The 121,896-nt window shown below is 47.3% G+C and overlaps 1 protein-coding gene and 1 long non-coding RNA gene across 2 annotated transcripts; both read right to left on the bottom strand.

Moving 5' to 3' along the window:
• Positions 1-963: 963 nt before the first annotated feature.
• Positions 964-62,403, bottom strand: ABCG1 (ATP binding cassette subfamily G member 1). The gene is made up of 15 exons (XM_074858404.1): positions 62,284-62,403; positions 59,089-59,332; positions 25,893-26,010; positions 25,013-25,145; positions 23,540-23,590; positions 19,680-19,825; positions 18,867-18,990; positions 17,696-17,810; positions 16,862-17,010; positions 16,577-16,678; positions 13,966-14,134; positions 13,112-13,212; positions 12,480-12,638; positions 10,955-11,073; positions 964-9,581 (listed from the first exon to the last, which is right to left on the bottom strand). Exons 1-15 carry the CDS (start codon positions 62,323-62,325, stop codon positions 9,353-9,355), a joined length of 2,001 nt encoding a protein of 666 aa, XP_074714505.1. The 5' UTR covers positions 62,326-62,403; the 3' UTR covers positions 964-9,352.
• A 22,986-nt stretch (positions 62,404-85,389) lies between these two features.
• On the bottom strand, positions 85,390-89,195 carry LOC141940130 (uncharacterized). The gene is made up of 3 exons (XR_012627889.1): positions 89,091-89,195; positions 86,086-86,169; positions 85,390-85,507 (listed from the first exon to the last, which is right to left on the bottom strand). It is a non-coding gene; the product is annotated as an uncharacterized LOC141940130 (long non-coding RNA).
• Between the last annotated feature and the right edge of the window lie 32,701 nt (positions 89,196-121,896).

Here is a 121,896-nt window from a genome sequence, read left to right as displayed (position 1 = left end):
AGCCAAACAAAGTATATGGCAAAGTAAGGGACACCAACACTGAAACCCTTCTTCTGACACTGCTGTTCTTGGGGCCTTACACAAGCTAAGTTTTCTGCCCAAGAGTTTCCCTGCCAGTGCAATAGGAAGCAGCAGTCCCAATGCCTCCCAATGGACTGTATTTTGGGAGACTGTTCAGAATGGCAGAAACAGTAAGCACATCATTTCTTGGACAATGTGGATGTTCAGGAGAAACATGAAAGAAACGTTTTTTTAAACTAGCTGAACAGACCTTTCATGATGACAGAAATGCACAGAAAGCTGCAGAAGAACATAGCATGAGTGTTGTGGCTGAATAAGGAAGAGAGGTGTTTTGTAAAGTGGGGAATGGACAGGTGTGACTGGTGGAATAAAACACAGTTTCTCTTCATCTGGGAACACGGGAGGAGGAAACCGATACATTCCAGAGTGCTGAGCAGAAGGTAGAGAGGGAAGGATCCTTTACTGTCTCCTGTAACACAAGAGCATGGGGTGTATCTACTGACACTTGCAGGTAGCATGGTCAAAATGAACAGCAGGTAAGTCTGCGGAAGAAAAATCCATCAAAGGCAAGAAAATACAAAGATAATTCCACTGGTTCAGAAGTCTTCCAATTGTGTAGGGTTTGTCAGGGAAGCACCCACTGATGCTTGTCGTGTTCTCGCACTCTTCCCTGCGCAGTGCTTTTATTCACTGTCAAGTACTATGCAATACAGACCTTTGCTCTGAGCCGATGTGACTGCACTTAATGTTTTTAAGAATTTTTACTGCATATTTCTGTAACCTACCTGTATTGGGAGCTACCTGAAACCACCACAATGTACATCTGAAACAGGCAACTCGACATCCTTGCTGGCTGCCAGAATCTCGGAGCAGGCAGTGAAAATGTACCCCTACCAACGCATCGGCAACTTCCATTTGAGAGAACAGGGACAAAGGCATCTGTCCGAAAATAACACTTTATTTGATTTTTTTTCTTGTTACAGTATCATAAATGTTCTCTAGTCTCAGAAAACAAAGCCCTAGTTTGGAAAATAATGCACATACAAATTTCTTCTTATGGGTATTAAGTATACAGAAATATACAAAGATTTCTCTATTATTGTAATATATCATCAGAATGCCCCACATCCCACATTTTTACTCAGGTCCACTGTACCGGTAAGCATAAACTACAAAGGTAACAAGCAACCTGAAAAAGACATGGTTTATATAATTACATATTTGTGCATATATATATATATATCTACAACAGTGCAAATATATCACAGCGTGCAGGCAGCAACAGTCTCTAGAGAAGCATAATAAAATCGATTCATAGTAATGCAAATGCATTACAGAAACAAGAGACGACGACTTATTAGGTACACAGAATATGCACACTTTTGCACGCTGATTTAAAACGATACCTTGCATTGACTCTTGCTTTAAAAACAAAAGAACAAATGTTAAATAATTCAATAACAGATTCAAGGGCAGTATCTCACAATAAGGTCAACTGACTCAGATAAGGTATTTCACAAATCTTTACTCGTGCTTGGCTACACTGCAGGACTTGTTTGTCTTCTTTTTAGATATATCAGTGTAATCTTTTCCTTAAATTTAATTTACTTTTACCATAATTTAAGAGCAGTTTTTCTGTATTTTTTTTAATTGCTCAGCCTCTAATTCATGTTTGTAAAGGTTGGTACAATTATCATTGAGGCCAGGCAAGCTGGTGTTTGGAAGTAATAGAAAGGAGTTTGTATAACGATTACCCTAAATGGGCTACCAAAATAAGCTACAATGGGGTCAGAAAAAAAAAGACAGATGCCACTGAAGTAAAAAACCATGTCAACGTTAAAAGACTTCCATGTTGCCTTCTATCTGCTTAAAAAGACATTTGAGATTTTCTTCTTCTTGGAAGAGTACAGCACACCCATAGGTCCAGCACATTAGGTATTCGGTAGCTTGAAGAAGTCTAAAAGTCATCCTTCCACCTCTAACTATCTCACACTGTTCCCAAGCAGCTCATTTTTACACCCCACGTGGACAGCAACCATGAACACCTAGCAATAAGGACACAAGAACTGGTAAGCATGGGCTGAGATGTATGGAGGCCCCCAGAAAGAAAATGGGTCAACAAAATCTTGATGTATCTTGAAGGCATAAACAATGCAGAGAATGCAGGCTGGCAGGCTGAGCCATGGGGATTTCTTGTGCCAAAGGATACATATTTTGATTGCTTGCCCTTTGTTTTACTGTGCTGGCAATGGGTCTCAACAGAAATTTAAATCTCTTAAAGGAAGCTTCTACAGTTGACAATTGCATAAAGTTATGGTTCATCGTAAGATTTTGAAATAATAAAAACACTGAAGCTAGATTTCTTGCTCTACAGTACCATTACTCCTTCACAAACTACGTGAAATGTGTATGGAAGCAGAAATACGCTAACATATGCACAGAATTAAAAGGAAACTTGTTATGCTTGCAGGCTCAACCTGCAACTTTTGAACATGTAATATGCAGAATGATATCCAGGGTTATAAAAACTACTCAGTGGGATACAACAATCTCTTCACATATTATGAAAACAGATACAAGAAGAGGATAGTAGGAGTTGACCCCTGAAAATGCTACTGCCCTTTTCCACGAATAGCAGAGCTCTAACTTCAGTGACACTCAGCACTTAATTTATGCACTCACTAGTGCTGTGTGGCAGTGTCATGGGCACAGCAATGATCAGCCTGTCACGAACTGTTATAGAGGACATGACACGGTGTCATTTTCATTTTCTGCTTAATTCTAGTTCCCAACAGCTTTTCAAATTATCATACTTTATAAATGGCTTTCCAAACAGAACTAAAGAAAAGAAATTCCTGAGCAATTGTGCCCTGTCAGGCTGTTCTGGTAGGAAAATGGATACACGCAAGATCATTTTCTCAAAGGAAAAAAGAACACTACATGGGATAGTATCTCTGCAGCTACCACTGAGATCTCCTCTGCAGAAATACAGACCGATTATCTACCACAATCAACCTGTTCTGGAGGAGCCTAAGGCTAGCTACTGCCAAAACCAGTCTTCTAATATTCCTGCTTTTGGCAGGGTTCTTTGCAGCCCTGTATGAATGATAAAGGGAACAACAATCCTAATATACAGTGTCCAGGGTGAAGTCCAGACCTTTTCTAATTTATAGTAGGGCTACAAAAACATAGTAACTTCAAACATCACATCTACTTGTCAAGTGTGCTATAGTACCCACAGTGCAAGACTGGTTTTAACAAGTTTCCATTTTAGCAAGGAACTGCTTGAATTTCCAGCTCCCAAGGTCTGAGCTCCAAAAGTCTAAGCGCCAAAGCTTTAAGATCTAAATTTCAACATACAGGGATTCGTCTCCTTTAACTTGACATGCCCAGAGCAGGTAGGCAGACTGTCTAAGATACCTTTGGCTCCCTTGATCCTCAGTGCAAGGGCCATATACCTGCCTGAAGGCAAACCATACTGCCAGTGCCCAGAACACAGGCCTAGGAAAAAAGGAGATGCTAAGTTCAGTGTGAAGAACTGCCTCTTTATTTGCCTGTCTAGTTCCCATTAACTAGAGAAGGAGCTTAGGAAACCAGAAGAAATGCCCAGTAAGTCCAAGAAGCTGAATTACACTACTAATATTTCAATTTATCCATTTCAGGGCTGTTGCAAAAATTGGAACCACACTGGCAAAATGACGTTCCAGTCGACATTGCCCTGAACCCTCCTTGGGAACAGGCGTGACTTCAAATGAGGCAACTGCTGTAATGAAACTCACCGTATGAGCCAGACTTCAAGTCACTAGGAAAAACACCTACCTCAGGGAATTATGGAAGTACCTTGGGTCCGTCTGTCTGGGAGATGACCGTTTCTTTCCTTTCATTACAGAGAAAAGTAGATGAATAACTTAGACTGGGCCTCTCATTTTTAGACAGCTGTGGTTCTGTGAGATAAACCATCTCCAAAACCACTGTCCAGCTGATGAAAATGAAAAAGAATTGAATTTCATTGGCTGAATCACAGTATTCATCGGTAAAAGCAGCATGCATGTAATTTCCTCTTACTCCACACCTGGATCCTAACAAGCAGACCAATGCTGCAGCTGGCCACCTGCGCCCCGAGTTCTACTCATGCATTCAGAAGGAAGCTCTGCCTTGCTGCTACTCTTGCAGCTGGTGTCCTTTTCAACCATGTCCATACTAACTCACAGAGCTTGGCCCAAAACAAACACAGATCAAGAGATCTGTTCTGTCTGGGAAAGAATTTGAGCTTGTGCTTACATCCTACTCAACCCAAGACAGCTGATGCACTTCAAAATCCTCCCTGAATGAGGATACACCAGAGTAGAGCCAGTGTCAGACTGGGACAGAAAATTCTGCACTCAACCCCCATGAAGAAGACTCCAAGTCAGCTTCTCAAGGAGCATCAGAACAGACCCCACAGGTATCAAAAACTCACCACAGAACTAACTTGACCCCCGTGAAGGAGCTGATAAACATCCCTGCAGTGCTGGGGGGCTCTCCTGCATTATGCAAGACAAACACGCATGACCCCCTCTCCCACACAATCACCAAAGAAGACTGGACCTGAAGCTCGGTGAGCAAAGACAACATGGAAGAAGGTGAGGCAGGCTGCATAAAGAGGTACACATGCTGTTTGCACCCTCCTCACACACATTTTCTGAAGAGCTCTTAAGCACCTTAAGTCTCTCCCTCTGTCCTTTGTTATTGTTCCTGAATACGATCGTCACAGAGCAGCAGACAAAAGAATAAAATCATATTCCAATAAAATTTAACACTGAAATGTAATTAAGATCCCTTCCTGCTTAGTTTGGAAAGTAAAAATAAATGCTGACATTGTTCAAATGTAAAGCAGTCCTAGATTGGCATTTCTGGTACAGAAAGAAAAAAACCAGAAAGCTCATTTTTCCTTACCAAAACTATGCAGATAACAAAAGCAATTATGCAAAGCAACAGTAAATATACAGAAATATATACACTCATCTCCACGTTTGGTTAACATTCTCCTCTTCCCCTCAAAAGAAGTATTTTGTGATTTGAAAAGACTAAATCAAGATCACTAATCTCCTAGAGACTAACCCAAAGCAAACAAGAGTTTTCAATATAGTCTCCAAGTCTGTTTAGACAGCAACATCTCAAGTCTTCCTGTGCAATACAGCCCTTGTCCAGCAAAGCACTTGACCCTGGACTTTACTTTAAAGACATCAGTTGTTCCTTTGATTCGCATGAGGCAATGCAGAAGTGAGAAGTTATTATGATACTTAAGCAATTGGTTGAAACAGGGCTTCAAAGGATCCCATTAGAGTCAAAAACATCCATCTAGTGTTGAGTAAATAGGCCAGATAGGACTCCCACTGTGAGGGTCACTGGGGTGGTACAGGTCAGTAAGTACCACACTTCTTCACAGAAACAAATGTTTAATGAAACATTCATTTCTGTTGACAACATAGACTTTGACACAAAAGAGTAGATCGAAATGTCAGTCAGCTGATACATCTAGTACTTGGACTCAAATGTTCATTATCTCCCATGTACATAACTAGCTCTCCCTATTCTGTGAATATATATTCCTCTCCCTTAACGAAAAACAGGTATCTTGGGCTCCAAATATTAAGAAGTGAACAGGATTTCAGCACCAGATATTCTTCTGTTACTCCATTTGATCTATAAGATGAAATTTTCTTAATTTCTTATGTGAGTAGAATCTGCTTTCCAAATCTTTTATTTAATTGTAAATAATAATGTTCTTTTAAAAAACTTTCAGGGTTTTTCAGATTATATGCAAGTTTCTGCAGAGAAAAACAACAAAAAAAAATTTTAAGTCCTAACTGATGCACATAGTAACTAAAGCAAAATGTCAAAACAAGTTGAAATAAAACAGGGAGGCCAGCAGAACACTAACGTATTCCTGCAATCCCAACAGAAATCATACATCCAGGCTTCAAGAGAACTTTAAAAACCCTGAGCCTCTTACGTAACTTTAAGCCAGATTGTGACTGGTTCGAATGGTAATAATGGCATTGATTTCAACCAGCTTATGGCTATATATATGGGGCTATATGAATTGAGGATCTGAAGTCTTCAGAATCTTGCTGGCCTCATTATTCTTTCATGTGAAGCCTCCAGAGCTTCACAATGTGCTTGCTTAACACTACAGCACACGCATGCTCAGTCCATTAACCTGGGAATGCATTTCATACCAGCCTGTTAGAATTTATTTCCACATAAATAGAAAAAAGCCAAGCTGAGACTATGGTAAAATATTTGCAGTATATGAAAACATAATTGAGATGGACTTTAAATACTTCTGTTCCACAGTAGTGACAAAAGAGTATCATTAGTTAATTTCAGAGCTAAGGAGGGAAAGAATGATTCTCTCATTTAGGTGTAGCACTGAGTTTCAAGAGAATTCGTTTATTTCTTTACTGGGTGGGATACTACAGTCTGAAAGCGTTCCTTAGAATAGTAACTTCCAGCTATACACTGCCAGCTGATGGCTGGGAAAAGCGTATCTAACAAAAAAAGCAGTGACAAAAAATATTCCAGAGCATTCATTTTCTTAGGAACACCTGTGGAGGATCAGACTTCTGGCTACCATAGTACAATACAAAGTTACAGTACAGGAGGACATGTTGCTGACTAAAGAGGTAAAATAAGAAAGTCTACAACAGAGGAATAGGCACAGATAACAGGACAGTATCCAGGGAACTCATACTGCTAAACTGGTCTAGATGGGAGAAGACAGCATTGTCATCGTGTAAGTTAACAGTGTTGAAATGTCAGCAAAATTACTTCATTTGGTACACTGCAATGAATTTTCAATGTGATATTTGGTAAATGGTGTTGGTAAATACAAAACATGAACACTGAAGGTATTTACATCTCACTCTCTCATACTCAGCTACCCTACAGCTGGACCAGCAGTGTGAAACAAAAGAGCAATTTGGAAAATGTAGTCTTTTGTCTGCTTGCAAACAGCATTTGAACCGCATGTAATATTCACAAATATTTTGAGAGTCTTGAAATAATCAAGGCACATTATGCCAAGGGATTTCAGCTTCTGACTTACTTAAAAACTGCTCACAGTTGTGAGTATTATTTAGAATAGCCATAATTCTTGATTTCTCATCTCTGACAGCCATATAGGTCCATACCTGCTTGTGACTGGAAAAGTGGCAGAGCTGTATAAAAGCTTTTTTTGGAAAACCACCAACAAAACTACGCAAAACCAGTTATATGTATAGATATATGTAAGGATTTTTTTTTCTTCTACAATAAAGACTGACCTTGCTTTCACAGTTTGCTCTTATTTTCAGGGAAAGTTCAGCCAAACTTCCTAAAACATGTGACTTGATTTAAAGTCTTCCAGAACACATGCTTAATTCAAGCGTCCTGAGTTTAACAGATACACACGGTCTATGTCTGTATTGGTAGATTAAACAGAGCCTGGGCACGGGCCAGGAAAACTGGGAAACAATTGTCTTCACTGCTAAACGGCAGAGCTGCAGCCCAGCACAGCCAGAGCTCTTCCAGACAACATCTGGGCCCTGTTTAGAAGTTAGGACAGTACAGGGATCATTCCTATTAGTCCCAGTTGTCTGAGGACTAACAGAGCTGGCCCTGGAACTATTTAGTTTACTAGTATATATGTAGCCATGGAATCTTTTAAAACAGTCTGTGAATTGTGACTGCTGGTGGCCAGCAGATGCACAAGGTCTCTCTTCATCTACTCTACTGTCATGAGCTGCTGAGCTCCTGAATGGTTTGCTGACATTGAGCTGCTTCTGATCTACAAGACTTCACCATCCTGATAGGAATAATGCATTTACAAAACCTGCAGGTCTGACTTGGAGGTCTGTAACAGTAAGGTAAATGTGCAGTAATGGCAGAAGGTAGTGGAATTCGCACAGAAGTTCACCAAGGTGTCCAACATGCGTAGGGGCCCCCCAATTTCATTTTGGGTTGAAAATCCAAACCCATGAAAATCAGTGACAAAATTCCACATCAACTTGGAACCAAAATTCCCCCTGACAAGCCTACAAAGGTGAGATATACAAAACAAATGCATGCTTCTTTTAATGGTTCATTGGTGTTTAGATCAATTAGCTATTCATTCCCATGTTGCACATGTAGACTTCGGGATGACAAAAAAACTTCTTGGCACAATCAGACCTGCAGTATTACAAGGTCATTTGTATATTTTGAGGAGAGTTCTACACGTGGTGTGTTGCAAATATAATGAACACTGTCATATGAGGCAGTCACAAGTGTTGTAACACAATACCCCAAGCTTTGAGCTGTGGCTAGCTCTTGTACTCCAACAGGCTTTAACAATCACTCAGGCTTTAGGGATAGATTCTGCTTTCACAATTTAAGAAAAAATGAGCCTTGGAGTGCTTTGATTTTTTTCACTCACAGGAGGTAGATCAAACAGATAATGAGCAGAGTTAGTATTTTAAATATCACAAATATTGAGGATTTAAAAGATACTGCAAAAGAATGTTTTTTCAGTCATTCAGTGACAGCTTGAACATGTCTGACTGCTTGTGCTATCTACTGACGCTTCCAAATACGGACCACAGGTTTGGTGCAGATTCAGAGTCTGCCTTTTCCTCCTACCATTACAGTTTTCAGATATGAGACCAGCTCGACAAGTAAAGCACCAGAATTCTAAATTTAGACAGAAACAAAAATAATGACTTGAATCACTTTAGGTTTTAAAAAGTATCCTTATTAAAAAGATATCTTTACCTTATTAATTAATACATTTACAGACTTTTGGCCAGAAGGGGTAATTCTGTGGAAAAGAATTGCAAAATAATACATAGGAAACTGCAAAGATGAAACTCTGAATTTAAAATGCTGAGAGAATCCTATTTTCTTTGCATTCCCCATTTTGCATCTCATTACCTTGTCAGCTATAGATGACATTATACTATTCCGGCTACCAGGACTAGTATCCTAGTGACCTTATCACGAAATCAGTTTTTATAAGGAAAGTTCCTGCAGCCAGGTTTTTTTTTTAATTACAGTTACACTGCCTCAGTATTGATATTCTGTGGTGTAAAATTCCCTTCTATTTATTCTTCCTAGTTAAAGCTAGAAAGTGTAATGAAAACATGACCCAACCCAACTGGACTGACTGGCTTAACACTATATGTCCACTATCCCATTGTGGTTCTCTATGGGCTAGGTCATAACAGCATCTAGCTGGGCACTGGAGACTGGCCTGCCACAGTGAGACAATGTCAAGTGCCCTCTATCACATGTCTAAAGATCTTCCTACTGCATCGTTTTAGCTGCTTTTCCTTTACCTCTCTGCTCGGATTTTGTATCTGAGAACAAAATAGGCAATTAGGCGCAGAGAGAAGAAGAAAATTCCAAGAACAACAAAGTCCAGGTAAAGTTTGGCATTTTCTACATCCAGTTCTCTCAGAATGGCCTCTGATTTTTGAAAATGGCAAGTGTCATCTTTGTCACAATGCAGATCTTCTCGATCCAGTCCATAGATGGAGAGAATAACTCCTTCGAACCCATATCTGAAAAGAAGAAGGATGGATTACAAGGAAAAGTCCTGATGATCTGTTTAGTGCTCCACCAACAATACAATCCCTGTGAGAGCTCAGCTGAAACACCGAGGGGTTCAATATCATTCTGACACATGTGTCTTGGGGCAAGTTCTATCCCTGTTACAATCAAGCAAATGACATGTCACTGGCATTTTACATAAGACTGAACAAGGACAGAAGTTTTGCCTTTAACTGCTTCCAGTTAGTGTATAGTGCCATTTCTCCAAAGAAAAATGTTAAAATAGAAAGCAGACTAATTTCAGCTCATATTCAGAAATTCCCCTTTAAAAAGTGATATCATTATTTCAATTTCTTAAAAATAAGCAACGGGGATACAATTATGGTTGGAAGTCAGAAATATATTAAAACTGGCATCAATCTAGAACACCTCTTTCCTTCCATGTGCTATAGTTTCACTAACAATGCACAGTTCCCATATATCCCCTGGTACGGGGTGCACTTAGCATTTGACTTTGTGAGCAGATACACTATCATGGATCCCATGAGTACGATAGTTCCCTCCGGCTTCAGGAGACCCCACACAGGCTAGATAATGGCTTAAGGCCTCGTCTTGAATTCTAGCTACTAATTCAGGGGGTTCAGTAGTCTCTTCATCTTTGATAGGTCACTGTTTAAGACCTCATTTGCCAAATGAGAGGATGTTTTAGCTTGGTTTTTCTCAGTAATAGCGCAGCTTGGGCATGGTAGAGAAAAGGGGGATGGGAAAATTCACCTCATTTTATTTCAGTTATAAACAGTTAAGTGTCTAGTCTAAACTAACCCTCTGTGCTAAACTCCAGAGGTTTCCTGACAGCGATCATCCAGACAGCTGTCTCGGACAGCAAGAATGACAGACATAAATAGGATATAAGGTGCCTATGGTTCTTAAAACACTAGTTTAGATTAGAGATGACACAAATCCCACGCCTGCTTGTGGCAGTCTTTATCCAACAAGTCTACCTAGGATACAGCAGTGATTTATAGGACATTTTCTTATAAAATGAGGTGCTGGCATCAATTTCTCAGTGGGGCATACTGTCCCTATTATTTCAGAAATCCACTGTTGCAAAATCCAGGAAGATCTGCATGCCATGCAATCCCATGAATTCAAGGGGACTGACATGGACTTGTGGCTGATAATCTGTACTGAGTACCTATTTATTTCACATCACATACAACACAAAATGCAGTGAGATAATGTGGTATATATCCTACGTACATTTATACTCGAAAAGAATGTACTGTGAACATAGTCTTTTTGGCACCCAAGATAACCAACCAACCAAGCAAAGGCAAACAAACAGCATTTCCAGATGGGAGGTTAATTGCCTCGCTAGCAGTACCTGACATAGGAAATGTAGGACATCCACTGGAGGTATGTTGGGATGGTATCAAAGCTGACAAAAAACCCAGAGAACAGAAGCACCGGGATGGCAGTAACTGGGCCCACAAAAGTGGCCACCTGTGAAGAGAAGGAATAGACAGTCTCTTGTCAGTCAGCCAGAGAAAAAAAATCAAAATTAACTTGCTCTTTCTTTCTGATGTCCTGATCTCCAGTGAGGAAACCAGCCTTTAGAATAGCTGACTTTTCTTATGGCAAATCCTCTGTTCTGTGCCAAACCCAAACAGGTAGCGCAAACTTACTCTTTAGGCAGTGGGGAGCAATGCCATTCAAATCCTTCTTATAATGCTACTCACCAAAATTATCACAGTTCCAAATACTAGGAAATTACTGATTTTTTTGGGATGAAATTTTTTGTGAGCGAGAGGTTGTTAGATGCTGTTAGTGGACGAAAAGGGGTACCTCTCCTCTTCCTAAACTCTTCTACTAGATGATGATGCTGCTGTGCTGGGATCTGTCCTTTGAAGGACTTGAACCCACCAAGAAGTTTACAGAGCAAGATGGGCGCTGTGATTCCCTTGCTTCTCTGGGCATGAGACCCCCTTCCCAAATATTATTCTTTCTCACTCAGTCCCCACTGAGGACACACGGACCTCCCTCCTGACAAACCCCGCACTATTCATGCTTCAACCGGTCCTAAAACATTGTGAAGAGGATAAGAAACATCTCCAGCTGGGTGGCTTTAGTGGGAAAAATAGATCTTGACCCAACTCCAGCCTGTCCTCCCTACACCTCCTCCAGGGCAAAGGGCCATATAAGTATCTCTGGGAAGAGCAGAAGCACAGGGATCACAACAGGCCTATGCTGGTCTCCAGAGGGTGGCACATAGAGGGAATTAAGTCTTCTACTTCAGAAATCTTGGTAGCATCAATGCATATTGATGTCAATATAATCTGTTATCACAGGCACCACAGTTCTGCTGTGGAATGGTCACCTCAGCACATCTCCTGCCAGGAAGCAGAATGGAGTTACATGGTCAGTTTCCAGTGTGACAGTCATGCCAACAGCTGCTTCTCTTCCTCTCTGTGAAGAAGTTAAGTTCCTGGGCAAGCCTTTTCCTCCTACCTTGTCTCCTGCAACCTTTTTTGTATGTGTATGGAAGAACCCTCTCCCGAACCACTGATCCTCATGGCCTACCTCCACTTTGTAGATGCATAGAAATGCATCAGTCCTACGGTTTCTAGGATGTGCTCAGCCTGGGGTGAACAGCAAGTGACAACCCACTCACACAGGGGCAGGCACAGCCCCATTCAGATGGGGAAGGAACTTCAGAGCCTCATATCCATGCATGTATATGCCGTTTAAGGTGATGGTAGTGGGAAACATCAAGTAGCTATATCAGATCAATGCAACTTTTTGCTTGTCATCTTGCAACAAAAGTCTTGGGGACACAGCAGCAGTCACAGTAAGCAGTCAGTGTTAGGAGACAGCAGGGTTCCTGTGAGACCACAAAACAACATCAGTACCTGGAGGGATGTAGAGGCTGCACCTATAAGAAGACCCAGTGACTGAGCCACCAGGGATGTCATGGTTCCCAAAGCTGCGAAGAGGACAAATCGGAGTGCATCAGATGGCTGTGAAGTCATCCAGTACACAATGCTGCAGTAAGCCACAGGAAACATGATCTGCAAGGAGGTACACTTGGAGTTAGTCCATTAAAGCCAAACACTCACTGTTACTCTGAATAAGATAAAAACATGGGGAGCTCCAGTTAATCCACAGCTCTCAGCCCTTCCATTACATGGCAGGCATGGCTGAAGAGAATAAATACCTCTGCCACAGACTGTGATATCTATCTTACCACTTGGGCATTAGAAAACAGATCCCATTCACTTACAGCCCTTTTCAATTCCCCTTCTGCAAAAAAGCAAAGGTGGTCATCTGTTTATTAAAAAAATATTGGGTCAGGCCTTGGCTTTTGTGAAATACTACCATTTACTCTTAGGGTGCTTCTGATCTGGACCTGAAGCTTCATCACACACTTATGGACAGTTTCTCCACTATTCAGATGGATAATATACCAGTACTAATCTTCCTGGCAAGTGGATTTGCCATGAACTTAAATGGTTCTTGTTTTATTGAAGAGTAGAGCATATACCTGGAAAGGAACATCAGCCATGGTTTTGGCGAGATAGTAGGCTTTCAGACTGTACCAGTAGTTCAGATGCTCTCTAAGAAATACTCCCATCTCAAGAGGAACTACAGAGAACACAAATTAGTAAGTTAGGTTGTCAGTGTGCAATACTGTTGCACATAATAATGTAGTTTCTCCATATCTAATCCTTCACTGCTGCAGTCCCATAGTGGGACTGGCACTCTGAGGCCTTTGACAGACCAGCAGTAGTTTCAGTGATTTGTAATGAAATGTCAGCCGTGAGAACTCCTCACTGTTTAGACTATGTACCAGTCTACTCAGATCATCTGAACCTCCCTTAAAGAGGGTTTTTGAATTAAAAGTGGTGTCAAAACTTAAAGAACCTGGTTATTGCTTTTGGTCCTGCAGGGAAACCAAAGTAGGGAGTGGGTACTCCCAGAGGAAGAATAGAAGAGTCCATATTGCAGGAGTTTGCTTCTGACACCACACAAATACCCTATCTTATGCAGAAGTCATGACTTAGAAGTCCTAGAGAAATTATTACATCCTAAGACCAACCACAAGCTCATGATACGGTTGAGATGCACTGGCACAAGGGGAAATTCCAGTCCAGCACTGTGAACTGTCCAGGTTGAGAAACACTGGCAAAACTGGGGAGAGAGGGGTGCCACTGGACAAGCCTACCTCTGTTTGCTTCTACACAGCAGTTTAGTGAGTGCAAGATTTATCCCCACACCTGTCTTAGAAGTAGAAGCACAAGTCAATCATTACCTTATATGAAACGGATACATTAAAATACCCTCCCATCTTACTGCAATCTCCTTGTGTATTGATGTAACAGTATGACTGGTACTCACATGTAAGGACAGTTGGCATGAGTGCAGCAAACATAAGAAACAACATGGAAAAAAAGAGGAAGCCAGAGTTGCTGAGGACTTTCTTAGCTTCATTGCCAATGCCCAAGTAAAGCAAGCCGATGAGCAGTCCAATGCCAATGTGTGACGTGATACGCAAGTGTGTCAGGACCTACAAGCAAGGAAAGAGTAGTATTTCTGATCAGAAAGCCTGGGCTCAAAAACAATGGCAATACGACTGAAATCAGATACACGGATTGCAGAAAAGGAGTACTTCGGTCCAGAAGAACTTATCTAGAAATGTTAATCTCCTACTGGCAAACTGGGCTTCAGCTAAGAAAAATTTACTGTAATGAGTTTCCGAGGGTCAATCAGATACATGGCTATTACAGTACAGAAGAATTCTTCCTGTAAACACAGGCAGAAACTGCAAATGCTGCAACCTGAGATCTTATTGTCTGACAACATCATGGAGCCACTGGACCTCATTCATCAGGAAAACAAGACTTTCTCTCTGACTAAAAGATAAATTCCACAGAGCAGAAGAGAGGCAGAAAAGGTATTCCAGACTTGCATAGACCAAACAAACTTAAATCAGGCATAAACTAGCCTTCTGTGTCTTCTCTGCAATACAGCCTTCCTACAAGAGGTATGGAAGAACAAAAGAAATAATAAAATTTGGAGCAACTGCAAGCCATTTGAGCAGGAAAAATATCTTAAAAAACAACAACGTTCTTCAGTCTATGCATCAGAAAGTAAGTTACAGTTTCCCCTTGGCAGAGATGAGTAGGGGACCATACGATCCACGGTTAGTGCTTGCACACCTGAGACATGCTCTCCAAGGGTACCAGAGACATTCTGATCAGCTAGTTGAGCAACAGGGAGAATGTGAACCTGTATGTACACTTTGGATTGCAAGAGCCCTTCCATATGAACATGTCAATGTTTTTTTGACCAAATATTTGGTACTAGACCAGATGTGCAAATTATTCCATATTGCAGGAAGGCAAAATTCAACAACTTAATTAATCCTTGAATGACAAATACACTATAATGTAGAACAACAGCAAGGGAGAAGAACAAGTTATAGCAAAGAAATATGCTGGCAAAACAATAAACTGGCATATATGGTCTGGAAATAAGAAGATGCTTCCTAACCACTAGAATTGCATGGTTCTGTCATATCTTCCCAATCAGAGCAGTGGGGAAAACAGCCAATTGCTTTTACTATGGCATTCAATACAGTGTTTCCCTTTTTGAAAGGGAGGGAATGCTGTGGTTATCTAAGAGCAGAGGCCTGGACACAATGGACCAATAGGTTTCTTCCCGGCCTGTAGTTCTGTGCAGACATGTCTACACTGAAAACGGTAGCATCCTAAGGAGACACCTGCCTGGGTGCAGGGCAAAAGCAGTGTAGCTGCAGGATCTGGAGCTCAGTGAAGTTCAGCTTTCCCTGTCACAATGGTAACTTACTCATGCTGAGCTCCACATGGCTCAATTGGGTTTGGTTTCCATTCCTCATGTGAATCCACCTTGTGCTCACCAGTATAGATACACTGTCTGGCTTTCCCCTCTTCTAAGGTCAGGTATGTCAAATTAATACATCAATATATAGTAATGTTTATGTTGTTTTTCCCACCCCTCATGTAAAGCACTGAAAACCTTCCCACACGCAGAAAAAGCAGCAGACAAACCCTCCTCGGATTTATCAAATTCTCAGTTTGCCACAGAGAAAAGTACTTGGCTAATCAGTACCAATTCTACTGCACACGGGTGAGTTCCCTGGACAGGTGTGCATGTAAGGTCTAGTTGAGGAAGCTCATCTCCTTAACTCATGTCTGTTAACGAAGGGGAGAATCCTATCTAGAGGACATTTCAAAGCATCGATCAGACAGCGTAAATAGTCCTATCTCTTGAATTCACAAACAACTCAGCTACTTAAGAGGTAAGAAAAACTTTCCTGAGTTAAAGAAAACAGTCCCACTGCATTTTGTTAATGCAAACTAGGCACCCAAAACATACATGAAAACTGCAGGGTTTGGGATTTTGAAGGCGATTGTTTATTTTTAAGAAAAAAGGGAAAAGATACATTTTTTTTTTCCTTGGGAATGAAGGGTTTCGTTATGATACTTACTTCATCTTGATATTAAATGTATGAAAACAGAAATGTTCCCTTTTCAGAGAAGCAAAATTTTTATTTACCAATTTCCTGTTTCAAAAATAAAGACTAAATATTAACCTTACATCACACTGAAATTATGATCTCTGCCACCCTGAATTTGCTGGAAAAACTAATTTTGTGACACACCGGTACAACTTCTCACTCACGTTCCAGTAGGATAAATAACTGTATAAGGGACCTGCCAGCAGAGAGGGGATTTAAGCTTTAGGTTTTTAGGCCAGATGCTTCCGAGTTGCTCTGAAGAAAACTGTTGTTCACAATGAAGACGGTACAGTTAATAGCAAGACTGAAAGATCAGTCTCTTTTCTTTGAAATTCTGTGATGATCTTCATGCATGCGCTGTTGGACAGGACCTTTAAGGCGTATTACACTACCTCACAACTAACTGAATAGTCCTTTTGGCTACTAAAGTTATTATAAAGGCAGTCTTACCGAATCCCTCATGATGGTGAGAAAAGTTCTTTTGAAGAGGATACAGAACTGGGTTAGGCAGCTGGCAGAGAAGCTGTGGCAGCCTTCTGTGGAGGAGGAATCCTGCGGAAACACATAAAAGAATAAACTTCTTTCTTTGCAGTATCTTGCTTAGTTTTCATTCACAAAACCCCACTCTCATCAGCTGAATGTGTCCAGAAACCTTCTCCATTGACCAAGGATTTAAATTCTCTTCCTCCCCCTCCAGCCTCAAGCCATGTCCATTAGTTGTGATATACAAAATACCTCTTCAGAAGGCCGGTGCCAGAGGAAGGGATTCATCTCATTCTCACCACCAACATCTCTCTTGTAGTCTGTGTCACATATCCTCTCCCGTACTGCCCTCACCAGCCGGCTGTTCTGGTCTCCATATTCACCAGATGCTACTTCCATAACTACAAGAAAAAGAAAGTAAGTTACTGGTTTACACTACGGACTAGTTACAAGCCTTATTATTAGATCCCCTTGATTCTGTAGCACTGACAGAAACAGTTTTGTCTAGAACAGGCTCTAAAATGTCACATGCAAATTCGTATGTACACACACAATTTAAATGTATCTTTCTATAAATCTTCGGAAAGTTCTCTTCATCCTGGAAGTTAAATGAACCATTTTAGAGGAAAGGCAGTGTATATGGGAAATTCTCGGTAATAAAAAATGACAGAAGTCTCTTTTTGTGGTCCCTACTGCTTCTCTGGAATTAAGAAACAACAGTGGAAAAACCCTCAATGCTATTAACTGTACGATACCACAGTGGCATTGTTCAAGATAAAAAAAAACAGAATACTGGAGCCACTTTGAAAAGCTGCTAAGATTAATTACTATGAAACACTAAAGAGAATAGGCTTTATCTTTTATTTCCTGGATCTGGACTTCCATCAGAGAGAAATAGTCACTAAATTTTACCACTAGATGGCATTCAAATTACTTAGAAAAAAATCTGAATAATTTTATTTTGAATTTTGGTACATGTATGTACACACACACATATGTATACATGTATACACCATGGTCCCCATTACCCCGAAGGTGCTAATCAAATACAAAACAAACTAAATAAACTATTCAAATTGTCCTTACCAAAATCTGCTGGATTGTGGTAGGTTGGGCAATTCAAACCCAAATCTCTCAAGTAAGGGACTAGGTTTAATACCTTCCCACGGTAAATGCATTGACCTTGACTTAAAACATAGAGCTGAAAAACAAGGCAAAGAAAAGAAAAAGAAAAAAAGTAAAATGTGTGAAATAGTATCAAAGTATTTGAGACAGCTATCTATATGACAGCAATCCATGAACCTAATGACCTCTTCTTGTCCCTGTGGGAAGAACACCTTGGGAAGATTTGTCACCACTTGGAACTACTTTTGCATGGAATTACAACTAATGGAAAATGAAATGCTTAAGGTTTGAATTCTGCAAACTTTCCCTCCAGGACTTAAAGCACTTTAACACAGAAACAGACTAATTCCAGCCTTAGACACGTGCTGAAAATAGGCATGAAACTGTAGAGCCGAGCCATCTAATTTCCACACATTATGGATATTTATGTCTGGGAGACGAGGCTGGTGAATGCAGGAATGGAAGGAGAGGTGGAACAGCACAGCAATGGGAAACAGCTTGATTATTCTTACTTTTAGCTGCACTATTGACTTCAAATAAACCTCCTTGTCAGACTGGCAATCTGCAAGAGCTTGTTCACCTATGGTGTAGTAGGTTTTCTCTTACCTCTCTCTTTCCTAACAAGATTAAAATCAATTTAAATCTAACCCAAACACGCATGGTCCACATCCTGTTGTCAGGTTGGAGAAAAGATCTTCAACTGACTTCATTTCAATTATTACTATTTCACATGAATAAACTCTTCTGAATTTACACCCGTGTATTTAGGATGAGAATGTGTACTAGCAACACTGCAGACATTGGCATTAAAGTTCTCTTGCTTTTAAATACTTTAACTTACTTTACTGACAGCCCTGTGCCCAGGAGCAGTGGTGGGTGAAGGCATGACATATCACAAGTGTGATAATCATGATTTCACAAACATATCAGTCAGATTCTTCAAAAAACGTTACATGTAAATAATGGAAATGAGCAGAGAAGAAGAAAAAAACATAATCAAAAAGCATATTTATTTAATTTATTAGATTTGGAACTACAGACTAGAATTATTCATGCTTTTACTTAAAAGTGTAGCCTTGAAAGTATAACCTACCTAAACCACACATAAAGAGAAAGAGTTTGAGAAAAATACCTGATCAAACAACTCGAATAGTTTAGCACTGGGCTGGTGAATTGTGCAGATGATGGACCTGCCACCCTGGGCTAAAGCCTTCATCAGAGAGACAACCTGAAAACATGATGCACTATCCAAGCCACTGAATAAAAAGAAAGAAGTTTGTTATCCACAGGTCCATAGGCACCACTCAAAACTAGCACACGTATTTGCTACTTCGGTCTCTCACTATTATCCTTTTATAGATTTTCTCTGTAGCAGTTTAATTTTATCATATGCCAACCTTATGCTTGTATTTCTCCATCAGTCTTTTAATTAAGTTGGAAGCATGCCTGACAATGAAAAATAGAGTATTCTCAAAGCTGCCTTAAGGGACTTTTACATTTTAGGACTGCAGATTTAAATGCTCCCAACTTTAATGAATAGATACATATTCATAGTTCTCCCAGCCTCCTTCTAGACTGATCACAGAATTTTATTCTAAATATGCTACATTCATTATTAAAAGTCACACTTTAAAATGCTATCTTTGCTTGAAAAAGAAAACTCATACCACAATCTGAAAATATTTTCCTCTCTCTCCTCCTTCCTGTTTCAGTTTGTGTCTCCCTTAAAAATTATTTACAGTCCTATAATCTAGTGGTTACAGCAGTGACCCAAGGCACAAAGTACCCGAAGCAAATTATTTCTTGTGGCCTTATTCAGTACTCACAGGCAACAAAAAATGAGCCTTTTCCAAGTACTTAGAGGTGAATAACCTTTCTGCAGCACTGTTCTACTACATAAAGCACTATTTGTCTTGTCTATCTTTAATTTTTGGCCTTGAAGTACCTGGTTGGTTCATCAAAAAACATGACAGGAGGATTGTTCACCAGCTCCAAAGCAATGGCAAGACGCTTTCTCTGGCCTCCAGAAAGACTCCCAGTCCTCGTATTGGCACATGTCAGCAAACCGAGGGCTGTCAATATTTCCTTTACCTAGAGAAAACACAACAATGTGTAATCTAAAATTGTTGACACAAAAGAAAAGCCTCTTTACTGATTTTCATGGAGAATGTAAACTAGCTCATGACTTTGTTTCACCATCCATACACTGAAGCTTTTTCCATCTAATGTAGCATTGATTAGATTCAGCGGGGCTTAACAGTCTAACATTTACTATTCTGACCCAAATTCTACTTGTCTGTCCTACATTACCTGTCCCAGTAAGGACGCCTTGCCTGTGAAAATGGAGTGGAAATCAGTTCTTCCATAGCAGCTCTTCGATACGGCACCGATATCAAAAGAGCTTTGCAGCATATGAGGAGTTATTACATGGTGAAACCAAGAAGCTTCTTTCAATAGAACTTCTAGGCTGTATTTACAAGGGACTATATAACAAAAATCAGTGGTTTCTATAGAGCAATGACCTGCTCTTATCTCATCTGTTCTTCACAGTCTATTCTTTAAAGTGCAGCCACTGATTTTAAGTGTTTTCATTTTCTCAGAGCCAATTCAGTTGTCACACATACTCTCAGATGTTTGGGATTTCCTCAAGGTACAGCCTCAGGAAAGGCACAGCTTGTCCCAATGTCTTTGAAGCAAAAGGAGAACAATCCCAGCCTCTACGAATCTTTCTGTTTCAGGGATTGTAGATCTGGCCTGTTAGTCCTATATGAGGTAAATAGCTCTTCAGCATCAGTAAAAACATGGACATAAAAAAGTGAATCTAAGCTACATTGTTCATGCAATTAAAAAATCTACCACTTAAAAGGTACAAAGAAAGCCCAGACACGTAATACTTCACTGAAGCACACGAAAAGGAGCCTGTCATTTTTTAAAGTAATAGTTGCTTGGATGGAGGGAGTTTTCCAGAAAGGGCGGCTAACATGGTAAAAATTGGTTAGACCAACCAGGGCTTGACCCTTCACTTGTCCTGATTTTGATTTCCCAGAGCTACTTCTGTCAGTGAGGGGGGATGGGGGGAAGAAAAAAACCCGCTAACCCTCGTTCTCAGAGAGAAGAGCCCAACTACCTCCTTCCCTTTAGCTCTAGGAAGGATGCTACAGGACATGGGCAGCACAAGCTAGGTCAACTAGAAACATAAAACTATGGTTCACTGGAGGATTTTTCACTTGTCCTGTTAAACAAGCATCTTTAATCTTGCTAACACAAGTGCACAAATTGATAAAATTTATCTATGATCAACATCCACCTTACAATTTACAACGATAAAATGAATGATCTAGTCAAGCCACAGGTCAGTAACACTAACCAGAAAATTACTGCCCTTCTAATACATGTTGAATAAACGCAATACAGCACAGGTTTTTCCTCAAAGAGCTGTTTGTAATTACAGTGACAGTGTGAACGAGTGAATTAACTTGCTTGGCCTAATTTACTAAAGTGTAAATGAATTAAGGCTTTCAAAGTACAAATAAAATTAATAGCTGTTTCTAAACAAATATATTTTCCAATAAAAAAATCTGTGTTTATCTTATTAAAAAAAAAGTGTTTGAGAGAATCAAAGCAATCTTAAGCTATCAAACATATGTTGATTCCCATAAGTTTCCCTCTCTGGAGCTCCTTCTGATTTTCAAGGATTCTCCGAGATTGAACAAATGCCAAATGTTCCAATTTGGAAATAAATAACACAGAAAAGACAGCCACAAAAATGGCTGCTCTACCTTTGAAGTTGCCACAGTTTTCACATTTCAGGCAAAGGGTATACTTCTCACCAGGTGGGTCAGAAGCAGTTTCACCTTCTCCTTTAAAAATCTCTGCTTAAGAATCACATGCCAGCTACTGTCAGAGGTGTCTTTTACTAGAGTAAGTTCAACAAGTCAAGTTCAGGACTCCATCAGATAAAAAAAATTAATTAAACTGACAACTGGGGAAGAGCAGTAAGCCTCTCGTGTTCCTGAGACAGCAGACACTTTTCTCATGTCCATGCTCCACTCCCATTCCTGTGTCCTTTCATCTTCTCCTCCCTCCTGCACAACTTGGTTTCAGTTGAGTCCTGCAAGGTGACGACTTCTAGTCACCTGCATGATCTCCTAATTTGCCCACAGAGGGTCTCCTCAGTGCATGGCTCTGGGAGCACAAAATGCACCCTTCTTTCAATTTATGAAAAACTATGGAAAGCCCAAAACTTGAATTTTACAGGAGTAAGTATAGCAAAAACATTGGGAGCTTCCTATACCAATAGTAACTCCCTTTTCATTGGTGGGACAACTGAGTTGCTAGAAGACCTGTCCAGTGTAACATACATGTCCCTAACAAAGGTAGAAGAAGCAGCCAGCTTTCTTGGAAGGTGAATCTCAATGTTAGCCATGGGGCCACGTTATCACATGAGCCCCATTAGCCCTCAGCAAAATACTCACATAACAGAGGCTTCCTCCTCGAGGAGGCAGTGTATGAGAGATCATACTGTCTCCTTGGTGCTGTCTTATGCTGGACTGAAACATAGCTTGAGGCCAGCCAAAACACCTCCAAATACTTTCTGAGCTACCAATTCACTTTTCACGACTCTCTCAACAACCTGAACCATCTCTACTTTCACCAGTGCCGTGATTTTTTGTTTATGTTTAGCTCCAGACATGATCAGTTTTGAAACATGCTGTGAAGCACTGACCTATTCCTCTCCTAGGCTTTCGTATGCTCAAGTAACTCCACCTGCGCACAGACAGACTCCTGAGCTCTGAGTGTCCTTAGGAACATAAAGGCCCAGACATTTTAAGTGCAGAATAAACGGTAGAAAGGGCACATTTCCAGCCCTCTAGAGTATAACTGAGGTAACCAAATTCAGTCGAGAAAGCTGCCTAATGCACAAACTAACATGTCAGAAGCCATTTTGTCTGGTCACACACCTCCAAGGTATTTTCTTTAAAAGGACAGCCCTGTGTCAGAACAAATGATGGGGAAGAACCGTGGCAATCAGATGGGTGAGAAAAGCTCACTTCCTAGTGCAGGTCCAGCTGGGTTATAGGTCTCCATGGGCAAAACCACACCAGTACTTCTCTCCCACTCAGGAAAGTCACAGGTCAGCCGCAGGCAGAAGAAGCAGGACAGTGCAGAAAATGTGCAAGAGTAAATTGTGCAACTCATGCCCAGTGTTTTAGAAAAGATAGGTCCATGTTTTAGCCTGGTTTTCTACTTGTCCAAATCTTGGGTCACCCAATCCAGCTTCAAAATACATTAGTCTGTATCCTAACTGCAACTGCATTAACTTGTCCAGTGCAACAATATGTCCCACCAGCATAGCCATAAAGATCTATGCTTTCAAACACGAGCACAGAAATTTCTGCAGCAGTTACAAAAACTGCTGAGTTTTTCATTAGTCCTTGGAAAAATTAAGGCCTACACTCACCACTGCCAGACATGACTAATTTATCTCGCTACACACAAGGTGCCTGAGCCCTCAGACATGCATGTAAGAGAATCTAAGGTGCTAAGGTACATTAAAAGGAATCCTACAAAATCTGTGAATTTATTTCAGTACATCTTTTACAATTACCTGCTCAGTCTCATACTGAAAGCAACTTTCCCAGAGACTGCAGTAAACATTTGCTCATAATGAAACCTGTCAACTTTGAGGTTATGATTTATTCTATGCAATTCAATGTTAGATAAAAATGTCTGCTTTACAGAGCGCACTTCATGGATCTCTTTAGCATCCCCAAAAATTCTCAGTTTGACAGACAGTATACATACCATTTCTCTCCTGCCTTCATCTTTCTCTTGAAGTTTCAGATGAGCAGATACCTGGAATACAATACAATGGAATTTGATTTCGAACTGGTTGGAAGCACAACAACTAGTTATAGTCGATGTCTCAGGCACAACATCCCAATGTACCATTTAAACAACTTCATTCAACCCAGTTAGGAAAGTTTAAGTTGAACTATAATGTTCAAATCACAAGCATCATATATGTCTGTGCAGTAGGTAACAGTATAATCTGACTTAAGCAATCACTTAAGCATCTGACAAAAAGTATATCAGAAAGAAAGGCCATTCTGCAAGTCAAAGAGCTTGAGAGGAAGATAGGAGAGTTGTGTTTTTTGCATTGCCACTAATTTCCCAGGCAATGCTTGGTTTAGAATTAGTTTATTTGTGCTTCATCCATATCGCAAGGATAACCAAACTCTGCCATTCTCCAGGATGTGAAAAAGTAAGTACAGAAATAAACAATCTTGTGAAAGATGTCATCTGTTGTCCTAAGAGGCAGCTCCACAAAACATTATGATTAACCCTTATTAGAAGCAATTAAACTGTTAAGTAATTATTTTTGTCAGAGTCTTGATTGATTAATTTAGACAGCAAGTATCATCTGTGCCCCATTCTACAAAAGTGGTCCTATGGATTCTGACTACAATGTTCAAGCAAACAAAAGAAAAGAAAAACTTCCTCACAGAGAAGAGCCTTTGCAGAAAATCAGCCATATAAGAACTACAGTGTTTTTTTCTGGCCTTAAAATTTGTGAATTGATGCTAGTATACAGTATGAGCAACCTTAGCCTTATTTTGATGACATCCTCTGAGAGAAACTGGCTCCTTCCTCAAACTGAGCAACAGGCACTTCTAGACTGATTGTTCAAACTGGCAATTAGCAAACTTCTTGATGCTATGAAAAACAGTGAAAAGAATTTATATTGCCTCTAGAGCTTGGGATTATTCTGTTCCTGTTTTTTTCCTGTGAAGAACTGGAAGAGATTTTTATACAATGCCTTCATTAAAGAAAACGCACAAAAGAGTAGAAGTAGCAAAGAGACCATGCTCAAGTCAAAATGACACTTTGCAGTCAGAACACTGAAGATGGGGAGAGAGGCAAGGTTACTCATCCACCACCCAAGAAAAAAGATGGTCCCTTCAAAGGCTTGTTCTGTACAGAATTTCAGATTCCATTCTCCAGGAGGTCTAAGCAGTAGAACCTTAGATCTTCTTCCAAATCATAATGCTGGTCACATATTGAAAATTATAAAGGTAAAGAAGCTCAGACAATGCCTAGAAGAATGAGCCTGAAATGGAATTCAAGGCATCATCAAAGTCCAAGCACTTTCATTGAGTGGGATCAAATGGAGATAACGGCTTGTGGCATTACCGGGAGTAAGAACATGTGCACAATACACGGAAATTTTTCCATTTTCTCCTGTCGAAATAAATTAGAGCAAGAAACAAAGCTCACCATCATAGCTTCCTGGACAGTCAGATGAGGAAGGAGCATGTCATCTTGCATGATGTAGCAGGAGACTTTGCGAAAAGAGCGCAGGTCACGAGGCTGTCCATTGATGAGAATTTCTCCTTTCATTCCCGTCTCTCTGAAACAAACCAAGAAAATAACCAGGGGTGAATCTTGCCTTCATCTGTGCTGCCACAGGCCTTAGTATGTGGAAGTCTTAGGTAATTATTGCCCACTATGGAATAAAACTGATACAGTAGATAGAAATTAATTTATTTCATGATTACGCTCTTTTTCGTAAGAGGCTTCACACAATTTGCTGAAAATTTTACTCAAAGTTAGTATAAAACATGTGCTGACGTATATGTATGTCTGAAAAAACATCAAGCCATTCAAGTGACTTTTGTTTTTAGGTTTCTCTATGCTGTTGCTTATGCCCTAGTGACAACAACACAGACACACTTTGTATTTGGCCATACAACAGGGGATTCACAAAGATGAACCACAGTCACTTCACACGTTGCAGTTTGGTCAAGAAGACATCAACATTATGAAAGTGGCGACTAAAAACAGTCATTTTTTTCAAGTGTTTATAAAATGTGATTTATACATAAGACACTGAGTCAGATTTGTAACACAGCTAGAAAGGAGAAATTTTTTTGTGTTTTGGACTTTAAATTGCTTCCTATTTTTGGATCAGACTTGTTAACAGATAAATCCTAAGTGACCAGAACAGGAAAAATAGAAAAAATATAAGAATCTAATTCAAAATCTGTGCAATACCTGTTTTCTACAAACACTGGGGTAAGATTTCTTCTGCTGTTGTCTCCAAGGAGCCATCAGTCTAGGTGACCTTATCTTACTTGGGATTTTCATTGTTACTGACCTGTATCCTGCCAGAATGTTCATAAGCGTTGACTTCCCAGCTCCTGAGGGACCCATAATTGCAACAAGTTCTCCACTGCTAAACTTTCCTGAAATTCCTTTCAAAAGGGTCTTATAACCTGAAAGAAGAAAGAAAAGCTCACTGAACCCTTCACAAACAAGTCTGGGGGGCAATGAAAGTTCATTTCCACAACAATGATGACAAACAAGCATGAGCAGGTACCTACTGAAAGGTGGATGCTAAGATCAGCACACTGCAATAACTATTAAAAGCCAAATTCTGAGTGGGAGTGGCAGCCTCCTACCACTACACAAGTATTATGGTGAGATTACAGAACCACACACTGTTTATTCGCTCCAGGAAAATTTTCAAACACGGCTAAGAAGCCTTGCTGCCATTTTCTAAGTGTCTTCTCAGCATATCTTACTAGGATGCTGGCGTCTGTGTTAAAATATCTAATACCCCACAGCTAACGTAAATCCACAGACTTGAAGCAGACTGCCCTCCAATTGCTGCAGCTTCAATGCCAAAATTCTGCTCTCTCACCAGAACAACTTCTTGGAGAGTAACAGCCATGATCTCAAAGGCAAAGCCCTACGTTTTTGTTCAGGTATGATAAGAAACACAGCAAAAGGAGACATACAGAAAAGACAAACCTGCTTAATTCTCTTACCATAAGGACTCTCTTATCATAGAAATCTAAAGGCTTGTCTAGACAGGGTGACTGACTACAATAGCTCTGTAAAAATAATTCCTAGGTAGATACTTATTCCAGATTAAGAACATGCAGGTTTTTTCTCATTTAGATTTATCCATTCAGAAGATCATGCCAGCATAATTATGCCCTCAGGCAAAGCTGTTCTAGAATAACCACAACACCAACTTCAAATATCTCATCTTGTTCCTAGGTAAATTAACTCTTGTCAGTACACCTTAATTTAAACCTCAAACTCCATGTTACTCTAGGTGTAAGCAAACTGGACTCCAATGAGAATTCCAGATTTGGACTTAGTTGCATCCATCTTGTCCTGCATGATTCCCATTTTAAGGCATGAGGACTGGGTGGGGAGGGTGGAGAGAGCCCTCCCCAGCATTTAAACTTTTCAGGATCTCTTTCCCTTTTATTTTTTGCTTGCTTACTTTATTTTAATTACCAGTGCTTTTAGTTAAAACTTTTAATAATAAAGAAGTGTTAAGTAAGGTGTCAAAAAACAATCTCTGTAATGTCTCTGTAATTAAATTAAAACCAAAACAGAAGTGTGGAAGATCCATATACATGCAGTGTTGGGATTTGGCAATCCATTTTGCCATATTGGTGCATATGCAGGCAGCATTTATATTTCTCACGTAAACTATCCCAGTCCTGTGATTATCATTAGCATAGGTTGTAGCTGGAATGTTGAAATGCTGTAAAAAAATCATGTTGTCTGCAAGCTCCTAGAAAATGAATAGTGGATTATCTTCTGATTTCTCTTTCTAACTCCATAACTTCTTGTTTTTCTTTCATCCGCACTTAGCATTCTCTTTAAATTTTCTCTTCTCTCTAGTCTCAGTTCACACTCTTTCAGTGTCACAGAGAGCAAACTTTCGCACCAAATACATTAATGTCATGCTGCCATGGGGCCTCCCAATCCACAACAAATACTCTTCTCTGAGCATTCCCCAGCCCAGGAGGAAAGCAGCAGCCACAAAAATTCCCTCCAGAAATATTTGATCCTACTGTTTTCATGGCAAATGTTCTAGAAAATGTAACTGACCACATATATAAAAATAATAGTTTTCACAAGTGCCTTTTTTTGAACAGATCAGTAATTTTTCATTCTAAAATCTTGTCCTGGACCTGAATGAAACCACTTGTTTGGAAGCTATGAGATATCATGGGTATGAAAACAGCAGTGTATTCACACTGCCTATTTATGGCACAAGTCCTAAGAACAAAAGTAAAGAATCTATCAAAAGGAACAGTTATTTCGAAGACAGAAATGTGACACCCCGACAAGGTCAACAAGCTTGTCCCTCACGCCAATGTTACCATCCAAATGAGCATTTGAAGGAAAACTGCAAGGAAAAGATCAGGCCTTTCAAACACAACAACATTTACTAAATGGCATCTATAGACACAAAGTCCTTCATACTATCCCTTAAGTGTAGTGAGAACCAGTTACCTCCCAAGCCTATTAAATTTGCAAGGGACTCAAACGTTAGACTTTACCACCAATTATTTACATTATGCACACACCTGCCACACACAGAACTGGGAACTTTCTCACACTGGTCAAAAGCTGGCCAAGTTGGCCTCTCATTAACTGCACTGAGATAGGGCTTCTTTCAGTGGGTCCCACATGTAGTACATGGGCTAAAGTACTCACTGGTGTCTGTCTCTATTCCCAGTTTGCCCCACAAAGCAGTTCAACATGACAGAAAATCACATGGCAACTCCATTACACAACTTCTATTGTATGGGTTTGTTCTGACCCAGATTTCCAGGGTGAAGGTTTCATAATAGTCAGCTCATCGTAAGTTTCAAGATCAGGACAGTAAATATTGTACAAACTTATAGGGGAGCATAAAGAATGTGTACTGCCATGAATATTGAGGGAGGTACAACCTAAAATACACACTCATCATCTGAAAACATGTATCAACATACATACCATTACCTAAAACTGAAGCCTTTCCTCTCACTACATATGACTGTGAGATTTAACATTACATCCATTAAAGTCACTTTTCCAAACATAATTTCAAAAATTATGATCAGTTTACCTTTAATTGCAGTATCTTCCCCCTCATTACCTGCACTTGTTTCTGCCCCTCTGACGGAGGTTTCCATTTTAAGTATCCTGCACACGATGTTAAATCAGAGCGGGACACATCTCTCTAACTCATTAGCAAAACAGCAGAGGAACACAATTTAAGAAGAAATAGAAAAAACTATGAATTTTAGATCAGGATCCCAATCACTGGCATTTTAAGTTGCTACAAACTCAAAACCATCTCTTCTTTTGACTGGAAGCACGTAAGAAGCCTTTCTATTACAAAGGTTAATTTAGCAAACCCACAAAAAGATTGGACACTGTAGCAGTAGCATGGTACCCAGTATAATCCTTTGTAAGGAATTAACTACAGTCTTCTCTTTCAGAATATTGAGGCTAATCTTTAACTGAATCAGTTGACCTAAAACTTCTATATTGAGCCACATGTCTTTCACGAGAAACAGATTATGCATTTGGAGGGGATTGTATTCCTACAGCTACAGGGACTGTTTCATATTCATCTGCTGTATATTGGGAATTTCTGACCACCTTCAATCCCCATTTACCATTTTCTTTAGGCCACTGGTTCATGATCTGTGCAGCAAGGAGTTTTGGTACCCTGGAGTTTAATGACAAGTTGAACCTCAAAGCAAACTCACCCCAAGATGGATGCATATTACAGGCCATTCAGTTCAAGCACCACAGCCGCTGTCTCCTTTTGGACTGGACTTACAAGATCAAGTTTAGCATCATGACTTTCAGTTATTTCTCTTAAAACTGTTTTGATTTCCAATTAAAAACATCTTGGATCCTTTCAGTTTTCCAATGTCCCCTCCTGGAGTTACTGAGACCTCACCCTTAAAAATATATTTAGGGGCTGATGTCCATGGGAAACCAAATAGCAGTTTTCAAGAGCTACTTAAAACACGAATTTGTCAACAGGACATTAATACACCATCACCAATCAGAACAAGCACTCAGCAATTTTCTCAGTCCAACCTGCTAAAAATAGAATACAAAAAGTAAGAAATAAAAACCGAAAGAGAAAATTTAAGTGATGAAACATTTTTTGGTCTTAATTTCACCTCACATTAAACTGCTTCTCCCAACAAGCAAAATGTGTTTTGTTTTCCTATGTTAGGATTTCCCATGGAAAGCAAACTCCAGGCACTGTGATTTTAAACCAGATTCGCAGCCAGAAACACATGACTGGCCTGAACAGACCCTCATTCAAGAGGCGGATTTCCCTCACTGCCTGGCTGCAGCACAAAGCCTACAGCAGCTCCTTGTTTAACGAGCTGATAGAGGGTGACCTCTTGTCTTTGATGAAGATGCTAGGGGAGCTCTCATTGCTCAAGTCACCAAAATTTCTGCTAATGGATTCAGCAAGGGAGAAATGTGTTGATGGTTTTATCTGCTTCCTCATGGACTTTACAAGGATTTCTGGGGAGATTTAGTTTTACCTTTCTCACAAAAATTATGATTAATCTGAAAAGAAGCAAGCCACCCCCTCCTCAAACTTAGGGTAGGAGCGCATGCTTCAGAATGTGTCTGAATCAGCACCAAAAAAAACATAACTAGAATTCACTCCTACCCTTACAGTGAATTTCCTCAGGTAAATACCATCTCTAGGTTTTTGACTAAAATGCTTCGTTCATTTGCATTTCATTGCTGATAATATACTTGTTACTCAGAGAAATGTTACACAGACTCCTAGAAGTTTTTAGGTGTTGTAGCCTAATTCTGCATCCATCAACAGGCACCAAGAGCCTGCCTTGGGTCCTGGGTGAGCACAGCAGGCTTTCCCTGCTCACTGCAATTACAGCAGGATTTGCCCTTCCCAATATATCTGAACTGTTTCTCTTTCATCACAAGTTCTTCCGAAGGTAGGAAATAGTTGTTGGTACCCTGCAAGTACCACTGGCCTAAAATTGCTCAAAGGCTTCTCAGAAAATTCACTGTAGCAAATAGGTAACATAGGAAATTTCAACTCAAACAGCTGAAGTTTGGCAAAACTATGAACAACTGAAAACCGAGCCAAAATAAGCAGCTTTTGGCACCAAAACGTCAAAACCTGCTCTTCCCACACTCCCTACCTGCAGCCATGTAGAAGTGCACCATTTCTTTATTAAAAAAATATACAGGGACTATATTTCTATGTTTTTCTGTCGTGCTTTTTTAGATGGGATGTGATGTATTCCTGCTCAGAAATGTCCAGCTAGAAATACAGAAGACACCTCTGGCAAGTACTATGTTATTAACCTGCCTAACTTTAATACCTTCAACAAGCACCATACTTTTTAAACAGCAATTTAAATTTCAACACACAAATTTGTTCTCCTACAGTACCATCAGTCAAATTGTTCATTAAATCATGCAGAGAAACCGCAGCAATTTCTTGGCACTGTATACTGACCCTGTTCCATTAAAGAAACTCCATTGCATTTTCCTATTCTAAAATATATAGGCTTAACCCTCATCTCATTTCCTCTTGTTTCAATCAAAAAAACTATGCCAAAGTCCAGGGAATTCTCCAACACAAAACCTGAGTAAGGGAAAGTGGAATCAAGATGTCATATCCACATGTTTCCCTTGAGGCAGGAGTAGGGAGTTCTCCTATTACAGAAAAATGCTGCTGACAAACTCATGACTTTGCTGCTGCCCCTGAGATCCACCATACCCACACCTCGATGGCTAAAGACCATTCCCTGGATCACCTTACTGTACAACAACACAAGTAAGGGAAAACCAGGCTAACCCTGTCACATTACCACATTAAAGGGATAGTTAGTGACATGGATAAGAGAAAGAGCTTGCAGAAGTCCATCCAGATGTGGAAATCATTCTCATGATATGTGGCAGACATTTCATTTGTAGACTCTTTAGATTTGTATCAGAAAACTGAACAGCTGGGGAATGCTGGCAGAAACTACAGAGAAGCAGAAGATGAGAAACACACACACAAAGATAACAGCCCAAGGCCAGATTTACACTAGAAACATTTGTAGATGTAACAGAACATTAACTAGGAAACATATTTATCAGCAAAAAGTCTTTTCCATACACCTATATGTAAATATGCCAACAAAAAATCCTCATCGGATCCTTCTCAATCCATTACCCACTTTCTGCATCTCAGCTCTTGTTCTCGCTCCTGAGAAGCTGTCAGTGTCATAGCAAAACATCTACATGTCTACTGTTAGAAACTATGCTAATCTGCTTCATCTAACAGAGTTTGGGGCAGGGGTAAGCAAGAAGTGGCAGCACAGAGATTTCTGTAAAGTTCCTGGAGAAAGCTACCCCACATTGCCATCCCATGGAGTCTCTTGGTCTCGTGCTTTACTTCCTCTGTCCTATCTGTGATGAGTGAGCACCTTCCTAAACCCCAAAGCATGTATGTACGTAGAGAAGACCAGCAGGCTGGCGCTGCAGAGCACTGAGGGCAGTGCCAGTAAATACCCTGCATTTATTGTGCTACTTTCAGAGTGCACAGTCACGACCACATAGTCTATTTGCACATGAAAAGAGGTGCTGGTTCCTCTTTGCACATAAACAACATAATTGTGCACGTAAATTAGTTCCTGATAATTTACAATTCCATTTTACAATTCAGCAATCACAGCTATCCAGTTTGTGCATGTAAACATGATAGCCATACATATGCCAGGAGATGTGCAGAGTGACTAGTAGCCATTGCAAGGTCATGGCCCAGTTTGCAGGCCTGGGCTATTCAGAGCCTAGAGTTTCAGAAGCAGCTTACAGAGATAGAAGATGATGTTGTTACTGAAGTGGGCAGTGCCCTTCTGCTCTCTCTCCCCAGGACACCTTCCCACCACTTTCCCTGAGCTGGCTTTCAAGTGCACCTACACAACCAGTGAGGACAGCAAGCCCATCCACCTAGAAACCATTCCTGGGAAATTAACAACAAAGAGGGTTTGTTTCCAGCTGTGTGGGCCCCAGGGCTGTCACTGCCAGGACAAGAGGGCACAGTTCCCAAGCAGGGCAGGGAGGTGGGACAGCCCTTTCAACAGCTGAGGACCTTTCAGCAGTTTGTGTCACCCAGGAATCTGTCTCTTGAGATACCTTTTCTTCTCCATTCTGAAACACGAAGAGGACTTACAGTTAAGTGAAATTACCCCTTATGTACAATTCAAACCGTTCAAACCATTTAATTCCAAACTGGATTGCTTGTTTGCTTTATTTTAGTATAAAACAAAAATTAAATCACTTCCCTGTTATAAGATGAAGATACTTGGGGCTTTTCACCTAAATCAAGTTAGTTCATAGCCAGGGCATTTCCATAAATTGGCATATCGTCAGGGAGATGTTTTCCATATATTTCTAATTCCACTATTTACCAGCCAGGGCACCATGTTCCCACTCACTGCCGTGAGTCCAGAACACTTAACTCTCAGTGGTATGGACAGGCTTTGTTAATGTTTAAGGAAGAGTTTGTAAATTCTCAGATGAAATGGATTGTCTGTATCAACTGATAACTATTTAAACAATTTGAATTAAAAAAAACTCTTGATGGGGATTATTTAAATGGACATTTTTTTCCCAGGCTCCCCACTGAGTTCAAACAGGCTTAAGGTAAAGTGAATTACAGGTACCAATACTTGGGAAGAAAAAGAGGCATCTTTTGACTTTCAGAAAACGTGTGGGACAGAAACATCTTTCCTGAGTACAAAACAGAGTAAAAAATATATTGCTTTAATAAAAGGAATTTTCCTAATTGTATATTGGCCTGAACTGTACCTCTCTAAAGCCTGGGGGGCAAAGTCACACTAAAAATAATAAACACGCTTAATGTAACTGTCTGCCAAATAAAACCTATATGTAAACTCACAGGTCATTTGTTCATGGCTTCCAACATCATTTGTGTATCACAAGTGAATAAACCTTTCTATGAGTAATTTTTCCACTTTAGCTTTAGAATCCACATATCCATGTATTTCCATTCTATACTCAGGTCTCTCAGGGATGTAGAACAATAGGATTTTCCATTGTCTAAGCTCTGAGCCCTGCTTTAGGACAATTAAGGGAATTTACAATTGTAATGCATTCTTGTACCTTGCCTCTGAGAAACGACCTTCGTTATGTAAATGCCTATAAAACAGCATGCCAGGCACCAAAACATCAGGATAGAGGGCAGAAAAGCTAAGTGAGTGCTTGAAGTAACCAAATCAAATTCCTTATTCCTTTGCCTCAAACTCCTTTCCAGCTCAGAAATGAGGAACCCATTTCTCTCAACCTAAAAATATAGTAAATGTTTCATGCTTTACAAAAAAAAAAAAAAAAAAAAAAAAGAAAGAAATCCCCTTGGGCAGCAAAGCTCTTTTTCTTGTGGTGGACTCTTTCTTTGTGGTGGACTACACTGCACTTCTTAATATAGCCCACAACCAAGCCTTCTTAAACATACTGCTCTTGATCCACAGCCGATTTCCCACTTAGTGATCATGGGACGGATTATTCATAATTTAGATGGAGAGCTTAGCCCGTGCTCACAGCAAGCCTTGCAGTGTTCAATCTACCTAATTTTATACATCTAAAAGTTTGATGCTTAACCTAAATTCATTGTTTAGGACCCATATATTAACCAATAGAGAGAAACAGGCACACCTAACAGGTAATTAATTTTACCTATTTTGCTTCCCTATTCTGGGAAGGGATAAACGACCCTCTGGAAGTGCATCTTCTTCTTAAGTACAGTGGGAGTTCAGGACAATTAGCTTAGACTAGGCACCAAACCTCTAGATGATGTGACAAATCTCATCCTTTGCCAACAAAATCATGGCTGATTTCAGTATCAGTCACAAATAAAATGAGATATCAAGGCATTTTCTAAATGTCAATTTGATCGTGATCCCTCATTTGCTTGCACGACTGCAGTAATTAAGCACACAAATCACACACTCAAAATCTTCGAATTGGATTGGCACTCCAGAGGTTCAGATGTTTCCTACAAACATATCAAGAAGAGCATCCTGCCCATGTTCAGGATGTACATATTTATCAGATGTCATATTTTTACTTTACTCATAGTATTTAACACTTACTTCACATTCTGATAACTGGGGACAGTTCAAAACTGAATTTTTGCTTCAAGCTAACTACTAGCTCAAGAACACAGCGCTGTATTGGTAGCACTTGGTTCAAACTTAACCAGCACATCTCAAAGTCTGAAAAATCCAAATGTCTTTGGAAGATTAGATGTTAATCAAAAGCTAAATGTTTGAGAACAAACTTTAAAGAAGTTTTTAAATTTTGTTTGTGTGGGTGCCCATGATTTGACTTCTACCAGTGTACTTCCTCTGTGCTAAATCTATCAGCTAACTTCCTTCTGTGGCAAGTTAGTAAAACATACAGTAAATTGGAGCCTAAAGAGAGATCATGACCCCCAAGCCAAGATTTATGGCATGAAATCCCTAGTTACTGCAGGCCATATTGTATAATAAAAGAGAATGTGCTGATGAGAAGATGGCAATCCAGATGAGAAACTGAGTCCCAGCAGAGGGAGAATCTTAAACCAGACTGTAGATTAAAAAGGATCTGAAAAGTCCCTTTAATTTCATTGTTCTCTCAGATCCCTGGACTAGATATTAAACTTATGCAAGACACTGGATCTGACAGTCCACATTGTGCAGTCAAACAAAAAACGCCCTAAGTAAAGATTTCACTCTTTTGAAACTTTGAAATAAGAGTTGTGTGCACCGTGGTCTTTCTCTATTATGCAGGCTGTTCATCACATTATTTTAGTATCTGAATACTGCTTTTCTTCAGAATAACTAATTAGATATGACAGTCTGCTAGGCTGCAAGCTCTGCAACCCACTAATTTTGAGTCTGAATGTTTAATAGCCTATACTCACCTTGTGTGTCTGTATCACATCTCCTGGCCAGGCAATGTTTCTCTATAAACAAGATGGGGTTTATGTACACATAACCCATACCACCAAGTAACAGGAGACTTAAGTGCTCACAGGTGGGCATGGAATTTACAGACCTTCTTGAAACACGCAATCCTCCAACAGTAGGGAGGATCAGAACAGGAGTCAGTAGCATCATGGGCACACCTCCTTGCTCCTGAAATTATCGATTACACCTCCTCCCAATGCTGTGAGATGAGTTTTGTGCCAGCTCCCTCTAAGTCTATGCTCTTTACTGCTGTGACCAGGCAGAACTGAAGTACGTAACCCGTCAATGCAACCTGAGCCAGTAACAGGCCCAGATAACTACTAGACACCCTTCTTGTTAAAGAAATACCTCATACTGGTTGATACTAGTCCCACTGGAAGAGCTGCTCTGAGCCTTTCCTTGTATTCACCTTTTCTGTACAGCTCCCTTTATCTGGTCCTACAGCAAGGTTACAGCCTTCTACTGGGGTTTACAGGATGATTACGATTATATATGGGTCCTGACTATTAATTTTAATCAGATATGTGCACTGCAAGATTCAGTTCTTGTTGTTTCTCTGTTGAATGTTTCTGCCTGAGAGAGTTAAAGCTGTTCATCTTCCATACGCATGCACATGAAGCCATATGCCTGCAACTGAGGATAGAGAATGACAATTAAATGGGTCAATGAACGAAAGTAACCTTCAAATATGAATGCAAATAAATCTGTACTTGCTGCAAGACCTGATGGCTTCAGAAACAGTATTTACATGTTGAAGCATTTGGAGATCTGGGGCATAGCTTGTACTTTGCCTGCACAAAAAATAGCTACCCTAATTTATCTTCAACCCTTAGGAAAGATGAAAGGGGAAAAAAAACATGTATGAATGACGCACAGCTTCATCTTTCTTCTCAATCCAGTGGAAATGTCTTTTCAAAGCAATATCCATAGCTTAATCCTTGTTTGATAATTGCTTCTTGCTGCCTGTTTTTTTAATTGCCTTTGTTTCTGTTACTTAAGTGTGCAAGAAAGGTCCTTCCTGACAAAAGAAGAGCCAACACAATTTGAAATGAAAGGCTGACACATTCCCTCGAATGACAAACTGAAGTCATGAGCCTGATACATACATTTAGAGATGAAAGCTGTTTACGTATGTCAGTCAGGCAGAAAGCAATTTCTCATAATTGCAGTACCGTTATACCTCAAAGTACAAACAGTATTATTCACAGTCTTACAAACAGATAAAACCAGAACCCTTCCCAACATCCCTTCCCTTTTGAATAAAATCTTCAAGGAGATAGTCCAAAATAGCCCTGCAGCTGTTACGAACTGAACTGCCCCATCTGCCTTCACTTTGAAGTGCAGATCCAGCTGGGTCACTCTACAATGAGGGTGACAGAAACCCTTCCTCCCTCAAAGCCTACTTTGGGTCTCCTGTGTTGATGTTCAGAGTCACCACATTTTTTACTGTTGCCTTCTCCCTTCCTCCTCCCAGCATCTCCCCACCCACATGCATGCACAAAGCAAGAAAGCAGGAAGAAAAAAAAAAGTGAAAATAAAATTGGTTCTCTCCTCCTACCTACCTGTGTAAGGGCTTGAGAGGAAGGCCCTGGGGCTTTCTAGAGTTACACCAGAAGCAGATGAAGTTATGTAGCACCTCCTTCCTCCAAGCTGGGCCTGATGGCAGTATCTAGTCCAAAGAGCTTGGTGTGTAAAGAAAAGCTTTCCCTAATACTTCTGTATACATCTTTATCACAAACTTTATCACAAACATAAAATGTTGACTGAACTGGAATGTGATGAAATGTCTCCTGCAAACTGCATAGTGAAAAAACATACCTTTCCCCAGACTATTAGAAACAAGAGTCATTGTTTAAAACACAGACTTCTGCAATGATTTACATGCTCACAAGACAGCATTTTGTCCCTAGTCCTTATAGACATGAGCAGTCACATTTCTTGGGTTTTGAAAATTGTTTTTAGTCCTGGTCACTGCAATTTAAAAGCTGCCACGGTGTTTGACCTTTAAAAAAAAAAATCACAGTTCACACGTCAGCTTCAGTAACTCAAAATACTACATTTGACTCCAAACAAAAAGCAGTTTTTCACAGCAGTCTTATTCAACTGTCATAGCGATGACAGTTTGTTGGAGGAACTTCTCTGGAGAACAAGTAAGTGCTGAGCACCGAAGCAATCTGACCTTCTGAACAACTCCTGCACACCCTTCTCCTGCCTCTTCCCACCCTCTTAAACCAATTCTGCACTGCAAATTGCAAGAAGCTCTTCTACCTCTCCACATTCCCACTGCTCCCACCCCATTCTCTCCCACAGGCAGGTTCAGCAATGCTTGGACCCTGGAGGGCCCTTTGAAACACACAGAGTACCAGAGGTGTTAAAAAAAGTAAATTTTAAACTCATGCAGTGAATCTTTAATTCTACTATATACACCCAGGAGCAGAGACACAGATAGGAACTTTAGCAATTAGCCTCCAAAATGGGAAAAGCTCAGAGAATGAGAACAGGAGTCACATTCAGAAGAACCACGGAGGCTAAAAAAGCTCCTACAGCAGTGGGACATCCCTGTGGCCAGCCACATGAATGGCTGGAGCATGTGTTCTAGGAGACTTTTATTTTCAGAAATAGCCATACTGATTCTGCCCATTTCTCCTCAACACTCTCAAGACTTTTATGAAATAGAAACACAGGATAATATATTTACTTCATTGTAGCACTAATCTAGTAACAGACATAACCTATGATCCTGAATGTAAAAATAGAGGAAAAACCTGAAGTGTGTGCGGAAATAAACCCTGGATTACCCCCAGTTCTCGCATTTTACTTAGAACAACTGTGTTTTTATCTCTCTTCTTGATTATTTACACTAATGAAGTTGCCCAAATTAAAATACTTTTCGTTGTCAGCAAACTAAATATAAAATCCTCTAAACACCACTGAACTAATTATCATCTTCTGTAGCATGTCAGTGCTGAATACGTTACAAACAAAACCCACTGCACAGGGCATTGCTGCTTCTGGAATGAAAATGAGTTAGAATGAGCGCCTTTCAGCAGTCTGATTTCTGCTTTTTTTGCAAGTTGGAACTGGAAGAGTTGGCAGCCTTGCGAGGACATACATCCATTGAACTACCATAAACTACCAAATTTCCATCTGTTTTAAAAAGCTCCAGCTGACCTACATTTTATATTATGGATTAGCTGAAGCTTATAGAGTAGCACGAACAAAGCTTGACTCTTGCTGCTAACAATATCTCCTAAGCAATTAAATATTTTATCAGTAATAAGTCCCATGTAAAGATGAGTTTTCAAGAGGAAAACTCTTTTGACATGTCACACGCAAAATAGAAATAATCATTTGACAGATGCACTTAGATTGCAGTATAAGTATCATCAAATTGATTAACATTTATTTCACATACTAAAAAAGTTCAAACGCACACATTAAAATTATTTGAAGTTTAAAAAAAAGGCTAATGAACTTCAATTCACAATTTCAGGACACGCTAAAATAAGGCATCAGAGTCATTCAGCATTTTGGAAATCCTGTCTTTCCTAAATTAGCTACAAAATGATTAGTAAAGCAAGTTGGGAAGCAATAACTCATTTCACAAAAGCATAATTTCCACCTCAAGCTTCCATTTTTGTTCTTATTCTGAGGCAGACAGAAAACTCAACTTTGAGTTTTGGTGGTGGATTTTTTATTTGGTTGTGGTTTTTACAAACCAGTAACAAGTCATTGCAGTGGCCAGCGGAACACACTGAGATGAGAGTGAACCAAGTCTAAGTCCTTGAGTCTGATCAAGAACTCCAAGTGGGATCTCTTACATTTTCAAGTGCCCTGGTCATCAGCTCGATTGGGTTTTCTCTAACTAGAAAAACCTTGACCTAAGAAGTCTCCATGAAAATGTAGTCAGAAAAATACAGTGAAGAAACAACATGTTTCCACTCTGATGCAGTACCATTTTCCACCAAAAAGACAGTATTGAAATCTCCAGAGGGATTTTCACTACAGGCTCATCAGAAGACCATCAGTGTTAACAGTACTTTCACTTATATTTTCTCTCTGCGTTGGTCCATTTCCCAGTAACACCTTGTCCTGGTTTTGGACAAGCTTTTTTTTTTTTTCCTTAGTAGCTAGAATAGTGCTGTGTTTTGGATTCAGTATGGGATTTGGTATGATAAGAATGTTGATAATGCACTGATGTTTTCAGTTATTGCTAAGAAATCAAGGACTTTTCAACTTCCCATGTCCTGCAAGCACACAGGTACACGAGAAGCTGTGAAGGAGCATAGCCAAAGCAACAAATCCAGATTAGCCAATGGAATATTCCATACCATGTAACATTATGCTCAGTATATAGATGAGGGTTGATTAGGAAGCTCACTCTTGCTTCTGGGACTATGGTTTCAGGATTCTCTCTTCTTTGTGATCACTAGCTGGAAACAGGCTGGGCACTGGTCAGCAGGTGGTGAGCAATCACATTGTGCATTACTTGTTTGTATTTTCTATTATTACTATTATTATTATAATTATTTTAATTTTATTTTATTTCAATTACTAAACTGTTTTTATCTCAACTTACAAGTATCCTTACCCTTATCCCTCCAATTCTCTCCCCCACTCCCCAAGGGTGGGGAAGGGTGAGCAAGCAGCTGCATGGTGTTTGGCTGCTGGCTGGCTTTAAAGCACAACACACCTGTAACTTCCTTTGACACTTTTTGTCCTTTACAATTAGGTTATTCAACTGTTCAATGTAAAGGCAAGAGCTAAGCCACGGACAGACTTAAGCTGGATGTTGGCTGATCCAACTGGTCTGTTGGGACATGAAAAATCTGGTAGTGAAAGCAGTTGCTTCCTCCACAAATTGGAAGTCCACCAAAGAAATTAGCTACATTAATGGCCTGAAGACTCATGTATATCACTAGTAAGAGAGACTCACATAAAGAGTGTCGGACTTCTCACATCCTTCTAAATTAGATGTCCCTGTAAACCATATTTCAAAATGCACGTTTTCCAAAGTCAAGACAGCATGTTTCCATTTTGTCCTGACCACCAACTAAACTGACAATGACATTTCAAAAAAATACCAGTTGGATACATTACCAGAAAATTAAACTTGACTTCTCTCCTGAGGTTTCTTTATTCTCTTACTGTATGACTTCTATATGACTGGTCTACCTATGCTTAACACACTTCTGTAAGTCATTTATCTATGCTACCTATTAACACACAAGTACACACAGGAAAGAAAAAGGAGATGAGTCCAGGCTGTTTACATGTTTTTCCTCATAAATACTGCCACTTTAAATGAAATAATGAAGAGACACAGAACAATATCCATATCGCCTCAAAACACATACTTTGATCCTAAAAACCAAAGGAACTCTCCAGACTCAGTTCCTGTAAAACAACACATCACCACTAAAATGAATACAGCAGCACAGGTTTATGCTAGTTCAGTAGCTGACACAGGCTGAGGGATCAAAAGCAGGGGATTCATGACAATTCAGACACATGGCAATATTGCAAGATTCAAAGACCGGAAGGTGGAAACCTTCCATGTAGAAATACTGATACATCAGGAACTCAAAATCTCAAAACGGGATTAATCTTAACCAGCTGCAAACATCTATAATGTAAACAATTGCATGTAAGCAAATGGGGTCTGGCTGGGATGGAGTTAATTTTCTTCAGAGCAGCCCCTACCTACAGTGCTGTGTTTTGGATTTGTGACTAAACCAGTACTGATAACACACTGTGTTTTGGCTAATGCTGGGCAATGCTTGCACAAAGTCAAGGCCTTCTTTTTTTTAGAGTAGGCTGAGGTACACGAGAAGCTGGGAGGGGTCACAGATGGGACAGCTGACCAAAGGGATATCCCATACCATACCGTATTGTGCTCAGCAATAAAAGCTGGGGGAAAGGAGGAGGAAGCGGGGGTGTTTGAGGTTACGTCTGTCTTCCCAAGTGACCGTTCCGTATGGTGAGGCCCTGCTTTTCAGAAGGCAGCTAAACATCTGCCTGCCTATGGGCAGCAGTGAATAAACTCCTTATTTCTCTTTGCTTGTGTGCACAGCTTTGCTTCACTTATTAAACTGTCCTGACCTCGACCCATGAGTTTTCAGTTTTTGCTCTTCTGACTCTCTCCCCTATTCTGGTGGCAGGGACCGAGGGAGCACCTGTGTGGGTCACCCCACCTAGTTACTCCTAGTAAATGTGGAAAGTCACTTGTTCAGCTTGTTATGGATGAGATGAATAGTAATTTACACTCCATTGACCATCAGTGAAATCTTTTCTCTATAAAGAGAGCCTAGGTTGTCATCTAACTTGGACACGGTCTCTTACACAGTAGAAACCTACGTGGACCTAGATGAATCTGACTGTCCAGCTTGTCTCTCATTGCTATGAGATGCCCAAGAAAAAATGTGGTCTACTATCTATAAGGTATAATGGCTCGTGCAATCCATGTTTTTAAAAATATCTGATATACTTAACCGCAATTTAAAATCTTATTGTGAGATAAGCAGCTTCATTACACACAGTGATAAAGCAACTGCAGTCTGCCGGGCTACAGACAGTCCTTCTATAGGCAGTGCATTCAGTGCCGTAAGGGAGATGCACAAGTTCAAAGTTTTCATGCCATTTTTTCTAAATGTATATGACAGAACTGTGGAAGGTAATAACAGCTGTAGCCTGTGTGCAAATGGAAAAATAAGCACATCTCTAATATTGTTAGTTTTCATTTCAGTGCTAGCTAAATGCTTTTGATCATTACGTGCAAGTGGTGAATGCATCACCTGTGTCTTTTTTGTCTTTGTGCCAACAGGTGAGATTACATTATGCTGAGAGGGGATGCAACAATCTGGGTACCAGCAGAAGTACTTCTGAACCTTGCTCTGTCATCAGATCACAACATTTTCAACATATTACTACTTTTTAAAATTTCTGTATGTACGTGTTAAAACTGAGTCACCACTCCACTTCCAATGAAGACTTGAGTGAAACGAAACAAACTGCTTTTAAGCTCTACTATCTGCCCTCAACAGATGAGTTTCCACTTCTGTATTTGTAACATTTGTAAGAGTTCTTGCGTATTTTACAGTTGATATTACTGTTAACACAGTAGCCTCCACAAGCCCTGGTCAGACTCACGGTCCCATGTTCTTAGTCAATTGACGTCAAAAATTAAGACCAAAATCTTGGAGTAGGGACAGAATCTGATCTATTCTATTCTCTCCCACACTCTCCATTTATTTGCTGATGATAAATTGTCCCAATACAATGAAAGGGCTGGCTACAGTATGTTTTCCTAGAGGAACACAAAGCACTGCTCTAAGACACTTATATGTCAGTAAAGCAAAGGTCATACCAGGATTAGTTTCACATAGAGTGGTAAATTCAAAACTTAATCAAATCCACAGTTTGGCTTTGCCCACAAAAATCCCACCATCTGTTATGTTAGAAGAACACTTGGGGAAAACTGCACAAGACACGCTCTTCTAGAGGGATGTTTGCTCAACCTAAACCAGAAAGTCATTTTGAAACTGACGCAGAACCAAAATCAGAGAGTCAGGCATGAGTCCCAACATATATAAACCCAAAGAATGGGACCTATGAATCATGTTGCAACAGATCCAGCTGCAGTATCTCCATATATTTAAACTATCCTGGGCATTTTCTGCAGTAAGGCAGAGAAACTACTGGGTAACAAGAGCCCTTGTTCAGGTAAAGGACCTTTTCTGGTAACTGGGAAGAATTCCTCGCTCCCTCCCATTCCCTCTCCATACAGCTTATCTGGATCATGGCTCTAATTCCCTGATAAAGGCTACCTGTGCCTGTAATAAAATAGCACAGATGATTCAAAATCAGCAGATCCTCTCGTTAGAGTCTGACCCACTGAATTCCAGCAGAGCTGCTGTCTCTGCCCTGGAAGCCCAGGGACAGCAAGGACAAGGGTCAACCCATGAGGATTGTCCAAGTGTCAGTGGTTCAGGGGGGCAGAAGTCTCGTTAAAGGTAATATGCATAAGGAGAACATGCAACTGCCTTTGGGGAGGTTTACATCTGTCACTTTTTCCATCTTGCAAAGCCACAAAGAAAACGGTGTAGGTGGACGGCTGAAGATTGCTCTTCTCAAAGGCTTCCTCCTGAAATGGGTGCCTACGCTCTAATACTGACTAAGCTGCAGGGCTTTGCTTCTGATCTAATTAAATAATGATACTGCAATACAAAAAGAGAGGTTAATCTTGACTGTATTTTCAATCTCCTTTCCTTGTGTACAGTTGTAAACACCTTGGAAGCATTTGGATCCACTTCTTCCTATGTATTTTAGTATCAGCACTTGCACAGAATGGCTACAAGTGTGGATAATTAGTGGAGCTGGAGAAGAGGAGACAGGAGAGACAATCTTTTAAAACATACTGGGCAATTCACACAAATCCCAAGGTGTATTAGTGCCAGTGTGGCTAGCAAAAAGACAATGACAACACCACAGCTCTTACCACCCCCATCCCACTCCCCTTATCCCTGTGGAAAACAGACCATGGAGCACGCCTGCTCACACCTCTGAGATGTGTCAGGTGTGAGGGGTACACAGTGTGGATCCTCTCGAGGCTGACCACAGCCAGGCAACACCCTAACCAGCCCTTTCCCTTCCCCACATCAGAGGTGCTCTGGGAAGGCAAATGAAGCCACAAGGGAACATGGACACCCACATCGTGCACAGAGCTGTTTCCGGGAAGTGCCCTCCATTTGTGGATCCTGGGTGCTGTGATTTGCCTTCCCTGGTGCAACCAAGGGACATTTCTAGCCCCCAAGAAAATCAGCCAGAAGAGTATCTTCACCATATTCCTGTTCTCTGCATCACTCTCTCAGTGACTCTTGCAAATCGAAGCACATGTTCCCATTAGTTTACATAAAAACTTGGTATTTTCCTTCTGCACCCCAAGATACACACTCCTTCCAGTCTTCTGTCACCATCAAACCAGTATTCAAACTTAACAGAAGTAGCACACGTTTATCTGGCACATAAGCATACTCTCCTTTACACCCAGCAGGGAAGTGCATTGCAGTAACACTCAGCTAATAAGGAAGGAAATTCAGACAATGATGTCAGCAGTTATAAACAGGCAAAATTACCCAAACATGTATGAATTGGACCCTCCATTGACTCACATGAGAGCTCCAACCCATTCTTTCTTACAACTTCTAAAGAAAACAAGAACAAAGCACAAGCAATCTGATTACAAGAGAAATGACTGAGAGCAGAAAATTACTCAACTTATGTAATGCAATAAGTCCCTACTGAAAAGCATCAGCAAAATGCTGTCTTTTCTTTATACCATTCTTTACACCACTGGCATTCAGGTGGATAAAGGAGCTTCCATTTTACAGTCATTTTTCCTGCTATTTTAGCTTGTTATGCTGTTAATCCAGTAGCAACAGACTTGAACAACTTCTAAGCAACCACTATACTTTTGCTTTTCATTTAAAAAAAAAATCAGGTTGTTACTGCTTTTCTGTAATTATATCATCTTGTCACTACAAAGGAGAGGCAATATAAAACTCTATAAAAATGTTATCTTCAAAATATTTGTTACAGTGATATACAGCCAGTTTTTGTACATAAATAAATATACCTGAGTGTATGGGCATATGTGCATATATACACATATATTTATGAAAACAGAGATAATATGTATGCATAGATATACTCACACACATTTATACATATCCATATAAATATATTGTGTCTATATATATACATTATATTTAACTTATCTCTATATATATATAAAGACAATGCACATACAATATACTCATAGATTACTAAACAGAAAATTTAGAAATCTTGGTAAGAAGCAATACATTACTCTTTGTACTCTGAAAGGGAGGCCTCTGATGCTTTGAGATGCCTATACTGGATGATGTCTCCTGACACATTTCCACGACCATATAAACATGCCTTGCACTCTCTCATTTGTAATGCTGAATATCTGGACAGGAGTTGGAAACCAAGTCACGACAGGTTTGCTTAGGTTAAAACTGTGGGTGATGGGTGGGAGTGGGAAAAAGATGGCCTTGGCTTTATTACTCTGGTAGTCAAAAGTCTAGTTTGGCTCCAAGAGCATACTGGTTGACATTCAACACTGATATTTCACATGAACTGCATTAGCTTCTGTATTTTTTAGAATGCAGTTTTAGCAGTAAACCATACCAATGAGTGAAAAAGTGTCTTTTAGGTGTTAGGCCTTACTATTCCCTCAGCCAGCTTTATCCATTTCAGTTAATTTACATCAGGGACGAATCTGGTTCAAAATGTTCTATCATAAGACAACACTCCTAGCAGACTGTCGATACCTGTTCCTTGGGTAAATTCTATCTATTATGCCACTGAAGTGATTTCAAGGTTCATTTGGCCCTGTAATTTTAAAGTGGTATAGTATGAACGTCTGAGAGGAGTTGTAGGTTGGCTTCAAAGCTTTATTTATTGCAGAATGTGTGCCACTTTTTGCCCCCACTCACTTTGCTTGGGGAGTTTTACTACCTGTCAATAAGAATGAAATGCTGAGTGTTAAAATGCCACAGCCCTGCCCTCTATGGAAAGGCCAACTTTATTTTTATTTATTTGGTTGGTTTTATATTGTGTACATGGTGTATTTAGAGTATATGGGATTCAGGAGACTGATGATAATACCTCTGTTTGGAGGTTAAAGAGTAAATATGTTAAGTGTTATTATGTATGTTCTGAAGTTTCATCTTTCTTTTGGTATCCCCAGGTGTCATACTATTACTGGACAAGACACAATCTTTCTCTAGAAACACCCAGTCTTACAGTAATCCCAGGGTCCATGGACTTGTGACTACTTCAGGTAACATATTTCTCCTTGAGGTTTATGTCATCTTTTTCCCAGACAAGAAACCAAATAGTCAGCCTTCTTCAGCAATGTCTGTTGAATCTCCCCTGTTTTTGATAGAGCAGCTCGCACACATAGTCACAACTCAGCCTTTAAGACAGCAGAACCTGATTTATTATAATCACAAGTGGCAGCAACTCAATTCCCTGTTTGCAATTACTCACAACTTTACTGAAACTTTTACATGTGAGGGTAAAAACGTGTCAGTGTGAGTTCCACCTCAATGATGATCTACATCACAGTGAAACTTTCCGTGTGCTTTAACAAGTGGCTGGCCAGACACATTATTCCATTTATTTTTAAACAGAAAGCTTAGAAAAATCAGATCAGACAAGAAGGTCTAAAAATGGTCTTTGTTCAGCTACATGATAAAAGGCCAGACGCACTAGGCACAGAGATTGTGTTGAGGCTCTGAGGACCAATGCTGCTAACCTACTCAGTGCAAACGCAACCCCTGAATCAAGATGCTCAAAGGAAAAGGACAGGACCACTGTTCCTGGAAGAAAGACCACCAAGATGCATCAACAGGGAGACTTTCTCCCTGGAACGCCATGCAAGTGAGAGAGGATGATGGCCTGCTGGGGAATAGGACTCACAATGTCATGCAGGGGCAACAGAAGTTTGGGATGGTATAAAACCAGTCATGAGGCAGCTATGGGAATCACAAAGAGTGAGAAATACTTATCACGGGATGCTTGGGAGAATTGCAAAGTCAGGGAAAGGGATGGATCAAGGACTGAGGATGAACAAGCTTGAGAAAACTGATGGTAAAGGGGATTAAAGGGGCCAGACACGTGTAAACAGGCAGCTGGTCAGCACACCTGTCTGAACGAGCCCTGCCCCTGATCACCACAGTCCAGTCTGTAGTCCTGCTAAGTACTATTCCCAACGATCTACTGCGTGAATGCTCTCTCCACTGTGAGCCGTGTGCATGAATGCTAGCAAATATCACGTTGGACTCACCAGTGAGTGGCAGAAGGTTGTGTGTCAGCCACTGGAGTGAGCAGTGGCAAACCTGAGGGCCTGTAGGTCCAGGTACCAACAACTGGAGGAGACCAGAGTCTGGGCCAGTGACCAGACTGACAGTGTCCAAAACCCACCAGTGGAGAGACCTGCCTTGTGTGCATGTGCAACCCACAAGCAGCCAGTGGGGAGGAACGGCAGCGAGCCACCGGCAGTGGTCAGGTTTATAAAAGTGCTGTCTGTGTTTAGCTGGGTGCCGTAAAGGGTCTCCTGTCCTTGTGCTGGTCCGTACAGCTGGCTGAGTGTACGGCATGTAAGGACGTGCATGTGTTTGCCTACTGGGAATACGTGCCCTGCCTCATTACTAACTGGACCTGTAAATAGAGAACCGAGGCTGCCATGTACCACCTGGGCTGCAGCAGAAGGAGTCTCCTTGGGTCCTGACGCCCTACCAGATTCAGCTACTGCCAATGGTCTTGTTTTACGATCACCACAATTGGAAACTCTTGCTAACTTCTTGTGAAGAACTTGCAGTTCTGATTACAAAACAGATCTGACCCAACTGGTTTTCAGAAAGGTCTCTGATCTAGCATCTGCATGTTTATTATGTATTTACTGTCAATTTGCTCTTCTGGAGCAAATTCTCCTTCAAGCAATTCTGCAAGACTCAGGGTCAAAACCAAAACCCAAGAGAGTAACTTTTCATGGCCAGATGTGTATAGATTCACCCCTCCACATTTTTCCTTGTCTTTCTGACTCTCACATTTCTCTGGTGGCAGCATATGACCTTCACCTCTCCGAGTGGTGGAGGAAAAGAAACTCAGTCCCAGACAGCCACCCACAGGCTTCAGCTCTGTAAGCCTCAAATAGTTATTTTAGACAGTTGGGCCTCCATATTCAATAAGCTGGCTGACGTTTATGGCTTTTTGACCCAGAATAAATAACTGTCTTTCCTCTAATAGCAAATATTTACCTTCAATACCCTTTTGTGTACTCATTTACCAATTCTAGACCTGTCATTTTGGTGCTATTAGAATGTTTAATTTCCGCAGCACTTGAGGTAATAACTGGATCATGACTAAAAAATTATACTAGCCATGCTCTGTTGGTGCAGCCTCATCCACTTGACTGCTTCCACAAGCACAAACCAGATGCAACAGGGCAGAATTTAACTCCACTGTTTAACAAAAGTATTAAAACCCTCAGATTATTTTTTCCTTCAAATTTCATATTATCTAGGTGCACCACTTCATTTGAAATTTCTTTCTTCTCTTGTCTAACATAAAAGCCTACCCTCTGAAGATCAGCAAGAGACAGAGCAGAGGTCTCATTCTCATTTACCCAGGAACCTGACCACTGCATGTTCCATCTTCTCCTCTGTCCTGCAGCAGATGTACTGCAATTATAAACAACATTTGTTATTATTCTAAACATGCAAGGCAGGAAGAAATATGATTCTTACACAAAAGTTGTAGGCTGTAGATACTAGATGAGAGGCAGATGGTAAATTATCTTGTAAAGCCAAGGTCTCTGCCATTTATTTTTCTTTGGAACAGATACATAACAAAAAATGAACAAACAAACAAGCGGTTAACTCAGTTCAACTGTTATGTAATTCCATGTACTTCTTCCTGATAAGAATTTGGACTGCTTCATCCCTATCCCCTCTGAAGAGAATTAAGTCTTCAGAGTACATCTGTTTCTCACCCTGAAATCAGCAAAGTCTAAATGAACTGTAAATGAGAATACAAGCCTAACAGCGACAAGAACGTCCAATCAGGAAACGCAGTTACAAAGGTTCCCACAGTGAGACTCAAGACATATTTCAGCATGCATCTCCAACCACACCATTTCCTAGACAGAATTATTTTGTCCTTATTCCAGAGACACTTACACGGCACTAGTCCTGTATTTTATACTACCACTTACATTCTGTATCAAATATTCAGTCTAAAAGAATGAATCTCTTTTCTAAGAGACAAGGTATCCAAAGGCCAAATTAAACTCGAACGTCTGCGCTAAAGCACATAATTCACGAGGGAGCTTTTTTCAAATATCTGAATCATCACCAATGGGATATTTCAACAGGCCTCCTGATAATTATTTCAGGAACAAATGAAATATATAAGAACATCTACATGTAGAAAGGTATTAAGATTCAAATAGTTGCTGAAAACAACCAAAATTGCTTGGCCTTCTATGTATTTTCCATCATACTTAACATCATGTTTTGGGGATGAACAAGTTAAAGAATTGGTTGAAAAGGGCAGTAATTCTTCCATATATATTTTATTATGCTGTAACTTATTTTCATGTATTTGAAAGTTGGTGAAAAAGTGATTACGTTTGGATGGATTTGGGGACCCCCAGTCTTTCCATTTCCTAATTAACATAGGCTTTGATGTCAAGAAGATGCCTGCTACAGCTTGGTCCTGGGCTTGATGAGGAGGACTCTGCCAGTCCCAGGCACTAAAGCTGTGCCTGTAAATTACCTTCATACTAGAGAACTAAATTTTCCACATGGTACAGTCTAAGTAAGGGCTGGTGGTTTTGCTGTCCTCTGTACCAATGGTGTTAAACAAAAATTGATAGCTTCTAGGTTCAAAGCTGGCACAGTGGGCAGGCAATCTGAACCACTAACATCTCAGCCTGTTACTGTCCCAAAGTTTCTGACAGAGAATAAAAGACATATCTTTTGCAGAAGTCTCTGATACAAGATTTGGTAATATAAATTGCATGTCATGTCTTTTGGAAGTAACACCTAAACGAGGAGGACCATTTTGTCATCTTACATGCATGTCATGTTTTAACAAGGTCTTTTATGAAAGTTCTTAAATAAAGGAATCTGACAACAAGGTAGATACCCGGTTCTCAAATAAATTAGAAAGCAGATCAAGCAACAGAAAACAAAAGAGTAGGAGTCGGTGGTCAATCAACGAAGAAAGCTTACCCCTGAGTCTCAGGGAATCTCTACCGGGCTATGTGCTGTTCACCTTACTCCTGAGTGATTTGAAAACGGAGGCAAATAGCGAGGTGACTGCGTGAACACCAAAAGTCCACTTAGGTTCAGAGAGCAAGTGAATGATTTTACAAAAGAAAAATCCATCGAGAGCTAGTAAACACAAAGATACTACACATAGTTCAGGAAACCTCCAAGCTGCAAGCTGCAAGAACCCAGGGAAACACTACTACACACTTGCCTGCACTTGAACTCTTCCCCAAGCATTCAGCTCTACCTGCTGTCAGAGGTAAATTTCGTATAATGGCAAGCTGACCTAAACTCCCCCCTTATTTTTGTCAAAAACCCAGTCCTATGTTAGACATATATCCTCCACACTGCAAGAGTGTGCAAGTCACAGAGGTTCTGGAGATAAGGCATGGCCTTTTTGGCTAATGCATTTAGGTTTTGCCTGAAGGACATTCATCCTGAGACTGAACGCCCACCCTTCAGTTTGCAGTGTGTTAAATTTACATCCAAATCAGTTCATTCCCCTGTGCTAAACTATTATGTAAATTCTGCTGGGATTCTCCTTGCATGTTATTTGGAGTAGGTCTTGAGATGTTTATTTTAATAGTAAGACCAAACACCATTTTCTAATAGAGGAGAAAAGTAACCATCAGTTTAATGGGTACAGCTGTGAACTATAATGCAGTTGAGTATTACTTGTGAGGGTCTGCCACATTTTGAGTAGTATCGTATTCCCTGAACTCTGTCTTCCCAAAGCCAGTCAGTTTACCTACAGGAAGAATGCTACAGGGAAGTGTGAAGCAATTAGTTTCTTAGAGAATACAGAGCTGAACTCTGAGATACTAAATCCTCTGGGAACAAAAGACCTGCCTTAAGCAGGTAAGTTTAGACCCCATGGGCTTCCAGAAGGCACTTTCTAAAATGGTATGTAAATACACAAGTAAAAATGGATTCCAACAGTATTTTTACTCTTGAGCTAGCTTCTATTCTTGGTTGCTTTTGTGATTTCTCTTTCCTTTCACTGAGGTTATGGAAAACCCTGATCAGCCATCTGATGGCTGAAGCCTTCAACTGCAAAATAACTCTTGCTTTATCTTCCTTCAGACTTATCTTCAGACTACGGACTGAATTCCACTTTGAAATATGAAAAAAGTACACCCATATGATGGTGCATGCTGTCTCTACCTCCTCAACACCTCGAGCAAGACATGACTGCATATGGGCAGAGGACAGCAAAGCATTTCATCAAATCCCACTCAGTGTTACAGAAAGTTGTAGTGGAGGGCTGTCAGGGCGAGTTACAGCCAGCCCCCCAGCACATGCTTACTGTGAGATGGAAACAGCAGAGACCATAGCTCAAACTCCTGACAACTCATCATCACCACTGCCATCACCATTTCCCTGGCATATAAATTTTGAAATGTTTTAATTGGTATCTCTCTAAAACTTCCTTCCTCAGCCACAAGTTTTCATAACAGCAACTAATAAAATGTATTGTATTAAAACATTAGCTAGAATGAAAATGAGTCAGGCCACTGCAATGTTTAGTTTTAATAAATAATAAGGCAAAGAGAAAGAACAACAATATGTTCTACTCACACAAAGGCTCAGTGACCAAAGCTCACCAAGTCAAACTCACACACATTTCCAAAACAAGCTTCAGGTACAAAAAAAAAAAAAACCAAACAAAAAACCTAAGACAAAACACCAAACCCACAACAATAACAATGGGTTCCGCATGGAGGAAAACAAGTAACGCTGCAGTAAGGTCTTACTCAGCTGGGAAACAGTAGAAAGATCAGACAAAGGGGCTGACCAAGACTTGTCCCCAGTAATCTCTGTTTTATACAACCCATGCAAGAAGACTCTAGAAAGAGTTATGTATCACTTAATAAAATGCTGTGAACTGTTCCAGTAGTAGTGACTACTCAGTATATGTTTTACCATCTTGAGACAGCTTAAGTGTTAAAAGAAAAACTGCCTGGATTTTATCAAGGTTGAAACATGCATTTAGAAATCCTCTGCTAAAAACCATGTTTCATTTTCATCAATTTTTCTAAAATTTTAAGTCACTGAAAAAGAATCCACAAAATATTTGCTTAAACAGCTTTTTACTAGTATTGCAGTTCATTTCAACGAGTTTAACTTATTTATTCTAACATATGGATCTTAATTTGCATACGTCCTGCTCTCCGAGATGAAAACACGCTCTCAGACAAAGCAGGCAAAAATGGACGAAAACAATACAACCCATCTGTCAGAGAAAGGCAAAAAAAACCCCAAACCAAAGCACCCAACCCACAAAACCCAAACCCTCTCTCGGAAAGAGCGCTTTGCTCTTACTGTTCAGCATCTTTTCCTCCCATCTTAGCAACAGCGCCTGGCGCAGCCAACCAGGGCCCGGGCGGCGGGGCGGGCGCAGCGCATCACCGCCGGGTTACTACCGGGCAACGCCCGCCAGTAACCCCGCCGGGCCAGGGCCAGGCCGGCCCTGCGGCACGGCTACCGCACTGCACCTGCTGGCCACCGCCACGGGCGGCCTCCGGCTCCTCCTGCCAGGGTCAGCAAATAACTCCGGGCAAATCCTCCCTTCCTCACCACCACCCCCCTCCGCTTTTTCATCTGGGGTTTCAGATACCGCCATGGGGGTGGGGGAGGTGGCGTTTTGTGTGAAATCGTTTAAATGAAGTCACAGAGAGGATGCGGTGAAAAAAGCCTAGCTAAAGAAAAAGAAACAGGTCTGTCCAAGCGCACGTACCAGAACTAATTGGTAACAGAGCACCGAAGCAAATCAGTAAAACCCAGCCTGTTTAAATCCCTGCTGACGATTTGACAGCGGGTTAAGTTTCCATCTTATGCAGAGATCAGTATTAACATAATACCCAGCCCTCCTAGCTGAAATGTAGGTAGCTGTTTCGAGGACACTCTCTCGGACTGTGACGGCCACTTTTCACGTTTCATGAATATCAAGCAACCTGCTAAACACTCCGTGTTTCCCCATCAGACACAACAGAGCCATCCAGAATAAGCAGGGTCCTTCATTCCTCTCCTTCCACTGTGCCGAATCTCAAAGCTATTAAGCAACCTTGTGAGAAAAGACAGCACCTCTCTGGCTGGTTGTTTCCACAGGGTCTGAGCCATTACAACAAACCCAAAAGAACAGAAATACCACGTTTTCTGCTGAGCAGGAATTTCTGTACTGGTACTAAACTGCTCCATAAAAATACCCAGTCACATTTTGACCGGCTGGAGCCTGTTCCCTCAGAGGTTACTAAAGACCAAATCCTACCAGAACTTACACTTGAACGCAGCACAGATGAGTCATTACGGTCCTAAAATAACAACAGAGAAATTTCCAACTAAAATGTTGCCTAATTAACCATGAATACTGACAAGTATGAGAAAAAAAAAGTAATCCCTGAGTTGTGGAGTTTTGAAAGCCAATTTATTACTACTTTTTTCCCGGATGCACTCAAGTAACATAGGAACAATATTTCCATTTCCATCCTACATGATAACAAAACCACCTAGAAACAAAAGAATAAATGTCATTTGGTGGGTGTACAGAATGTATATACCTTTTCAAAGTAAAGCTGAATGAATTTGACCAAGACAGAAGGCTCCAGAGTACTTTTCATGCCCTCTTCGTATTTGGGACTAACCATAATTTTATACCCAAATCACTCATTCTATTCAGATTACTTTATGGTGCTTTTAACAAAAATGGCAGAAACCTAAGGCACTGACTTTTCCCCAAAATCCTCTTGCAAACAGTTTTCAGGCAGTCCCAGTATTAAAACTTGTACGTCTATAATTTTTCTATAAACTGGTAAAACCAATATGTTTCTGTGGTTTGCATTTCAAACTGTGGTTTAAACTAACAGTTCAGAAGCCAAAGTAAGATCCACCATCAGATCTCTTTCTCAACCCCTAGATAAATTGTTTTGTAACAAGATAGTGAAACTTTGGCCACATTTTGTTCTGAAGCTCTGCAGATCTTGCTTTTCCACATTTAAGGAGCCCGCACTGGATCTAATGTAGGACTCTCCTCTTTCTCTTCCCCTCCAAGCCAGCTGGCTTCCTCGTCCTTAAAGAAAAGAGAAGGCATTCTCAGACTAAGCGGGCCTGTTATTTCTCTGTGTGCTGAAGTTTCCTTTTCCTGGCTTTGCCAGTTTGTCTTAATCTTACAACACAGTGTCTCTACTCCAGGAGTCCTGCAGCTTTCTTAACCAAGTCTTGAACCTGGCTGACCTGCAGGAGACCCCTTGGACATGCTTGAAGATAGACTGGATTCAAAGACTGAGACACATTTTCAGTTCTGGAAGATCCTTAACCTCACAAGATCTGGATCAAGTCACTTACCTATCCCTTTTCTTCAAAACTGAAGAAACAGTTGATTCTACCAGTTGACTAATTCCCTAAAAGCTTTATGGGGAAAAAGTCATCTGAGACCTTCTGAAACTTTTACCTCTATAACCTTTTCCAAATTCCTATACTGTTTAGGAACTCCTACTGAACGGAATGGGTTACATACAGCTGCTTTGATCAAGGACTCACCTACCAAATTCCTCCCCTGTTAATACCACTGACTTGAATTACACCATGAATGAATCAGGTCGAGAGTCATACCAGTCCTTCCTATGAGTTTGATAAAACCTCATTAAAATGAGTAGAGCAGCATTTATCATATAAATCTGAGAATGAAAATGCCCTTCGTTATTTTTAAAGAGAAAATGAGATTTAATAGATAAATTAGGCATTTTAAGGCTGAGACACGAATGAAAAATTCTAATTTGAAGCCTACTATGACTTAATTTCTTTGTTGTTGACAAGCTATGCAAATTCATGTTTCTTTGTGCTTTTAATAAAAAGCCAATGATGTTACATACCATGAGTTTCATTGTCTGAACAATAAAGCTAAGTACAGAACAAAACAGCAGCATTACTAATTATTCCTCCTTTTGTTAACTTAGAGCCTAACCTTAACATTACTTTGCAATACCATTTTTACTGAAGGGAGTACGTTTTCTTCTTGTTGCTCTTTAGTTGAATTCCTCTCCAACACGTTGGCACAAATTGTCTTTGCAAGGAAACTATACTTCTCCCTTTGTGATCCAACACTCATGAAAGGTTTTAACTAATTCATTACATTCATGGAGAATGACATAGAAATTTTTTCCAAGCTCTGTTTCAGAATTGAAACACCATTAATTTAAAAGGCACATTTTTGTAACAGCATCCCTTATCGCTTATTGCCACGACTAGCACCCAAGAACAATGTGAACTAAGAAACATCTCCCTTTTATTTTTTTCAGCTTGTGCATGCAAGTTTGCTGTTTTTAAAAATCAGTTACATTTCCTACAGTGGACTTTGTACTTTCAGGAGTGTGTTTTCTGCTACTCTTCTCATAAAAAAGTGAATTTAAACATTTAACATAAGGGCAACGAGAGATCCTCTTAGCACAGGGATCTCACAAGGAGTGCAAGATACAATAACCATCAGTGTTTGGAGGCACAATGTTGCCCTTCTGCTGAGCAGAGAGATTAAAACCCACTGCAAAGTCCCAGTTTCCCACTGGAGGAGAAACCAGTAAGAGGCATTCGGAATAGTTTTACAGGTAATGCATTCATGTACAAGCCCATTGGTTTTAAATAGAGATATCCCAAATTAGAAATCCCACAAACAAGTCTACTTGCAGAACCACTAAAACAACTCAAGGAATCCGATAGTTTGGTCCTTACCTTCATTTGAGACTATTCAGGCAATTCTATTTTCTATTCCTCTAATGGAACACCTTTTCTATTAAAACCAATATACTGGGTCAGTCCCTGGAGTAGGGAACGGGGCTGGGAGAAAAGTTTGTTTCTAGAAAGTTTCTATAATCTGACTAGCAATTCACTGAATCACAGAAGGAAGGGACCTTTGGAGATCGCCTAGTCCAGCCTTCTACTCACAGCAAGATGATCACCAACACCAGATCAGGTCAGCTGTGGTTCTGCCCAGCCAAATGTTCTACACCCCCCCCCAGAGAGAAAGCACGCTGTCTCTGGGTGACCTGTCCCAGTGCTGCACCAACTTCCTGGTGAAGGGGTATTTCCTGATGTCCACCGTAAGCCACCCAAACTGCAATATGTGGCCATTGGCTCTTGCTATATATCATCTGGCACTACTGACAGGAGTTTGTCTCCACTGTCTTTATAACTGCTCTCTAAGTGGTTGTAGGCCAGAATGAGCTGATCTCCCAGCTGCCCCTTCACTAGACCAAACAAGTTCCTCAGCCTCTCTTCATAGGTCCCCTGACCAATTTTTTAACCCTCTGACCCTTTCCAGCTTCCCAGTATCTCTGTTGATCTGGAGGGCTCAAAACTGGCTACAGTATTCCAGTTGTGCACTCACCAATGTTGAGAAGGATAACAACTTGCCTCCATCTGGCCATGTCCTCTAAAGGTAGCACATTATGTGATTTACCTTACTTGCAGTGAGAGTACACTTTGGCTCACAGTCAGCTTGGCATCGAGTGTACACCTCCCAAGTCTGTTTTAGATCTTTGGCTAGCAGAAGAGTGCCAAGACCTGCTGGCAGACAGCATGCCTCACAGCCACTCAGAGGCTGTCCTTAGTGGTCTCAGGAAAGACATATGGTGCAAGACCAGGTGAGGAGGGGGAAGAGTATGAACTGCTCACAGATAGCCAGAAAAGTTTAATCCCCTCTTTCAAATCTAAGTGTAGTGACACAGCCACAGCCATGTCCTAGAGCTAAATAACTCAACAGGTCCTTTGCAGCAGCAGGGCATTTTGCCACAGTGTGCCATTTTGTTCAAGCCAAGTCACTCAGACATGTCAGCAAATGTGGACAGAGGGTTTTGGTGTAGAACCCCTCAATTATTTCTGGCCAAAGAAAGAGATCCAGTTAGAAACTTCAAATTTTTAAATCTTACATGAGACACCTTGGCATAGTTCCATTTCTTAGAGGAAAAAAAACTTCAACCCTTGAGTTTGTTCTGATAAAAAATAATTTTGAACGTATGGAAGTTGCTGACAAACCAAGTTGTTCTCTTGTGGACAGTCTGGCTACATGCAATTTTAGTAAGTAGATAAATGAAGGCAGGTGAGCATATGTACAGTTTGGATGCTGAAAAACCCATTACAGCCTCAAGCCTGCACATCCTCCAACAAATAATTGTATGCACAGGCTGTCCACATACAGTAGCACTGCCATAGCTCCGGTGTTTTTCATACCACACATTTTTAGACTACTGAAGCCTTGATGTTGTGATAATGACACAATTTCCAGACAGCAGCAATGTACCTTGTGAAACAATTTCAAGTGGAACCTTTAAGCCAGTGGATTTATAGATTCAGAGCAAGGGCAGGTATCAAGTATGGCTCAGGTGAGCAGCGCATTGGCAGGGGCTTATCTCTTAAAAAGAACTAAAGCACACAACCATACCAATTTACGTTACTAAGAGAGAATTCCTTGAGGAAGAGCAATTACGTCACTTAGTACACAAAATTCTCCTGAAGATTTCAATATTTTCTCTTGGGCTTACTTCTTCTTGCTAGCAAGAATCTACTGCAGGACCTACTTTTCCTTTCAGAGATGACTAGTCACACACACACACACGAAACAAAAACTCTCCAGGAAACACATGGCTACACAAAGCAGATGAAGGTAGAAAAGGAGCAAATGCAAAGCAGATGAAAAAGGATAGAGCCACCTTAAACCCACCTTTCAGAACTGGAATAGACCAAAAGCATATAAAGAAGAGAGCTGAATATGCCCTCCTTACTCCCATCACTATATCAGCACCAGAATTGTCTCAGAGCCAGCTATAAGCGAAACTGCATTGTGAAAGGAAAGTGCTAACACTTCAGTTCCTTGAGATGCATAGAATATCTGTATCATTTTGGCGTGCCCTGTATCATAGGCTGTGAACTCTTTGTTGTGAATTATTAGCAAAGTGGCTAGCAAAAGAGCATCCTGGTCCTTGACTAAACCTCAGGTTTCACTGTAGCAATAGCCAGTGATTTCATCAGCTAAAAGAAATGGCAAGCTTAGGGAGACCCATCACAGAACACTGAGAGACATGGATGGACTGGCATTTCTATAACTCACAGCATTTATTTCCAAACACAGCATTTTAAGAGAATAATTTTTATCCTGGTTTCAAATGCCTCCTGAAATTCTGAGATGCTTGCTGTTCTGAAAGAGTACTGAAAAAATAACCATTTCACAAAACAGCCAATCGCAGAAGTAAAAAAAGCATTCTCTTTCCCCCCACCCCCATCTTTAAACTACTGCATGCTCTACCCACACACAACAATAAATTGTAGACATGCAAGATCACAGGACAGATATCTGGCAGCACAGCAATACTGTATTTACTTCAGATACTTTAGAATTGGGAGGCAAAAATAAGCAGTTGTATAAACTACCGCATCTACAGTTTCTCAGAGTGCAAGGGGCTGTACACCCCACTGCATCAGGCTTTGGGAAAATTCCCCAGTGCCGGCTGTGGGGCAATAGGTATATCAAGAAGTCAAGCAAAAAGCAACTGTGAAAACACACTCCCTCTACACGCTTTGCTTCTCTAGCCACAACAGACTCATTCCACCTATCACAACCACCCACATGGGCAATAATGTTTGTATGTTAGCCAAAACATTAAGTTTTCCTCACCTTTCTTTCTCCACCATGGTCCTTCTTGGATAGAGTATGACAGTTCTTTAAACTCAATATTCACAGCTGGTCTGCGGGGTAGGTAGGAGAAACGATGAGCTTCTGTCAGGGTATTGTCCACTTTTTTTAAATGTCCATTCATCAGTCGAATGTCTTGGTTATCTGTGCTGTTTGAGACCACCTCATCCACTGAAACACACACTGACTTTGGCTCAGCCATGGTATAAGCAGAATTGCTGCCGTTCTAGAGGGAAAAGTTGGAGAACAAAGTTCACAGACTTCTGTTTAGGAACACGTTTCAAAACCTTCTGCATTAGAACAATTATTATTTAAATAGCACAAGAATCCAGCACAGTAATGCACTGAAAGATGAAAGGGAAAAAAAATAAAACAATCTCCTGTTTGTTCTGCCACTGTCTTGACAGAAGAGATGAAAGAGCTCTTGCACTTGCAGCACATAAAGGGCAGTTCCTCTACCACCAGTTTCCCCTCAAAGGCTATACATACAGCACATTAGTATCTTCAGAACAGAGTAGCTCTTGCACCAGATTAATACACTTATAAGTTCAGTCCCCATTGTATTTGGCTTCTCATGCACTCAAAGAATTCGGTTCTAGTTACTCTGATTCCAGGGCTTGTATTGGGACAGAGCTGAAGGGGGAGGGAGCTGGCCCAACAGTTATGCAGACATGTCAGAAGACAGCCACTCAAAACGTCTAAGAGCTCCTATTCCTTTGGATCAGCATATACTTCTGTAAATGTGAAATTGCACAAGTTATACTTCTGCAAGTTTTAAAATGTACTATTTTGTGCCTTATTTGCTCTGCACTGATAGTTCTGGAGACCGTGCAACCTGGAACAGTACAACTTCTTTCCTAGAAGTCTGTTGTGAAAGCACAGCAGTTTCCACCCAAAATCCTTGCACACTTTACTTGCTTGACAGTGATCCCTAATGGAAATCTTATCAGCTACATAAACATATTAAACCCTGCTCCAGTACTTGTACCACTGACACTGTGAGGTCAATGCCTTATGCTTACAGCCATACCTCATACTATGCTTTGCCCATCACAGCACTCAGTGAAATTCCACTTGGCATTTTTGGACTGAATCTCTTTCCCCTCCTCTCCTGACTAGGACAATGGCCTGCCATCTGCCTTTCTCTTCTTTTTTATTATGCACACAAAATCTGAACTTTTTTCATTCCTTTTATCTGCACGGGCACCTTGCACCAATATCCACAGATGCGTATAAGGCCGGAAGTAAAACAATCATGAATTTTCTCCAGCTAAACAGAATTTTGAACAGTTGAGAAGCTGTTCATTGTCACCTGTTGTTTGGGCCCTGTCATAAGCAGGGCCCAACATCTGCACATTTGCCTATTAGAAAATTTAGTACTTTTAAAGCAGATCTATATTGGAAGAGACTTCTGTAGCTGGCTTATGTGCTAGACTTTCCATTCCCTCACATCTATGTGTCCCCAAAGATATCTCCTGGCAAGCATATGCGCTGCACTACTTTTCAAGGCATCAGTGTTGAACACCCCCAAATAGAGAGCTGTAGGTCATGCCACTGTCTTCCCCTACTTATCCTCCAGTGCAACTAAGAAGACACATTGCCTCTTTTTCACTGCGCCACGCTCATTCTCTTCCCGTTTATGTTGTAAAAGCAGTGCTGCTCAGTCAGTCACTTGTCATGAATGCTGATGAAAAACATGAAAAAACCCAGTCCTACGTAATCACTGATGTAAATATTTTAAAAAGCAGTCCTACATAACCACTATACAGCTAGTGTCTTCACATCCTTCATGCACAAGCCCCAAGTTCTGGATGTAAAATCAGCTCTGCTTACCACATTTTCTCAAGAAAGGGATTTTAATTGTGCTTTCAACCTACCCAGAGGTCAGGTATCCAGTAACACTTACTCCCAATTTCTTAAATAGTTGACTGTAATGGTATGTAATTTGAACATAACAAGAGTAATGTGAAACATCCTAAAACTGAACAATTAAAGCAGGGGAACCTCCCTCTTAACTAAAAATACGATAAGGGGAGTTAACAATATTCTTTCCTGAATGTTTTCAAGGATTACTTTGGCACTCGAGCTGTTTGGGTTCAGAGGAACCATTGAGCACGTTCGCACGTCAGAGGGAATATCCAAAAACTAACTTTCAATGAGCAGGTCACCTTGAGTATTCAGGTGATAGCCAGAGCTTCTCCAGTTTACATCAATTCAAAAAGAAAGATCCTTTGGACAAGGTCCTTGTCTCTGCGTACCTCATCACCTGCGGGTACGAAGCCGGAGACTTTTGCTCCTGGGACATTAAACAAACCCTTTCAAACACGCAGCGGGCTGAAATGCCCGTTCTCAGCCGAGGGTGATGGCGTCCTGCCAGCCCTCGGTCACACGCCTGCCTCCGCCAGGGACCACCCGCTACGGGGCAGGGGTCCCCCGAGAGCCGGGGGGCGCAAAAACGGCTCCCAGCCGCGGGGTCATCTTCGCTGCTGGAAAGGTGGGCACCTCCCGCAGTTGCAACAGCCACACGCTTACCCGAGCCCTGCGTGGCTGCTGCTCCCCAAACACACCTCAACACCCTCCTGCACCCGCCAACACCACCGCCATACCCGCGGGTGCGTGCAGCCCTGCGCTCCAAACCGGCGTCGATGTCAACCCCCCCGCGCACCAGACACCAGCAGCGTATGTTCTCAAAGCCGGCGCTCACACCTTCGTTGGGTTCCTACAGTTTTATTTATTCCTGACATAGTTTTATTTCGCCCCCACCGGGCACGGCAGCCGCAGGACGGTCCCGCCGGCTCTATTCCTCCCTCCAACCCCCGCCGTGTGCCGCTCGCCCCGGGCGTTATGCAAAGGTTACGGCCTCTCCGCAAACCCGTTTCGAGACCGCCGGGGCGCGGCGGCGCAGGGAGCATGCTCGGAGCAGCCGCTAATCCCCCCGCCTCGGTTACGGCTCAGAGGTAACCAGCGGTCAAGCCCCGCCGTGCGCCGCCGTCCTCTCACACACCCCGGCCGCCGACCGGGGCTGCCCCGCACCCGAGCGAGCGGCCCCGGTTTTCCCTCAGGGCGAGCGGGAAGGCGCCCCGCGGAGCCCTCGCTCCGTCCCCCCGCCCCGCTCCAGCCGCCCGCCCCTCACCGCGGCCCCGCGGAGGCCGGCAGGCAGGGCGGGGCGCGCCTTACCGAAGCGGTGCCCAGGGAGAAAGCCGCCATCAGACATGCCATGTGCCCCGCCGCCCGCCTGGCTGCTGGCAGCGGCTCCGGCGCCGTGCGGAGCCCTCGAGTGCCGCCTGCCCACCCAGACCGGCGGCAGGAGGCAGGGAGGGAGGGGTGGAAGGAGGGAGGGAGGGAGGAGCGGCCTCCCGCCGCGCTGGGGCCGCCTCCGCCCCGGCCCGCCCCCGCCGCCGGGCTGGGGAGAGCCCGCCGCGGCGCCCCTCCGCCGGGGGCCGGTGTGGGCAGCGCGGCCCCGCTGCGGGCAGCTGCCGGCCCGCGCGTGGCCGTGGCCGTGGCCGTGGCCGTCACGCTGCCGAAACAGGCGGCGGACGCTTCTCCAGGGGGCCGGGGGCCGCTCGCCGGGCCGTGGCTGAGGAGGGCTGCGCCCGGCGCGGCGACCCCGCCGGCTTCCTCAGGAACTCCCGGAGGGGCCCCGGGGTGGCATTCTCTGAAGAAACGGGGGGTCGAAGCAGCCTCTAATTGTGCCTTGTGCCCTCCCGCACGAGGAGGACACGACTCTTCTGGCCCCGGGACTCGCACGCCATTGATTTACAAGCTGAGCAAGTGGTTGTGGGTTCAGAAATGGAGAGAAAAGTGTCGCTGAGTTGCCCTCTGCGTTCGTTTTTAACTCAAATCAAAGACCTGCATTTCAGCGAGGCCCTGCAAAGATGGGGCCTGAACCACACGCTTACCTGTGAAGCGCAATGGGTGGTGTTCATGTGCCATTAGGGTTGTGTTGGCACTGCTGACTTGATTCTAGATCCGGGACTAGGTTTTGAGTTAGATTCATTAGCCGTGCTCCCCAGGGGCAGAAGGCTCTGCCTGGTCAGCTCACTAAGAAGCCAGATACTGGTGGACCCACAAAACATCTGAAGTGCCTCTGAAGTTACGTACCCGCTGGGCCTGTGCTTGGCGTGTGACGAGGCTCCCTCTCTATCCCTCTGGAAGCAGCAGGAAGAGGGGGTAAATTATAGCGGGGGCCTGAGAGTTGAATTCAAAGAGTCTACCAAACGTTATCTGTGCGAGTTCACAATCTGTGACAAATATTCTAAGCAGGGAGCTTGCCATAACACATGGTGTTCATGTAGCATTGTACAGACACAGAAGTAATCTTCACAAAGCCCCTAGAAGGTAGGTAAGTATTTTATCCTTGCTGAGCTGTGGAGGGGCGTTTACCGCAGGCACTGCGGGGAGGGAAATGCTGCACAGAACATCTGTGCCGGGTCAGATGGGGGGCCCGTCTCCTGCATTACCCTCCCTCCTGGCAGTGGCTTGGAGATGGATGCTCAAAGAAGAGCTTAAGCACAGGGCTGGCTCGTATTGGATGTCTCCCTGATGCTCTCCTAGCCTACAGCCATTTTTGGCTCAAGGACTTCTTGGCGTACTTGTCACTGCTGAATGTGCTACTAACCCTCAGTAGGTATCTCTTCCATGAGCGAAGACTCCCCCTTGGAAACATATGAACTTTTACCATCCACTACATCCAAGGAATAGAGTGTGGAGACTCACTGAGCTTGACCTTGGATTCAGTCTGTAGATGTTGCAGAAAATTATTTACTTTTGACTCATGTATTGAGGAAGAAATGCCTACTTGCTGTGGAATACCAGACCAAATATGGATGGGCCCATCCAGAAGTCCTCACTGAAGGCTTGAACTGTGTTTGACAAGAAATTTTAAATACAATTATCTCCTAATATTAGAAATAAATTCTGAAGCATTCTTTGAGTGAGGAAGCATGTGTCTATAGCACCTAAAATTTATTCAAGCTTGTCTATTTTTCCCTTAGAAACATTGAGTAGGCTGCATTATCTCCCCACAGGACTCAAAAAGGGCTGTGAAATACTGCTGCATATATTTAAGGCATTTAGAGGGTAAAACAAACTGCTTAAAGACATGTATTTTAACTGTGACGTGGAACAAAATACAGAGAGAGAGAGCAAGAGATACCCTGATCTCAGTGAATGTGTGATACAGACCCAGCACGATGTTACTATCCTCCATTTTAATTTCTTAAGGACTCAGGAAGAAGCAAGGAAAACAACATAAAGGCTGTAACAAAACTTAAATGTACAGTACTGAAATCTGCACAAACAAAAGTTTTAGCTCCGTCTGTAAGCGGCTTACGGTACTAAGGGCTGAACTGCGCCTTTCACGAACTGGTCCCTCGCAGGAAGGCATGCGCTGCCTGTCAGCTACAGGGCTGCCTGCGCTGCCCGCCTGGGTTTGCCCGCGTCGCCAGCTAGGTCGTGTTCCTGCCCCTCGTTCACAGGCCAGCAGCATGAAAGAAGGAGCATTGCACCAAGTTCATGCGATGTTATATGCCCCAATCAATAACGTGATGGCTTCTCTATTGATATGATGGTTGAAATAGCATGGGCTCAACGTGTTTGCCATACTGCTCTTAACCGTGCACATGAAAACTACCCTTCACTGTGTGAAGTGTCACAGAGGCACAGATGTTAGGCACAATATGAAGACAAGTGATGGCTCGACCCTGCAGCCTCAAGCACAGCTCGTGTCACCTTCTACAAGTTTTTCCTGAGTAAGAGTACATGATCAGATCCTGAGGACTTATTTTTTTCATGGTGGCCACAGTACCAGTATCTAAGAGAGCTTCTTGTAAAACACTGAGACATAAAACAGGTTTCTCAGAAACCAAGTTCTATTTGGTATCTATTTTGATACCACACAGGAAAAAAATGATTACATAAGACGAAGCATGCTAAAAATAGCAGTCTCCTGCATTCCTACATTCCCTCATTAACTCTTCCATTAACTTTACAGGTGATCCCCTGGTCCCTGCAGACAAAAAGATCAAGAACACAACTCTCTGGGAAAAAAAAAAAAAAAAAAAAAAAAAAGGAGAGAGATAAAACCGTGTTAAAAAAAATCCAGGACAAAAAAAAGGGGAAGCTACAAATGAAGGTGAGGACAAGCAGGCAGGGACAAAACTGACTCCTAAAATAGATGAGGAAATAGTAGCAGCTTCCAGGCTTTACAGCAGGGTAAGCATTACAAATAGTAGACTGGTGCAGCCCACAGGAAAGAAAAAGGACATCGCAAGCAGAAACGCACTGGGAAGGGCAAGGCAAAGTGGAAACGCACCAGCAGCAGGAGCGGGCAGATTCACAGCACAGCCACGGGAGGCATTTTAGTGCAGGACTGATAGCTCTGGTGTCTGTACAAGAACTAGTTCATGTGTAGACGTGGTATAGCCTGGGGAAATGCAGAGGCCAGCGTGGACTTAACTGCTGAGATACAACATGAAGGTAAAGTTCAACCAAGAAGTGTGAAAGAGGCAGAGGAGAAAAAGAAAGTCGTAACTGTAAAAGGCACAATATTTTAGATGGAGTTTTCATTAAAAAAATACCTCAGCTTTAACTATTTGCAACTTGCTGTTAATTTAAGCTGGTCGGGGCAGAGTTTAACGAATTGTATGGAAAAAATTTAAGGAGCTTTTGAGAAAAATGTTCTTCTTAAAAAAAATGTTTATCAAAGGAAAACATTGGGGTTTTTGTTTCAGAATTATTTTTCTAAATCTACCTAAAAAGTCAAAGGAGCTGAGAGCACAAAGAAACGTATCCTGCTGTGAAACGCTCACGCAATTGTTGACCTAAATAAAAACCCAACAACAGTTTATCCCAGACAGTCACTTTGCCATTTGAAAATATACACTGTTTTGGATAGTTTCTGAAGTATGCTTTTTCTCTTTTTATGACCTACTCCAATTTTTCCATAGTTTTAGTGAAAGGAGAGTGGAAAGGCTATAGATAGGTTTGAACAGCCTAAAGATGAAGTTGAGAAAAAAAGGTCTGATCCTGAGAAAGGCTGAGAGCCTGAATTTCTGGCAGCTAGTAGCCGTCACTCTGGATTGTGCTTTAAAAAAAAGGGACAGAGGAAAGCATAGTGGGGGAAAAAAATCAGTATCTTACTGGAAGAGAATTATCTTAACTGAAGAGATATTATTCTTTGTGTGATTCCCAATGTATTAGGACTTGAAAGACATCAACATACATATTACTTTCAGGTGATACATCAAACAAACCAACAGTGACATATCAAACTTTCCTTTACTACTAGGAAGTTATTAGCAGCTTTGTACCCAGTCTTCAACTAAAAAGACTATTCCAGTACTTATTGGCAGTTGGCTGGAAATTTGAAGAAGCATCTTGCTTCTTACAATACAATAAACGCCTGACTTAGATCCCATTTTTCTTCTCCCTTCCTGTTGTTCCCTTTCCCTATTTATTGGAACAACAGTCATAATTCCTCTCAATTTTACCATGTCTTTTTGTACATGACATTAATACTTCACTATCTATACTGGGAATATTCACATAATGCTATTTGAGATCAGTTAGTTTAAACAGATCTGCCTTCAGATCTATTTAATATTGAAAAATATAATCAGTCATTCCTTTCAGGTTAGGTATACTCTGTATAATGGGTGGGATTCATCTCTAATTTTAGCTGCCTAGAAAATTGGTATCTAAGTTAGTCACACAGACTCTCTTTCAGTCAGTGGAGAGAAATGGACATCCCGAAAAGAAAATTCAGTCTTCTTAAATATTACCTTGATTTGGGATGGATTCTGGATCCATCTTGGCTTCCCTGTCAGCTGGGGAGGGCTCCAGACACCTAACTTGGAATAGCCATGGCCAGTCTTATAGAGGTGGATACCACCTAAGCTGTGTTCTTGTGCCACTTTTGTCTTCAACCCACACAGTAACACGAAGAGATTTCACTTTTATTTTATCAGCATTTTTACATCTGGGCACTCAAATGTCACTCTTCTGAGATGCAAAGGCCAGAAATTCGAGAGCAAAACCTATTTCTGAACAGTTTTATCTGCAATTAATTTCTATGGCTACTCTCTATTTTACTCACAGGAATCAGTAGGGTATACAGCGCTCAATTTGATGTGAGGGTGTTATTTACCTGAGCATTTTGGCTCCAGCAAACTGAGGAGGATAACACTGGAAGGAAGTAATAGTGGGTGCAATGGATTAGCTCAGCTCTGCAAGAGATGGTGGTCCATTAGTTTGTATCTAAGTAGCCCTCAGTTGCCATAGCCAGCTGATCCCAAGACATGCTAGGAGAGAGCAAGAAAACACATCATCAGTCTTCCTGCTCAAACAAATAGAGTTATTTTGTCAGAGATTGAGCATAATTTATATGAAATCACTAATTTCAGTTGATGTCAACATAGCACACTTACAGCAAATCTATGTTCCCTCAGTTATCATATAGCAAATTTTTCTGTCACCCATATATCATGCTGGAAGCACACAAGGGCTCTAGGGAAAAGGTCCCCAGCACAGAGGCTATTTCAGACATATTTCTGCATTCCAATAGTGCAGCCCACCTCAAATTATACTGCCCTCGTTACAACCAGACATGCAGTAACATTGCTCAGGTTAATGGCTGGAAAACATAGCTTAGAGCAGCTGGATTTTAGGCACCATGTCTCCCTAGACTGCACCTTCCCAGCCTCAGGGTCTGGGTACAAGGGAGCAAGTGATAGCACTCATGCAGCGATAGCCAAGGGGAAAAACTTCAGCCACCCTGTCGTGAGCAGATTAGCTGAAGAAACTATTCTTGCAGTCTGATGAAAAGACTGCAGTCTCAATTCACAAGGCAACTTGAAAATTAGACATGGCACTGATCTTCTGAAATCCTTTGCCAGTTTAGACTCCCTGTACAGCCAAGGGAGAGAGTCAAGCACCAGGGAAAGGGATACACAGACATCAGGACGAAAGTTAGGCAGAAGGAAATGCCAAGGAAAGACTCATGCCTGGAGGACTTGGACTTAGTCCCTGAAAGCTGTTTCCAAAGGGGATTCTCAGCCATGACACCGACTCATGTTTTTCTCAGAGAAAGCTGCAAACAGCACCTTTCCCGTTACACCCAATAGCCCTGCCACCGAGCACTCATCCTAGTGCTGAAAAGTAAATTTCAAATTCAGTCTCTGCTCAGTTTCAAGAAAGGTTTTGGACATGCCTGTTGGGACAGGACAAGGTCTGAGTCACTGAAATTAAGTATTCTGTGGGGAAAGCATTGGGTGTCTCTCCCCTCGCAGTTGTTCTGCTTTGAAAATGCAACTAAACACCAACTGGGGGAGGGATGTGAATGCCACCCTCCCCTTTGTTTCTGTGTGAAGTGGAACAGCTTCATGTAGTCCAGTGTTTCACCCCGGGATATACAGCTCTTCTACAAAGGACAGGGGACTCCACATAAAACCCCCTGATCCAAGTTAGGCAGAGCAGTTATTGTGCCTGCCAGAAAAGCACTCCAACCACCCACATCAGAAGGAAAAAAGGTCCTTTTCCCAGCCCTGTCCGTCTCAGGTGGGTTTGTACATGACTGGCAGCAGAAGCGCAGAAGATGTGGCATTTTAGACTCCTTCTGAGAGATGTGAGACTCAGCAGAGAAACCTCGATTATTCCACACAGCCATGCTGCCTGGCACATCTCAAAGATCATTTTATAAGTGACCTGAACCTCCCTTGGTGCTCCCTGCAGATCTACACATTTATTTCCTTCAGCACTGAAATCCCTGGGAAATAATGGCCATGATTCCCAGGCGACAAAACCAGTTTGTTGGAGTCTCAGTCTCATAGAGAAGCTGCATGTTCTGCTTTAGCTCAGGCAGAGAAAACTACAAAACCCCTCAAAACTGTATAGTTACCGATGAGGCATTGGAAAAGTTGTCCTACTTGCTCCTTCCAGTAGCGCACATGAGACTGACGGGGAAACAAAGCACCAACACACTTGTATCAGCCAACTACCAAGACTACTTGCAGAAGGAAGCATAGCAGGAGGTGGTAAACTTAGTACATGCTTGTTTGCTTGTTACGTATACTTAGTAATGTTTTTGTCCAAAATTACATCTAGAAACAAGAAATGAGTGTGATTTGCTCTGCAAAAGGTGCCTGATCACTGGGAAGCCTCCCAAAGAAGCAGAGCTGTCATTACCCGCGAGGGAGCCAAACTGCAGGCCCTGAGCTACGCTCAAATTTGTCATGGTCTTCAGAATGACAGTCTGTCAGTTTGGAGAGATGAGCTCCTTGGAGTCCCTGGCACAGCTAATAGAGGCTTGAGCATGGTGCACTTGGAACCCTGCAAATAATTTGGCACTGTCACAAACCTCACAGCTGTAGCATCAGTAGTGCCTGACTTCCTTGGTCAGTCCGTAGGCCTGATGTGAAAGCCTTTCACGACAAGCCTTTCCTAATTCATTCATATTTGGCCATTGATAGACTGGTACATGTCAGACTAAGAGGCCATATCTGCTAGTGTGGTCCCCTGTATGTCACCAGTCTTTCAGTCGTGCTCGGTTACCCTGTATGGGAGTCAGTAATGTTCAGCTCTCTTCTGGGCAGGTATTCTGGCTTTATTTAAAGGTACCAAATCAAAGAAGGGCAAGGTTACCTTTAATAGTTTATTCCACCGGTTTGTTATTTACTGTAAAATAATCTGTAGAATATTTATGTGTCTACTCTAGTTTTCAGTTATTTGTTTATGTGTGTATTAACCAGGTTAAGAAGCCCTTTACAGTTTGGTACTTTTGACTCCCTCGGTCCCAAGAAGGTAGATACTTAGACATAATAATCAAGTTGTATCATCCTTTTTGATCAGCTGAATGCGCTGAACCCTTTACTGCTCTCTCTAAGGCAGTTTCTCCTGCCATCTAATCATTTGTGTCTCTTTGTTTATACCTTTTCAGCCTCTCTTTAGAGCAGTTGATGCTAAAACTTGATGTGGCATTCCAGCATTGATCCCACTAATGTTCAGAGTTAACATTACCTTACTTCTGCCCTGCTTAGGCACTGTTAATCCAAGCATCCCATTAACCTTTTTGGCCACAGCATAACTGTGGGAGCTCATGTTGATTTGCTTATCCTTCTATTGCCAGATCCTTTTCTGAGTCCATTCCTGCTGGGATACAGCATCCTATTCTGTAGGCATGACCTTCATTACTTATTCCTAAAAGTGTATCTGTGCATTCAACTACTTAAATACATATCACTCAAGTGGGTCAAGCTTATTAAGAAGTCAAGATCATTGCATGCAACGGTTCTGGCCTCTTTGTTTACCATTCTGCATAAGTCACACACCTTAATCAGCGGAGGAGTTATATTTACTTCCGAATCACTGATGCAAATATTTAATCACTTCAGGCCTAACACTATCTTCAGTGCAGTCTTAATCAAAACATGCCCATTAAAAGCTTCCCCAGTGATAACTGCCTTGAGGTATGGGATATGATGTAGTTGGGAACTGTTAATATTGGGTTGATGGTTGGACTGGATGATCTTCAAGGTCTTTTCCAACCTAGATGATTCTGTGATTCTGTGAGGTGTGTTAGTTTACCAGTTGCTAAACTATTTATCTTATTTTATGATATTGTACAGTATTGGACAGATTGTCATAGGATACTAAGTCAAATCTCATAAGAATATAGTTATATCACGTGTGAGCATGCATGTATTTTCGTAAATCAGGCTCACACCTGCTCATAGAAAAGGGCTGACCTGGCGAGGGTAGACTCAGTCTTCTCAGCGCATGGCATTACACATCTTCTTTGATGTCATAGTTCATTATTAAAGTCATTCTGTTATTTTGCCTTGAGCTGGTGTCACAGACTCCAACTGAATCCATCCATTGGTCTGGCCTCTTCTGAATTCTGATGCAACATTTTTAGGAATAATGATGTTTCCCCAGGACTCCAAACTTCATTCAACATGATCAAGGTTCTCTGTAGAGATATTTTTAGGAATCACAACTGTAAACTATCCAGGCCAATGATTTACAAGTTTAGTGCTAGCAAATGCTATGTAGTGTCATCTTCCATCCTAAGGGCCTGAAAAGTACTTCACTGTCTTCATTGATTTACTCATGCCATGCAGCTCTTTTCCAAATTTTATTAAATTACTCTATTTTCTGCAGTGCTATGAGTCATGTCAGGTTCATAGTGGGTCTGTCCCATACACAGAGCTCTACTGGGCCTCTTCTCTTGTTGCCTTGCTTGTGAACAGGCAGATTTGCTTCAGTGGTCCCTCAGCAACCATTGGCTTCCAGTCCAGTGAGATACTGAGCTACCCTCTGCTGGGCACAATGCTTTTAAATGTTACCAAATTGGTACTTTTAAAAGTTCCAGCACTGGTTCACTGTTGACAGCTTCAGATTACAGCACGTCTCTCATGGTAGAATCTTCTTACTTTTATTTCCACCAAGGTGCACTCTGTGTAGTGCATGTACAGTAAGCATCCCTCTGTTCCCTTTTTCTATTTTGAACTATTCAGATCTACTTTCCACATCATCTGTGCATGCACTGCTGTGGTGGTTTAGCCCCTGCCGGGGTCTGAGACCATGCGGCCGCTGCCCCTCCCCCACAAAGGGAGTGAAATACAAAGCCCCAAGACTGAAATAAGGAAAGGTTTAATACAACAATGCAATAGCAACACAACCAACAACAACAATAACAATAACAGTAATAGTGATAGCAATGAACAGAGCAAAATAGCTACCAAATACAGCAGTGAGAGGAGCAGATGTACAAAACCACACGTGCACCACGCTCCCGCGCCAGGAAAAATGTGACCTGCCAGGATGTGACGTCCGCATGGTATCTGAATAACCCGGCTAGAGCTCCCCCCCACTGCTGGGGAAACTTAACCCTATCCTGGTTAAACCAGGACAACTGCGGACATCTGGACTTTTCAGATGTAGAGCACCCTTGGTGCATGCATACGCTCATGGTATAACATATGCTCAGTGGCAGCAGGCTGTGTTGTTAAGGGCAAGACCACACACCTGGGCATCCCGGACTAACAGCAATTTCTCAAACTCGGCTCAGATAACTTTTCTGAATACAAGAGGACAGGCCTGATGGACACAACAATGTAACCCTACAGCAGATGGAAAAGTCTCAGCATCATTTCATTCAAGATATACTTCCAGTTTTGTAGGAGCCTACTAGCTTTTTGTTGGGAGAGGAAGGTGAAGAGGAGAAGAGGGTTAGGGAAAGAAGGAGCCTTCAGGCAAGTCACGGATGGAAGTTTTCACTGCCCAGCTCCCTGCCAGCCTAGCTGGCATGGTGGATTGAAGGCCAGCACCTGCAGCCTCCCCAGCCAGAGTCTGAGCAAGCTGACAGGAAAACAAGCAGGATCCTGCAGAGCTGTTTCACTTTGTCAGTTTTCCAGTGTAATGCTTTTGGTCTGAAAAAAATGACAACTAGTTGTGTACTCTGAGTCTGTGTCAGAGGTAAATCCAAAATTGAATAGCCATTTCACTTTCTTTTAAGCCCCTCAACTCCCCCAGCTCTTTTAAGAGCTGAGTAGTCAGCTAAAAACCAAAATATCACTAAATGTGGTGCTTGTAACCTTAATGAAAGAAAGACTAATTAAAGTCATTGTGAAATAATTACAAACTGCATTGTACAATGTAGAAAATGAAAAGGGAGACTGTTCCCAGCTACCCATGGAGACCCATGGAGAGATCATTTAATAAAAGAGAATGAGACAGAGACAATTGCAATACAAGCTGTAGGACAAAGCAGGAAACTCCATTTCCTCATATTTAAGATATCAATCACTTCTGACATTGCACAAGCAGAATAAAATCAGATTACCCTTTACAGTGACCCAAGAGCTTCCTTTACCAGTTTTTTTTTTGGCAGTGACAGCCTAGACCATATTTTCCTGTAAGTGAACTGTAAATACACCTTGCATACATTTGCACCATCGTGTTGCAAAAGGCATTAAGGACAACCAAATACAGAGTTGTTACAGAGAAGCAGGAACCAGTTACTAGCATTAAACTGAACAAATCAAGGAAAAGAGAGTTTTCAAGCATGACATAAACTGCAAATTCACTCTCTTCTAAGTTTTCCAACACTTTTTGCTGGAATTGAGGAAATTGTTCACAGAGCAGTGTGACCACACTCTTATTAATATCAGGCTTCATGCCCATACAAAATATAAAAGAAGAGGAGGAGGGGTTTATCTGGTTTCTATCACGCTATCAGATGAGACATCCGCTGCTGCCAGCTTGTTTGTCTGAGGCAGGCAGGTTGCTAGCAGCCGGAATCAGAACAGGCGTCTCCTGTCAGGCTTGCACAGTAATAACACATCCCTGCTTCCTCGCTGCTCTGAGGGCTGCGTGCAGTAGGCACGAGTTTGCAAGGCTGGGCAGTGATCTGTCATGAAGGAGTGAAGCAGTCACAACTCTCGTTAACCATTTCTTTAGCTCTACCAGCATGCACTGATAAGTTGTGATTAAAGGAATTTTCAGCTTGTCCTTGCTTTAATCCTTTTTTTTTCTGTCTTTCTCACTCCTTCTACATAATCTGCACACACGCATACCTTTGTTGGGTCCTGGGTTGCCCAGTCTTTGCTGATACATGTGATCTGGCTGCAGCTCTACATGCAAGCTGCATAGGATGGGAGGCAGCAGCGCTGCGATGGAGACAAGGGCATGTGTGCTGGCGCCACTGCACATCTCTAACATGGGCATGGTGGGTTCAAGATGCATTCTGACAGGCACGGCGAGAGGGATATGGTATGGAAAGACATGAGGGATGTATGTCCTATCCCACGTGTCTTCCTCCAAGGCCAAAGTCCTGTTTAGTGAGACCTCCACTGGAGTTATACTTGAAGTGAAGAGGGGAGGAAAGACCATTCATGAAAGGTGCTGTGGTAAGTAAACCCTATGGGCCATTATTGGCAAAATCCTGGAAAAGAGAAAAATTCTTGTGCCAGCTGTATGCTTGCAGAGCGACAGACTCCCACTTAGTTGCTGCTGCTGCTGAACTCCCCATACTTGCAAAAATTGCTGCTCTTTCTCCATGACCCAATATAATGCCCTGCCCAGGCCTATAATGCCACGAATCTGCTGACCCACCTCACCAGGTGTTGGCATGATGGACAAAGCTGGTACCTTCTTCAAAGGCATAAAAGTTGGGGAGGCGGGTTTCTTCTGAGCACCTACAGCTGTCTTGCAATGTAGGTGTCTATGAATTAGTGTTGCTCTAGGTTCCCTTCAGAGTCAATGGAGAGAAATGGACATTTCTGGGTGATTTCATCTCATCTGAAGTAGACACCTAAAACAGGGCAGATGAATCATGTCCTGAAGGTGATAATTTTTCTCTGTTGACAACAGAGGCCAGCCCAAGGCAAGGCAAATGGACTCATCCCTGTCACAACATCATACAGCAAATATAGCTGCATCTCTGGGAAGGGATAAAGCCATGGTTCCTGCAGGGAGGGCTCCCTCCTCCTGGACAGCCCTGCTAGGTGGCAGCCCCCAGTCCCCACCCCTGGCCAAGGGTGAGCTGGTCTTCCCTAGTCCACTTCTTCTGGAAAGACAGAAATGAGAGCTGAGAGATTATACCGCCCACCCGTTTGGCTCTGTAGGGCTGTTCACTAGCACATGGCTATAAGGTTATAGCATATGACTTGCCCTATAGGCTGAGCGACACAGCAGTGACAAACCTGAGGCAAGCAGATAGCCTCCTGTTGCCATATATTACCAATCATGTATTCTTATTTCCTTGTTCCAGGGGTGACTTCAGTGAGTACCAGTCAGGGATTTAGGCACCATTCAGCAGAAGTGAAGGAAAAGGATATTTTCTTTAAACACCAATTAGGATTTAAAAACTAATGGTGCAATATTCAGGCTTTTGTATGTGATACTCCAGAACAAGCAAGCTCACTGATAGCTGGCACTCTGCAACTAACCATTTCCTTAGACAAGTGGAATGATTGGACATGTGAAATGACCTTAGTGATAGTTGAGGAAAATGACAGTTGGAATATCATATTTTTTATTAGCTGAGAGCTAATATTTAATTACATTTTTGATTCATAGGGTGTTTTTTACACAGATAATTTGGCTATGCTCATAAAATTATATCTTTTTTATTATTAATTCACTTAAGTTGCTGATTCAGTGGATCCAATGTAAAAATCTCCACAAGGAACAGCTGAAAAGATGAAGAGCCCATACGCAGCATAAGCCTTTTGAATGTGAGGAGAGAAATCAAATTACAATTTTGAATGTACTTGAGGTACAATTAATAGAAAAATAGGATGTTTATTGTTGCAATGAGACAAATTAAAGTTTAGGAGCTGCCATCAATGCCAGACCACAGTGACAATGAGTTAGTGATTTGCATTGCCACAACAGCAGTGGTTAAGTCCAGCAAACACATCAGTCCCTTGTCTCAGTCTGCAGGTGACTGCTCCTTGCTCCCTGACCACTGCACTGGCACGTGTTGCAGACGTGCTGCTCTCCATTCTCACTTCATCTTGCACCAACTCAGGACATACAAAAGCAAGCAGAAGAGGAGTGCATAGAGAAAACAAACCAAAAGCTTTTCCTTCAGTGTTTTCACAGAGTTCAGAGCTATGCTTTAAGCTGGTATTTAGGTGCTCAGAGAAACAGGTAGGATCACACTGAGATTCCCAGACACCTTTATCCCTTCCTTTTTTTGATTGTAATTCCCCCATGAGCTTAACTGCCTGTGTAACTAGAGAGGTTCATGGCTCTTTGTGCCTGTGACAACACAGCTACAGAGTCTGCTGCCAGGGCACAGCCAAGATGACCTGCAGGCAGCAGAAGTTCCCGTTGCCTGTCCAGCATCTCTTTGCTCCATGCCACCTCTTCAGAGTGATGAAATTTATTCATTTCCCAACTCTTATGCCATCTCACATGCTGGAAAGGGAGACTCTTGGATGACTTTAAGACAGGACTGAAGTGCACTGAAGCGTTGCAAAGGTCATTGAAAGAGAAGTGAGTTTCCAGGCTGCCCTGTCCCACAGACTGAGCCAAAAATTCAGGAATTATTGAAGATTTTAGTGCAAACAGGTCTCGGAGCAGCTGATAGAGGCACAGGGAGCACCATCTGATGGCTACTGCTGCACAGTGCAGCGTTTTCTTGATCTGATACCTTTCTGAATGGATAGTTTTCTGACCGTGTCTGATCAAGGTATTAACAAGATTTTTGGAAGCTCAGATGAAGTTTTATACTCATCCAATTTCATCTTTTTAAAAAAAACCCAACCGTTCTTTATGAAGTTGGAATTGTAGGAGAGGGAATAGTTGCCACTCAAGTACGTTTGAAGTCTGCCCACACACTCACCCTTTAATAACTAACCCTATAGATTTTTTTATTTGACTGCACATCTGCTGTGGGATCACCCAGCTGCACTGACTCACTGCAACTCCTTGAACCAAACTGGAACACCACAGAACTGCAGAAAAGTAAGCTGAACTTGTCTTCAGTGACTTGAGAGGTCATGTAGGTGATGCGTTGAACCCCTAGCAGGACCAAGTCTTCCTAAAAGCATCCTGAGTTGTTTATAATCCTGCCTAACCTGCATTAATGTTGCTGCCAGCACAGGATCATGGTGAGCTTAGAACAGGGCATTTGTAATACCAGTAACAAAAGCTTATATTTCTCTGAATTAAAACATCTGTTATTGCTACAATTTCTAGCACAATTTCACACATATTTGAGCATACAAAGATCAGGTGTGCCCCACACACAAGAGTAATTGAAGAGAGATGTGACCTACAGCACAAAAGAGCTTCAGTTGCTCAGGGCAATCTTTTGACTGGGGCCATGAGACAGCCAACTGGATGTGAGTTGGCCAAATTCGTTTCTCACTGCAAGCTTTCTAACCACAGGTTGAGCACAGCCCTAAATTTCTTGAATGTTTGGAAACTGAGTCCTTAGAAAAACCAGTTAAGAGGGGAAGCAATTGGCAGATGGGCATGTTTATACAGCAAAAAATGTTTAAACCCAACCCCTTTTCAGCAGCAGTGGTGTCTGGCTCTGTTCATAAAGTGGAAACTGGGTTTCCAGCAGGCAAATACAGCAGCTTGATCAAGTTAGTGGTAGCTAAACAGGTATGTTATTGATTTGGGTCCCCAGAATGCAATGTCCTGAGACAACCCACCTCTCATAAAAATGATTAAAAATGATGCAGGTCTGCTTGGATTACCAATGGTAATATTTCTATTGCCAGATTATTTCCACTCTATTACACTTTAAAGCAGTTGTCAGCAGGTTTTTTATTACAAAGTCAATCATAAGGACTAGCTGCAGTCCCTAGTCAAGCCAGACAATATGTGCACATAATGTGGGCCTGAAGGACTGTCTGTCTGATGTCTCTGCAGCTTCCTGATGTCTGATGTTTGTGCATGCTTCTTGGCACCAACTACCGAGGTCCTACCCAGACCCAAATCCTGAAATTAATTTTTCCAGGCCATGCTGAGTGCATGCCTGCACTCCTTACTCTATAGGTCAATATATAGTTAGGATATCCTGAAGTCATACAGCACTTTCTTGGTGTTTGGGAAGAGGTAAGCAAGCAGGTAAGCTTGGGTAAGGCACATCGCTATGCTATTGGCTTAGATCATCTGCAGCTTCAACCCCACTTGCTATTTTGTCTAACTTGAGCATCTTTAGATCCTTTAGTTTCTCATTTCACTGTCTGTTTCAGCACACAGTTGAGCCAGCTCTCTGCAGAGGAAACTTCTGGCCCGGTGACTATCCTGTGTTTATCAGCCAGTTCCTCCTGTTCCTCTGGCACCTGGCTCACCAGCTAGAGGAGAGCCTGACAGACATGACATTTCTGGTGTTTCCCAGGCCTCTCTTGTTCAGTCTAAGAGCATGTCTTATTGCTTTGCTCCTCCCTTTTAAAGAAGGTGTAGTACTCACTCTCCATCACAAGTCTACAATGACAAGGGCATTAAGCGGAATTCCTAGCATAGTCCACACAACCCGGGTTGAATAGAAGATGGTGACTGCACAACGTGCTCTTCCATGGCATGGTTAATTCCAATCCTGAACTGCCTGTGCCCATGGTGCAGTGCAACAGCTGACTAGGATCCTGGTTTCATAGCACAATCATCTTCATCACAACGTCTAATAACTTACTCATGAAGCTTCAGCAAAACTTTTGGTTATTGACAGCAACTGGAATAATGAATTGTGGAAAAGGGAAATTATTTAAAAATCAACAGAAGACTTGAGTCTCATCTCATCAGTTCCAAGGCCATCACGTGACATGACAAGAGGACGGAGGCTGGCTGAGGCCTCAATCTCACCAGGACGTCACCTGGCTGATTGCTATTGGTTTCAATAAGAACAGAGCACAATATTTCCTAAGACATTTTCCATGATCACGACATGCGTGAAGGGAATGGTAGCTTAAGTGACTAACACTTAGAAGCCAGCTAAAAGCTTGAACATCAGAGACTAATACCACTCACCATCGTATGAGACCCACAAAAGAGAAAGATTGCCTGTTACCTGAAAGCTGTTGGAGCTGGAATACTAGGTTATATGTGTCTTGTGTTCTGAGCCAACACAGCAATTCTCTTTGTAGCAAGCTGAAATATTTCTCTGGATACTTACACTGCTGACACTCATGAAAATTATGAAAATTGGAAGCTTTTAATACTGCTTGCACTATGGGAGAGCTCAAGCATTACCCATGCTATGCCATCTCTTGCACAGCCAACAGGTCTAGAGGATGAGAAGGAGGAGACAAGACTGGAGGCACTGTGGGAGAAAAGCTGGCACCATGGAATGACCATGGACTGGAGGCAGGGAAGGTTATGGAGATGGGAAGGTGCGTCACTGCAGTGATGGGGTATAGAGCATGCAGGAAGCCAGCCCCTAGGAAACCAGACTTGTGTAGTTCTGCTGTTCAGACACTGGCTCATCCCTATCTCTTGAAGCCAGAGCAGTTCAAGTTTTTCTGGGTAATAATGTCAGTCAGTTCCAGGGAAAAAAAAATGTGTCTGAAACAGGCAAGGTGCCTTTCCTCAGTCATATAGACCCTGACCCACAAAGATGTAGGGACTGCTTAAATCTCACTGATATCAACAGGAGCCAACTACCTAGATACCTGTGAGTATCTTACCATCAGCTGTTTATTTCCCAGTCCCACTTGCTGAGCCTGCATCTCTCCAAGTAGGGAAATGCATGAGCCTGTCTGAATGCTGCTTGGAAGTGATCCCCTGTGGAAAGGGGAGATCTGGCTACTCCTGCTCTCATCTTCAGAGATTTCTCAGAGTCTAGACACCACAGTATGGTGGTAAGGGGATTTTTTTATTGGAGTGGGGGAAAAAACCAAGGCTAGATCCATTAGATCTGGCTTTTCTTGTTTAATCTAGCTCAGAGAGATCATGCCTCTGTGTAATCATATACTGGATCAAAGTTAGCTCTGCTGTTGATAGTATTGGCCACCCTCCCCTCCTGCAAGTAGAAGAGGCTCCAAATTGTATGACAATATAAGAACAGGACGTGCCTTCAGAATACAAAATTGTAAAAATAGAGATTTTATTTGTAAAGCATTTTTGAGAAAGTCATTTAAAATACCACTTTTCTTCAGAGAGTTTAAATATATTTTGCATTAACAAGCCCCAGGATTCCATAGTACAAGCCTGCTGTACATGGTCTTTATTTCAACATTATTTGTAAGGATATCAGAAATGTTTGCTAACAATGAGAGTTTGCTATTCAAAGTAGACCCCCCCAAAAAAGAAAGAAATCACTATTAACATAAGCAAGAACGCTTATTTGTATTTTCAACACATAGCTCACTGGAGAACTTGTATTTATTGACAGAATACATTGTCAAGTGACTGCTCAGTGAATATAGCACCAGAGCTAGCTATATTTAAACCCCATGTAAAATAAGTTTAACAAATATTCATCACACTGACTTTCCATCAGTGAGGTGGGCTGTGACTCCATACCCCAGGCCTGAGCAGGACAGACAAGCTGATACTACATGAAAGGAAAGGGAGAACAAGTCATGCAATACCCTTGTTTCATAGGTCCCTGCAAAAAGAAATAAATATTCCAGACAGGAACATAAACCACCAACACAACTTCGTGTGCAAAGACACTCTAGGTACTCACACAGCCTTCCCTTCTCAACCAGCACAGCCCATTGGCCTCATACAGTGACACCGCTGCTAAGGCAAGGACAGAAGAGGAGGGCTGGATGTGACTTCTCTCATCAGGGTGATGATACAGCCTGAACTAAATCAGCCTTTCTGCATTAAGGCCAGCACATAAGATGGCTTCACCTTTCTGCTTAACCAGGGTCCTCGGCAAGGTTCCTCCAGGAGCTATACTGTAGCACAGGAAAAAGAGGTATAAAAAAAATTAACAGTGGCTGCACCCAGAGGACAGCAGAGTTGCTTGTGTGCCACCACTCTGCTGAGGTCCTTTGTCTGCTGATGTCCCACAACATGCTACAGTTCTGGACACCTCCTTACTCTAACCCGTGCTAAATAACCATAACGTAATTTGCAAAGACAAAGGGCCTGAACTGTTCAAGGGACATAATCCAGGGCCTCAACACCACAGGACATTCAGTGCCTCAACATGAATGCTAAGCATAGGCATACAGATAAAATACAGACACAGCAAGAACTGCTTTGAGATTAAATACATAAATCCTACTGAAAATATGTACAGCAATATACTGCCCTTTATCATTTGTTCAACAACATGTTCCAAGCAGAAAAAATACACTACAGGAGAAACAGACTGTAACTGCACTGGGACTGCAGCTAAGAGTGGTGAAAACAGCTAAAGGCTGTTTCTTTTCATTGTTCTAAAGCACAAGGTCTGGTCCAATGCCACAGGATCCTTCAGGTTGCTTTTAGTGAACTCTATTTGGAGATTATCAAGAGCAAGGCAAAAAGGCACTATATGACACACCCTTGACCAACCAACCATTTTTGACCGGCAAAAATAGATGAGTAAAATACTTCAGCCCAAATTAACCTTTTGTCTCCCTTTCCCCATCTTGTGACATGTTAAAGCTATGTAATTACTGATTTCCTATTAAACCATACCTGTACTTAGCATGCTATACATTTGTCACATAAAGGCAGTTGTTTCTTCATAGCCCAACAATTAAAGAAACTAACCTTGAATTCAGAAATCTCCAAATCAATTTCCTGGTCCACCAGAGGCTCCTGTAGCAAGTCCATACATCCCAGATCTATCCCACTTCCCTTCAGACTCCTAACCAGCCTGCATATGCTAGAACACTAATTGCCCTGGGGTCATTCTACAGTCACTGGAGAGAAAGAGGCATCTTCATAAATCTCAGATGAGGTGATAAAAATCTCAGGTGAGGTGAATCACCCTTGGCCAAGTGCATAAAGCCCAACAGGATGAGTCTGGGTTTGGCTGTGTATTCAGGTGACCTGCCAAAGGTACTCCATTTGCTGTCATCTATATGTAAGTGAGTGTTGAGTAGTTCAGATCCTGTCTCTCTCTTTATAGTCAATGGTTAAGAATCATTGCAATACCTATAGTGAATAGTTTGAATAGAAGTTTCTCTATGCCTCACTCTACCACATGTACAAGGGGGAAAATTCCACACGCCATACCTGAGAGCAATGTTAAAAGGATGATTCATTAGAGGTGGTTAGAAATGTGGAAATTTGGTGATAGACATTGGGAAGGAGAGGGTAGTTATCTTAAGTTAATATAAACAATTAACATAGAATTTTAAGACAAATATATTAATTTTTCCCCTTACCCAAAATATGTAAACGAAACTGGTGGCTTATAAGTGCTTGTAGACAAAATTTTCCAGGAGTCCTTTGGGTTCAACCAAATATTTACCCGTTCTTTTCTTCATATAGATGTAAACCAACGTTACCAGAAGAATCAGCACTAATGAAACTCCAAGTAAAACTCCAAGGACAATCACTGCCACTTTCCAGCTGGAACTTTTTCCAGTTGATGACTGAGCAGTCAGAGCTGGAAATTTAAAACACATTTTATAAATGTTAGCTAGAAACAGTAAAAAGTAGGTGTAAGAAAGCTTGTAGAGCTAAGTGACAGCTGCATTTTACTGTTTGGCAGCTTTGAAACTTCTGAATAATATTAAAAATGTTTTTGTATGTAGTAAAGATTTGTTAACTAGAAAATTTTGTGGACCACTCTCTCTCTGAAGGTCCTTGTGATCTATTGATGACATCCATAATCAGCAGCTCTGAGGATTTACTTGGTGGGAAGTATCTGGAAGATTCTGGGAGAACTCCAGTCTGTACCTCAACAAAGAGTCACTCCAAGGTGTGAAAAGGGTGCATGAAATGGAGCTGTACATAATTTAGCCCTCACAGCAACTTTGTGAAATTAATCAGGATTCTGTCAGCTGTACTCACACCTACCCATGTCTTGCTCCATGAGACAGTCCACTGAAACCAAAGTCTCTAAACTGATAGGCCAAAACCAGAAAACTTCCTGACTGCCAGATAAAGGCAATGAACAGCCTGTGGCACATGTAACCATACCTCAACTCCATGGTAAAGATGTGTGTAGTAATGGTGGAAAGGCACATAGACTAAATTATAGTGATAGCCAGCATTTTACAAAGAGAGGGTATTAACTAGGGCAGAAGGAGTATCTATGTTGCCTGAAAACCCCCTAACTCATAGGAGCTCAAGGAAATAAGCACATTACCACTACCATGAGCATGATGGATACCCTAATTTGGATTAATATCCTTCTGCACAATTTCTACTTTCCCTCTCAGCCTCTCTGCATCACTTTATGTTGCTGAATTCACACAGCCTTTAGCCAGGGAAGCAGGGACCAGAGGTTTTTTGAGGACTGTCCGACAGAAGAGGTGAACCCTTCCATCATATCTCTATTCAGAGAGAAGTATTGCAGATGCCACTACAGAAGAAGTCTCTCCTCATCCCCTTCTTCAGTGAAAGATGAATCCAGTCTTTTAGGATCATACAAAGGTGATGACACACACCTCAGCAAAAAGCTCACCTAGCCCTCCTTCTATGTGAAGAGAACCCATCCTTTGAGTCTGGAACTGGGCATGTGTAGTGACTCTTTAAAAGAGATCCATGATCTACATGATATCTGGACTAAGTGTTCTGTGAATGTTTAAATAGGCTATCTGAAATACTTGAATCTCTTAAAAGAAAGAAGTTAATTTATCATCTTTTGTGAAATGCAGGAGATCTGACCCTTTGATTCCCACACCATCACAGAGAAGCTGTTTTAACATCACTTACATTGTACAGTTACTTCAGTTTGGTCACCAAATTTGGTCCTTAATATTTGACTTAAGTGTGCCTGCATAACATTCACATCGATGGGCTCTTGGTTTTGCAGTAGAGAAATAAAATATGCAATCACACTTCCAGGTCTGAATCCAAGCATAATGATATCAAAGTGGTCATCTTTCAGTTTAATGCGCATTTCTCTAACAACCTGTGTAAATTGAAATTGATATTTGTGGCATGTGTCAGTCAACTGAGGCAGAGCAGAAATGCACACATCATATATCAGAATATTAATTTTCTGACTTATCACTCTTTCAAGGTAATCACTTTGGAAAAACAAATATATGAATAATGACAGTAATTTTTGTCTATACTGCTAAAAAACTTACTGAAGGAGGATTTTGGAACAATGCATGGTCTGTGACTGAAAATATGAAATCAAAGTTTGACTTCCAAAGCAGTAATCTGTTTAGCTAGTTATCAATGAATATGCATTGAAACTAATTATCCTCCACAGGCTGCAAACCCATATAGGACCCTGACTGTACAAAATTTGGAATCTACAAAGTGCACCTAACATTCCTAAAGTTATCTTCAGTGTCCCCTAGCTTTTTTAACATGTACAATTAAACTTCAAGCATGGTCATGCACACACTACCAGTGCAGAACTTGATGTTAGAGGTTTAGAACAGATAAAATGTTTTTGTCACCAGATTATCAAAATCATGATGTTACAGAATAACTGTGCAAAGAAAGACAAGGGCCTGATTTGTCTCTCAATCATTCTGGCATAAACTAAGTGTAATCCCATTACACCAATTGGAATGATTTCAGGTTTACACTGATGTCTCCAAAAGCAGAGTCTTGCTCAGTGTTTTCATGTGGATATAGGGCAAGAACAAGTAGTCCTTCCTTCTAAGTAAGATTGGTTGAAACGTTTCTGTCAGGACTAATCTTTACAGAAAATCAGGTGTTTGATTAAACCCACTAAGAAAAAGCTATCTTCTTGCTGTGGATAAATATGATATTTTACCTGAAAAGTCTGAAAGATTACTATTTTTCATAGTTGATAACAAATCTTGTTCTGACTCCTTGCTCAGTTGTCTACCACCGTCTTTCTCTGTGGGATAAACCCCCACCCCAAACTACATGTCACATTAAGTTCCCTGGCCAGAGACTCCAGAAATGTTTTTCTTTTCCTCACCACAATGAACAGTCTAGATAGGAAACCTGGCCTATGGAGGCCAAAGTGTAAAATTTCAAAACTACAACTACGTTGTGGTAGTACTGTGGAATTTAAAAGAAATAGTTCTATATTCAAATTGTAAAAAAAATCCAACACAGAAATTTACTACATTTTCAGTCACGTTAGTACAGCCTTTCTTTGGGTTTGCCATTTTTTAAAGTGTGATAACAGTCATGCTGACGTGTTGCACAAGGTCTGATTGAAAGCTTATTAAATTATTGTAAAGGGATTCCCACTGCATTCAGTCAGACTGGAGGAAGCCTTTTAAATTCACTGAAGTAAATTTTCTATCCATGAAATGGAGATGCTAGCAGTCATAAGACAAAGTTACCTCTGAGTTGGCGTTGTCAGAACAAATTAGTTACTGTTTATGAAATCTGTGGAGATTCTTAGCTAAAAGGTGTGATAATCACACTAAAAATAATTTTTGTTAGTTATTTAAAAGCAGTCTACCCCAATCTTACAGTAGTTTTACCTTTTCAACAGGCTTACATATATCAGGATTCCTGAGAAGTGTGTAATTTATTAGTCCTTTTCTTTAAAAGAAGACAGCTGAGTGGCAGACTGCTCTTCATTGGACAACATGCTTTCTGTCCTTCAGTCAAGACAGTTCCTGTGCTTCCTATACTGTTTTATCAAGAAAGGATTATCTTTTTCTTCTGTCACAACCTTGATTTAACAATGAATCTAGGGGACTGATGTTGCTAATTGCAAAACTTTTCTTAGTTCATTCATGATGACAAAGAAGATTGCAGGAACTTACTTCTGTTCTTATACTTTCAGACATTGATTTGTAGCCTTCGCTATCAGAGTTATAAAGTGTATGATTAAATGTCTGGCTTTTTAACAAAACACGGCAGGCAAATGCTTGGTAATCTGGAAAAAAAAAAAAAAAGTGAAACAATTAGATGAATCCCAGGATGTCACTCCACAATTGCTTTTTGGACTTTATTATCTCATGTATTTATAATACTAATTGATAAAAACAGAAATTAATCAAATAATAAGAAAGTGTATCATGTGTGTCTAATGCACTGGCTTCTGAATCTTCAAAGTTGAATGTCTTCCTCTTGAAATTTGTCAGCCATCACAATCCTCACAACTTGTTACTCATTCCTATATTATTCAGGGTTCATCCTACTCTCCCATTGATTTCAGCACAAGCAAGATCAGTCTATTAGATTTTGCAAGGCACTGAGTCTTCCTGAGTAGGTGGATGAGCTCTAAGCCAAAAGAAGTATGCTTTACATAGAAAAGTCTAGACTAAAAATAGAGCTGGAAGCTGACACTGAAGTTTGATGAAAACAGCTTCCTTACCAAGGAAGTGTGAACTTCAGATGCTATGTGGATTGACATAATAAAGCAGATTGCAAAATACTCATGGAAGATACTATATTGTGAAATAATACCCCATAGTTATGAATAAACAAATTTTAAAATTCTATAAAACTTACGTGAGCATACAATATACTTTAAGTCAGGACAGCCAGTATTTTGTGATAAGCAAAACTCATTTCTGCTGAAACAGGAAACAGGATCTGTAAAATAAATTTTTTAAAAAAATTAAGACAATTGCCTCTGTGCGTGCGTGATTGTTGCTAGTAAGAAAATGATTAAATAATAAGTGAAAGCATTGAATCATGACCAAGGAATCACCTGAGCAGCAGTTTCTTTTGCCCAGTGAGAACTTAGAACTGCAGATTATAAAAATGGAGCATATCAAGAGAGGCAGGTGGTGGGTGGGTAGGTGGTATTTGAGAACTTTACTGAAATAATGTTGAGAACTCTTATTTCCTGTCAAAGTTGTACTGTTATGTGCCTGTACAACTCAGGTAAACTAGATAGAGTTTTCAGAAGTAAAAGTCACCTGCAATTTCCTTGGAAAAAAAAATGCATCGTGGAGTCTCAGAACCTCTGTATGCTTGTCTGTACTGGCTAATCTGAATTCTTTATAATGGGTCAAAACAGTAGTAAAGGGTGGTACTGCAGTTTTTATACAGTTAGTTCATTGCATACAGCTCTAGTTTTTCCTCACAGAATAGAACATAATCTTTAACTCCACATAAAATCCAGATGCCTTGGTCTTTATTGCTCTTTTTAATTAGCTCACAAACAGTTTTCTGGTAGGGGAGATGGCTTCATATTACAAAAGGAGACAAAATTTCTTTTTTAATTTGAAAATAGGGAAACTAATAAATGAAAGCCAGTGGACTGAAGTATTGAAAGATTTGAATGGAAATTAGGATAAGAATTCCTTGGCTCTGTGATCCTAAAGCCTAAGACAGAGGGTAAATCCATAAGAAGGAACTCCACATTTAACTGCTAGAATAACTGCCCTAGAAGGGTTTTGAGAATAATCAGACAATCCACTAGAGAACTGAAAAAAGGGTTGCAGCAGAGACAGTTATATTTCAGAGCTCAAGAAATGCTGGAAGAAAGTAACAATTGCCAAAAGTCAAGTTAGATCTTTCAAAGGATATTAAAAGAAATAATGAAAATTTTCTCAGCCACTGATATGATAAAGTGCAATACAGTTTTATCAAAAGTGGATCATGCCAAAATAACCTATCATCTTCCTTTGACAAGTTGACTTTCAGATCTCTTCCAATAATAGAAAAGCAATATTATACAGTGCCAAGTGGTAAATTTTTAGTGGAAAAAGATTTGTCTAAAGTAATTAATGGGGAGATGGCAAAGGGTAGCTTTAAAAGAAGAAACCTTGCTTTAGAGGGATATTACATGTGGTGTTCCTTGAGAATCAGTCTGGGTGTAGAACTTGTTCAACATTTCCATTATAGATCTTGCCAGAAAATGCAGGAGTTTTCTCATAAAACTTGTTGATGGCACAAAGTTAGTAGGTGTCATTAACACAGGGGAGAATTGAGATATCTTCCAGAAAGAATTGGATGAAGCTAATGCTGGAGCAGCAGCACTGGGATGACATTCCCTGAAAGTTGTGCATTTGGGGATTAATAATAAAAATATCTTCTCTAACATGGCAGCACAAGCATCGAAAAGGACTTCAGTGTCTCAGCTGATCGTAGCTGTGATGCAGCTATGAAAAAAAACATGTGTTGTCCTATGACACATCATTCAATACATTTCCAGTAGAGATGGGAGTATTGATGATATGGTAAGCGCACTGGTACAACCTTGACTGGATGGCTGTGTGTAATCCCAGTTACCCGCATTCAAGAAGGGTGACTTCTATTTCAAAGAAACAAACAGCGGTGGGGGCCTCCAAGGCAGAGAAGAATTCTTCTTAGGAAAAGAAACTAGGAAATAATGTCTTGTCTAGTCTAGCAAACGAAGGATAAGTTTATCATTATATCAGGGAGGGAGAGAACAATATGAGAAAAGGAAGAAAGGGGAGTTTTCAAGCTAGAGGGCAACGTTAGCACAAAAGCAAACGAATATGGATTTGCCATGGATACCTTTAGGCTGGCAATTTGATAAATGTTTTCAGAACATTAGAGCATTGCAATTCTGGAACTCCTTTTCATATGGAATAGTGAAGGAAAAATGCTAAGGCCTCTCAATATGGCTTATGAGTTGATGAGAACCCTCTATAGTTTTTACTTTATAACTACATAGCTATACTTAACAGACCACTTGTAAACCTTGTTAAGAGGCAGGTGTGAATCTCAGTCTCAGCACTTCTCTAAGGGCACTAGACAGCTTTTGTGTGGTCAGAGATGGGCAGAGGAAGATTTTTCAAGAAAAGCAAGTTCCTGTCTGCCTGCAACATTTTTTGCAGAGGTACCCAGGACATGACAGTCAGTGCACGGACATTTCAACTGAATAGGTCCTGTTGAGTGCCCTGGATGCTAAAATGTTGGGTCTAGGTTATAAGTACACCCCCTAACAGGCTTGTAAGGAAGACAATGTCACTTGGGAGGCCTTGTACATAACATGAAAAGTTTAGTCAAAAACATTTGGCTGAGGGAAAGGATGTAAGTATTCAGGATTATAGGCTTCCCAAAAGACACTTACCAAGTGTATCTGATGTTTTGAGAAAAAATATAGCATATGTTCTACTTTTTATGATTTAGTGCAGTGATACAATTAAACAGTCTGTCTTAATGTCTATAACCTAAGATGAAATCAAAAATATAACAATGACATTTAAGGACTGCCTGCATTCACAAAAGCATGTACAACCTAAACTTCACATTACCAGAATATGTCCTGTTAGATTTACAACCAAAATATCCTGACTTTTGCACAGAATTATCTGGTTCAACAATACAGAATGGTCAGAAATTTTACAGAATAAGCACTTATTCTTGCAAACTCCTGTTTAATCCAAGTAGTCCTATCCAAGTAAGGGGATGAGTTAGATAAATAAAGTTGACTTACAGGAATAATAGTCTGTGAAATCCAATTAAAATCGTGTTGTAAAAAGATATTCTGAGAGTATATTCATTAAAAAAAAATGACAGGATGATTGAAGAAATACCTGTTCGGACAGTAACTGAAGCCCAGCTATTCTTAGCACAAGATAATACTGCCACAGATATTGTGTATACATGACCAGGAAGTAAATGTTTAAACACAGTTTTTGTCTCTTTTGTAGTCGTTTTATTTATCTCCTGGTTTCCATCCATGAGGGAGACTGTGTAGAGGCTGCCTCTCCTGCCACCGGTCCAGCTGATTTCTATTGCTTCCCCAGTCACACTCTGAACTTTAATGTATATTGGCACTGCAAAGTGAAAAAGTTTCATACAGCTGAGGGCAGTTCATTTCACTTCTCCAATTCTACACATTTAATATTGTAGCAAAAAAATAAAAATTAAAGAATATAAATTTTTATTAGTTTTCTTAGGGCTGATTCAGCCTTTCACCTCATTCTCCCACAAGAGCATAAATAAACTGTTTACTCTATAGATGTAAATCATACATTAATGTACTTTATTTGATGGCTCCAAATGGGTGACATTCAACTTGCTTCTAGTCTTTCTCACCACAGGCAAGGCAGTTGCTCTGATGAGTGTTCTGAGGCGGACTGCTATTTAACTCATATTGGACTCATATCAGGAGGATGGATTACTAAAATGCCACCAGGAAACCCTAGGTTCAGAGCAGTAGATAGGCATGTAATAAATGTGCTTCAAAATAACATTAAGAAAAATCACCTATCACAGTGGTTTATCACTGGAGGTCGGCACCCAGTGGAACCTTACTGGGTCCAGGAGGACTTTACTGAGGGGTAGAAACTACCTTGATTGATATTTGTATAATTATGTATTTTCAGTGGTTCTCTCAGGCTTCCCTTTCTGAAATTATATCCAGAGATTTTACTTCATGGCTGATATGACTGATGAACAAGAATATTGTATCTGATTTTAATAACTCATCTTAGATAATTTTTATTCTAGTATTCAGTATCAAATATTTACTTACTGCAAGGTGCTGATGCAAATGTGGTAGTGAAAATGGAATTAGCTGTTGATCCTGTAAATGTAGGTGTAGCACTTTTTGGAGGGACTGTAGTCATTTGTTCTATAAAATAACAATTTGGTGTCAGTGAGTAGAATGTCTTTTAAAGTTTCACCAAGTTTATGCTATTTATTTTCATAAACAACTTTCAGAAAACAAGCCCAGAAAATATGCTTCCATTGTTCACCTAAATAGTTAACTATGGTACCCATTCTCATATAAAATTCAATCCATCAAAGTCCAGTGTAACTAATCATAATGAGCCATTACCTGAGAGAAGGTCAGGGATGGGAAAAGACCTTATATGCAAATTTTTAAAGGTGTTTTTAAAAAAAAAAAAAAAGAAATTATATAAAGCAGTTACGTGAAGGTAGGTTCTGTTTTTGCTGACAAACTCTCCCTGGAACTTGGGGACTGTTATCTGTGAATCCTTTGTTGCATTGACAGGAATAAGTGGCTCCTTCAACAGTGCAGGTAGCATGTTGGGAACAGTCATTTAATCCTGGCTGACAACTATTCCTTGCTACAGTGGAGTTAAACAAAACAAAAAGAACAAGGTTTTAAGTCAGCATTGGAAAAAGAGATAAACAGAATACTACTTGCAATTGCCTTCCCCCATCTAAATCCCATTTCACTGGATGTTACCATCAGTGAAACAGACACTACTGCTTGAATTCACAGTGATGAACGAATTCATACCTTCTATAACAGTCTTCTTAAGATCAGCTTTCAATACTGTACTCATGTTAAGGGCCTCTATAAAAGCATCTGAAATCTCATGTTTTGTTATATTTTCTCCTATATCCAAAACAATGTCGAAGAGCACAATCACACTGCCATTCTTGATGCTATTAATTACAATACGCAATTTTTTTTGCTTTATTAATTCAAGGATCTTCTGTGGCAGATGTTTTTCTATCTGCAAGGTAAAAGGTTTAAGTTATTATCTATTTTTCTCCTTTAACATAAAGAGTTGTTCTAGCAATTTGCTGGCCATAATTCATTTAGAAGCATCTCTTATAGTAGAAGAATATGTATAACTCCCAGACAGAATTTAATTTAAACCAGGGCCTCAGAGGACTACAATATAAATGAGAAGTAAGGCCTTAATAAGTACTGCTTTGTTTCTAACCATCACACAGTCTTTCCTAACTGCATTTAAGATTATTCATACCCAGATCCTCATGATTATTTACATTAGGAAGAGCTCATCAGAAAATAAATTTTAGTTTAGAATTCCTAAGCAAAATACCTCCTTAATGAAATTAGTTTCAAAGTTCTTAAATGCTGGACTTGATTTGTTCTGGTATTCAGGTATGAAAACTTCATTGGTAATCCTAGTCGTTCCATTGAAGACTTCAGCAGCTGTGGGGATATTAAAGACAGAATAACCAGCCAAAGTATAGGTATTGTTTAAAAATGGTTCCTCAGCTAAGTACATCTAAGGATAAGAGCTGTCCTGAGGTGAATGCACACAGGTTACCTCCCTGCACCACAGCTGGCCACAATATATCTCATAAATAGGCTGTACCATGCACTGACCACTGTATTCCTCACCTTTTACTTGATGTGTCTCTGAAGGAAGAGGACAAACTGTTATATGATGACAAGGGGAAGGACCACCATACCTTGGGTTATGTGCCTTACAGCAAGGCAGCTTTGAACACCAGTCCCTGCAAGAAGCCTGCCCTTGAGCTGCAGTGCATTGACTCTGCTTCTTCCAACATGTTGTTTCATGTACTCTGCACAGTTGCTCCCAGTATCACAGATGCTATTCCATGGGAGGACAGTGCAAGACTCCAGGTAATAGATAATACAATAGGTATTTCACTTGTGAACTTAACTACACTGGTATATCCTACTGTAAGCATTTGCCATACTGCAGCAGCTTCCTCTACTGAAGAAGAAGCTGGGATTTGCGAAGCAAACAAGCAGTAGGACATGCAGGACTCTGGGCTTTCCTAGACTAAATGGCTACAGGAGAACTGTGGCTTTAAACCTGCTGGCTGCTATGTAACTGGGAACCCAAAAGTGGGCACAACTTGCATGTGAAGATGCAGAAGTAGGACAAGCTTGGGAAGTAAAGAGTATGGAGCTGGGAGAGACTGGCATGTTGAACCACTGTGGTTGTAGTTCAGTAAAGTTTTGCATTTGGCAGGAGGACAAGGGAGACTTTGAATCTTAACCCATGAAAAATTTGCAGGCTGGCTTTAAGTGTCTGAAAGTTTGGCCTCCCTTTGCCTATTCATTTTAGTATATAGCTTTTTCATGTCCAGGTAGGTGCTCAATGAAAAAGAGCTTCATCTTTAGGCCATGTATGTGTGTTAGTCTGGTAATAGAAAAAATAAAAGATTCCTGAGGAAATACCTGTCCGAACTGTCAAGGAGGTACTGACATTCTTAGAGCAAGTTGAAACATCCACGGATATTTGGTATTCATGATCAGAAAGTAGATTTTCAAATGCAGTACTTGTTTCATTTAGGCTTCTCTTCAACTCTCTAGAGCCTCCCCACAGGTGCACTCTGTAAGGACTGTCTCTTGTGCCACCTTGAGGTTTCCAGCTGAACTGTATCCTTGTACTGGTCACATCCTCCAGCTGTATGGAGAAAGTGATCGGAACTAAAAAGCAAAAACGAAATTCCTGTGAGACATGTAGTTACAGTCTGTGTGTCTTCAAGGAATAAATTATTAATGCAAAACTGATTGCCTAAGGAAAAATTGAAATCTCTGACTGTTTTTATAAAGGTGTGAATCATAGAATCACATCAGAGAATCAAAGAATCGTTTGGATTGGAAGGGACCTTAAAGACCATCTAATTCCAACCCCCCTGCCATGGACAGGGACACCTTCCACTAGACCAGGTTGCTCAAAGCCCCGTCCAACCTGGCCTTGAACACTGCCAGGGAGGGGGCAGCCACAGTTTCTCTGGGCAATCTGTTCCCGTGTCTCACCACTCTCACAGTAAAGAATTTCTTCCCTATATCTAATCTAAGTCTACTTTCTTTCAGTTGAAAGCCATTACCACTCATCCTATCACTACACTGCCTGATAACGAGTCCCTCCCCATCTTTCCTGTTAGCCCCCTTTAAGTGCTGGAAGGCCGCTATAAAGTTTTCCCAGAGCCTTCTCTTCTCCAGACTGAACAACCCCAACTCTCTCAGCCTGTCCTCACAGGGGAGGTGCTCGAGCTCCCTGATCATCTTCGTGGCCTCCTCTGGACCCGCTTGAGCGGGTCCATGTCCTTCTTAAACTGGCAGCCTCAGAGCTCGACACAGCACTGCAGGTGGGTCTCACGAGAGCAGAGCAGAGGTGGAGAATCACATCCCTCAACCTGCTGGTCACATTTCTCTTCATGCAGCCCAGGATATAGTCGGCTTTTTGGTCTGCAAACGCACATTGCCAGGTTATGTTGAGCTTCTTGTCAACCAACACTCCCAAGTCCTTCTCTGCAGGGCTGCTCTCAATCCTTTCTCCACCCATCCTGTATTTGTGTTTCAGATTGTCCCGACCCATATGCAGGACCTTGCCCTTGGCCTTGTTGGTTGCAATGAAAAAAAAATTCATGAAATTCGCACGGGCCCACCTCTCAAGCCTGTCAAGGTCTCTCTGGATAGCACATCCCTTCCCTCCAGCGTGTCAACCACACCACACAGCTTGGTGTCATTGGCAAACTTGCTGAAATTGCACTCAGTCCCACTGTCCATGTTGCCAACAAAAGTGTTAAACAGCACTGGTCACACTACTGACACCTGAGGAACGCCTCTTGTCACTGCACTCTACTTGGAATGTAGCCATTGTGGAAGACAAATTTATACCTTATGCAAGTGAATATCTCCTATTAAATTCCATGAGAGCACTGTGAATCCAAATAAGGGTAGGATTAACACCTTAGATTTGTATTCAAACAAGAAGAATACTATTACGCTCTAAAAATGGAAATCATACCCCAAATTTGGAATTTTTTTTTGTTGTTGCAGAATAGAATTCTCCTCCTTTCCATCTTTGCTTTATATTTTTATACATTAAAAAAAGAAGAAAGATTGACTAATGCATATCCTTGAAGTTGGCAGATAGCCACATAGAAAAATTAGAAGAGAATTACTATTGAAACAAACAAGGACCAACATAATACAAATAAATTTGATTGAATACTCCGAAGGAAGGAAATCCCTCTATATCGTAAAAAGGAATTTCAAAACCAAATACATAACAACAACAATTAAAGATCCCACTAATATAACAGACCTATGCAAAATACCTATACAGCATATTACTCCTGTGGCACACAACACTGCCTAAATAAAAGGTGCCATTTCAAAATAAAACCGCAAACTCGATATGCAGTTCTGAGGAATGCATGTATATGCAATTATTCAAATTCCAGGAAAAACTTCCCCCCCCCCCCCAAAAAAAAGTAAAAACCTAAAATTCAAACAGCATAGAGCAAGATTGAAAGTAAATGCTAACACATTCAGCCAAAAATAGTGAAAAATAATATGGTACCAAATTAAAAATACTTACGACAAGTAACGGTAAAAGAAGGATTAATAGATGTTGAATTCCTGAAATTCACGATGGATTCGGTTGCCAGCGATGAGGCAGGGAGGGAAAGGGATGTGTTGGCGTTGGGCTCGGGCGTCGTGCTGCTCCCCTGGTTTGTGGTGGCACTTTCTCCTTTGCCGGGAGGAGTGGTGTCACGGCTAGCCGCAGAGGCCGTGGCAGGCAAGGGGCTCCCCGTGGAAGGTGAAGTGGCGCCCGTCTCCGCCGTGGCCTGCTCCTGCGTGAGGGTTCCAGAAGTGAGCCGCACTGCCTGCGTCTCCGCACTGCCGGCCAGCGTGGACGAAAGGCTGGCCTCGGTTGTATCCGAGAGGGCGGAAGACGATGGCTTGGGGCTGGGCACGCTGGGAACTGGACCGTGCGTCGCGGGCTCTGCCGTCACAGGGCCCGACGCCACGCTGGTCAAGCCAGGAGCGGAGGAAGGAGCAGAGGAGGCGAGTGCCGTGGAGGGCTGGGAGGTGGCGGTCAAGCCCACCTCAGCGGTGCCGTTGCTGGTGCTTGCCTGCGGGCTGGGGGTGGCTGGCGAGGATCCCGCAGGAGAGTTGGAGGAGGAGAGGGTCGTCGTTGCCGAGCGTGGGTTCTGAGACACGGAGGCAGCACTGCCACTCGCTGTGCCCACGCCGGTGGCAGTGGCATGGGGCCTCGTTGATGGGAAGGCGGGGCTCGTGCTCTCGCTCGCAGCAGACACCCCGAGTGAGCTCCCTTCCCGAGTGTGCGTGGCGGGTGAACTCTCGGTCGTCCTCCCTTCTCCGCCCAGCATCCTGGTGGTGGAGGGGGTGGCCAGCGATGAGGCAGGGAGGGAAAGGGATGTGTTGGCGTTGGGCTCGGGCGTCGTGCTGCTCCCCTGGTTTGTGGTGGCACTTTCTCCTTTGCCGGGAGGAGTGGTGTCACGGCTAGCCGCAGAGGCCGTGGCAGGCAAGGGGCTCCCCGTGGAAGGTGAAGTGGCGCCCGTCTCCGCCGTGGCCTGCTCCTGCGTGAGGGTTCCAGAAGTGAGCCGCACTGCCTGCGTCTCCGCACTGCCGGCCAGCGTGGACGAAAGGCTGGCCTCGGTTGTATCCGAGAGGGCGGAAGACGATGGCTTGGGGCTGGGCGCGCTGGGAACTGGACCGTGCGTCGCGGGCTCTGCCGTCACAGGGCCCGACGCCACGCTGGTCAAGCCAGGAGCGGAGGAAGGAGCAGAGGAGGCGAGTGCCGTGGAGGGCTGGGAGGTGGCGGTCAAGCCCACCTCAGCGGTGCCGTTGCTGGTGCTTGCCTGCGGGCTGGGGGTGGCTGGCGAGGATCCCGCAGGAGAGTTGGAGGAGGAGAGGGTCGTCGTTGCCGAGCGTGGGTTCTGAGACACGGAGGCAGCACTGCCACTCGCTGTGCCCACGCCGGTGGCAGTGGCATGGGGCCTCGTTGATGGGAAGGCGGGGCTCGTGCTCTCGCTCGCAGCAGACACCCCGAGTGAGCTCCCTTCCCGAGTGTGCGTGGCGGGTGAACTCTCGGTCGTCCTCCCTTCTCCGCCCAGCATCCTGGTGGTGGAGGGGGTGGCCAGCGATGAGGCAGGGAGGGAAAGGGATGTGTTGGCGTTGGGCTCGGGCGTCGTGCTGCTCCCCTGGTTTGTGGTGGCACTTTCTCCTTTGCCGGGAGGAGTGGTGTCACGGCTAGCCGCAGAGGCCGTGGCAGGCAAGGGGCTCCCCGTGGAAGGTGAAGTGGCGCCCGTCTCCGCCGTGGCCTGCTCCTGCGTGAGGGTTCCAGAAGTGAGCCGCACTGCCTGCGTCTCCGCACTGCCGGCCAGCGTGGACGAAAGGCTGGCCTCGGTTGTATCCGAGAGGGCGGAAGACGATGGCTTGGGGCTGGGCGCGCTGGGAACTGGACCGTGCGTCGCGGGCTCTGCCGTCACAGGGCCCGACGCCACGCTGGTCAAGCCAGGAGCGGAGGAAGGAGCAGAGGAGGCGAGTGCCGTGGAGGGCTGGGAGGTGGCGGTCAAGCCCACCTCAGCGGTGCCGTTGCTGGTGCTTGCCTGCGGGCTGGGGGTGGCTGGCGAGGATCCCGCAGGAGAGTTGGAGGAGGAGAGGGTCGTCGTTGCCGAGCGTGGGTTCTGAGACACGGAGGCAGCACTGCCACTCGCTGTGCCCACGCCGGTGGCAGTGGCATGGGGCCTCGTTGATGGGAAGGCGGGGCTCGTGCTCTCGCTCGCAGCAGACACCCCGAGTGAGCTCCCTTCCCGAGTGTGCGTGGCGGGTGAACTCTCGGTCGTCCTCCCTTCTCCGCCCAGCATCCTGGTGGTGGAGGGGTTGGCCAGCGATGAGGCAGGGAGGGAAAGGGATGTGTTGGCGTTGGGCTCGGGCGTCGTGCTGCTCCCCTGGTTTGTGGTGGCACTTTCTCCTTTGCCGGGAGGAGTGGTGTCACGGCTAGCCGCAGAGGCCGTGGCAGGCAAGGGGCTCCCCGTGGAAGGTGAAGTGGCGCCCGTCTCCGCCGTGGCCTGCTCCTGCGTGAGGGTTCCAGAAGTGAGCCGCACTGCCTGCGTCTCCGCACTGCCGGCCAGCGTGGACGAAAGGCTGGCCTCGGTTGTATCCGAGAGGGCGGAAGACGATGGCTTGGGGCTGGGCGCGCTGGGAACTGGACCGTGCGTCGCGGGCTCTGCCGTCACAGGGCCCGACGCCACGCTGGTCAAGCCAGGAGCGGAGGAAGGAGCAGAGGAGGCGAGTGCCGTGGAGGGCTGGGAGGTGGCGGTCAAGCCCACCTCAGCGGTGCCGTTGCTGGTGCTTGCCTGCGGTCTGGGGGTGGCTGGCGAGGATCCCGCAGGAGAGTTGGAGGAGGAGAGGGTCGTCGTTGCCGAGCGTGGGTTCTGAGACACGGAGGCAGCACTGCCACTCGCTGTGCCCACGCCGGTGGCAGTGGCATGGGGCCTCGTTGATGGGAAGGCGGGGCTCGTGCTCTCGCTCGCAGCAGACACCCCGAGTGAGCTCCCTTCCCGAGTGTGCGTGGCGGGTGAACTCTCGGTCGTCCTCCCTTCTCCGCCCAGCATCCTGGTGGTGGAGGGGGTGGCCAGCGATGAGGCAGGGAGGGAAAGGGATGTGTTGGCGTTGGGCTCGGGCGTCGTGCTGCTCCCCTGGTTTGTGGTGGCACTTTCTCCTTTGCCGGGAGGAGTGGTGTCACGGCTAGCCGCAGAGGCCGTGGCAGGCAAGGGGCTCCCCGTGGAAGGTGAAGTGGCGCCCGTCTCCGCCGTGGCCTGCTCCTGCGTGAGGGTTCCAGAAGTGAGCCGCACTGCCTGCGTCTCCGCACTGCCGGCCAGCGTGGACGAAAGGCTGGCCTCGGTTGTATCCGAGAGGGCGGAAGACGATGGCTTGGGGCTGGGCGCGCTGGGAACTGGACCGTGCGTCGCGGGCTCTGCCGTCACAGGGCCCGACGCCACGCTGGTCAAGCCAGGAGCGGAGGAAGGAGCAGAGGAGGCGAGTGCCGTGGAGGGCTGGGAGGTGGCGGTCAAGCCCACCTCAGCGGTGCCGTTGCTGGTGCTTGCCTGCGGGCTGGGGGTGGCTGGCGAGGATCCCGCAGGAGAGTTGGAGGAGGAGAGGGTCGTCGTTGCCGAGCGTGGGTTCTGAGACACGGAGGCAGCACTGCCACTCGCTGTGCCCACGCCGGTGGCAGTGGCATGGGGCCTCGTTGATGGGAAGGCGGGGCTCGTGCTCTCGCTCGCAGCAGACACCCCGAGTGAGCTCCCTTCCCGAGTGTGCGTGGCGGGTGAACTCTCGGTCGTCCTCCCTTCTCCGCCCAGCATCCTGGTGGTGGAGGGGGTGGCCAGCGATGAGGCAGGGAGGGAAAGGGATGTGTTGGCGTTGGGCTCGGGCGTCGTGCTGCTCCCCTGGTTTGTGGTGGCACTTTCTCCTTTGCCGGGAGGAGTGGTGTCACGGCTAGCCGCAGAGGCCGTGGCAGGCAAGGGGCTCCCCGTGGAAGGTGAAGTGGCGCCCGTCTCCGCCGTGGCCTGCTCCTGCGTGAGGGTTCCAGAAGTGAGCCGCACTGCCTGCGTCTCCGCACTGCCGGCCAGCGTGGACGAAAGGCTGGCCTCGGTTGTATCCGAGAGGGCGGAAGACGATGGCTTGGGGCTGGGCGCGCTGGGAACTGGACCGTGCGTCGCGGGCTCTGCCGTCACAGGGCCCGACGCCACGCTGGTCAAGCCAGGAGCGGAGGAAGGAGCAGAGGAGGCGAGTGCCGTGGAGGGCTGGGAGGTGGCGGTCAAGCCCACCTCAGCGGTGCCGTTGCTGGTGCTTGCCTGCGGGCTGGGGGTGGCTGGCGAGGATCCCGCAGGAGAGTTGGAGGAGGAGAGGGTCGTCGTTGCCGAGCGTGGGTTCTGAGACACGGAGGCAGCACTGCCACTCGCTGTGCCCACGCCGGTGGCAGTGGCATGGGGCCTCGTTGATGGGAAGGCGGGGCTCGTGCTCTCGCTCGCAGCAGACACCCCGAGTGAGCTCCCTTCCCGAGTGTGCGTGGCGGGTGAACTCTCGGTCGTCCTCCCTTCTCCGCCCAGCATCCTGGTGGTGGAGGGGGTGGCCAGCGATGAGGCAGGGAGGGAAAGGGATGTGTTGGCGTTGGGCTCGGGCGTCGTGCTGCTCCCCTGGTTTGTGGTGGCACTTTCTCCTTTGCCGGGAGGAGTGGTGTCACGGCTAGCCGCAGAGGCCGTGGCAGGCAAGGGGCTCCCCGTGGAAGTTGAAGTGGCGCCCGTCTCCGCCGTGGCCTGCTCCTGCGTGAGGGTTCCAGAAGTGAGCCGCACTGCCTGCGTCTCCGCACTGCCGGCCAGCGTGGACGAAAGGCTGGCCTCGGTTGTATCCGAGAGGGCGGAAGACGATGGCTTGGGGCTGGGCGCGCTGGGAACTGGACCGTGCGTCGCGGGCTCTGCCGTCACAGGGCCCGACGCCACGCTGGTCAAGCCAGGAGCGGAGGAAGGAGCAGAGGAGGCGAGTGCCGTGGAGGGCTGGGAGGTGGCGGTCAAGCCCACCTCAGCGGTGCCGTTGCTGGTGCTTGCCTGCGGGCTGGGGGTGGCTGGCGAGGATCCCGCAGGAGAGTTGGAGGAGGAGAGGGTCGTCGTTGCCGAGCGTGGGTTCTGAGACACGGAGGCAGCACTGCCACTCGCTGTGCCCACGCCGGTGGCAGTGGCATGGGGCCTCGTTGATGGGAAGGCGGGGCTCGTGCTCTCGCTCGCAGCAGACACCCCGAGTGAGCTCCCTTCCCGAGTGTGCGTGGCGGGTGAACTCTCGGTCGTCCTCCCTTCTCCGCCCAGCATCCTGGTGGTGGAGGGGGTGGCCAGCGATGAGGCAGGGAGGGAAAGGGATGTGTTGGCGTTGGGCTCGGGCGTCGTGCTGCTCCCCTGGTTTGTGGTGGCACTTTCTCCTTTGCCGGGAGGAGTGGTGTCACGGCTAGCCGCAGAGGCCGTGGCAGGCAAGGGGCTCCCCGTGGAAGGTGAAGTGGCGCCCGTCTCCGCCGTGGCCTGCTCCTGCGTGAGGGTTCCAGAAGTGAGCCGCACTGCCTGCGTCTCCGCACTGCCGGCCAGCGTGGACGAAAGGCTGGCCTCGGTTGTATCCGAGAGGGCGGAAGACGATGGCTTGGGGCTGGGCGCGCTGGGAACTGGACCGTGCGTCGCGGGCTCTGCCGTCACAGGGCCCGACGCCACGCTGGTCAAGCCAGGAGCGGAGGAAGGAGCAGAGGAGGCGAGTGCCGTGGAGGGCTGGGAGGTGGCGGTCAAGCCCACCTCAGCGGTGCCGTTGCTGGTGCTTGCCTGCGGGCTGGGGGTGGCTGGCGAGGATCCCGCAGGAGAGTTGGAGGAGGAGAGGGTCGTCGTTGCCGAGCGTGGGTTCTGAGACACGGAGGCAGCACTGCCACTCGCTGTGCCCACGCCGGTGGCAGTGGCATGGGGCCTCGTTGATGGGAAGGCGGGGCTCGTGCTCTCGCTCGCAGCAGACACCCCGAGTGAGCTCCCTTCCCGAGTGTGCGTGGCGGGTGAACTCTCGGTCGTCCTCCCTTCTCCGCCCAGCATCCTGGTGGTGGAGGGGGTGGCCAGCGATGAGGCAGGGAGGGAAAGGGATGTGTTGGCGTTGGGCTCGGGCGTCGTGCTGCTCCCCTGGTTTGTGGTGGCACTTTCTCCTTTGCCGGGAGGAGTGGTGTCACGGCTAGCCGCAGAGGCCGTGGCAGGCAAGGGGCTCCCCGTGGAAGGTGAAGTGGCGCCCGTCTCCGCCGTGGCCTGCTCCTGCGTGAGGGTTCCAGAAGTGAGCCGCACTGCCTGCGTCTCCGCACTGCCGGCCAGCGTGGACGAAAGGCTGGCCTCGGTTGTATCCGAGAGGGCGGAAGACGATGGCTTGGGGCTGGGCGCGCTGGGAACTGGACCGTGCGTCGCGGGCTCTGCCGTCACAGGGCCCGACGCCACGCTGGTCAAGCCAGGAGCGGAGGAAGGAGCAGAGGAGGCGAGTGCCGTGGAGGGCTGGGAGGTGGCGGTCAAGCCCACCTCAGCGGTGCCGTTGCTGGTGCTTGCCTGCGGGCTGGGGGTGGCTGGCGAGGATCCCGCAGGAGAGTTGGAGGAGGAGAGGGTCGTCGTTGCCGAGCGTGGGTTCTGAGACACGGAGGCAGCACTGCCACTCGCTGTGCCCACGCCGGTGGCAGTGGCATGGGGCCTCGTTGATGGGAAGGCGGGGCTCGTGCTCTCGCTCGCAGCAGACACCCCGAGTGAGCTCCCTTCCCGAGTGTGCATGGCGGGTGAACTCTCGGTCGTCCTCCCTTCTCCGCCCAGCATCCTGGTGGTGGAGGGGGTGGCCAGCGATGAGGCAGGGAGGGAAAGGGATGTGTTGGCGTTGGGCTCGGGCGTCGTGCTGCTCCCCTGGTTTGTGGTGGCACTTTCTCCTTTGCCGGGAGGAGTGGTGTCACGGCTAGCCGCAGAGGCCGTGGCAGGCAAGGGGCTCCCCGTGGAAGGTGAAGTGGCGCCCGTCTCCGCCGTGGCCTGCTCCTGCGTGAGGGTTCCAGAAGTGAGCCGCACTGCCTGCGTCTCCGCACTGCCGGCCAGCGTGGACGAAAGGCTGGCCTCGGTTGTATCCGAGAGGGCGGAAGACGATGGCTTGGGGCTGGGCGCGCTGGGAACTGGACCGTGCGTCGCGGGCTCTGCCGTCACAGGGCCCGACGCCACGCTGGTCAAGCCAGGAGCGGAGGAAGGAGCAGAGGAGGCGAGTGCCGTGGAGGGCTGGGAGGTGGCGGTCAAGCCCACCTCAGCGGTGCCGTTGCTGGTGCTTGCCTGCGGGCTGGGGGTGGCTGGCAAGGATCCCGCAGGAGAGTTGGAGGAGGAGAGGGTCGTCGTTGCCGAGCGTGGGTTCTGAGACACGGAGGCAGCACTGCCACTCGCTGTGCCCACGCCGGTGGCAGTGGCATGGGGCCTCGTTGATGGGAAGGCGGGGCTCGTGCTCTCGCTCGCAGCAGACACCCCGAGTGAGCTCCCTTCCCGAGTGTGCGTGGCGGGTGAACTCTCGGTCGTCCTCCCTTCTCCGCCCAGCATCCTGGTGGTGGAGGGGGTGGCCAGCGATGAGGCAGGGAGGGAAAGGGATGTGTTGGCGTTGGGCTCGGGCGTCGTGCTGCTCCCCTGGTTTGTGGTGGCACTTTCTCCTTTGCCGGGAGGAGTGGTGTCACGGCTAGCCGCAGAGGCCGTGGCAGGCAAGGGGCTCCCCGTGGAAGGTGAAGTGGCGCCCGTCTCCGCCGTGGCCTGCTCCTGCGTGAGGGTTCCAGAAGTGAGCCGCACTGCCTGCGTCTCCGCACTGCCGGCCAGCGTGGACGAAAGGCTGGCCTCGGTTGTATCCGAGAGGGCGGAAGACGATGGCTTGGGGCTGGGCGCGCTGGGAACTGGACCGTGCGTCGCGGGCTCTGCCGTCACAGGGCCCGACGCCACGCTGGTCAAGCCAGGAGCGGAGGAAGGAGCAGAGGAGGCGAGTGCCGTGGAGGGCTGGGAGGTGGCGGTCAAGCCCACCTCAGCGGTGCCGTTGCTGGTGCTTGCCTGCGGGCTGGGGGTGGCTGGCGAGGATCCCGCAGGAGAGTTGGAGGAGGAGAGGGTCGTCGTTGCCGAGCGTGGGTTCTGAGACACGGAGGCAGCACTGCCACTCGCTGTGCCCACGCCGGTGGCAGTGGCATGGGGCCTCGTTGATGGGAAGGCGGGGCTCGTGCTCTCGCTCGCAGCAGACACCCCGAGTGAGCTCCCTTCCCGAGTGTGCGTGGCGGGTGAACTCTCGGTCGTCCTCCCTTCTCCGCCCAGCATCCTGGTGGTGGAGGGGTTGGCCAGCGATGAGGCAGGGAGGGAAAGGGATGTGTTGGCGTTGGGCTCGGGCGTCGTGCTGCTCCCCTGGTTTGTGGTGGCACTTTCTCCTTTGCCGGGAGGAGTGGTGTCACGGCTAGCCGCAGAGGCCGTGGCAGGCAAGGGGCTCCCCGTGGAAGGTGAAGTGGCGCCCGTCTCCGCCGTGGCCTGCTCCTGCGTGAGGGTTCCAGAAGTGAGCCGCACTGCCTGCGTCTCCGCACTGCCGGCCAGCGTGGACGAAAGGCTGGCCTCGGTTGTATCCGAGAGGGCGGAAGACGATGGCTTGGGGCTGGGCGCGCTGGGAACTGGACCGTGCGTCGCGGGCTCTGCCGTCACAGGGCCCGACGCCACGCTGGTCAAGCCAGGAGCGGAGGAAGGAGCAGAGGAGGCGAGTGCCGTGGAGGGCTGGGAGGTGGCGGTCAAGCCCACCTCAGCGGTGCCGTTGCTGGTGCTTGCCTGCGGGCTGGGGGTGGCTGGCGAGGATCCCGCAGGAGAGTTGGAGGAGGAGAGGGTCGTCGTTGCCGAGCGTGGGTTCTGAGACACGGAGGCAGCACTGCCACTCGCTGTGCCCACGCCGGTGGCAGTGGCATGGGGCCTCGTTGATGGGAAGGCGGGGCTCGTGCTCTCGCTCGCAGCAGACACCCCGAGTGAGCTCCCTTCCCGAGTGTGCGTGGCGGGTGAACTCTCGGTCGTCCTCCCTTCTCCGCCCAGCATCCTGGTGGTGGAGGGGGTGGCCAGCGATGAGGCAGGGAGGGAAAGGGATGTGTTGGCGTTGGGCTCGGGCGTCGTGCTGCTCCCCTGGTTTGTGGTGGCACTTTCTCCTTTGCCGGGAGGAGTGGTGTCACGGCTAGCCGCAGAGGCCGTGGCAGGCAAGGGGCTCCCCGTGGAAGGTGAAGTGGCGCCCGTCTCCGCCGTGGCCTGCTCCTGCGTGAGGGTTCCAGAAGTGAGCCGCACTGCCTGCGTCTCCGCACTGCCGGCCAGCGTGGACGAAAGGCTGGCCTCGGTTGTATCCGAGAGGGCGGAAGACGATGGCTTGGGGCTGGGCGCGCTGGGAACTGGACCGTGCGTCGCGGGCTCTGCCGTCACAGGGCCCGACGCCACGCTGGTCAAGCCAGGAGCGGAGGAAGGAGCAGAGGAGGCGAGTGCCGTGGAGGGCTGGGAGGTGGCGGTCAAGCCCACCTCAGCGGTGCCGTTGCTGGTGCTTGCCTGCGGGCTGGGGGTGGCTGGCGAGGATCCCGCAGGAGAGTTGGAGGAGGAGAGGGTCGTCGTTGCCGAGCGTGGGTTCTGAGACACGGAGGCAGCACTGCCACTCGCTGTGCCCACGCCGGTGGCAGTGGCATGGGGCCTCGTTGATGGGAAGGCGGGGCTCGTGCTCTCGCTCGCAGCAGACACCCCGAGTGAGCTCCCTTCCCGAGTGTGCGTGGCGGGTGAACTCTCGGTCGTCCTCCCTTCTCCGCCCAGCATCCTGGTGGTGGAGGGGGTGGCCAGCGATGAGGCAGGGAGGGAAAGGGATGTGTTGGCGTTGGGCTCGGGCGTCGTGCTGCTCCCCTGGTTTGTGGTGGCACTTTCTCCTTTGCCGGGAGGAGTGGTGTCACGGCTAGCCGCAGAGGCCGTGGCAGGCAAGGGGCTCCCCGTGGAAGGTGAAGTGGCGCCCGTCTCCGCCGTGGCCTGCTCCTGCGTGAGGGTTCCAGAAGTGAGCCGCACTGCCTGCGTCTCCGCACTGCCGGCCAGCGTGGACGAAAGGCTGGCCTCGGTTGTATCCGAGAGGGCGGAAGACGATGGCTTGGGGCTGGGCGCGCTGGGAACTGGACCGTGCGTCGCGGGCTCTGCCGTCACAGGGCCCGACGCCACGCTGGTCAAGCCAGGAGCGGAGGAAGGAGCAGAGGAGGCGAGTGCCGTGGAGGGCTGGGAGGTGGCGGTCAAGCCCACCTCAGCGGTGCCGTTGCTGGTGCTTGCCTGCGGGCTGGGGGTGGCTGGCAAGGATCCCGCAGGAGAGTTGGAGGAGGAGAGGGTCGTCGTTGCCGAGCGTGGGTTCTGAGACACGGAGGCAGCACTGCCACTCGCTGTGCCCACGCCGGTGGCAGTGGCATGGGGCCTCGTTGATGGGAAGGCGGGGCTCGTGCTCTCGCTCGCAGCAGACACCCCGAGTGAGCTCCCTTCCCGAGTGTGCGTGGCGGGTGAACTCTCGGTCGTCCTCCCTTCTCCGCCCAGCATCCTGGTGGTGGAGGGGGTGGCCAGCGATGAGGCAGGGAGGGAAAGGGATGTGTTGGCGTTGGGCTCGGGCGTCGTGCTGCTCCCCTGGTTTGTGGTGGCACTTTCTCCTTTGCCGGGAGGAGTGGTGTCACGGCTAGCCGCAGAGGCCGTGGCAGGCAAGGGGCTCCCCGTGGAAGGTGAAGTGGCGCCCGTCTCCGCCGTGGCCTGCTCCTGCGTGAGGGTTCCAGAAGTGAGCCGCACTGCCTGCGTCTCCGCACTGCCGGCCAGCGTGGACGAAAGGCTGGCCTCGGTTGTATCCGAGAGGGCGGAAGACGATGGCTTGGGGCTGGGCGCGCTGGGAACTGGACCGTGCGTCGCGGGCTCTGCCGTCACAGGGCCCGACGCCACGCTGGTCAAGCCAGGAGCGGAGGAAGGAGCAGAGGAGGCGAGTGCCGTGGAGGGCTGGGAGGTGGCGGTCAAGCCCACCTCAGCGGTGCCGTTGCTGGTGCTTGCCTGCGGGCTGGGGGTGGCTGGCGAGGATCCCGCAGGAGAGTTGGAGGAGGAGAGGGTCGTCGTTGCCGAGCGTGGGTTCTGAGACACGGAGGCAGCACTGCCACTCGCTGTGCCCACGCCGGTGGCAGTGGCATGGGGCCTCGTTGATGGGAAGGCGGGGCTCGTGCTCTCGCTCGCAGCAGACACCCCGAGTGAGCTCCCTTCCCGAGTGTGCGTGGCGGGTGAACTCTCGGTCGTCCTCCCTTCTCCGCCCAGCATCCTGGTGGTGGAGGGGTTGGCCAGCGATGAGGCAGGGAGGGAAAGGGATGTGTTGGCGTTGGGCTCGGGCGTCGTGCTGCTCCCCTGGTTTGTGGTGGCACTTTCTCCTTTGCCGGGAGGAGTGGTGTCACGGCTAGCCGCAGAGGCCGTGGCAGGCAAGGGGCTCCCCGTGGAAGGTGAAGTGGCGCCCGTCTCCGCCGTGGCCTGCTCCTGCGTGAGGGTTCCAGAAGTGAGCCGCACTGCCTGCGTCTCCGCACTGCCGGCCAGCGTGGACGAAAGGCTGGCCTCGGTTGTATCCGAGAGGGCGGAAGACGATGGCTTGGGGCTGGGCGCGCTGGGAACTGGACCGTGCGTCGCGGGCTCTGCCGTCACAGGGCCCGACGCCACGCTGGTCAAGCCAGGAGCGGAGGAAGGAGCAGAGGAGGCGAGTGCCGTGGAGGGCTGGGAGGTGGCGGTCAAGCCCACCTCAGCGGTGCCGTTGCTGGTGCTTGCCTGCGGGCTGGGGGTGGCTGGCGAGGATCCCGCAGGAGAGTTGGAGGAGGAGAGGGTCGTCGTTGCCGAGCGTGGGTTCTGAGACACGGAGGCAGCACTGCCACTCGCTGTGCCCACGCCGGTGGCAGTGGCATGGGGCCTCGTTGATGGGAAGGCGGGGCTCGTGCTCTCGCTCGCAGCAGACACCCCGAGTGAGCTCCCTTCCCGAGTGTGCGTGGCGGGTGAACTCTCGGTCGTCCTCCCTTCTCCGCCCAGCATCCTGGTGGTGGAGGGGGTGGCCAGCGATGAGGCAGGGAGGGAAAGGGATGTGTTGGCGTTGGGCTCGGGCGTCGTGCTGCTCCCCTGGTTTGTGGTGGCACTTTCTCCTTTGCCGGGAGGAGTGGTGTCACGGCTAGCCGCAGAGGCCGTGGCAGGCAAGGGGCTCCCCGTGGAAGGTGAAGTGGCGCCCGTCTCCGCCGTGGCCTGCTCCTGCGTGAGGGTTCCAGAAGTGAGCCGCACTGCCTGCGTCTCCGCACTGCCGGCCAGCGTGGACGAAAGGCTGGCCTCGGTTGTATCCGAGAGGGCGGAAGACGATGGCTTGGGGCTGGGCGCGCTGGGAACTGGACCGTGCGTCGCGGGCTCTGCCGTCACAGGGCCCGACGCCACGCTGGTCAAGCCAGGAGCGGAGGAAGGAGCAGAGGAGGCGAGTGCCGTGGAGGGCTGGGAGGTGGCGGTCAAGCCCACCTCAGCGGTGCCGTTGCTGGTGCTTGCCTGCGGGCTGGGGGTGGCTGGCGAGGATCCCGCAGGAGAGTTGGAGGAGGAGAGGGTCGTCGTTGCCGAGCGTGGGTTCTGAGACACGGAGGCAGCACTGCCACTCGCTGTGCCCACGCCGGTGGCAGTGGCATGGGGCCTCGTTGATGGGAAGGCGGGGCTCGTGCTCTCGCTCGCAGCAGACACCCCGAGTGAGCTCCCTTCCCGAGTGTGCGTGGCGGGTGAACTCTCGGTCGTCCTCCCTTCTCCGCCCAGCATCCTGGTGGTGGAGGGGGTGGCCAGCGATGAGGCAGGGAGGGAAAGGGATGTGTTGGCGTTGGGCTCGGGCGTCGTGCTGCTCCCCTGGTTTGTGGTGGCACTTTCTCCTTTGCCGGGAGGAGTGGTGTCACGGCTAGCCGCAGAGGCCGTGGCAGGCAAGGGGCTCCCCGTGGAAGGTGAAGTGGCGCCCGTCTCCGCCGTGGCCTGCTCCTGCGTGAGGGTTCCAGAAGTGAGCCGCACTGCCTGCGTCTCCGCACTGCCGGCCAGCGTGGACGAAAGGCTGGCCTCGGTTGTATCCGAGAGGGCGGAAGACGATGGCTTGGGGCTGGGCGCGCTGGGAACTGGACCGTGCGTCGCGGGCTCTGCCGTCACAGGGCCCGACGCCACGCTGGTCAAGCCAGGAGCGGAGGAAGGAGCAGAGGAGGCGAGTGCCGTGGAGGGCTGGGAGGTGGCGGTCAAGCCCACCTCAGCGGTGCCGTTGCTGGTGCTTGCCTGCGGGCTGGGGGTGGCTGGCGAGGATCCCGCAGGAGAGTTGGAGGAGGAGAGGGTCGTCGTTGCCGAGCGTGGGTTCTGAGACACGGAGGCAGCACTGCCACTCGCTGTGCCCACGCCGGTGGCAGTGGCATGGGGCCTCGTTGATGGGAAGGCGGGGCTCGTGCTCTCGCTCGCAGCAGACACCCCGAGTGAGCTCCCTTCCCGAGTGTGCGTGGCGGGTGAACTCTCGGTCGTCCTCCCTTCTCCGCCCAGCATCCTGGTGGTGGAGGGGGTGGCCAGCGATGAGGCAGGGAGGGAAAGGGATGTGTTGGCGTTGGGCTCGGGCGTCGTGCTGCTCCCCTGGTTTGTGGTGGCACTTTCTCCTTTGCCGGGAGGAGTGGTGTCACGGCTAGCCGCAGAGGCCGTGGCAGGCAAGGGGCTCCCCGTGGAAGTTGAAGTGGCGCCCGTCTCCGCCGTGGCCTGCTCCTGCGTGAGGGTTCCAGAAGTGAGCCGCACTGCCTGCGTCTCCGCACTGCCGGCCAGCGTGGACGAAAGGCTGGCCTCGGTTGTATCCGAGAGGGCGGAAGACGATGGCTTGGGGCTGGGCGCGCTGGGAACTGGACCGTGCGTCGCGGGCTCTGCCGTCACAGGGCCCGACGCCACGCTGGTCAAGCCAGGAGCGGAGGAAGGAGCAGAGGAGGCGAGTGCCGTGGAGGGCTGGGAGGTGGCAGTCAAGCCCACCTCAGCGGTGCCGTTGCTGGTGCTTGCCTGCGGGCTGGGGGTGGCTGGCGAGGATCCCGCAGGAGAGTTGGAGGAGGAGAGGGTCGTCGTTGCCGAGCGTGGGTTCTGAGACACGGAGGCAGCACTGCCACTCGCTGTGCCCACGCCGGTGGCAGTGGCATGGGGCCTCGTTGATGGGAAGGCGGGGCTCGTGCTCTCGCTCGCAGCAGACACCCCGAGTGAGCTCCCTTCCCGAGTGTGCGTGGCGGGTGAACTCTCGGTCGTCCTCCCTTCTCCGCCCAGCATCCTGGTGGTGGAGGGGGTGGCCAGCGATGAGGCAGGGAGGGAAAGGGATGTGTTGGCGTTGGGCTCGGGCGTCGTGCTGCTCCCCTGGTTTGTGGTGGCACTTTCTCCTTTGCCGGGAGGAGTGGTGTCACGGCTAGCCGCAGAGGCCGTGGCAGGCAAGGGGCTCCCCGTGGAAGGTGAAGTGGCGCCCGTCTCCGCCGTGGCCTGCTCCTGCGTGAGGGTTCCAGAAGTGAGCCGCACTGCCTGCGTCTCCGCACTGCCGGCCAGCGTGGACGAAAGGCTGGCCTCGGTTGTATCCGAGAGGGCGGAAGACGATGGCTTGGGGCTGGGCGCGCTGGGAACTGGACCGTGCGTCGCGGGCTCTGCCGTCACAGGGCCCGACGCCACGCTGGTCAAGCCAGGAGCGGAGGAAGGAGCAGAGGAGGCGAGTGCCGTGGAGGGCTGGGAGGTGGCGGTCAAGCCCACCTCAGCGGTGCCGTTGCTGGTGCTTGCCTGCGGGCTGGGGGTGGCTGGCGAGGATCCCGCAGGAGAGTTGGAGGAGGAGAGGGTCGTCGTTGCCGAGCGTGGGTTCTGAGACACGGAGGCAGCACTGCCACTCGCTGTGCCCACGCCGGTGGCAGTGGCATGGGGCCTCGTTGATGGGAAGGCGGGGCTCGTGCTCTCGCTCGCAGCAGACACCCCGAGTGAGCTCCCTTCCCGAGTGTGCGTGGCGGGTGAACTCTCGGTCGTCCTCCCTTCTCCGCCCAGCATCCTGGTGGTGGAGGGGGTGGCCAGCGATGAGGCAGGGAGGGAAAGGGATGTGTTGGCGTTGGGCTCGGGCGTCGTGCTGCTCCCCTGGTTTGTGGTGGCACTTTCTCCTTTGCCGGGAGGAGTGGTGTCACGGCTAGCCGCAGAGGCCGTGGCAGGCAAGGGGCTCCCCGTGGAAGGTGAAGTGGCGCCCGTCTCCGCCGTGGCCTGCTCCTGCGTGAGGGTTCCAGAAGTGAGCCGCACTGCCTGCGTCTCCGCACTGCCGGCCAGCGTGGACGAAAGGCTGGCCTCGGTTGTATCCGAGAGGGCGGAAGACGATGGCTTGGGGCTGGGCGCGCTGGGAACTGGACCGTGCGTCGCGGGCTCTGCCGTCACAGGGCCCGACGCCACGCTGGTCAAGCCAGGAGCGGAGGAAGGAGCAGAGGAGGCGAGTGCCGTGGAGGGCTGGGAGGTGGCGGTCAAGCCCACCTCAGTGGTGCCGTTGCTGGTGCTTGCCTGCGGGCTGGGGGTGGCTGGCGAGGATCCCGCAGGAGAGTTGGAGGAGGAGAGGGTCGTCGTTGCCGAGCGTGGGTTCTGAGACACGGAGGCAGCACTGCCACTCGCTGTGCCCACGCCGGTGGCAGTGGCATGGGGCCTCGTTGATGGGAAGGCGGGGCTCGTGCTCTCGCTCGCAGCAGACACCCCGAGTGAGCTCCCTTCCTGAGTGTGCGTGGCGGGTGAACTCTCGGTCGTCCTCCCTTCTCCGCCCAGCATCCTGGTGGTGGAGGGGGTGGCCAGCGATGAGGCAGGGAGGGAAAGGGATGTGTTGGCGTTGGGCTCGGGCGTCGTGCTGCTCCCCTGGTTTGTGGTGGCACTTTCTCCTTTGCCGGGAGGAGTGGTGTCACGGCTAGCCGCAGAGGCCGTGGCAGGCAAGGGGCTCCCCGTGGAAGGTGAAGTGGCGCCCGTCTCCGCCGTGGCCTGCTCCTGCGTGAGGGTTCCAGAAGTGAGCCGCACTGCCTGCGTCTCCGCACTGCCGGCCAGCGTGGACGAAAGGCTGGCCTCGGTTGTATCCGAGAGGGCGGAAGACGATGGCTTGGGGCTGGGCGCGCTGGGAACTGGACCGTGCGTCGCGGGCTCTGCCGTCACAGGGCCCGACGCCACGCTGGTCAAGCCAGGAGCGGAGGAAGGAGCAGAGGAGGCGAGTGCCGTGGAGGGCTGGGAGGTGGCGGTCAAGCCCACCTCAGCGGTGCCGTTGCTGGTGCTTGCCTGCGGGCTGGGGGTGGCTGGCGAGGATCCCGCAGGAGAGTTGGAGGAGGAGAGGGTCGTCGTTGCCGAGCGTGGGTTCTGAGACACGGAGGCAGCACTGCCACTCGCTGTGCCCACGCCGGTGGCAGTGGCATGGGGCCTCGTTGATGGGAAGGCGGGGCTCGTGCTCTCGCTCGCAGCAGACACCCCGAGTGAGCTCCCTTCCCGAGTGTGCGTGGCGGGTGAACTCTCGGTCGTCCTCCCTTCTCCGCCCAGCATCCTGGTGGTGGAGGGGGTGGCCAGCGATGAGGCAGGGAGGGAAAGGGATGTGTTGGCGTTGGGCTCGGGCGTCGTGCTGCTCCCCTGGTTTGTGGTGGCACTTTCTCCTTTGCTGGGAGGAGTGGTGTCACGGCTAGCCGCAGAGGCCGTGGCAGGCAAGGGGCTCCCCGTGGAAGGTGAAGTGGCGCCCGTCTCCGCCGTGGCCTGCTCCTGCGTGAGGGTTCCAGAAGTGAGCCGCACTGCCTGCGTCTCCGCACTGCCGGCCAGCGTGGACGAAAGGCTGGCCTCGGTTGTATCCGAGAGGGCGGAAGACGATGGCTTGGGGCTGGGCGCGCTGGGAACTGGACCGTGCGTCGCGGGCTCTGCCGTCACAGGGCCCGACGCCACGCTGGTCAAGCCAGGAGCGGAGGAAGGAGCAGAGGAGGCGAGTGCCGTGGAGGGCTGGGAGGTGGCGGTCAAGCCCACCTCAGCGGTGCCGTTGCTGGTGCTTGCCTGCGGGCTGGGGGTGGCTGGCGAGGATCCCGCAGGAGAGTTGGGGGAGGAGAGGGTCGTCGTTGCCGAGCGTGGGTTCTGAGACACGGAGGCAGCACTGCCACTCGCTGTGCCCACGCCGGTGGCAGTGGCATGGGGCCTCGTTGATGGGAAGGCGGGGCTCGTGCTCTCGCTCGCAGCAGACACCCCGAGTGAGCTCCCTTCCCGAGTGTGCGTGGCGGGTGAACTCTCGGTCGTCCTCCCTTCTCCGCCCAGCATCCTGGTGGTGGAGGGGGTGGCCAGCGATGAGGCAGGGAGGGAAAGGGATGTGTTGGCGTTGGGCTCGGGCGTCGTGCTGCTCCCCTGGTTTGTGGTGGCACTTTCTCCTTTGCCGGGAGGAGTGGTGTCACGGCTAGCCGCAGAGGCCGTGGCAGGCAAGGGGCTCCCCGTGGAAGGTGAAGTGGCGCCCGTCTCCGCCGTGGCCTGCTCCTGCGTGAGGGTTCCAGAAGTGAGCCGCACTGCCTGCGTCTCCGCACTGCCGGCCAGCGTGGACGAAAGGCTGGCCTCGGTTGTATCCGAGAGGGCGGAAGACGATGGCTTGGGGCTGGGCGCGCTGGGAACTGGACCGTGCGTCGCGGGCTCTGCCGTCACAGGGCCCGACGCCACGCTGGTCAAGCCAGGAGCGGAGGAAGGAGCAGAGGAGGCGAGTGCCGTGGAGGGCTGGGAGGTGGCGGTCAAGCCCACCTCAGCGGTGCCGTTGCTGGTGCTTGCCTGCGGGCTGGGGGTGGCTGGCGAGGATCCCGCAGGAGAGTTGGAGGAGGAGAGGGTCGTCGTTGCCGAGCGTGGGTTCTGAGACACGGAGGCAGCACTGCCACTCGCTGTGCCCACGCCGGTGGCAGTGGCATGGGGCCTCGTTGATGGGAAGGCGGGGCTCGTGCTCTCGCTCGCAGCAGACACCCCGAGTGAGCTCCCTTCCCGAGTGTGCGTGGCGGGTGAACTCTCGGTCGTCCTCCCTTCTCCGCCCAGCATCCTGGTGGTGGAGGGGGTGGCCAGCGATGAGGCAGGGAGGGAAAGGGATGTGTTGGCGTTGGGCTCGGGCGTCGTGCTGCTCCCCTGGTTTGTGGTGGCACTTTCTCCTTTGCCGGGAGGAGTGGTGTCACGGCTAGCCGCAGAGGCCGTGGCAGGCAAGGGGCTCCCCGTGGAAGGTGAAGTGGCGCCCGTCTCCGCCGTGGCCTGCTCCTGCGTGAGGGTTCCAGAAGTGAGCCGCACTGCCTGCGTCTCCGCACTGCCGGCCAGCGTGGACGAAAGGCTGGCCTCGGTTGTATCCGAGAGGGCGGAAGACGATGGCTTGGGGCTGGGCGCGCTGGGAACTGGACCGTGCGTCGCGGGCTCTGCCGTCACAGGGCCCGACGCCACGCTGGTCAAGCCAGGAGCGGAGGAAGGAGCAGAGGAGGCGAGTGCCGTGGAGGGCTGGGAGGTGGCGGTCAAGCCCACCTCAGCGGTGCCGTTGCTGGTGCTTGCCTGCGGGCTGGGGGTGGCTGGCGAGGATCCCGCAGGAGAGTTGGAGGAGGAGAGGGTCGTCGTTGCCGAGCGTGGGTTCTGAGACACGGAGGCAGCACTGCCACTCGCTGTGCCCACGCCGGTGGCAGTGGCATGGGGCCTCGTTGATGGGAAGGCGGGGCTCGTGCTCTCGCTCGCAGCAGACACCCCGAGTGAGCTCCCTTCCCGAGTGTGCGTGGCGGGTGAACTCTCGGTCGTCCTCCCTTCTCCGCCCAGCATCCTGGTGGTGGAGGGGGTGGCCAGCGATGAGGCAGGGAGGGAAAGGGATGTGTTGGCGTTGGGCTCGGGCGTCGTGCTGCTCCCCTGGTTTGTGGTGGCACTTTCTCCTTTGCCGGGAGGAGTGGTGTCACGGCTAGCCGCAGAGGCCGTGGCAGGCAAGGGGCTCCCCGTGGAAGGTGAAGTGGCGCCCGTCTCCGCCGTGGCCTGCTCCTGCGTGAGGGTTCCAGAAGTGAGCCGCACTGCCTGCGTCTCCGCACTGCCGGCCAGCGTGGACGAAAGGCTGGCCTCGGTTGTATCCGAGAGGGCGGAAGACGATGGCTTGGGGCTGGGCGCGCTGGGAACTGGACCGTGCGTCGCGGGCTCTGCCGTCACAGGGCCCGACGCCACGCTGGTCAAGCCAGGAGCGGAGGAAGGAGCAGAGGAGGCGAGTGCCGTGGAGGGCTGGGAGGTGGCGGTCAAGCCCACCTCAGCGGTGCCGTTGCTGGTGCTTGCCTGCGGGCTGGGGGTGGCTGGCGAGGATCCCGCAGGAGAGTTGGAGGAGGAGAGGGTCGTCGTTGCCGAGCGTGGGTTCTGAGACACGGAGGCAGCACTGCCACTCGCTGTGCCCACGCCGGTGGCAGTGGCATGGGGCCTCGTTGATGGGAAGGCGGGGCTCGTGCTCTCGCTCGCAGCAGACACCCCGAGTGAGCTCCCTTCCCGAGTGTGCGTGGCGGGTGAACTCTCGGTCGTCCTCCCTTCTCCGCCCAGCATCCTGGTGGTGGAGGGGGTGGCCAGCGATGAGGCAGGGAGGGAAAGGGATGTGTTGGCGTTGGGCTCGGGCGTCGTGCTGCTCCCCTGGTTTGTGGTGGCACTTTCTCCTTTGCCGGGAGGAGTGGTGTCACGGCTAGCCGCAGAGGCCGTGGCAGGCAAGGGGCTCCCCGTGGAAGGTGAAGTGGCGCCCGTCTCCGCCGTGGCCTGCTCCTGCGTGAGGGTTCCAGAAGTGAGCCGCACTGCCTGCGTCTCCGCACTGCCGGCCAGCGTGGACGAAAGGCTGGCCTCGGTTGTATCCGAGAGGGCGGAAGACGATGGCTTGGGGCTGGGCGCGCTGGGAACTGGACCGTGCGTCGCGGGCTCTGCCGTCACAGGGCCCGACGCCACGCTGGTCAAGCCAGGAGCGGAGGAAGGAGCAGAGGAGGCGAGTGCCGTGGAGGGCTGGGAGGTGGCGGTCAAGCCCACCTCAGCGGTGCCGTTGCTGGTGCTTGCCTGCGGGCTGGGGGTGGCTGGCGAGGATCCCGCAGGAGAGTTGGAGGAGGAGAGGGTCGTCGTTGCCGAGCGTGGGTTCTGAGACACGGAGGCAGCACTGCCACTCGCTGTGCCCACGCCGGTGGCAGTGGCATGGGGCCTCGTTGATGGGAAGGCGGGGCTCGTGCTCTCGCTCGCAGCAGACACCCCGAGTGAGCTCCCTTCCCGAGTGTGCGTGGCGGGTGAACTCTCGGTCGTCCTCCCTTCTCCGCCCAGCATCCTGGTGGTGGAGGGGGTGGCCAGCGATGAGGCAGGGAGGGAAAGGGATGTGTTGGCGTTGGGCTCGGGCGTCGTGCTGCTCCCCTGGTTTGTGGTGGCACTTTCTCCTTTGCCGGGAGGAGTGGTGTCACGGCTAGCCGCAGAGGCCGTGGCAGGCAAGGGGCTCCCCGTGGAAGGTGAAGTGGCGCCCGTCTCCGCCGTGGCCTGCTCCTGCGTGAGGGTTCCAGAAGTGAGCCGCACTGCCTGCGTCTCCGCACTGCCGGCCAGCGTGGACGAAAGGCTGGCCTCGGTTGTATCCGAGAGGGCGGAAGACGATGGCTTGGGGCTGGGCGCGCTGGGAACTGGACCGTGCGTCGCGGGCTCTGCCGTCACAGGGCCCGACGCCACGCTGGTCAAGCCAGGAGCGGAGGAAGGAGCAGAGGAGGCGAGTGCCGTGGAGGGCTGGGAGGTGGCGGTCAAGCCCACCTCAGCGGTGCCGTTGCTGGTGCTTGCCTGCGGGCTGGGGGTGGCTGGCGAGGATCCCGCAGGAGAGTTGGAGGAGGAGAGGGTCGTCGTTGCCGAGCGTGGGTTCTGAGACACGGAGGCAGCACTGCCACTCGCTGTGCCCACGCCGGTGGCAGTGGCATGGGGCCTCGTTGATGGGAAGGCGGGGCTCGTGCTCTCGCTCGCAGCAGACACCCCGAGTGAGCTCCCTTCCCGAGTGTGCGTGGCGGGTGAACTCTCGGTCGTCCTCCCTTCTCCGCCCAGCATCCTGGTGGTGGAGGGGGTGGCCAGCGATGAGGCAGGGAGGGAAAGGGATGTGTTGGCGTTGGGCTCGGGCGTCGTGCTGCTCCCCTGGTTTGTGGTGGCACTTTCTCCTTTGCCGGGAGGAGTGGTGTCACGGCTAGCCGCAGAGGCCGTGGCAGGCAAGGGGCTCCCCGTGGAAGGTGAAGTGGCGCCCGTCTCCGCCGTGGCCTGCTCCTGCGTGAGGGTTCCAGAAGTGAGCCGCACTGCCTGCGTCTCCGCACTGCCGGCCAGCGTGGACGAAAGGCTGGCCTCGGTTGTATCCGAGAGGGCGGAAGACGATGGCTTGGGGCTGGGCGCGCTGGGAACTGGACCGTGCGTCGCGGGCTCTGCCGTCACAGGGCCCGACGCCACGCTGGTCAAGCCAGGAGCGGAGGAAGGAGCAGAGGAGGCGAGTGCCGTGGAGGGCTGGGAGGTGGCGGTCAAGCCCACCTCAGCGGTGCCGTTGCTGGTGCTTGCCTGCGGGCTGGGGGTGGCTGGCGAGGATCCCGCAGGAGAGTTGGAGGAGGAGAGGGTCGTCGTTGCCGAGCGTGGGTTCTGAGACACGGAGGCAGCACTGCCACTCGCTGTGCCCACGCCGGTGGCAGTGGCATGGGGCCTCGTTGATGGGAAGGCGGGGCTCGTGCTCTCGCTCGCAGCAGACACCCCGAGTGAGCTCCCTTCCCGAGTGTGCGTGGCGGGTGAACTCTCGGTCGTCCTCCCTTCTCCGCCCAGCATCCTGGTGGTGGAGGGGGTGGCCAGCGATGAGGCAGGGAGGGAAAGGGATGTGTTGGCGTTGGGCTCGGGCGTCGTGCTGCTCCCCTGGTTTGTGGTGGCACTTTCTCCTTTGCCGGGAGGAGTGGTGTCACGGCTAGCCGCAGAGGCCGTGGCAGGCAAGGGGCTCCCCGTGGAAGGTGAAGTGGCGCCCGTCTCCGCCGTGGCCTGCTCCTGCGTGAGGGTTCCAGAAGTGAGCCGCACTGCCTGCGTCTCCGCACTGCCGGCCAGCGTGGACGAAAGGCTGGCCTCGGTTGTATCCGAGAGGGCGGAAGACGATGGCTTGGGGCTGGGCGCGCTGGGAACTGGACCGTGCGTCGCGGGCTCTGCCGTCACAGGGCCCGACGCCACGCTGGTCAAGCCAGGAGCGGAGGAAGGAGCAGAGGAGGCGAGTGCCGTGGAGGGCTGGGAGGTGGCGGTCAAGCCCACCTCAGCGGTGCCGTTGCTGGTGCTTGCCTGCGGGCTGGGGGTGGCTGGCGAGGATCCCGCAGGAGAGTTGGAGGAGGAGAGGGTCGTCGTTGCCGAGCGTGGGTTCTGAGACACGGAGGCAGCACTGCCACTCGCTGTGCCCACGCCGGTGGCAGTGGCATGGGGCCTCGTTGATGGGAAGGCGGGGCTCGTGCTCTCGCTCGCAGCAGACACCCCGAGTGAGCTCCCTTCCCGAGTGTGCGTGGCGGGTGAACTCTCGGTCGTCCTCCCTTCTCCGCCCAGCATCCTGGTGGTGGAGGGGGTGGCCAGCGATGAGGCAGGGAGGGAAAGGGATGTGTTGGCGTTGGGCTCGGGCGTCGTGCTGCTCCCCTGGTTTGTGGTGGCACTTTCTCCTTTGCCGGGAGGAGTGGTGTCACGGCTAGCCGCAGAGGCCGTGGCAGGCAAGGGGCTCCCCGTGGAAGGTGAAGTGGCGCCCGTCTCCGCCGTGGCCTGCTCCTGCGTGAGGGTTCCAGAAGTGAGCCGCACTGCCTGCGTCTCCGCACTGCCGGCCAGCGTGGACGAAAGGCTGGCCTCGGTTGTATCCGAGAGGGCGGAAGACGATGGCTTGGGGCTGGGCGCGCTGGGAACTGGACCGTGCGTCGCGGGCTCTGCCGTCACAGGGCCCGACGCCACGCTGGTCAAGCCAGGAGCGGAGGAAGGAGCAGAGGAGGCGAGTGCCGTGGAGGGCTGGGAGGTGGCGGTCAAGCCCACCTCAGCGGTGCCGTTGCTGGTGCTTGCCTGCGGGCTGGGGGTGGCTGGCGAGGATCCCGCAGGAGAGTTGGAGGAGGAGAGGGTCGTCGTTGCCGAGCGTGGGTTCTGAGACACGGAGGCAGCACTGCCACTCGCTGTGCCCACGCCGGTGGCAGTGGCATGGGGCCTCGTTGATGGGAAGGCGGGGCTCGTGCTCTCGCTCGCAGCAGACACCCCGAGTGAGCTCCCTTCCCGAGTGTGCGTGGCGGGTGAACTCTCGGTCGTCCTCCCTTCTCCGCCCAGCATCCTGGTGGTGGAGGGGGTGGCCAGCGATGAGGCAGGGAGGGAAAGGGATGTGTTGGCGTTGGGCTCGGGCGTCGTGCTGCTCCCCTGGTTTGTGGTGGCACTTTCTCCTTTGCCGGGAGGAGTGGTGTCACGGCTAGCCGCAGAGGCCGTGGCAGGCAAGGGGCTCCCCGTGGAAGGTGAAGTGGCGCCCGTCTCCGCCGTGGCCTGCTCCTGCGTGAGGGTTCCAGAAGTGAGCCGCACTGCCTGCGTCTCCGCACTGCCGGCCAGCGTGGACGAAAGGCTGGCCTCGGTTGTATCCGAGAGGGCGGAAGACGATGGCTTGGGGCTGGGCGCGCTGGGAACTGGACCGTGCGTCGCGGGCTCTGCCGTCACAGGGCCCGACGCCACGCTGGTCAAGCCAGGAGCGGAGGAAGGAGCAGAGGAGGCGAGTGCCGTGGAGGGCTGGGAGGTGGCGGTCAAGCCCACCTCAGCGGTGCCGTTGCTGGTGCTTGCCTGCGGGCTGGGGGTGGCTGGCGAGGATCCCGCAGGAGAGTTGGAGGAGGAGAGGGTCGTCGTTGCCGAGCGTGGGTTCTGAGACACGGAGGCAGCACTGCCACTCGCTGTGCCCACGCCGGTGGCAGTGGCATGGGGCCTCGTTGATGGGAAGGCGGGGCTCGTGCTCTCGCTCGCAGCAGACACCCCGAGTGAGCTCCCTTCCCGAGTGTGCGTGGCGGGTGAACTCTCGGTCGTCCTCCCTTCTCCGCCCAGCATCCTGGTGGTGGAGGGGGTGGCCAGCGATGAGGCAGGGAGGGAAAGGGATGTGTTGGCGTTGGGCTCGGGCGTCGTGCTGCTCCCCTGGTTTGTGGTGGCACTTTCTCCTTTGCCGGGAGGAGTGGTGTCACGGCTAGCCGCAGAGGCCGTGGCAGGCAAGGGGCTCCCCGTGGAAGGTGAAGTGGCGCCCGTCTCCGCCGTGGCCTGCTCCTGCGTGAGGGTTCCAGAAGTGAGCCGCACTGCCTGCGTCTCCGCACTGCCGGCCAGCGTGGACGAAAGGCTGGCCTCGGTTGTATCCGAGAGGGCGGAAGACGATGGCTTGGGGCTGGGCGCGCTGGGAACTGGACCGTGCGTCGCGGGCTCTGCCGTCACAGGGCCCGACGCCACGCTGGTCAAGCCAGGAGCGGAGGAAGGAGCAGAGGAGGCGAGTGCCGTGGAGGGCTGGGAGGTGGCGGTCAAGCCCACCTCAGCGGTGCCGTTGCTGGTGCTTGCCTGCGGGCTGGGGGTGGCTGGCGAGGATCCCGCAGGAGAGTTGGAGGAGGAGAGGGTCGTCGTTGCCGAGCGTGGGTTCTGAGACACGGAGGCAGCACTGCCACTCGCTGTGCCCACGCCGGTGGCAGTGGCATGGGGCCTCGTTGATGGGAAGGCGGGGCTCGTGCTCTCGCTCGCAGCAGACACCCCGAGTGAGCTCCCTTCCCGAGTGTGCGTGGCGGGTGAACTCTCGGTCGTCCTCCCTTCTCCGCCCAGAATCCTGGTGGTGGAGGGGGTGGCCAGCGATGAGGCAGGGAGGGAAAGGGATGTGTTGGCGTTGGGCTCGGGCGTCGTGCTGCTCCCCTGGTTTGTGGTGGCACTTTCTCCTTTGCCGGGAGGAGTGGTGTCACGGCTAGCCGCAGAGGCCGTGGCAGGCAAGGGGCTCCCCGTGGAAGGTGAAGTGGCGCCCGTCTCCGCCGTGGCCTGCTCCTGCGTGAGGGTTCCAGAAGTGAGCCGCACTGCCTGCGTCTCCGCACTGCCGGCCAGCGTGGACGAAAGGCTGGCCTCGGTTGTATCCGAGAGGGCGGAAGACGATGGCTTGGGGCTGGGCGCGCTGGGAACTGGACTGTGCGTCGCGGGCTCTGCCGTCACAGGGCCCGACGCCACGCTGGTCAAGCCAGGAGCGGAGGAAGGAGCAGAGGAGGCGAGTGCCGTGGAGGGCTGGGAGGTGGCGGTCAAGCCCACCTCAGCGGTGCCGTTGCTGGTGCTTGCCTGCGGGCTGGGGGTGGCTGGCGAGGATCCCGCAGGAGAGTTGGAGGAGGAGAGGGTCGTCGTTGCCGAGCGTGGGTTCTGAGACACGGAGGCAGCACTGCCACTCGCTGTGCCCACGCCGGTGGCAGTGGCATGGGGCCTCGTTGATGGGAAGGCGGGGCTCGTGCTCTCGCTCGCAGCAGACACCCCGAGTGAGCTCCCTTCCCGAGTGTGCGTGGCGGGTGAACTCTCGGTCGTCCTCCCTTCTCCGCCCAGCATCCTGGTGGTGGAGGGGGTGGCCAGCGATGAGGCAGGGAGGGAAAGGGATGTGTTGGCGTTGGGCTCGGGCGTCGTGCTGCTCCCCTGGTTTGTGGTGGCACTTTCTCCTTTGCCGGGAGGAGTGGTGTCACGGCTAGCCGCAGAGGCCGTGGCAGGCAAGGGGCTCCCCGTGGAAGGTGAAGTGGCGCCCGTCTCCGCCGTGGCCTGCTCCTGCGTGAGGGTTCCAGAAGTGAGCCGCACTGCCTGCGTCTCCGCACTGCCGGCCAGCGTGGACGAAAGGCTGGCCTCGGTTGTATCCGAGAGGGCGGAAGACGATGGCTTGGGGCTGGGCGCGCTGGGAACTGGACCGTGCGTCGCGGGCTCTGCCGTCACAGGGCCCGACGCCACGCTGGTCAAGCCAGGAGCGGAGGAAGGAGCAGAGGAGGCGAGTGCCGTGGAGGGCTGGGAGGTGGCGGTCAAGCCCACCTCAGCGGTGCCGTTGCTGGTGCTTGCCTGCGGGCTGGGGGTGGCTGGCGAGGATCCCGCAGGAGAGTTGGAGGAGGAGAGGGTCGTCGTTGCCGAGCGTGGGTTCTGAGACACGGAGGCAGCACTGCCACTCGCTGTGCCCACGCCGGTGGCAGTGGCATGGGGCCTCGTTGATGGGAAGGCGGGGCTCGTGCTCTCGCTCGCAGCAGACACCCCGAGTGAGCTCCCTTCCCGAGTGTGCGTGGCGGGTGAACTCTCGGTCGTCCTCCCTTCTCCGCCCAGCATCCTGGTGGTGGAGGGGGTGGCCAGCGATGAGGCAGGGAGGGAAAGGGATGTGTTGGCGTTGGGCTCGGGCGTCGTGCTGCTCCCCTGGTTTGTGGTGGCACTTTCTCCTTTGCCGGGAGGAGTGGTGTCACGGCTAGCCGCAGAGGCCGTGGCAGGCAAGGGGCTCCCCGTGGAAGGTGAAGTGGCGCCCGTCTCCACCGTGGCCTGCTCCTGCGTGAGGGTTCCAGAAGTGAGCCGCACTGCCTGCGTCTCCACACTGCCGGCCAGCGTGGACGAAAGGCTGGCCTCGGTTGTATCCGAGAGGGCGGAAGACGATGGCTTGGGGCTGGGCGCGCTGGGAACTGGACCGTGCGTCGCGGGCTCTGGCGTCACAGGGCCCGACGCCACGCTGGTCAAGCCAGGAGCGGAGGAAGGAGCAGAGGAGGCGAGTGCCGTGGAGGGCTGGGAGGTGGCGGTCAAGCCCACCTCAGCGGTGCCGTTGCTGGTGCTTGCCTGCGGGCTGGGGGTGGCTGGCGAGGATCCCGCAGGAGAGTTGGAGGAGGAGAGGGTCGTCGTTGCCGAGCGTGGGTTCTGAGACACGGAGGCAGCACTGCCACTCGCTGTGCCCACGCCGGTGGCAGTGGCATGGGGCCTCGTTGATGGGAAGGCGGGGCTCGTGCTCTCGCTCGCAGCAGACACCCCGAGTGAGCTCCCTTCCCGAGTGTGCGTGGCGGGTGAACTCTCGGTCGTCCTCCCTTCTCCGCCCAGCATCCTGGTGGTGGAGGGGGTGGCCAGCGATGAGGCAGGGAGGGAAAGGGATGTGTTGGCGTTGGGCTCGGGCGTCGTGCTGCTCCCCTGGTTTGTGGTGGCACTTTCTCCTTTGCCGGGAGGAGTGGTGTCACGGCTAGCCGCAGAGGCCGTGGCAGGCAAGGGGCTCCCCGTGGAAGGTGAAGTGGCGCCCGTCTCCGCCGTGGCCTGCTCCTGCGTGAGGGTTCCAGAAGTGAGCCGCACTGCCTGCGTCTCCGCACT

Source organism: Strix uralensis, chromosome 2, assembly GCF_047716275.1.
Source record: "Strix uralensis isolate ZFMK-TIS-50842 chromosome 2, bStrUra1, whole genome shotgun sequence".
Classification (NCBI taxonomy): Eukaryota; Metazoa; Chordata; class Aves; order Strigiformes; family Strigidae; genus Strix; species Strix uralensis.
The sequence above is the reverse complement of the archived record's forward strand: the minus strand, read 5'-3'. Positions and strand labels throughout refer to the sequence as shown.

What these genes read in the sequence shown, in the direction of transcription:
- ABCG1 (XM_074858404.1), bottom strand. Translation starts at nt 62,325, where the DNA reads ATGGCATGTCTGATGGCGGCTTTCTCCCTGGGCACCGCTTCG. An exon ending in AACATTCTGGCAGGATACAG is followed by an intron (nt 25,146 to 25,892) that starts GTCAGTAACAAT and finishes GGTTTGTTTCAG; the next exon opens with AGAGACGGGAATGAAAGGAG. An exon ending in TTTTTTGATGAACCAACCAG is followed by an intron (nt 18,991 to 19,679) that starts GTACTTCAAGGC and finishes CTTTTTATTCAG; the next exon opens with TGGCTTGGATAGTGCATCAT.